The following is a 140,915-nucleotide window of genomic DNA, read 5'->3' on the forward strand; positions in this document are numbered from 1 at the left end:
GAGTCCAGAACTGAACCCACCATGCCACGTTCCTTCCTAGAAAGGAAATAGGATAAATATCCTGTAGGCAAACAATTCTGTTCTAACAAGGAAATGAGGTAATCCATCAGGTTCAATCAGAGAAAAGGGCTTAAGAAACCAAGAAATAAAAAGTTAAAGAGAGGGATGTAGACTTCTTAAGTCTGGCTGGCAAGAGGCAGAGATCTACAGCTTGGCAAAAACACCCCAAAGCCCATAAAAGCAAGATGGGATGCAGAATTTCCTGGTGGTCTAGGGGTTAAGATTCTTTGTTTGCACCACTGCGGCCTGGTTGTCCCTGGTATGGAAACTGAAATCCCACATCAAGCACTCTGCAGCAAAAAAAAAAAAAAAAAAAAAAAAAAAAAAAAAAAAAAAAAAGAGTTCCCTGGTGGCTCAGCGGGTTAAAGATCTGGTGTTGTCACTGCTGTGGCTCTGGTTACTGCTATGGTGCAGGTTTGATCCCTGACCCAGGAGCATTCACATGCTGCAGGCACAGCCAAAAGAAAAAAGAAAAAAAAAAAAAAACATGGCAGAAGGGACAGCAGGATTGGTACCTGGAAGTAGAAGATAGAAGAAAAATGCTGGAGTTCCCTCTGTGGTGCAGTGGGATTGACAGTGCTCTGGAGCCCAGGACACACAGTGGTGTTGCTGTAGCTGCGGCATAGGTCATCGCTGCGGCTCAGATCTGGTCCCTGGTCCAGGAACTCCATATGCCAAGGGGTGGCCAAAAAAAAAAAAAAGGATCCTGACATTTTAAGAAAATCAAGACATCTGACTGGCCCCTTCTCTGCATCGTGTTAATTTCTCCAGTGATGACATCAGCAAGGAAACAAGAAGAATAATGGCCAGTCGGGGGAGTATTTAATGGGGAGTTCTTTCCCTGCGCTCTGGAGCGTTCAAAGGCTGGAAAGACACTGCTGGAAGGAGCTAGTAAAAAGGGAAGCACTGACACCGTCCCCTCACCCAACCTTCCTTGGGCTGCTCAGAGCACAGGACGGAGTCCCCTGCCAGGCACTCCTGACCCCAGTTCGCACCCGTGTGGTCAGCACAGACCATGTATTCCCTACAGGGCCCCCACCTGCATGATGAACTGTCCAGAGTCCCAGCCACAGGCCGGGAGTGTTAAGTATGCACAATGCCAGGGGGCCTCCAGACAGTACGTCATGGGGGAGGCAGCGAGTGTAGACCACCGCAGGTGGTGCTCTCGACAAGTCATCCCACACACCTTGCAACCCGGGCAGGAAGGAGGCCTTCCTAGGCCCAACTTGGCTGCCAGCATGAGACAGGCTGGGGCCCACCTGCTTCACTTTCAGGTCACTGTCCAGCTACACGCTCCGCAAGAAATCTGAGGGCTAGAGGGCCACCACCATTGCTCTCCCCACTCCCACAGCCTTCTCAGCTTGTGTGGGGAGTCTGAAATAACTCCTAGACGTTTAGACCCTTACACATGGCCTCATTGCTGGCCTCCCTGTTCTAGAGTGAGAATTTTTTTTTTTTTTTTTTTTTGGGTCTGTTTGCCTTTTCTAGGGCAGCTCCCGTGGCAATATGGAGGTTCCCAGGCTAGGGGTCTAATTGGAGCTGTAGCCACCGGCCTATACCACAGCCACAGCAATGCCAGATCCGAGCCACATCTGCAACCTACACCACAGCTCACGGCAACGCCGGATCCTTAACCCACTGAGCAAGGCCAGGGATCCAACCCGCAACCTCGTGTTTCCTAGTCGGATTTGTTAACCACTGCATCATGATGGGAACTCCTAGAGTGAGAATTTACGAGCCAGGGGAACTTCTGGTTGAAATCTGAGTTAGAAATAGGGACGAGAAGATCTGAGGAAGGCCCAAAGTCTGAGGAGAAATTCGAAGGTGGCAGTTTGAGAGCCAGGTGTGCACCACTTCATGGCAACAGGAGGCTGCAGACACTTAACTCTATCTCCCCACCCCACCCCAAAGCTCAGAGATGGCACATCCCCACCACACTTGGCAAGTCCCAGGTTTGATACATGCCCAGAACCACCCCCCACCTCCTTCTCCAAGGGGCAGCTCAGCCCTCTGGCCTGACCCAGCCCTGGGCCAGGAGATCTCCCTGCCCTCAGGCACCAATCCAAGCCTAAACAAGTCCCTCTGCCCCAGCCCTTAGTTACCTTTTAGGGTGACTCCAACCAGTCCCCCTGGTGGTGGTGGTGGTGGGGGTATGGGCACTGCCTCGCCAGGGCGCCTGGGCAGCGTCCTGGTCCATGGAGTCCAGCACCCTGGGGCCCACGCAGTCTCCACCCACTTGTGCACTCCTGAGTCCTCCCACAGAACAAGCCGAGTCTGGGCAGGGAGAGGCCTCCACATTTTATTAGGGATAGGCAGAAGCAGAGGCTGGAAGCAGAGCAGCCGCATTTTAAACGACAGATAAATTAACCGCAGTGCGGGGATAGTGGGGTGGGACCGGGCCAGGAGCTTTAATTAAAAAAAAAAAAAAAAAAAAGACAAATGGACCCCAAAGACACGGGGCAGGGGAGGGCAGCACCATCCAGACATCTGGGAGGACCGGGGCAGACACAGACAGAAGGCAACTTGACCCCTCGCTCCTAGACTGCACCAGCGGGGGCTCCAGGGCAGGGGGAGCCGCCAGGGTGGGTGAGATGGCACGGCCGGTGGGCAGAAGCCCAGCACCACAAGGTGGCTCAGTCTGAAGCAGGAGCTGGGGGCCGGGACACAGCGGCCTGGAAGCCCCAGTCCCTCAGAAGAAGAGCCTTACTCTGGGTGAGAGAAGGGACCAAGGGTGGGGTCTCTCCCTGAGCTGAGAGCGGTCATCTCCTCCACGGCGGCGGCGGCGGCGGCGGGCAGCGGGGTGTGCCGGGGACCCCCTTCCCCTTCCTGTCCATCTGCCTCCTTGGTCCCTTTGGGGAGGGGCCCCGCGGGCCCCGAGGGGGCGGGCGTAAGGAGAGCGGGTCCAGTCCGCGCTCTCCGAGTCCAGAGAGGGCCGAGGCACGCGCAGCCGCTCAGCCCTGACTCCCACAGGAGGACAGCGAGTCGTAGAGCGAGTCACTGAGAGACTCCGAGGTCTCCAGCCCCGGGGGGCCCCCGCTGGCCACTCTCCCTTCCTCGCCCACATCCGATGTGCTGGGGGTGCGGCTGCCCCCAAACGCCGGGCCCTGGAGCGCAGGGGCTGGCCTGCTGGGCTCCAGGTTCTGCTTGCGGTCCACGGGCAGGGCCTGGGGAAGGAGGGGAGGCTCGGGAGCAGGCAGGCTGGAGGCAGGACCGAGCACAGTCCCATCGTGGTGCCGGAGGGGGAGAAATCCTTTCCCCAAGGGGGTGTAAGAAGGCGGGGGTGGGGGTGGGTGAGGGACAGGGGGATGGGGGGTGGGGCTGGCCGCTCACTCCTCTTCTGGGCAGGGCTGTACCTCACTCCCTCCAGGGCTGTTCCCTTTCCCCTTCAGCCATGCTCACCATGGGGGTCCTGGGTAGCCCCTCCAGTGGCCGGGGAGGGCACAGGAAAGGGTCAGAGGAGCCGCCGGCTGCCCTTGCATTGGGGAAGGTCCAGTTCTTAGCCAGCTGGACAGGAGGGGGAGGGCCTGGGTCTTCACAGGGATCTGTCCAGGGACAAGGGGAACGTGGGTGGTGGGTGGAGCTCCCGGAGGGGCCCCCCCCCCCACCTGCCCAGGCACTCACCGTCGGGACAGGTCTGATGGCCCCGGTGGCCGGGAGCAGCGGTGAGCAGGGCCGGGAAGGCTGGCATGCTGGGGTGCCGCCCGCTCACCAGCAGCTCCTCTATGCCGGGCACCTCACGCTCCAGCGTGTGGGCACGGCGGGGGACTTTGGTAAGCGGTGGGGGCCGGGCTGGGGGCACCCCGGGCGGGGGCTCCAGCCGAGGTGGCTTGGTCTTGGGCAGATTCTTGCTGGGGGTCCCACTGCTGCCATGGTCTGGGGGTGGGAAGGTCCCAATGCCACTGTCCAGGGTTCGAGTCAAAGAGCCACAGGCTGGGGAGGGGAGGGGAAGTCGGGGACGTTAGGCTGTGCGTGGCTCAGCCCCTTTCCCCTTTTTCTGGCTTCCTGGCCCCGCCCAGGCTCTACCCTTGGTCAGGACTTCTACCATGGGCTCAGTCCCACCTGCCCTGCCTCTCCCCCCCACCTCCCTATGGGGCAGGGAGAGATTTGTTCCTGTGTAGCCCCAGTGCCCACTGGTGACTGGCACCAACTGCAGTGATAGAAAGGAGTAAAGTGAGCGGGGGTTGCGGGGCAGGGGGAGATCTCAGCCTCAGCCCTTGACCCTGCTGACCTGTGAAGTGTGACGTGGGCACTGGCTCGGTCAGATTGTCCTCTGAGGGCATCTCTTCCCGCCTCCCTGGCTCGCTGCTTGGCTGTTCGGGGGACAGGAGAGCTCAGAGTCCGTTCCTCTTCCATCCCGCACCCCTCCATTAGGGCCCTGGAGTTTGAGTCTGAGAGTCCTGGCACTCTGCCAGCCCTCAGGCCACCTTCTCCCCACCCTGTTCTCGTCAGACACCAGAAATGCATCCAGCAGCTTCCAAGCCCCAGGAAAGGGGAGCCCTCCAGGGGGTAAGGGAGACTCGCCAGGGCCACAGAGTCAGAGCCTCCAGCCAGCCCCTTCCCCAGGAACCTACCTTCCCAGGAGGTTTTCCGCAACCCTGAAGTGGGCCCACCAGGCCATTTCGGGGCCCGCAGGCTGGCCAGGGGTTCTTAGGGTCAGAGGCCACTGGCTGGAAATCACCATACTCAGGTTTGGGCTCCCGCCAGCTCTTAGGGGGCAGCTCCTTGCCATCCACCCTAAAAGCAGTGTAGAAGGAGGTGAGGGAGGCCCGGGCCCACCCCCCACATCTTTCTGGCCTCACTCCCTCCAATGGTGCCGGGTCTAGTGAGGAGCCACTGCCCCTGGGGACGGGGACATGTTCCTGGTACCTTCTCTCCTGACACTGGGAAGAGGCAGAGACCCCAGGGAAAACCCCAGAGGACCAGCAGGGCCAGGGAAGGTGGAGAACTCCCCTAAAACTACCCAGGGTCAAGCCTGGAGGCCTCTCTGACAACATCTGCCGGGAGACAGCAGCCACAGTCACATCCTGGTCCACATGTGACATGCCCTGCCTGCCCCCGCTGAACGTGAGTGCACTTGCTGTTCAAACCTCCTACCTGGAGCCTGATTCCTGTAGACATCCTGCCTCCCCGGGCCCAGAGAGAGCAACCCCAAGATGGGGGAGCCCCTTTGCTAAACCACAGCTCCCTTTGCTGAGTCTGTGGCAGGTGCCAAAGGGCAAGATGGGAAGAGAGGCTTCCTTGGTCTACAGGACAGAAAACCCCAGAGCAAGAAGACCCTGTCAGCCCACAGTTAGGGACCAGCACTCCCTTAATTACCAGGCACACGGACCGTAGACAGGCCGCTGCATCTGACTTGAGACGATCCAGGAAAATGTGGGCTACTAACTCTTTCTCAAATGGGAAACTGGGTCTCAGGAAGTCTAATGTCAGATAGCCAGAGAGAAGGGGAGCTGGGGCACAAAGCCCCAGATCCTTGTTTGAGCCCCTGATCTCCCCTCTGGGCCAGGACATGAACCTCCATCTGCTTTGGTGCCATTTCATTTGACTTCCTACCCCCTTTGGCCTCTGGGAAGGCCCGGCTGCCAGCACCAGGGGTGTCCGTGGAGGGAAAAGTGGCCCCAGGCAACGAGCCCCTGGCAGCTCTCACCTGTTGAGCAGTTGCTGCATGAAGGTGTCCGCCCCCTGGTACATGCCGGCCAGCTGGCCCTGCACCTGCCCCAGGCCTGCAGTGGGCCCTGGCACTGGGCCTCCAGGCCGCGGCCGGGCCCTGCTGCTCAGGTAGGCCTTCTCCTCCTCCAGCGCCCGGCGCAGGTCTTCCGCCTTCGCCATCAGCTTGGAGATGTTGAGGCTCTCGGCCTCCAGCTTCCGGGCTTCCACTTTGACCTCCTTCCGGAGCGGGGAGCCTCCGCTGGCCCCTTCCTTGCCCTTGGTGGCCTCTGTGCGGCGGTTCAGCGCTGGCAGCTTGCTCTTCTTAAGGCCGAACCAGCTGGCGATGCTGCTGGTGTTGCGGTGCTTGGCCTCGGTGCTGGGCGCCCGCTCCTGGCCCTGAAGCCGCAGCACATTCTCCTCGATGCCCTTCATCACCTTCTCCTCGATGGCTGAGTGTGGGGGCCGCCCCTCGGGGCCTGGGCTGGGGTCGGCAGGGCCAGGCGCTGGGGGTGCAGGCTGGGCCACCGTCCCGCCACAGTCTGCCCAAGGCGGGCCCTTCCCCTTGTCCGCCTTGGGGGCCTCCTTGGTGGCTGGTGGGCCCACAGGTCGGGGTGCCACCTTGGTGGGTGACTTAGAAGGCAGCTTTGTCGGGCTGCCATGGGGGCTCTTATTGGGCTTGCCCAGGCTGGGGGCTGAGGTTGGCACTTTGGCAGGGGTGCGGGGTACCTGGGGACACAGGGCCCCTGCCAACCGGCTCTTGGCCAGCTCCACTTTGGTGAGGCAGCTCCTTGGTGAGATAGGCTCCAGGTCCACCCGGCCCCCCATGGAGTGGGAGGAGTAGACGCGGGCCCCAGGGTCTCCCAGGAGCCCAGGTTCCTGTTGTTTCAGGCTGCTTGTGCCTGAGGCCACTGCCCCCCGCAGGGCCCCCTTGACTTCTGGTGGCTCAGGGGGCCTGGAGGCAGGGGGCACCATGTCCCCAGGACTCTCCCCTGACCTTCCTGCTCCCCGGGCCTTCTCTGTACCAGGCCTGGTTTGCACCCCATTCTTTTCTGGGCCCTGGGGCCCCTCGGGGCCAGTCTTCAGTTTGCCCAGGGCTGCCAGTCTGTCCCTCAAGGGGGTAAAGCCAGGATCCCCAGGTCGCCGCCCTGCCCCCTGGCCAGGCTTCTTGGATGAGCCGCCTGGGGGCCTGCGGCCAGGATGGGGAGACTCCGAGCCTGCCTTGTCCAAACTCTTCTCTTGGGTGCTCTCATAGGGGCAGGATTCTGGGAGGCAAGGGCTGGATGGGACTCCAGGGCTCCTGAGGACCTCAGGGGCCCGGGGCACCTCCAGAGTTAGTTGGGGGTAGGTGGGCACCTGCAGGGGGGATGGAGGTGGCTCTGGGGAAGGCCCCCTAAAGGGGCTCCGGGAAAGGTCCAGAATGTTCTCATAGCAAGGAGACACCACTGGTCCCGGGGAAAGCGCAGTGGGCAAGGCTGGCTGGGGAGGTCTGAGCTGTGCGGAGTCCGGGGTTGTGACGCAGGGTGAGGGGCTGGTGGGCAGACCCTGTGGCCCCTCTGGGGACAGCTCTCCTCCGCCCAGACCCCTGCGGGCCAGGAGCGGGGAGGGGCTGCCATCTGAACCACTGTTCCGACAGGGAATTCGAGAGTTCCGGGGGAGCTGGGGGCTGAGCTGGGGGCCCCCTGGGCTAGGGACCTTCTCTGAGGCTGGAGGCAGCTTTAGAAACTTGAGACCTCTGGCTGGAGAGGGCAGAAGGGGTCCCTGGGCTTCCCCAGGAGAAGGGGGGCCAATTTGGAGCTTGCTTTTCACCTGAGATGAGGAGTGGGGGTGGCCAGGCCGAGCACCCAGGGGGGCGTCCCCTGCACCCATGAACACGCTGAGGAAGGGGAGGGGCCCCTGGCCCTCTGAGGTAGCACCAAAGCCCGGCCTGTGGGCCTCTGGGGTACCCCCGGCCCAAGCTGACTTGGGGAGGCCTTTGGACTTGGACAGTTGCGGGGGCCCCGGGTCTGGGGAGGATGGCTGCCTGGGAGCCGGGTGGTCCCCGCTGAGTGGGCAAGCAGCCCCGGCCAAGAAGGCCTGTAGATAAGACTCTGTGTCTTCAAGGAGCTGGCCCAGGTTCAATTGTTTTCGGGCCAGGGCCCCAAGCAGGGTGTCAGGACTGGGGGCCTCATTGGGGTCACCTGCCTCATCAGAAGAGGAGGAGGAGCTGCTGCCTGGGGCACAGGGAGGCCCAGAACCTGTGCCCTGGGCCTGCAGGGAGCCCCGACCAGGGCCCCATGACCGCCCAGCACCCTCCTCCTCCCCTGGGCCCCCCAAGAGGCGCTCCCAGTGCAGCAGGCCTCCCAGGCTACCAGGACCTAGCAGCAGGTAGGGGGCCCAGGGAGAGGGCTCAGGCTGGGGCGGGCCACACAGCTCGCCGTTGATGGGCTCTGGGGAGCCGGGGCCCTCGCCTGTAGGCTGCCAGGGGGTGGCAGGTGAGCAGAGGAGCAAGGGGTCAGTCTCTTCCAGGGCTCTCAGCACCTCCAGGATCTGGGCCTTCTTGCGAAGGAACGGGGATAGGGCATCCAGCGCTGGGGGAGGGGCGGCTGGGGGTCCTGGGCCTCCGGGCCGCAGCTGCTGCTCCCAACACACCTTGGGAGAGAAATGGCATGAGGAGGAGACCAAGTGCAGACCCGGAACCTGAGTGGGCATGACTGAGTAGGTCAGGAACAGAGCTGGCCTCGTTTGTCTGTGTCCCCATCCCCCATTTTTTTTTGTCTTTTTGTGGCTGCGCCAGCAGCATATGGAGGTTCCCAGGTTAGAGGTCGAATCAGAGCTGCAGCTACCCACTTACACCACAGCCACAGCAACATGGGACCGGAGCTGCCTCTGCGACCTACACTACAACTCATGGCAACGCCAGATCCTTACACTGAGTGAGGCCAGGGATCGAATCCGTGTCCTCATGGATGCTAGTTGGGTCCCACACCCACAGAGCCACAACGGGAACTTCTCCCCTAAAGAAACTGAGAGATTCTGGGATATGCCAGAAAGCTTCCTCAAGTCTCTAAGCCCTAGTTACCCTAACTCTTCCTCCTGGCACACCTGGGGTTGAGTGGGCACCCACTTCCCCTCCTGGTTATCACAGCACCACTTCCCACCACTGTTTGGGTCAGCAGGGCTGAGCACCTACAACCCTGATATCTATGGCTACCCCAGGGGAGGGAGGCCTGTCCAGTTTCCAGGCTTCAGAAAAAACACAGAGATTCAAGAAGCAGAAGTGATGTGGCCAAGTTCTAAGTCGGTCTGCAGGCAAGACCAGGCCCTCTCAGGTCAGACAGCTGTCCGCTGAGCTGATCCCCATGGCAAAGCAGACCGGGAACCACTCCACTGCGAGCCCTTTCTTGCTTCTGTTTGGCCCCTTCTCATGCCCAGTCCGGTCTGGCACAGTGGGTGACTACCTGGGCTCTGGAGCCAGACTGTGCAAGTTCAAGACCCAGGCCCACTGCTAACTAGTTATATGACTTTCAGCAAGTGATTTAATGTCTAAAGTTCATCGTATCATCTGTAAAATAGGATGTGATTCTATTTACTCTCAAAGTGAAGCCGGATATGCAAAAGAATGAGTGAATAATTCTGGACTGAGATAAATAAGCATGTGTACAATTATACATTTGCGCCAAAAATTACCAAAAAAAAAAAAAAAAAAAAAGATAAATGCCAGTGCAGTGCCTGGCACAGAGTAAGAGCTCAGGAGGTGTTAACTGTGAGTCTCACTGCAGTACTAATGCCTTTGCTCGAGAAGCCAGTGGTGGGGGGTTGGCGATCTGTTTTTCTTGGTATGAGGCTGACAGCTGAGGGCTCACACCAGTCTGGACAAGAATCTGTGAGCCCGGAAGCAGCCCTTCCCCTGGGACTCGTTAGGAAACAGCCGTGGAGCCCCAGCTGACAAGCCCGGAGCCAGCAGAGCCACACATCACTGTGCCCAGCCCGCCTACCTCTCTCTGTCCAGCACAACGTCCCAGAGGCAGCGAGGTGGCCGGTCCCTCGGCGGAGCTCAGGGACGGGGAGGCTGGGGGCTCTGACGGCGGCTGGAGTGGGGCAAGTGGGATCTGCAGGAGGGAGGCCAGGGTTAGCACAGGTGCTGTCTGTCCCAAGTCCCCGCTCCCTCCCGAAGCTATGTCGTCCCATCCAGGGACAGGGAAACGTTCTTCCAGGTCTGCTCCTTCAGTGACGTCTCCTGGCCCAAAGTGTTGCTTTCACCACTTGGTCTGAGGAGCCTCGCGAGACCACAGCACAGGGAGACTGAAGAAGGGCAAGCCCAAGTGGCCGGGAGGTGGGACAGGACGGGGGCTCTGGGCCAGAGGGCAGTGGCAGGCCTAACCTGGGTGTCCAGCAAGCCCCCAGGACCCTCTGCTTTTCTGCAAGGCCTCCTCCCTGATTATGGAGAGGATGAGCCTCGAGGCCCCTTCCTGTTCTGACCACCTGTGACCCCAGCACCCACAGGGGTGACAGTGACTAACAGAAGAGGCACTTGTTCCTGGGTCCTGGAGAGGGGATGGCGGGAGTTATCGCTTGAGACTCCTCTGAATGGCTTCCTGTGAAACCACCACTGCTGTGGCTCCGAGGATGACAAAAGCAGTGTTTAATCACAGATCAGTTCTCTCTTCATCCCCGAGAATGTCATTTCCTTCTCCTGAGCATCTTGACTAGATGCACAGGTCGGCTCTAACTACTCTCCCCCCACCTTGCATTCTCCACAGCTGTTAACTCCTGTCTCTGTGGCGTCTCTGCCTCCCCCATGGCCTGGCCCTTGGAAGCTGCTCCTTCAGCCCAAAACCCTCACACCTCTGGCCTGGGCACCTCTCAGCACTTCGGTCTCCCTGACCTGGCTGGGCAGTCTTTCAGTCTCCTGTGCCCACAGCAGCCTGAAGCATCTTTGTTGTCTTCTTTTTTGTCTGAAGCATCTTCTGCCTGCCCACTGCTTCCAGAGACAAGTCTGAACGCCCCTGCCAGCATTCTGGCCAGTTCTTCCCTGACCCCGTGCCCACCTCTGTCTCACTCACTGCTCTTCACACATCCTTTGGTCAAGTCCAGCTGAACAGCTCTCTGCTCCCTAGGATTCCCTGCTCTATTCCTTCCACGGGGACTCCCTTCTGCCCCACCCCTCCCGCTCTCTATTTCCTTGTTTATTTATTCATTTTTTGCTTTTTAAGGCCACACCCGAAGCATACGGAGGTTCCCAGACTAGGGGTCGAATTGGAGCTGCAGTTGCCAGCCTACGCCACCACAGCCACAGCCACAGCCACAGCAATGTGGGCTCTGAGCTGAGTCTGTGACCTACACCACAGTGCACAGCAATGCCAAATCCTTAACCCAATGAGAGGGGCCAGGGATTGAACCTGCACCCTCATGGATCCTAGTCTGATTCATTACCACTGAGCCACAACAGGAACTCCTCCATTGCACTCTTTTTGAATGGCCCGTCCATCAGGTCCCAGGTCAAATGTCAACTCTTTTAGGGAACTCTCTCCAGCCTATCTCCGATGGCCTCTCTCCCCTCCGGGCTCTGGGGCAGCACTGTTATGCTCTGTATACCTGTCTTAGTGCCCGAGAGCCCTACCTCTCAGGGGTTACGTTCACTCTGCACAGGCCACAGCTCCATGTGTGTTGGCAAAGGCACTGCTCACAGTAAGAGCTTAATTAGCACCTGCTCAACCGAGCTTCCATCCTAGCAAAGCACAACTTGGAAATAACATTAATAACAACAACTAGCTGCTAATTATTGATTATCTACTATGGGCCAAGCATGAGATATTATCTCATTTAATCATGACAACCTGCAATATAGGTATTTTTATCCCCATTTATAAAGGAAAAAACCCCCGTGGTTTGTATAGTTAAATACTTTACCCAAGGCCACACAGCTAACAATTCCCTAAGCGAGGGACCCAACCCAAGGTTATCTGAGGCCAAGGTTCGTGCTCTTTCCATTATGTCATGTTACTTCTGGGGAAGAGAACTCTACGGTCCCAAACCCCCAAATTCATTTAAAAATCCCCAACTCAAATCCCAGAGTTCATTTAAGTAAAAAAGAAATGATTTAAGGCTGATCTACACCTCTGCGGTCACTGAGAAGGGTATGGGACGGGATAAACTTGGCCGGTGTAATCAGGCCTCTGGGCACTCCTGGGTGAACCCGACAGCAGGGACAGACCCAGGGTAGTGGGAGCTGCAGAGTTTCCCCCCAGGCCTGCAGCAGCCTGGTGAGACAGGGGGTGTAGAAAGGCCGTGGCAGTGAGAAGCTTCCTCCGCCAGGGGTCCAGCTTCCCAGGGAGCTGAGGGCATCCTGCTCAGGGTTTGGCGGCCAAGAAAGAGCTGCCTGGTTTGCATCACAGACACACAAATTCAGACACACACCCAGAAGGTGTTTCTCTTTTTGTCAAGGTCGGGGTAGGTTGCAGGTGTGCTGGCTGACCTCAGAACCCCAGGTTCCTGGAGCTGCTCCTGAGGCCCCCAGGTCTCACCCCATCCTTGGGGCTTCCTGACAACTTGGGACCCCAAGTGACAACCTAAGTGGGCCCAGGACTCGCTCCTAGCAGCCTCCTGCTTCTCCTGGGTAAAGCAGGCATCAGGATGGGAAGCAGGGAGCGGCATCCGCGGCCAGGCCTGTGTCAGTGGCTGAGCACAGGCAACCAGACGTGCAGAGATCCGGGTCAAGTGCCTTTCCTGACCTCTCTGTGACACCAAGCACTGGGTGCCTTACGCCCAGCCCCACCCCGGCCCCTGGCCAAGAAGAGGCAATGCAGTGGCCAAAGGGGCCCCTAGGGAGCTTGAAATAACTGCAATTTCAGCCTCCACCCAGCTCCCTACACAGGGTGGAGGAAGCAAGGACCTTCTCTGTCAACAAGAAGGGATACCATCCAGTGCGGTGGGGAGCATCTGGAAGTGGGGGACAGTCAAGCTTACGGGGACTCAGGAAGTCCCCCCACCCCCATCTAAGGCTCAGATCTATCAGGCAAGGGGGGCCGCCAGGATGGAGGACAGTGGCTCACAGCCTGCTTCTGTGGGTGTCTGGGAGAACAGAGGGTGACGATGACCACGGGGCTGGGGGGAGGCAGGAAGCCGAGCTGGGAGGAAGGAGGAGGAGAGCTTGTGCCTACCTGAGGGAGGGAGCCTGCCGTGAGCTGGAGTTTCTGCTGAAACAACGCGCTCAGCATCTGGTTCTGCCGTTCCAGGTCAAACACCCTCTTCTTCAGCTTGATGCACTCCTCCCGCAGGTCCTGCCGCCCGCCCAGGAGGAGGAGGAAGACAAGGAGGGGACGGTGGAGCGGGTAGCATGAGCACCGTCACCTTTGTCAGAGCAGCGGACACGCCTGCTGGGCATGCCCTTCTCTCGCGACCTCCTGTGAGGGAGGCCTATATTTATGGCTAGTGCATCTTCTGGGGCTGGTAAATTTTCTAAAGTTTACCACCCACGGTCCAAGGTTAGTTCATTCTCTTTGGTGGCTTTCCCATCCCTGGAGCCGATCTGCTGCCTCTTAGAAACCACATATCAAAGAAGGGCCCACCTGGGGAGTTCCCATTGTGGCTCAGTGGAAACAAATCTGAGTAGTATCCATGAGGAAGCATGGCCTTGCTCAGTGGGTTAAGGATCCGGCGTTGCTGTGAGCTGTGGTATGGGCTGCAGACGTGGCTCAGATCTGGCGTTGCTGTGGCTGTAGTATAGGCCAGTGGCTACAGCTCCGATTTGACCCCTAGCCTGGGAACCTCCATATGCCGTGGGTTTGGCCCTAAAAAAAGGCAAAAATAAAATAAAATATCCTAAAAAAAAAAAAAAAAAAAAAAAAAAAAAAAAAAAAACAGAAGAAGGGCCCCTCTAAGGCAGAGGAAGACCCCAGGGGTCAGAGTGGCTCCCATGTCGAGAAATTACCCACAATGCCCGGGTAAATATTTAGCTGCCACCTCATGCTCACAACATCAACACTGCTATCAGAGCCATCACAACCTGGAGCAACTGGCTGGGGCCAGGATAACAGAAGGATTCAAGCCCAAATCAAAGTTACTCTAGCTCAGAGAGCTGGCCCTACCTAGCCCACCCTGGCTCTAGGTAGAACAGCATAGACTGTCCAAGGCAGAGAAAGGGGAACTTCGTTGGAGGGCCAAGAGGCCATTTCTACCAGGCCCCCTTCTCCCTGCTCTAGCTGAGCAGGCTCAGGGGTCCCCAGGAGGGCTCTCCCTTGCGATCCCCACAGCCTCCTCCCAGGGCATCTGGGTTTGCGGGGGGAGGCAGGGCAGTGGTGAGAATGTCTCCCGCAGCCTTTTTACCTTTTGGTTCAGCAGTGCCTGCACCACGTGGTTGGCAACCTGGGGAGAGAAAGGCAGAGCTGTTAGCTGACCCAGCCTCTGCCTGGGGCAGAGAAGCAGACAAGCAGACAAGCTAACCCGCCTGCTCCCCCAGCATCCGTCCCACAGACCTCGTCCAGACAGCGTTCGTAGGTCTCCCGCTGGTTTTCGTTGGCCTGGGCAAGCGCCGTGTTCTCTGCCTGCAGGAGGGAGGGGGAGGGCAGGTAAGAGGCCAGGGGACCTTTCTTCCTTGGGGCAAATTCCTCTTGGGGAAGGGGAGGCAAGGAGTCTTCGAGCTCCAGCCTTGCCCCAGCTCTTGGCTCTGGTCCGATTCTGCCAGGCGGGAAAGCCTGCAGAGACGGCCAAGGGCATCCAGAAGGCAGAGCTGAGGGGGCTGGGTTTTGATCACCCCGACTTGAGTCAGTGAGGCTGGAGGGGCTGGGGAGACGCAGTGGCCAGGAGAACCTAAGGAGGGAGGCGCCAAAAGTAGCCCTTATTTCCCTGGGGAGAGGGGAAAGGAGGCTGGAGGGAGGAGGGCAGGATCTTAAAAATGTGCTGAAAGGGCTCATGGAAGGATCCATGCCCTCGTCCCGCAACTCCTGAGACCCTCTGTGACCACTGCGGGGGCATGGACATGTGGGGGGGGTGCAGCATAAAGAAGGGAGACCTTGTGGGGTTAGGACAGGCTCACCCTTGTGCACACCTCCTGCCCTGAGCTGGCATGTGGGCTAGAGAGCTAAGAGCAAGGAAAGGGCTTCTGCTAAAGAAACATTCAGCTCTGCCCCAGCCTGGCGAAGCGGGCTGAGAGGAGGGTCCACCCCCACGCATAAACCCACACCCATCTCCCCCAGGGCTCTGGCCAGCACTGCTGCCCCCCTGGCCCCCTGCCCACCTCCAGCTCCCGCAGCCGGTGCAAGAGCTCCTGGCAGGTACCCGGCTCCATGCTGTCATCACCACCCTCTCCAGGCTTCGGGTTTCCAGGGCTCTCAGCCGGCTGGTCCATGGCCTCTGACATCAGGCAAGTGAGAGAAGCCCTGGCAGGCTACTCCAGGGCACAGGGAGGGGAGCAGAGGAGGAGGAGGAGAAGGAGGGCAGAGACAAACTTGTCAGTATTCTCGGAGTCTTGGATCAGTGTAACCAATGTGCCACCGACACTGTAACGACTCTGGGTCAGGCTAAGACTCCAGCTCACAGGACAGACTTAAAGGCACTCGTCCCATCTCAACAAGAGACCATTTCTTTATCAACTCCTGTAACTCCCCTCGCCCTCTCCCAGGTCACACAGACACTGGCCAGGAGCCAAGAAACCCGAATTCTCCGCTTAGGTTGGCCTCGCACTGGCACCTGTATTCCCCTGGGCACAGGGGGAGGCGGCCTTCATGCCTCCAAGGCTCCCTGCATCTGGTGAGACGCAGAGCAGCTTCTTTGTACTCGCTGGGCCCTCTGCAGGGGTCTCTTGACACCTGTCCCCCGCCCTCCTCCCTATTCATTCTTCGGGGCCCCCACTCCAAGGCCAGGGACCACTCCTACATGCTTCTGTACCTGTCCCTCCAGGCTGCCTACACTGCGAGGGCAGGGACACTTTTCATTTCACAGTCCAGACTCACACTTACTGGCGAGTAAGAGATGGACTGATGACTGAACAGATGAGTCTGTCATTGCCTGAACACAACAGAGCCAGGGTTCGGACCTGTATCACGTCACGTGATCCCCCTCACCCTTAACTGTTGCCATAGCTACTGGCTTTACCTGACTAGTCTTCATCTTCCGAGTTTCCATGTCTTGGCTAGAGCAAAGTACTCATTTCCTTCCTCTGCACAAATATTGCAGAAATTTCCAGGAGATGCAAAACCCTTCCTAATATGAAAGGGTGGAGGCCCCCAGTCTACAGCTGATCGCTTGCCTCTCTGATCTGGAAGCCCCCACAAAAGGGGCTTAGTGCTTTTGGACCAAGGATGAGAGGAGCCCACGGCAGCTCACCTACTAGGCATCTGAGGGCTCCATCCCTCCCAGGGGACCCAGGGGCGGCCTCTCTCACCACCAGCCTGCCTCCTCCAGTCCCCCCACCAGCATGCACAGGTGCCGAAACCCCTCACCTGTCTCTGCCTCCTCACCCAGGCTGGCACACTCACGCTAGCAGCCAGAATGGTCACCTTGCCTGGGGAGACACAGAGGGAGACCATGTCAGCCATGCATTTATTGGGTTCCTGCTGCCGGGCACCCTGGGCCAAAGGGATGAAGACGCCAGAGAAACCCTGCCTTTATGAAGCTTCCATTCTATTGGGGGAGGCAAGTAATACGGGATAAACCAAAGAACAAACAACAGACCCTGAGAAGGCACTGGAGGTGACAGCAAGGCTGAAACCTGAACGAAGGCCGAATGAAACCCTGGAATGGGAAAAGCATTCTGGGCAGAGGAAAGAGCCAGGGAAAAGTCCCGAGCTCTTAGCCGGAGAGGAATGAACACAGCTTTTCCACAACAGGCACTGCCTTCTCTAATCCTCATCGCCGCAAGGGAATTAGCGCCATGACCCACACCTACACTTGAGCTGAGGAAACCGAGGCACAGGAAGTGACGCCACATACCCGGTGTGTGCGTCCTGTGTGCTGGCACTTCCTCGTGTACCACCAATTGCATCTGCTTCTCCTATCAACCTTCTAAGGGGGATGGGAGGTGCCAGCCTGGTCTGAAGCAGGCTCCAGAGGCAAAGGATGCTGCCCAAACCATTTGGCTGGTTCCCAAAGCACACGGGACGGGCCTGGAGGCCCCCTTCCTAGGCAGCCTCTCTGTAGACGCGCGTACCATCAGTCCCAGTGCTCCTGGAGCTCTGCAGCTGGATAGATCTGGGCTGGAATCTGACTCTGCGAAAGGCTTCCTCACCCATATAAAGGGGTGAGAATACTTAGCCTAAAGGGTTGTTAGAGGATAAAGTGAGATAAGGTATGTAGGGTGTTTTTAATAGACTCAAACAAACGGAGGCTTTTTACCTTTCAGAGCCAGCTGCTACTCCAGCTGTTCACGTGTAAGCAGATTCTAAGTCCCAGGCCCCTCACCCTGGGCAGGAGGGTCTTAGTAGGAGGGGCTCCTGAGCATCTGAGGTGCTGCCCCCCTGCTAGCCCTCGGGGCCCTTCTCTTCTCCAGGCCCCTCCCTGCCAGCCCTCCAGCTCCAGGGCGGAGAAAGGAAGAATGCTGGTTCTCAGGAGGCAGAGGCACAACAGAGAACAAGCCTGTGTGCACAATAGTGGGAAGGGGGCTTCCGAAAACTAGAGAGAAAGGAAAAACTGGGTAATACCTTTTTTCTTTTTCTTTTCTCTTCAGGGCCATACCTGCAGCACACTGAAGTTCCCAGGCCAGGGGTGGAGTTGGAGCTGCAGCTGCCAGCCTACGCCATAGCCACAGCAACTTGGGATCTGAGCCGCGTCTGGGACCTACACCACAGCCACAGCAACACCAGATCCTTAACTCACTGAGCGGGGTGAGGGATGGAACCCGTGTCCTCATAGAGACAACGTTGGGTCCTTAACCTGCTGAGCCACAGTGGGAACTCCCATGATACTTATTGTTAACACTCCACTGAAATCTAAACCCCTTTGTCATTTCACATCATAAAATGTACCAAGTGCAATTTTGCTTTATCAAGCTTGATACATTTAGAAGCAGACAGGCCTAGAAAAAAAAAAATGAAAAAATTCTGGAAAAATCCTCTTTCCTACATACACAAATAGGCGTTAAAACCAAGAAAGTCCTCGGTGACCTCCACCATGGGCCCAGGTCCAGCCCCCTCCCAGGGCTCATCTCAGGGCCACCATCCTCTTGCCAGGTGGCAGCTGCCACTGCTCTAGGGGAAGCCGGTCCCCATGGGTCACTAGTGTCCCCTCAACCCCCTGACCATTTATTTCCCCAGTGAACAGGAGGCTGGGGAGGGGACCGAGTGCTGGGGCATGTGACAGAAAATGGGAGGGCGGAGGAGGGGGTGGGATGAACAGGGCAGCGTCCGGGGCCAGAATGGGGCAACATAAAGTCGGAGACACCCTGAGTCTTGGTGTCCTTCGCACAACAACAAGACCCCGACTCAGGGTGAAGGTGGTTTAGGAGAACATCTTTTCCCCCCAAAATAAAAAAGCATCCAGGTTCGGCATGAGGCCCAGACTTTGAGGGCTGACTGTGGAGCATGTACGTGTGGCTTTGTGCGTGCCGAGGAGGGCGGGGACCTGACACACGCCACAAAGCCAGCTTCTGCCACCTTCTCCATGTGAGGCCAAGGCAGGGTGGCCCGAGAACCACTGTGACCTGGGGGAGTCCCTCTAAGGGACAGGCGACCCCAGCGTAAGCGCTCAGTCACGTGGGTGGGTCTCTAGCCCCCGCAGGGCCTGGGAGAGGCCCTGGCTATGTCAGCTGAAGATGGGCTGTGACTCAGCCCCACTTTGGGGAGAAGTTCTCTGCCCTCAGCCGAAGTGGTCGGGCCAGCTCAGGACCACAGGCCTCCTCAGGGTCTGCAGGGCAACAAGCAGAGGGCAGGAAGCTGTCAGCCCAGACTGTTGAGTCACTCGGAAGAGGCCTGCATTTAAACTTGGCGCTAGGGAGGCACGCACGCTCTTGGAGCTCAAGATTTCTATGGTGAAAATACATCCTGCGTTTTCACCCTCCGTGGGGGGGGGAACATGAAGATCCAGAGAGAAAATACCACCTCTAGTTCCTGATCTGAACCCAATTAGGAATTTGGCCCTTGCGTCTGGGTTTTCAACCCAAATCTCATGAAGGAAAAAAAAAAAAAAAAAAAAAAAACCAACAAAACCACCCAGTTGATCCCCCAGCGGCTGTCCCTGCAGGGCAGGGGTTGGGGGGCCCCCTCCCTCCCTCAGGCCCCACCACTGCTACTCACAGCTTCTGTGCTCAGCCCCACCTGGGGCCCAGGAAAACCCCTGGCCTGGGTTTTTCAGGATGGCCCTGGTTTCATGCATTCCTCTGATGGTCCCACAAAATATCCCGGATGTTGGATGTGGGTCTGGAACACATGATGCTGGCCAGGCTGGGTAGGGACCGAGCTGCAGTGGGTGGGAGCTTGAACTTGAATCGGGGAGGCTTCTCCCGCCAGAACTGCCAACGGGCAACCCCGCCCCCCACAAAGGGCTGATTCAGAGGGAGGTGACCTCAGTGCTGAGGGGAGGGAGGGAGGGGAAGCGAGGAAGAGCCCGGCCTCTCTGAGCCTCTCTGGCCCTCGTTCAGAGGAGACAGGGAAAGGGAACAGCTGTTCAGGGGTCTCTGGGTAACCAGTGGCGAGGCGGGTTCAGCCCAATCGCTGAGTGAATCTGAGTGACCCCTCTCTCCTCAGCCTGGTCGGCACCCCCGACCCCACCCCAAAGATCAGACGGTCTTGGCCTTTTTTCGATGGTCAGGCAGCGGGATCAAAGGAGGGGAGCCTGCTGCTCCCACCCCTCCCCAGCCAGGGCACAGGCAAGACCCCTCCCTAAACTCAGAGTCTAGGCCCGGGAGGAAGGGGCCGGGGAGATGGCAGGGAGCCTGTCCTGCAGGCTCCCTTACCCTGGTCCTCAGCCAAGGCCTTCGGGCCCTGATGAGCCCCCTCACTCACCAGCTGTTCCCCCCAGAGGCCTCCGGGGAAAAGAGCCAGGGGCCGGGGGCTGGGGGAGGAGTGGGCAGCTGTGGGAAGGCAGAGATGGAGCTCCCTGTAATAACAGAATCCTCCATAACACCAACCGTCCTCCCTCTGCTCCCCCCTCCCCCAGCTGCTTTCTGGAATCCCTGTCACACCCAAGTCCACTTGTAAACAGCAGCTTCGGCACCCACAGCAAACACGCCTTTCCAGACGAGAGCAGCCTTGGGCTGCCCTGGGATGTGGGGAAGAAGAGAAGGGACCGAGGCCCCAGTGCATCCTGAGCCCCAACGTGACCACCGCAGTCCGGCCTAAAGCATCTTCCAGCCCTAAGCATTTCAACTGCTCTTCCCCCACCCCACCCCGCAGGGAAAGAGGCAGACAAGAATTTCCTTCCCTCCTCCTGACAACTGGCCCCAAGACACAATAGCCCTTCTGAGAGGCATGTGTCCACAGGGAAGGGGCCCACTATAGCCTTCCTCCCATTTCCTCTTCACAGGCGCTCCAAGAACCGCCAGACCATAGCATAGGTTCTTTCAAACCGACAGTAGGATCAGTCCCGGCCCTGCCTGGAAAGGCAGGAGGAAGGGCAGCAGTGTTAGGAGTCCAAAAGGCCTACAGAGTTCAACACCCCTTATCTTCCCTTCCCCCCACCCCATCCTTCGAGTTCCCTGTCCAAGGCACAACCCAGTAACAATAAAAGCAGCTGCTGGGGGTGGGGAGAGGGAAGGGGCTCCAACACAGACACAATGGGTTTATTTATAGGGCCACATGCCAGGGGCTCTGCAGCCAAGAAGCCCAGGTCCTACTCCCAAAAGCCCAGCAGGCCCCATCTTAGCCCAGCCAAGGGTACTGGAAAAAACCTCAGAGCAGAAGGCAGAAGGTTTATGGTCCCAGCGAGGCGATTTATTTGCTGTGTGGCTTTAGGCAAATCACTCAGGTTCTCAGGGGACAAGTTCCTTCAGGCCAAGAGGAGGTGGGTCTCAAACAGCAGTTCTCAAAGTGTGGTCCGGGGACCCTGAGGCCCTTTCACGGAATCCACAGGCTCAGAACTAGTTTCATAATATCACTGAGACATTATTTGCCTTTGTAACTCTCATTCTTTCATGAGTATGTAGCGGCCTTTTCCAGTGACTATGTGGTATGTGCTAACATGACAGATCGACTACAGAAGCAGATACAAGAACCCAGCTGCCTTCTACTAAGTCACACATGACAGATTTGCAAAAATGAAGAACAATGCCATTTTCTCACAATTTTTTTTTTTGTTTTGGAAAATACACAATTATTTTCCACAAAATATGCTAACATGGGTTTATTATCATTTTAAAAGGAATTAAATATTTAAACCTAACAGTTCTAGTCCATATGACAGTAAACACCAATAGGTATAACTCACACGGATGAACCAAAGCTCTTCAAGGGCTTCAAATTTTTTTTTTTTTTTTCTCCTTTTAGGGCCATGGGTGTGGCATACGGAGGTTCCCAGGCTAGGGGTTGAATCGGAGCTGCAGCTGCCGGCCTACACCACAGCCACAGCCACACCAGATCCAAGCCATGTAAAGTGACCTACACCACAGCTCACAGCAACACTGGACCCTTAACCCACTGGGTGAGGCCAGGGATGGAACCTGAGTCCTCATGGATACTAGTTGGGAGCTACAACGGGAACTCTAGGGTCTTCAATTCTTTTCCTTCTTTTTTGGATGCACCTGCGGCATGTGGAAGTTCCAGGGCCACAGCAGGGACAACGCTGGATCCTTAACCCGCCAAGCCACAAGAGAACGCCCCAGCATCTTCAATTTTTAAAGAGTGTAGATCACAGAGTTTGAAAAGAATCACTTTTCTAGAACAGTGTCCAGCAGAACTTTCTGTGATAATGATAATGTTTATTCTCTGCTGTCAAATACCATAGCCACCAGCCACACACGGCTACTGAACATTTGAAATGTAGTTAGTCCAACGGAGGAATTGAATTTTAAGTTTAAATAGCACATGCAGCTGGTGGCGTCTACACTAGACAGCACGGTTAGAAGGTCCTTGGGACTCCTTGACCTGAGCATCTGTGGTCAATACTTCTTCCCACAGTCTAGAGGTTGGGGGTAGGAAAGGACAGGACCTGACACTCCTGTCCCCAGGCTTTGGCCCCCACTATTTCTCAGCCTCTCTTCACCGAAGCAAGGCCATCTCAGTCAAATGGCCAGTTCTGCGGGCGCCTTTACCAAGCCTTACTGTTAGAGTTGCTCTCTCATTCTCTGCAATGGCTATTTCTCACCCTCTCCGTTCGCCTTAAACTTCTGGTCCTCGTTTCCCCAGATTAAAACCAGCAGAGGGGAAACCCCTCAAGCCTCCCGCCACCATCGTCCTGGTCCCACTGGAACCCCCCGTACCTCTCCCCCTCCTCCTGTTATAGGAGAGGGGCTGCCCTCTTCCCGGGCAAGGCCGGTCCTTCCCACCCCAGACACTCCCCATTTACGTCTTCAGGATCTACCTCTCCACCTTCTCAAGTGTCTTTCATCTTTAAAAATAATTTCCCGGAGTTCCCGTCGTGGCAGTGGTTAACGACTCGGACTAGGAACCATGAGGTTGAAGGTTCGGTCCCTGCCCTTGCTCGGTGGGTTAACGATCCGGCGTTGCCGTGAGCTGTGGTGTAGGTTGCAGATGCGGCTCGGATCCCGCGTTGCTGTGGCTCTGGCATAGGCCAGTGGCTACAGCTCCGGTTCGACCCCTAGCCTGGGAACCTCCATATGCTGCGGGAGCGGCCCAAGAAATAGCAACAACAACAACAACAACAACAACAAAAAGACAAAAAGACAAAAAAAAAAAAAAAAAATTTCCCGTTGGAGTTCCCATTGTGGCACAGTGGAAATGAATCCGACTAGGAACCATGAGGTGGCGGGTTTGATCCCTGGCCTCCCTCAGTGGGTTAAGGATCTGGCGTTGCCGTTGAGCTGTGGTGCAGGTCAGTGACTATGGTTCTGAGTCAACCCCTAGCCTGGGAACCTCCACATGCCTTGCGCGAGGCCCTAAAAAGCAAAAAAAAAAAAATTTCCCTTTGCTGTACAGCAGAAATTGATAGAAAGCTGTATGTCAACTATAATAAAAAAAATTAAAGATTCGGAGGTCCTCAAAGTCGAAAAAGTAAAGTATATTGGGCTCTAAATAATAATGATAATTTCCCCCTGACATGTCTCCAGATATTCCAGATTCTCTTTTGCTTTCACAGCCAATCTTCTCAAAAAAAAAAAAAAAAAAAAAAAAAAAAAAAAGCCATCCTCACTGCTCACTCCTTCCTCAACCCGGTCCAACTTCGGCAATAACTGAATCCAACACTAAATCCAACAATATTTCCCAGTCCTCATTGCCTTCTCAGGCACAAGTGCCTTTGATGGCCATTTCCTGCTGGACTGGTTTTGTTGTTTTGTTTCATTTTGTTTTAGCTTTAGACATAGTTGGACTGCCCCGCAACTCACCAATTTAAAGGGTACAATTCTGTGGTGTGTAGTGCAGTCACAGATGATGTGCCATCGTGACTAGAGTCAATTTTAGAACGCTTCCATTACTCCTTAGTTATCACCCTCACGCCCCAAACTAGGCAACCACTAATTTGCTTACTATCTCTATAGATGTCCCCATTCTGGACATTTCACATGAATGGAATCACATGATAGGTGGTCTTGTGTGATTGGCTTCTTTCACTCTGCATAATGTTTTCAAGGTTCATCCCTGTTGAAGTAGGAAAATGTAGTACCACGTATAGTACTACATTCCTTTTTATGACCAAGTAATATTCCACCCTATGGCTATGGCACAATTTGTTTATCCATTTCACTGATGACATTTGAGCCATTTCCACTTTTTGGCTATTATGTATAACGTTGCTCTAAGCACTGGTGTCCAAGTTTTGTGGGGATAAATGTTTTCATTTCCGTGGGTATGTATCTAGGAGTGGGATTGCTGGGTCCTTAGTAATTTTTTTTTTTTGCCTGCACCTGTGGCATGAACACACTCCTGGGCCAGGGATTGAACCGATGCTACAGCAGTGACCCAAGCCATAGCAGTAACAATGCTGGATCCTTAACTGCTAGCCACCAGGGAACTTCATGACTATTTTCCTTTTATAATCAATAAATAATTCGGAGGGGGCAACACTCGGTGACTATGCAAAATCCTGTTTCTGCTTAAATTTTCACCCACTAATTTTAAGGATTCATCAGCAAATCTTGCTTGCAGCAATTACTACGGTGCTCCAATAATAAGTTTTCAGTTTCCCTCATTCTTTGTAATTCATTTTTAAACATTTTTATTAAAATTGTTTCTATTTTGATTGTACCCATGGCAAATGGAAATTCCTGGGCCAGGGATCAAATCCAAGCCAGAGCTGGGACCTGCAGCAATTCTGGATACTTAACCCACTGGGCTGGGTTGGGGATTGAATCTGCGCCTCCATAGAGACAAGCCAGATGGTTAACTCATTGCACTGTGGCGGGAACTCCAGCTCCTTGTCATTTAACTGGAAGTTTTCTGAGGAAAAGCTGTTTCTTCACTCCCATTTATTTACTTATATACATATTTGTATTAGTATGGACTCACATGCATTATGTTCTTTGAATTCTAATTCGATATTGTCATCACCACTTATTTTGTTGCTTAAATTCCAGCTTTGGCCCTTCTTTTAGGTTGGTTCCTATGTCTTTTCAATATGCCTCTGTTTAAAAAAGTTATTACTATTACTTTTTAACATGTGCTTATTTTCTGGCGCCAGAAGATGCTCCAGGCTTATCTTGCATTGTCCTGACAGCACAGTCTCTTTTCCAAGGAGCTTTAGCAGAGGAACCTTCTTTCTACAACTGTAAATCTGATTGCGTCTTTCCTGCTTCAAATCTTCCCATGAACTCCTACTGCTCTGGGAACAGATGAAAGCTCTCGACATGACCCTGGAAGCCCTGCTCTGGGCTGGTCCCAGAGCACGATTCTTCTGAAAAGCTGTCCTGCATTGACGAGGCCCACATGGATCTCGCTTATTCAAGTCCCTCCTGCAGGATCTGTGTTTCAAACTGTAATGCATCCTGTTCTCTTGTCCCCCTGTGCGAAGGGGGCACTTCCACGCTGTGAGATGGGGAGCTCCCTGAGGGGCCCTGCATATGCTTCTGTTCCCCCCCACTCCCGCCACTTCCTACCAGGGCACAGCTCCTGCCAGCAAAGCCCTAACCTGGTGACCCCCTTTCATTCCAGACCGAAAAAGACCAGAAAGAAGAACAGGTGAGAATGTACAGTGGGCACATCAGGTTCCCTTCAAGATCCCCAATTATCCCCACCCCCACCCAAGTGGCTTGGAAGGCCCACATGACAAGCCACCCTGGGAGGTGAACAAGGGCCATTTTCGGATATGCCCCCAACATTGATGGGACCTTCTCCAAGCTCTCAACCCACTGCCAGGCCTCGGTGACACCCTCTGGGAAAGGGACTAACCTATTCACGCCGCAGACACTCTGGACAGATCACTCAGCATGAGGGTACAATGCTGGGTACTGGAGGACTATTTAGAGATGGGCCAGCTCTTCTCAGACTTCTTGGAGCTTTCAGGTGAGTAGGGGATGAAAGACATGGAGGTAAAGAGTTGTACTGTGAAGAAGTTTCCACGAGAGAAGACTTTGGAGAATTTTAAAAATCAGGAGAGAAGCTCCCATTGTGGTTCAGCAGTAATGAACCTGACTAGGAAGCATGAGGATGTGGGTTTGATCCCTGGCCTCACTCAGTGGGTTAAGGATCTGGTGTAGCTGTGGCTCTGGCCATGGCCAGCAGCTACAGCTCTGATTCGACCCCTAGCCTGGGAACCTCCATATGCCATGGGTGTGGCCCTTAAAAAAAAAAAAAAGAGAGAGAGAGAAATATTAGGCTGGAACCAGAACAGTTTTCAAGAATTTGAGGCATCCAGTGAACTGAGCCTTTACAGAGAGGTAGGGTTTAGGGACACAGAAAACGGGCCATTCCAGGCAGCAGGAGGCGGAAATCTCTGGGTGTGCATGGAAACAGTGCAGCTGGACTGAAGGGCATTTGAAGGTGAGTGTTGCCTGGTGCCCTGGCCCATGGCAGTTGCTAACTTGTCTCCTCTCCCCTGACTGAATACGAGGGTCAGCATCTTTTCAACATCTTGGGTGTAACCAGAGACACATTCTAGGTCCCACAGGAGGAACCCAGGCAGAGAGACTCCTGAAGGCAATAGCAGAGCTGACTACCAGAACGTCAGCTACCTGCTCTCGGATCTGAGAGAAAAGGGGGCTGTTGGCTCTCACACTGCACCTGCAGGCCCCAAAGAGCTGGGCCCCATGTCAGCCCCTAGTGCTCACTCCCTCAAGCTTTATATCCTGGCCTCTTTCTATAAAGGGAACAGGCCCTGGTCAGCCAACCACCTTCCGCGTCCAGGCAGTTTCAGTGTTGACTTATGGCTGCTATTCGGCCAGAGCCCACAGGTGACTTCCTAAGTGGCCAGGTCTGCTCTGAGAAAGTAGCTCTGGTTCACCTATAAGTCCCACTGGGCTCTGCTCGTTTGTGCCCACAAATGGGAGTCAGGCTTCCTGGATTCCAGGTCCGGCTCCATCACACTGCATGCCCCTAGGTGAAGCCTAGAATTCCCCCCTGACTCGGTTTTCCTATCTGTGAAACGGGGTGAGCTCTCTCGGACTCCTCTCTTCCTGCAGGGCATAGAGGAGAAGGATGAGATCATGTCTGGAAAGGAACTGCCGCTGAGAAGACAGTGCCCCTGTGTGGGGTGCGGGCATGCGGGTGAGGAATCCAGCAGGGCCTTTAGGGACAAACCATTGGCTTTGATGCTGCCTTCCTCCTGCAGGCCCCACAGGCTTCCCAGGAAAGCAGGAGGGTAGAGAGGAAGGGGCAGCAAAGCCAAGAGCTTTAGCCTTCTTCCAGCCCCGGGGACAGGAAGTGAGGTGCCGTCTACGGAGGAAGTGAGAAGCAAACACCCCCCAACTTCCCCTCAGCCTGCAGTAGAAAGGAAGGCTCTAGCTTCAGGAGCCCCCAGGCCAGGGCAGTCGGGGGGTGGGGGGGAGAACGGAGGAGAACGGGGGAGAGGCGGGTCGGGGAGGGGATGGGATGGAGGTGAGGGAAGGGTGTTATTGGCAGCACCATCTGGCAGAGGAGGGGCTTCTGTTCTTGGACACAGTAAAACTCAATGGGCCCAGACTGCCGTGGGGGGAGAAGAGACTCCACGGCAGTCCAGTTGGGAAGCCCAGATTCCCAGGTCACATGGCCCCTGGTCTGCAGCCCAGCACTGCACTGTGCCACGTGCCCACCAAGGTGGGCGGGGCCTCTGATTACCTGGTCTGACAGTACCTGATGTTTCTTGACAGCCTCCATCACAGGTGTAATTTTATATCTGTTTGATTATTTGATTCACATGGACTTCTGAGATCACCACTGTGCCCCCAGAGTTTGGCACCACACCAAGCACCAAGGCCATAGCTTGAGATATATATATATAGTCTTTTTGTCTTTTTAGGGCCACACCCACAGCATATGGAGGTTCCCAGGCTAGGGGTCTGATGCGAGCTGTTGCCGCTGGCCTACACCAGAGCTACAGCAACGCCAGATCTGAGCCGAGTCTGTGACCTATACCACAGCTCAGGGCAATGCTGGATCCTTAACCCACTGAGAGAGGTCAGGGATCGAACCCACAACCTCATGGTTCCTAGCTGGATTCGTTTCTGCTGTGCCATGATGGGAACTCCCATAGCTTGATATTATATGATTGTAAGTGATTATCTACAGAGGAAGAAGCAGGTAGAGATGGGAGTGTGATTTCTCAATGTATGTCTTTTTGTATCATTTTGATCTCTGGACTATGTAAAAAAAAAAAAATCTAATGAAAAAACAAAAGAACATAAAACTTAAAAGAAAATGTTAGATGGAAAAACCACTTAAGCAGGTGATTTCTAAAGCCCCTCCCACCTGGGGTCATCTACTCCCTTCCCATATTAGGAAGTAGGGACCAGGCCCCTGGGACAAGGGAGGGGCGAGGAGGTCTAGACAGATGAGTGTGTGGGGGGTGTCTGGCCACGGAGCGCCAGTGTTTTCACGCCCTTTCTTCCCGGCCACCTATCCCTGGGGTAGGGGAGCCGCCCCCCCCCCACCCCAGGGTGCACTGAGAGCAACAAACTGCTCAGAAGCTGGTCAGGGCCACTTCTGGCTGGGTAAGGACTGGGTTCATTCCCACTCCTGTGACAGGGGAAGGTCTTAGCCAAGGGCAGACGCTGAGGTGGGAGCTTGGGCAAGGGGAGTGCTTGGGGCAGGTAGGGATAAGGGCAGGGGTAAAGGATTCCTGGAAGTGCCTGGGGCTGTTGCGGGCAGGTTCCGGGGGTGTCTCAACAGATCCTCACACAAAAGGGCCAATTACAGCCCCCACATCAAGCCAGCTAAGAGTGAAATGAATCAGCCCCTGGGAACTGCAGCTGGTGAGAACCCCATGGCCACACCCCTGGAGTTCTGGGCCCCTCACATTTCCCTCTAGGACAAACCTCACCATTCTCCTATCCAGAGGGTCCTCAGGGAGGGACAACTGTGAGCCCAGCATGAGAGTGAAGACTGCAGACCAGTGCCTCAAGGAGCACTCACCACTCAAACCCTGCAGGCAACAGTATGAACTGCAGAATGGGGCATCTCTCCTTTCAAAATACCTTTACACTTAAAATAAATAAATAAATAAATTAATTAATTAAACAGCTTAGTGAGTACTGGAGAACCCTTAGAGTTTAAGGACCAGCATAAGGTTCAGAGAGCTGTGCCTGACTGGGCTCTTCTCAGCAGCTGCTGGATTTTGAGAAATCAGGAATGACAGCAATGATAATTCACCCTAATAACAGCCTGGCCTCCTCAGCCCTCTTTCATCTGTGTAACTCCCAGAGCAGGGAAAACGGTAATTATCAAGCAGGTACCACACCCCAATCATGTTGTCTTATTAATCCATCAGCACAGGCTGGGAAACTGAGGCCCAGGGAGAAGGATTTCTTTCACACAGAGCTAAGGATACAGGTGCCGAAGCCGGCTGGCCAATGAGGAACCAGAGGTGCCAGCTCCGTATCTACTATGTTTTGAGAGGATGCTGAAGACAACGGCACTCCTTTCAGAGTCAGCCAGATCTGGGTTTGGGGGGGAAGGTGAGAAGACCCCACACAGGTGTCCCAAGCCCCCATCCCGAGGCTGCAGCAGGATGGGCACATTCTGGGGGTGTCTGGCTCTGACACTCATCATGGTATGAATCACTCCAGTGCTCCCCCCTTTTTTTGCAGGTAGCCCTGGCTGGGGGTCCCGGGTTCTAATCTTGAGCCAAAACATTATTCTCCCAAAGCACTGCAAAGAGGGCCAACAGCTGCTTTGAGCATCTCTGCCATCTCTGCGACAGGCACAGGTTCTCCAGGGTAAATGAGGGCCCAGCTCTCCAAAGGGTCCCACACTACAGGTGCCATCTGTGAAGAGGGAGCAGGGGGAACCCGGCAGCCGGACGGGTAGATCAGATCAAAATCATGTCAAGTGGGAGACTGCTTCTTGGGGCCCCAAGCCCATCGCTGCACCCCCTGCCTGTCTTTGACACTGATCTTAAAATGAGATCTTTCCTATGGCAAGGCCTGCCTAGTTGGTCACTGCTTTAGCAACCTGCAGAGGAAGCTCAGCTGGCCTGTGCCTCCTCCAGGAGGTTAGCGGAGGGTGGGCAAAGAGTCACAGAAGACCAAAGGTCTTTTCCTGCTGTGGCCACAGGGTAAAGCAGCAGAGATGGGAATGGACACAGAAGTGTGAAGATGGAGGCACTGCCAATTGCAGATCCATCTGCAGTACATGCCTGGTACTCTGAGAGATGCTGGGAACAGACACAGTCTCAGCTCTGGGGAAGCCTAAGGGCGAAGTCCGGTAGCAACCAATGACCTTGTCTTCCAACTCTCCAGGGAAGGGCCTGGGCAAAAATATTAAGGGTGCTGTTCTAAGGGATTTGAAGTTGTTTTTCTTCAGCCTCTTAAGAGATGCTGACCAGAGCCTCTGGGGGACTTTGAGATAACACTCTGACCCCAAGGTCTCAGCTCTCCGAAATCTCAGGTTCAAGAATGGTCCTCTCCGCTTTAAACCCAGCCAGGACCCCTTGAACACAAGAAATTAAGGCAGAATGGTACAATTTAAAACACCAGACCGGAGTCAGGAGGCGTTGCTCTGACACTCACCATGGTATGAATCACTTCCCCCTTTGGACTCCAGGGCACCCCCCCTTTTTTTGCAGTTTCCCCATTTTTAACACGAGGGTGTTGGACTAGACTGTCTCTAGGATTCCTTCCAGCCTGTGACTCTATGTTGTTTTGATGTGGTGGCAGATCCCAGATTGATTTACATAAATTTGCATGTTCAATCAGAAACCCCAAACTCCGGAGTATAGAAAATCCAATCAGTCCATTAGTGCAGCCAGACTGGGGCTGGAGGAGCCTGCCAGATTCGGCAAGGATCGTCAAAGGAGACATGGTAGTGAATTAGGGGAGGAGCCGGGGAAGCAAGGGCAGAGGCAGCATTTGCTCTGAGAGATGTGGTTCTGGTGACCTGGGGCTGATGGGGCCAGGGACCCCTCTTCAGCCATCAAGCAAGAGTCCTTTCTCCTCCTACTTCTAACGGGGCTTCTGGCTGGCCGGCCTCAGAGCCACACCCCAAGAGGAAGCAGCAGCCTCTGCCTAGCAACAGCCGCATCCTTCACTCTGACAGGGACTCCACCATTAGCCATGTTCTGGGAAACTGACCTCCCTGGGAGCATCCATTCTCTGTTCCAGGGGGCCCTGCAGCGAGGAAGGTTTCCTTGGGTTCTCACCCGAATACCTCCTGCTGCAGTTCAACTCCCATGGGCAGCAGGGCCCAGGGAAGAGGACTCCCCAGTCCCAGGGGAGCCAGCAGAGGGACAAGCAATGCAGGAGAATGTGCCCCACATCCAACCAACACCACGGCCTCTCTAATCACCACCTCTCCTCTGACATCCCTCTTAGCACCTGGGAGACCAAGGATGAAAACAAACCGGGAAAACGTGAAGGCCTGTGGCTCTTGGGCTACAGAGCAAGTCCCAACCTGGAAAGCCTGACTCCTGAGAAAGCTCTACCCCCAGGAGAGAAGGAGTCTGGGAAAGGTGGGGTTGGGGCAGCCTCTCCCTGCTGCTGCCTGACTGGCACGGCAAGGCCTGGGAGGCTGGCTGGGCTGGGTGAGGGCAGTGGGGAAGATTCCTTAAGCCCCCTGCCTGGGAGCTGGGTGTTGAGTATGGAGCTGAGGTGAGTAGGGCCGGGGGTGGGATGGGCAGTAGCGGTGGGGCTCTCCTTGTCTTCTCCCCATCAGAAGGGACTTGAGCATGCTGTACTCCTTGGCTCAGATCCTAAAACAAGTCCCAACAGCTGAGATGCAAACTGTCTCCTGGGAATCTGCTTACCCCGCTGGCCCCTGGCTGCCTCCTCCTCTCTCAACCCCTCCCCAAAGGCCCAGCTCAAAGACTGGCCTGCCAGGGTGGCCCACCAGAGGCCTCGATGGGTGGGCCAAATCCCAGCCAGCAGGAATTCATACTCCAAGGCACCAGGGGTGAAGAGGACAGTAGCTATTCTTAAGCAGGATAAGGGAGTCTGCTCCCCTCTACCAAAGGTTCTAATCCTAAGCAACCTATCTCTCCAAACTTAGCCACCCTGCTGGAGAAGCTTACTCCCCTCCAACTTCACTCATCAGTGGAAGCACACAATACCAAAAAGTGGAAGAGAATGACAGGGCTTTCTAGTCCAACTGCTGAATTTTACAGATGGGGGAAATGAGCACCAGAGAAGCAAACGATCTTGGCTAAAGTCACACAGCAACCTATGAAGCACGGGGACCAGAGCTTCTGACTCTCAGTCCACAGTGATAGCAGCTTGGTCCTCATACACGCTGGTGTTTGCCTGCTTCTATGGTAGAAGGGCCTTCTTCCCCGTAGCCCAAGCCATTTGCCTCTCCGGGTTCTCACTCTCTTCTAAAGGCCTGAGCTGGACGGAGCTACTGGAGGGCTCATACCACCTCATGCACAGAACATGGACTGAAAACAGAGCTGAACTAAGTGGGCATCTCTCCAGAAAGGAAAACAGGTGTTCCTCTGAGGTAAGAAACCCACCAACCCCAGGCTGTTCTTAGAAAGACAGAGACCCAGCGTGAGAAGTGAATTTTGTGTCTTCCCTCTCTCTTCCTCCCTCCCTTCCTTTTTTTGTCTTTTTAGGGCCACACCTGTGACATATGGAAGTTCCCAGGCTAGGGGTCAATTTGGAGCTGCAGCTTCCAGCCGACGCCACAGCCATGGCAACACAAATAGGAAGGGAGCCGCATCTGCGACCCACACCACAGCTCACACCCTCGCCAGATCATTAACCCCACTGAGTGAGGCCAGGGATCGAACCAGACTCCTTGTGGATACTAGTCAGGTTTGTTACTGCTGAGCCACAATTGGAAGTCCTGTGTCTCCTTTCTTGAAAGGCAGGGGTCCTGGAGTCAGCGGGAATGTCTTGCAAGAGAGGGTGTGCAACAAGGCAACTGGACCAGGTTCACTTTCCCTAAAGTACTGCTCACAGGATGGTTAGATGTTGACCCCTTGCTACTGTCCTCCAGGACTACACCTGTCCCAGGCATCTGCTTCCACCACCTCTGGCACACAATTCTGCTTAGCAGGACGACCCTTGTGGGAGGAAGAGCAGTGGTGGGGAGGGAATAGAAGAATTGCCTTTATGGCCATAGAGCCGACAGCCTAAGACCCCTAGCTTCTCAGGAAGGTGGGCATTTAAGAAGCAGCAGCTGGACAAGCTGGTGGATAGCGCTGAGACACCTGCAAGACCAGGCCTGTGGGACGTGTAAGGGTCCTCCTTGTCCTTGGGGCAGTGCCAGGACTGGAGGGACTGCTCGGCCTTGGACCCAGGATAAGGAAAGGGGAGCTGGGTTCGGACAGCCGCTTTCCTAGTCGGTCTAGGCCAGGGGAGTGTCGGGCACAGATAAATTCTCTGCATTCTTCTGGCACCGCAGCCAGGACCCAGAGAGCCTTTCCTGCAGGCGCTGCCCTGGCCCCACTCCCTGCCCAGCCCTTCTCCTTTCCTCAGCCTCTCTTTAGTGTTCAGTCCGCTGGGCTCCCGTTCTCCTTCCCGCAGCCCCTCAAAGCCACCGAACAGTCGTTCAGAGAGACCCCGATCTCTCCGTCTCATCCCACCTCCCCCACGCCCTACAGCCCCAGGCCACGGGGACTGCAAGGAGTGAGAAGGGAAGCCCGGGCTCGTCTCCGCGCCTGCGCTTTGGGGAGAGCCTCCCCTCCGCAACAACCCGGCACCGCTAAGCTGCACCCGGACAGTGGGATGCAGGTGGGGTGGGGTGCGCAGCCGGGGCAAGGTCAGGGCTTTCAAAGGGGGAGGGAGACCGGCCCCCGGAACATCCCCCTCTCCGGAAAGTTTCCCTTCCGGGGCCACGGAGTGTGCGCGAGGATGGCGCAGGGGGCGGGAGGGGGTGGGGTGGGGGTGGACAGAGTCGCGGCCGGACCCCCCAGGGTAGTGAGGCCGGAGGGAGAGGTGCGGAGCGAGGTCCCGCAGGAAGCGGCGCCGCCCTCTCCGACCCAAGGCTGCCACAAGAGCCCTTACCCCCTCCACACCTCCCACCCAGCCCAGGGCTTACAGACCCCCCCCCCCACTCGCCGCCCTTTAAATCCCAAGTAGGCCGAGAACTCACCAAAATCAGGTGTTGAGCTGGGCCAGGACAGGCCGGATCCAACGGGTCCATGACCGCGCCTCGGGGGCGGGGGGCAGAGAAAAGGGGGGGTGCTGGGGCCGCCTCTTGATGTCAAGGCTTTAAAGGGGCCAGTGAACCCCGCCCCTCGCCCAGACCCCGCCTCCCTCCTCTCGCGCAGCCAATCCACGTTCACCCTGAATGCGCGCCCCTCCTAGCCCCCTCCAGATGTTCCCAGGACGAGAGCTAAGTCCGCCCGTCCGGAGGGCGCCGCTTCCGCCCTGCAGGGAAGGACCGCCCCTCCCCCTTATAGTGAAACAGTCTTTTCAGACCTGGCGGGGTCTGGCTTTGTAAACCTACCCAGCGCCCGGGTAGGAGAAGCCGGGCTGGGTCGAGCAGGGGTGGAATGGGTGGGGGGACATCTATAGCAGAGAAAACTAAGTAGGTGCACGCGGAGCCATGGGCATGCGCGTCTGCTTCTGTAGGGCTGGGCGTGCACGTGTATGTGGTTGTGAGCGTTGGTGTTTGTAATTTGCCTTACTGCGTACGTGTTGGGTGCAAATCTATGGGGAAGGGCTTGAGTGCCTGCTTGGCCTTAAATGCTCCCGCCTCCCATTTCTTCCCCCTGCATCCGGTCCTTCCAGCAGTTGGGAAACCTGGGCGCTGGGAACGGGCTCTGTTCCTCTCAGAGCAGTGCTCACTGGTTTAGGAGGAGGGAAGGCTGTGCAGAAAAAAGATGCAGGCTTGTTCTCAGCCACTTGCTGTCTCAGTGGGGATGAGTTCCTCCCCTGCTAAACTAACTGCGTGCTTAAGAGAGGGAAAGCAAACAGCCCACCTAGGCCCCTGCAGGGGCTCAGACCTCCTTTTGATATCATTCTCTTTGGTTCTTAGTTAAACAACTCTTTGCCCTTGTCTGGATACCATACAATCTTCACAGTCTGGCCCGTTAGTGCAGGTTCAGAACGGGGTTCTGCAGAGAAATACAATGGGATTCCTAGCTATAGTCTCTGCCCATTTTATTAAAATTGCTTCTCTTGAAGGTATACGGGATGTATTAAAGCGTCATATTATCTGATAAATGAACATAAAAGCCGAGGGAGCATAAGGTGCTCAAATTGACTAGGATCAGTCAAGAGATCCCCTCTGAAGGAGGCGCCTTAATTTAAAATGGGATTTGAAGGGCAGAGAGAACTTGAGTAAGATCCAGGCAAGACAAAGACACAAGGAGATTCACGTAGAAAAGGGCAAATCATCTGGATGGGTCAGTGGGAATCACCTGTGAGTGGGAGCACATTGGTAAAGTGGGAAGGGGGAGAAGTTAATGGAGGAAGTTTTGTATGGGGGGGGGGCACAGAATAAGGATATGGAATTGTCAGGACAGGTGATTTAACAAAAAAAGTCATTTTGGATTCTTGAGCCTAGAGTTACCTTGGTGAAAAGAGTACCTATGGATAGTGATTACTGAACCCTAAGAGATGTCATGAAGGTTACTCCCACCAGCTCTCTCAACTTTACTTTAAAACAATTTTAGGGCGCTCCCGTCATAGCTCGGTGGTTAATGAACCCGACTAGTATCCGTGAGGTTGTGGGTTCAATTCCTGGCCTTGCTCAGTGGGTTAAGGATCCCCGGTTTCCATGAGCTGTGGTGTAGGTTGCAGACATGGTTTGGATCCTGCGTTGCTGTGGCTGTGGTGTAGGCCAGCAGCTATAGCTCTAATTCGACCCCTAGCCTGGGAACCTCCATATGCTGAGGGTGCAGCCCTAAAAAGCCAAAAATAAATAAATAAATAAATAAAAATAAAAAAAAACAGATTTATCCTTAACATACAATAAAATGCACAGATCCTAGGTTTTTGTTTGGTTAATTTCAACAGTGATATACACCCACGTAACCCCCCAAACAAGATACTGAACCATTACCTCAGAGAATTCCTTCCTGCCCCTGTATTGTCAACTACCTTGTACCTACCAATACCCACCCCTTGCAACTTCCTGGAGTCTATCACCATGGTTTTGTCCATTCTTGAATTTCACATAAGTGGAACCATACGGTATATATTCTTTTGTGTCTGTATTCTTTAGCTTAGTAAGTTTAAAAAATTTGTATTTTATGGCTGCACCCATGGCATATGGAATATCCCTGAGGCTAGAGATTGGATCTGATCATTGCAGCTGTGGATATGTTGTTGGATCCTTTAAACTACTGTACCAGGAGGGGGATAGAACTGCACCTGTACAGCAACTCGAACTGCTGCAATCACATTCTTAACCCACGGTGGGAACTCCATAGTTTAGTAACGCTTTTGAGATTCGTGTGTAGTCTGTTCTTTTATATTGCTGAGTGATAGTCTATTGCATGAATGTATCATAATTTGTCTACCCATTCTCCTGCTGATGGATATTTGGGTGTTTCTAGTTTAGGGCTATTGTGAATGAAGCCTTTCTAAATATTCTCGTGCAAATCTTGTGAATGTGTTTCCATTTTGAGAAAGCTCACCTTATTTCTTGATGATAGATAGTGGTAACTTTGGAATCTGACGGCACTGATTAATTCTTATTCATTCAATCATCTAATATTTATTGAATAGGAATCAGTATCCTTGTCCTGGGTTTAAAGCAAAAATTAAGGAGTTCCCTTCATGGCGCAGCAGAAACAAATCTGACTAGGAACCATGAGGTTGTGGGTTCGATCTCTGGCCTTGCTCAGTGGGTTAAGGATCTGGCATTGCCGTGAGCTGTGGTGTGGGTTGTAGATGTGGCTCATATCCCGAGTTGCTGTGGCTCTGGCATAGGCTGGAGGCTACAGCTCTGATTAGACCCCTAGCTTGGGAACATCCATATGCTGCGTGAGCGGCCCTAGAAAAGGCAAAACAAAAAGCAAAAATTAAGACATAATAGTTTCCTCAAAGGTCTTAAAAGTCCAGTAAAATCCATGAATCTGTTGCATTCCAAAGCAATGGGGTGGAAAAACCTTACAAGTCTGCCAAGCATTTCTAACTATTTTTGGATGTTTCCAAATAACTAAATTTTTGAAAGTAAACAAACCATCTAGATTTTTTACTTTTCATTAAGATCAGAGGCTAATGTTTGGTCCATTTGCCTTTGTTTAGTAAACACAACCAGAACATCTGCACTTGTCCGAACAAGTACCTGCCCTCCTTAACTTAAAAGAACTTGCACGCTTGAAAGTTTAGACATTCAGATTTTGGCAGATTCTCTATGCCTCACAGATCTTCATCTTTACTGAGAGGAGGTGAAAGAAATATAGCTACCATTGTTCCATGATTCCTTTTTGTCTTTCATGAGGCTTAACATACTTTAATTCCACAATGGTATTATTCACTTACTTAAAATTATACTGAAGTCCCAAAGTTGGTTTTCCATCCTTGTTATATACTACTGATCATAAATTGTTCTTCATTTGACTTATTGTGTGACAAAACAAGGAGTTCCCATTGCGGCACAGCAGAAGCAAATCTGACTAGGAACCATGAGGTTGCAGGTTTGATCCCTGGCCTCGCTCAATGGGTTAAGGATCTGGTGTTGCCATGAGCTGTGGGGTAGGTTGTAGACGAGGCTTGGATCCTGTGTTGCTGTGGCTGTGATGTAAGCTGGCAGCTGTAGCTCTGATTTGACCCCTAGCCTGGGAACCTCCATATGCCACAGATATGGCCCCCAAAAGCAAAAGCAAAACAAAACCAAAAACCAAGCTAGGCCTCTTAAATCTCTGGTTTTGGCAAGCTACTGGTAACACACTAGTTTGGTGGCCTGGTCTAACTGTGCATATAGTGTTGATGAGTGACTGGTAGATGGTATCTAGGAGAACGATGTCCTCATTGCGCACATCAGTACTTTAAATGGGGTCCTCTGCTTCAATACTCTGTGGTCATTCATTCAGCACTGGAGCACCTTCATTCCTCAGTTTGGCACTGTAGTCATTTGGCTATTGTGTTACATTGGCTGATGAACTGACCCCAGTTTAGAATTCCTGACATCAGGAGATGGTCAGGTTGGTAACTGGCCTCTCAAAACATTTAAATAATCTGACGATTCTCCAGACTGGATTGACTCTAAGTGCTTTCTTGACGTCTTTCCGGCTCAGTAAGAGGAAGAAAGGAACTGGGGAGAGGCTAATGTTTGGCCCATTTGCTGAACGGGAATAGATCTTTGTTAGTGCTGCCTAATCTGCAAGGACAACATATTCATTGGGCTCTGGCAGCACTTTCAATAAGTGCTTTGAAACTTTCTACCTAGTACAGAAATGATGGATCTCCTCGGGTCCTTGAACCCCTTCTCCTCATTTTCATCATTCAAAAATTCTGACTGAGTCTTTACTGTATGCCAGACACTGTGTATATAGTATTAGATGACTGATAAGGAATTCATGTGGGGTATGATAAGCAATGAGATTGAAAGGCAGTGGGATGGTCATACTTTATCCTAAAAGCAATGAAGAGCCTTTAAATGGCTTTAAGCAGGGAGGTGTTGTAATTGGAATTGCATTTTTATTTTTTTATTTTTGCTTTTGAGGGCCGCACCTGTGGCATATGGAAGTTCCCAGGCTAGGGGTCTAATCAGAGCTGTAGCTGCCGGCCTACGCCACAGCCACAGCAACGCAGGATCCAAGCAGCATCTGTGACCTACAACATAGCTCACGGCAACACCAGATCCTCAACCCTCAAGGCCAGGGATCAAACCTTTCATCCTCATGGATATAAAGTCAGGCTTGTTACCTCTGAGCCACAACGGGAACTCCTGGAATTGCATTTTTTAAAGATCACTGTGGTTGCAGTGTAGAGAAAAGATTAGAGAGAGCAAGATTGAAGTCAAGCAGACCAGACAGAAAGTTTTTGTAGTAACTGAGGGGAAAAATGATGTATTCTGGACTAGAAAAATGATAGTGGTAATGGTGAGGAGATGACTTCAAGAAATAAACAGTATTAGAGTCAGCAGGTCTTGGGATTGCAGTGGAGAGAAGCAGAGAGCTAAGTCAAGACCTTTGGACTGGGTAACCTGCAGATGGTAGGACCACTCACTGAAACATCAAACACCCGAGGAGCAGTTCGGGAGATGATATGCTCACTTCCAAATATGTTGACATTGAAATGCCTGGGAGGCGTCCAAGTGGAAATGTCTATCCAAGAGGTCAGAGCTCTGCAAACGTTGTGCCTCAGGAAGAGGTTACAGGTGTGCTGTATGTTGATCTTCTCAAAACTCAGAGCAGCACAAGTTCCCTCCAACAGGCAGCAGTCTCAGTAAGACGGACTGCCATGAAAACACCATCATATTCTATGTGTGCCATGATGTGGAAAAGGCTGGGAAGTACTGATGTATAATGCTGTTGGGTAAATAACTCTGAAGCTCAGGAGACATATCTAGACTAGAGACAAGACCTTTTTGAGTCATCAGAAAGAATATAAAGATGTAGGTGGTAACTGAAGCCAGGGGGTAAAGGAGATCATGCAAGGCAAGCAGATGGACTGGAACAGAACCCTAAGGAACAGAATCCCATTAGAGAGGGGTCTCCAGAGAAGGAGGAAGACAACTGGCTGACTGCTGTCACCAGAGCCCAGTTGGTTTCCAAAAAGAGACTAATAAGTTTATGATATTGCTGCTGCCAAGCTGGATCAAGACTGAGACAAATCTGCTGACTTTAGCCACATGTGGTTGGTGACTTTGGCAGAACCATATTTTGAGGGGTCGAAAAGGTTGTACAAAGTAAGGCATGAAGACAAGAAGCATTTAAAGCTTTCTCAAGAATTTTGGCTATGCTGTGAGAAAGAAGTTAGACAGGTAGGTGGGTGTGGCAATGGGGGATGAGAGTTATTTTAGAAAAATTATTTTTAGAAAGACATGGCTTCTTAATTTAATTTTCAAAATTATTTAAAAAAATATTGTGTGCAGATGGTTTAAAACAATCAAACAATACAGAAGCAATTATTTGCTGTATTTCCCATCCCCAACCATGAGCCGTTTTAATTTCTGGGCTGATTCTTCAATATGATTGAATATGCTTATATGCTAATTCTTTGATTTTTCATTATCCTCTATTTATATATTCTTTTTAAAAGGCACAAAAATGGGATCTTACCATTCATACTGTTCTGCACCTTATTTCTTGTAGGTAAAATATCTTGGAGACCTTTTGATATTAGCATATACAGATCTACCTTGTTCTTCTAAACAACTGCAGAGTAGTCTACTTATGGCTGCACCACATTGTTTCCTGCTGATGGGCATTTGTGTTGTTTCCAGCTTTCAACCAACTGTAATGGATAACAGGGTACACAAATCCTTGCATACTTATCTGCAGGGTAAATATATCCACAGCAGAAATTCCTAGCAATGGAATTCCTGAGTATGTGCAGTAATTATTTTGGGTAAATATTGACAAATAACCTTTCAGAATGGTTATGCTAATTTACATTTCCACTAACAAGGTATAAAAAACAAAATAAAACAAAATAGGGGAGTTCCCATTGTGGCGCAGCGTAAATGTGTCCGACAGTATCCACGAGGATGCGCGTTCAATCCCTGGCCTCACTCAGTGGGTTAAGGATCTGGCATTGTCGTGAGCTGGGGTGTAGGTCGCAGACGAGGCTCAGACCTTGTGTTGCTGTAGCTCCGATTAGACCCCTAGCCTGGGAAACTCCACATGCTGCGGATGCAGCCCTAAATAGCAAAAAAAAAAAAAACAACAAAAAAACCCCCCAAAAAACCAAACCAAAACAAAAAAATTGTGAATATTACTCTAAGTGATGAAATGTTCTTTCATTGTTTTTATTTGCATGTAATTAATAAGGAGTAAGATTAAACAATTTTCAGGTGTTTATCTGCCATTATCACTTTCTGTGAATGTCTTTCTCATAGATGTGTAAGAGTTGGTTGTATTTTAATGAAATTTGCCCTTAGGAGTTTGTCCTGTGACTTTAGTGGAATTTTTTTTCCTTTGCCTTAGGTAGTCAAATTTATTGATCTTTATCTTTATGGCTTTTGGACTTTTTGCCAGGGGTCAAGTCTGAGCTGTAGCCACCCGCCTACACCACAGCCACAGCCATGCAGTATCCGAGCTGTGTTTGCAACCTACACCACAGCTCACGGCAACGCCAGATCCTTAACCCACTGAGCGAGGCCAGAGATTGAATCTGCGTCCTCATGGATACTAGTCGGGTTTGTCACCACTGAGCCTCCGCACGAACTCCCCTACTTTAAATCATCTCTAGATTATATATAATACCAAAATAATGTAAATGCTATGTAAAGAGTTGTAAATACAATGTAAATGTTATGCTGGAGGTGCACAGCAATTTCAAGTTTTGCTTTTTGGAACTTTCTGGAATTTCTTCCCCACAAATATTTTCAGTTCATGGTTCATTAAATCTGTAGATGTGGAACCTGTGAATATGGAGGGTTGACTTTCAGGGAAGCTCAAAAAAAAAATCTTCCTTGCCCATTGTAGCCCACAAAGATTTTCCCTTTTCTGAAGCTCACATGATCACATGCTACCATGTATCAGCCTCTTCCGTTTTCCTCAACTTTGACATATTTGCTCAAAGAATCAAATCTAACCTTTGGAAGTATAGGGTTGTTTAACTGACTTTTCCTTACCTCCCCAGCAGCTAAAAAGCATGCTGGGGATATGAAAAGAATTTGATAAATTACTTTTTGATTTTCCATAAATATGTAGCATTAGCCACATGTGGCTAATAAGCATCTGAAATGTGGCTGGTCTAGTGCGGCACCTGCCTCTGTCTACAGCCATACCGCTCTGAACACACCCGATCTCATCGGAAATGTGGCTGTAACATACGCACCAGATTTTGAAGACAGTATTAAAAAATTAATGTATCTCACTAATAATTTTTATATTACAGCATGTTAAAATGATTTTTGGGTCTATTAGATTTTATATATATACACACACACATATATATACTAAATTATATGTGTATAAATACACACATACATATTTACACACACATAAAGAGAGAGTTAAAGTATATCCAGGACTATTCTCCATTCTTGTCCTGAAGTCTCTCAGCATGTTTGGTGTTGGTTCCCAAATTAGACTGGTTTGAGGATAAATAAAGACGATCCTTTCTGGGAGCCAAAGATAGTCTCACCATCTCCAAGGGCTCCCCTAGGCCATTATCCAATCATTACCTTCTTGGTACCAGGGCCTCATCTTTATGAGCACTCTTTAGAAATCTTCTTTGAAACTAACTGCCACAGACTTCAAATATAACAGTTTCTCCCAACAGGTCAGGAAACTGCTCAGCCAACAGAAATGTTAGGAGGGAACAAGTCAGGTTCAGATGCTGAAGCATCTCCTGAAGCTTTTACTGACTGAAGATTCCTCAGTTACCCAGGTAGATGGAGCCCTAGCCTATTCCTTTGGTCACTGCAGCCATTTTCTGCCATCAAGGAGTTATTTGGGACAGGTGCCACTTGACTGGTGGCATGGTCTCACTGTAGTCAGAGTCCCCGAATTAGTTTCCTGTTCCTGCTGAAACAAATTATCACAAACCTAGTGGTTTGAAACAACACAAATTTAGTTTCTTATAGTCCTGGAAGTCAGAAGTCTATTGCAAGGGCTGCATTCCTTCCGGAGGCTTCAGGGGAGAAACCATTTTGTTGCTTTTCCTAACTTTGTTTTTTGGCTCGCGGCCCTTTCTAACCTCACGCCAGCTTCTTCTGTCATTACATCTCCTGTGGTCAGATCTCCCTTTGCCTCCCTCTTATAAGGATACTTGTGATGACATTTAGGGCTAACCCTGATAAACCAGACTAATCTCTTGATCTCAAAGTCCTTCATCAAGAGCCTTAATCTACACATCTGTTCACTTCTGCAAAGGGCCTTTCACTACCAAGGTAGCATTCACACATTCCAGGGATTAGGCTGTGGACATCTGGGGAGACCGTTATTCAGCCTGCCATAGCCACATATATTTTTCTTTGCACTGGGTCACAAGCTTTCAAATTGTTCTTTTTTTTTTTTTTTTTGTCTTTTTGTCTTTTTGCTATTTCTTGGGCCGCTCCTGCGGCATATGGAGGTTCCCAGGCTAGGGGTCGAATCGGAGCTGTAGTCTCCGGCCTAGGCCAGAGCCACAGCAACGCCAGAGCCACAGCAACACGGGATCCGAGCCGCATCTGCAACCTACACCACAGCTCACGGCAACACCGGATTGTTAACCCACTGAGCAAGCGCAGACACCGAACCTGCAACCTCATGGTTTCTAGTCGGATTCGTTAACCACTGCGCCACGACGGGAACTCCTCAAATTGTTCTTAAACTAAGATCTATAGAGAAGTAGGTAAATTCTCACCTGTGATCACTATTATCGCTCTGAGACCATCCTAAATCTCATTCCCACTAGCCACGATCACTCCCTCCAGGACTGCTTCCTTTACAAGGCTCTGTAGGCTGAAGCTGAACTCCTTATTACTTCCTCATCCTAAAAAGCAAATTTTTTGAAATAGTAAGGTGAGTGTTTTCTACAGAGATGAGATGTTTCCCTCATAGCTTTTGTTCTAACAGGCATAGTTGTGGTCTGTAGCATGCTTAAGAGTGTAACAGTACTTTGCTTTTGTTTAATACTCCATATTTGGCAAAATACCTTCATATCCTTTAGTTTATTTGGGCATAGGAAAAGGAAGGTCTTGTTATTTCAGTTGTACAGATGAGTAAACAGAGGTTCAGAGAGGTTAAGTGAATTGAATAGGGTGGTCACGCAATGAGTTACTAGCCGATCTAGATTCCTGACCTGATGTTCTTTCCATTGCACTGTTCCCAGGCCAGACTCAATCCTGGAGGGCTGAGCAGGATCTGACTGACCTTGGGATCTTCATACAGCCTGGAGATGGCCTTGGAATCCCTACTTCCTGAGCATGAAACAGATTAAAACCCACTCTTAGAGGTCCTACCTGGAAGCCAAAGCTAGGGGCCGATTGGAAATTCTAGGAATTTAGGGGAAGATTAGGGTTGCTGGTAAGTCAAGAGTACAATGAGAGGGGATTTAGACTTATGGAGACATAAGTGTCTGTGTTTGCTACACATGCCTGTTTAACTGGTAGGCAGCAGCGGGGGCTACTATTCAGGTAGGCCTGACTTCCATGAGGGGAATTCTAAGAACATTAGGGATAGCTAAGAGTGGCCTGGCTGGGTCTCATATTCCCAGGTCTGAACCCATAATTTGAGGAAGCACAGTAACTCCAAAGCCCATGCTCTTTTTTTTTTTTTTTTGTCTTTTTGCCATTTCTAGGGCTACTCCTGTCAAATATAGAGGTTCTCAGGCTAGGGGTCCAATTGGAGCTGTAGCCACTGGCTTGAGCCAGAGCCACAGCAACTTGGGATCTGAGCCGTGTCTGCGACCTACACCACAGTTCATGGCAATGCCAGATCCTTAACCCACTGAGCAAGGCCAGGGATTGAACCCACAACCTCACGGTTCCTAGTCAGATTCGTTAACCACTGAGCCATGACAGGAACTCCTACTTCATTTAAATTTAAATAGCAAGGGGCTACCTTACAGAAAAATATTGGTTTTGGCACTGGACAAAGGACAGGACTCTAGGCACGAGGAAACCACTGAAGTTTTTTAAGCATAATACTAGCATAGCTAGATGTTTGAGAAAGGGAACACTGGCAGCAAGACGGAATGGATAGGAAGGTAGATGACAATGCAGAAATCTTTGGTAGGCGCCAGCCCCGTGGATAGAATATGTGAACTTACGTGTTATTGGTAGAATTCACTGGACTGTGTGTGACTATTCCACTGGGAAATATAAGGGAGGAGAGTTAACTGAAGTTTGTAGCTTGAGCAATGGGTGGGTGCCAACAACTGAGAAAGGATTAGGTTTGGAATGAGGGTAATGAGTTTGCTTTTGGGATATGCTGATGTGCCAAAGAACTATCTAGGGTAATATGATACAAAACAGGAAATAATATTAATCTGGAACTGTTGAGGTGGGGCCTGGAACGATTTGGGGTTATTAGCATATAGGTAGCTGGGAGTGGAGGAACTCACCCCAGGAAAAACATGTAGGAGAGGACTGGATGGGCCCTCAGGTACACTAAGCATCAAAGAATGGCCTGTTTCAACTTGCATCAGAATCATATGGGGTGCTTGTTTAAATGAGTCCTCATTGTGAATGTATTTAATGCCACAGAATGTGCACTTAAAAATAGTCAAAATTGGGGAGTTCCCACTGTGGCTCAGCGGGTTAAGAACCCAAATAGTATCCATGAGGATGTGGGTTCGACCTCTGGCCTTGCTCAGTGGGTTAAGGATCTGGCATTACTGCAGCTGCAGTGTAGGCTGAAGATGTGGCTTGGATCCCGTGTTGCTGTGGCTGTGGTGTAGGCTGGCAGCTGCAGCTCCAATTTGACCCCTAGCGTGGAAAACTCCATATGCCTCAGGTGTGGCCATAGAAGGAACAAAAAAAGTTAAAATTGTACATTTTATGTTACATAAACTTTACAATTTTAAAAATGCAAACATAACCCCAACACGAACAAACAAAAAGAAACAAATCAAACCAAACCAAACCAGAATCTTAAGCCCCATTTCTGGTCTGAATCACTGTTTCTGGAGATGAGTCCTGGACTCCTTGGGTAATTCTTACGTAAATTAAAATTTGAACTACTTGCTTAAAGGGTAGAGAGAAACTAAGAGATAGGAAGAGAATAAAGGGAGAATGGTTCAATAAGGAAGAAGGGATCAATAGTGTTGAATGGTTCCATGGCCCAAGAGAAAGACTGAAAAAGAGGCCTCAGAGTATGGTGTTCAGGAGGTCACAGATGAATGCGAGTGAGGGAGCTGAGGCTGTAGTGTCTGTTCTTTCAAGGGCTGTGCTCATGTTTGTGGTGGCGAAGAGATGGAGGGAAAGCCTGAATAAGCTTGAGGGGGGAGACAGGACACAGGAACAGTTGGTGGCTCTGAAGATGAAAGCGAACAGAGCGTGTTGGTAGGTGGATAGGAGCCAATGAGACCAAGGAGACACAACGGGGATCCTTACTAAAACACAATTTAGGAGAAGTAGCAGAGATTCGGATTGCCTAAGGAACTTAGGCAGAGGTTATTTGGGTAAATTTCCAAGTGAAAAGGAGGGAAGATGAAGGGGTTCAAGACTGAGGGCAAGAAAAGACTTCCTGACACAGCAAACAAGAATGGCGCTGGTTGGTGTTAGGTCGCCTGCTTAGATTTATGAAGCAGCACTAGACTAAAGAGCCTGAAGAAGGGTAAGAGTCTGGAAGTCAATGGGAGGAAAGGCATCAGGAGCAGCAATATAAAAAGATTCTGAAGTAGCACTGGAGTCCAACTGAGATTGGAAATGGCCCACACCACACAATTACCCTGCACAAAATAGAAAAACTGGTTTTCCTAAATGAAGGTTTTGGTTTCATCCTCCTATTATTTAGGGACTGTTCTGGCTTCTGCTCTCTCATGCAAAGAATTCAAATTCCTCAGTAGGAACTTTTACTAACTTCTCCTTCAAGAGGTCCAACCTCTAATTGGTGGTTCAGACTCTCTTGTCCCTGGTTCCTCCTTCTATAACATCACTTCAGAAAATAATAAGATTTTAGAGATTTTGAAACGCATCAATCCAATCTCCCTTCTAAGCAAGATATCTTAAGTTTTTCTATCTTCTCTCTACCAACTCTTTATCTTCCACTTTCCCTTGGAGTGGACTTGTGGGTGTTTTAAAAATCAAAACCTGCCAGACATCAGTGACACCTATCCCAGAACAGTGACGTTGTGCCATCCAACTGTGGACTGCGTTTTGTATATGCTTCCCTGTATGTATTTCCTCCCCCATACTGGTGTGTACCCCCTCCGCCCCATACTGGTGTGCTTTGGCAGAAGACACTGACCAAAAAAAGTCCTGAATTAGTTTACTCACTGGCATGCTTTCTGTTTTAAGCCTGGGTGAGGTTCTTTTTCTTGTGTTGAAACCTCCATGGTCAGAGTGGTTAAAAGCAGAAGTTTCTTATCTATCCCAGATTCACAGGGCATTCTCAACCACACTTGGCCCTTTTATTATACTTAAAATATAATTGTAGATAGACTGTATACAATGCCACTTCATTTATTTCATTTGTACCAGTTAGATTTTGAATTCATAATTTAAATCTTTTAAACACTAATCAATGCATCTTGGCTAGTACTGTGTAACAGTTGTGCTCAGCCCAGGTATGCTGGAAACTTGACCTGCTCTGAAAAGTTGTATTTCCTACCAAAGCTCTCCCTGAGCAAGGCAAGTGACTTTTCATTCCAGATTGTATTGTGAGATTTTTGCCTCACAGACAGGATGAGTAAATCCAGATGCCTGAAGAAGGCAGATTAGATTCAAGGAGCCCAGGGAATGGATACATTCTAAGGCTAACCAGGTCTAAGCCTTCCTGAAAACAAACAAACAAACAAACAAAAAAACACCAAAAGTGGCTCCTTCTATACCCCAGAACCAGGATCTCTTTCTCTGGGCCATTTCATTCCAGACAGCCCAGATCATTACTCCACAGATGTATTCTCCATAGGGATCATCCCCCCAAATGGGGAACAGACACTGATTCTTTTATCGGAGCCATAGCCACTGGCCTACGCCAGAGCCACAGCAACGCCAGATCCGAGCTGCGTCTGTGACCTACACCACAGCTCACGGCAACGCCAGATCCTTAACCCACTGAGCAAGGCCAGGGATCGAACCCACAACCTCATGGTTCCTAGTTGGATTTGTTAACCACTGTGTCACGACAGGAACTCCAGATACTGATTCTTTTAATTGCATGTCTTGGACATTTTTTTTAAATGGCTGCACTCATGGCATGTGGAAATTCCTAAGCCAGGGACTGAATCTGAGCCCAGCTGGGACCTACACTGAGGCAACACTGGATCCTTCAATCAACTGCACCAGGTTGGGGATCCAACCCAAGCCACTGTAGTCAGATTTTTAACCCAATGTGCCACAGTAGGAACTCCATGTCTTGGATATTTTAAAAGTTTCTGCCAGGTTTTGAGGCTGCCTAACTATCAGGAGTTACGGAGAGTAAACTTAATTCTTAATATAAAACCCTTTTAATATCTACCCTGGTCTTCCAACCCTCCCATCTGTCTCCAGAATCTTAATCTGTTCCTTTCTTTCCCTTCTTCTATCAGTGATTCAGGGATGGGATGAGTCTCTGTGGTTTGTTTTGCCCTGAAGAGCAGAAGGCTTCGGTCCCAGCTGGTATTGCCAAAGCAGCATACGAATTCCATGCCATGGTCTTGGGTCAAGATCTGCACAATCTGATTGGCCATATCTCCTCGGATGGCAAGGGAGCGGAAGTGGTCAAAATCATGGAGGCCCAGCTTCCGAAGACGCCTTGCAGCTGCCCGATAACACTTCCAGGGCTGTGGCTCCACAAGGAGGTAGCGGCATAGGGAAGAAAGGTGGGCCAGGAACTCCCATAGACCTTGGTCCCCATGGTTCAGATGAATCCACATGGTTATAGACATGCAGAAGCCAATATCAAAAACTGAGCGTCCAAACTGGCTTAAGAAAGAGCTCAAGAGAACTTTCCGGGTCTTTTGATTCATAAAGTCCAGGGTAATAAAAGTCAAGCCATCAGGAAAAGGGCATTCTTTTTCAGCTCGTTCCACCAGGACAGGATCTATGTCGCAGCAGAGGAGATGGAGTTCTCTTGAGGCATCTGAGCAGGTCTCCCCATCATGTAAGGAAAGGAAATGTTTGTATAGGGCCACACTCAAATCCTAGAGGAATCCAAAAGAGCTTTGTCATTGCAGCTCTCAACCAGTGAATGGAAGAGAAACCTATAACTCCTAACTTCCCATTGAGACTGCCACATACTTCTGGCTTCACAGGCTGTAAGGTTCCTAATCTATAGCCTAAGGAGGTTACCCCCAAACAGTTTTTTATGGAGTGGGCTTGAGCTCAGTGCCCTCCAGGGGTCTCAGGCTATAATGCATCATGTCTATACTTTCCTGATACTGATGGGTTGTACGGTTGAAAGTTATAGCTCAATGGATACAGCAAAGGAGTCCAGAGTGTTATTTTCCAGCTCAAGTAATATGCTGGTAAACTCACTATCTCTTTCTTTTGGGGGCATTGCAGGCCCCAGGGAAGACGAAAAGGTTTGGGTGGCATAACCAGTGCTCTTTACCAGGAAGGTGAGGAATAGAGCAAGCACCAGCTTATAAAAATCTACTTCTCAGCAGAGCTTCTGTGCCTGCCCACTTGCATCTCTCACAAGTGTCCTATCTTAATAAATCTATTTCTTGCCTATCCAAAAAAAAAAAAAAAATCTACTTTTCAGACCTGTGGTTGGGCAAGTCTGGATTTCAAACACTCCTCATTCAGCCTTCATTCTACAGCTTCAATTCTGCTACCTGTCTTATGCTTCACCACCCTCTTCTGAGACTTATTCTACTTTTACATCCACTGCTCTCAAAAGTCACTGCTGAACTCCTTCTAGCCAAATCCAATTTGTGATTTTCATCATCTTACCACCGCTTTGACTTGTAAGCAAGTAACTATCTCCTTTCTCTAACTCTGACTTCTATAGTCATAACTAATGCAAATTTGTGTCCTAATGTTTTTTCAAGGCATTTTTCTATTCACTACCTCATTTCCTCTGTGCAACAATCCTGTGAGAAATATATTTATACTCCTTGTGCAGGTGAATAAAGTGTGGGTGGAAACAACCCAGATGTCCAATAATAGTAGCACAAATTAAGACAGAATACCAGATAGCAATTAAAAATGAAGGAATTCAGCTCAGTGCAGCAACATGAATGACTCACACAAATACGTAATGCTGAGTAAAAAAGCAAGACACAAAAGAAAATACATGGCAAGCTTCCATTTATATAAAGTTCAAAAATGGACAAATTTTTTAAAACAACATTGTTTACGGATACAAAAATAGTAAGCTATAAAAAAAGGCAAGGAAACAGGAGTTCCCGTCGTGGCTCAGTGGTTAACGAATCCGACTAAGAACCATGAGGTTGCGGGTTCAATCCCTGACCTTGCTCAGTGGTTAAGGATTCGGAGTTGCGGTGAGCTGTGGCATAGGTTGCAGACGTGGCTCGGATCTCGAGTTGCTGTGGCTCTGTGTAGGCTTGGCAGCTACAGCTCCAATTAGACCCCTAGCCTGGGAACCTCCATATGCCATGGGTGCAGCCCTAGAAAAGGCAAAAAGACAAAAAGTAAAATAAATAAATAAATAAATAAAGCAAGGAAACAATAATAATAAAAGTTGGGCTAGTTACCACCTCTGGGTGCAGAGAGGAGTTTATGAGCAGGAAAAGGCATATGGGAGACTTCTTTGGGTGCTGACAATGTTTTAATCTTGATCCAGACAGTAGCATAAACGGGTCTGGTTCATAATAATCCATAAGGTGTGAATTTGTGTTTTGTGCACTTTTAAGTGTGGCGCAATTCACCAAAAAACCCTATATCTCAAAAATTATGGTTCAGAGGCTAGTCACCCGTCCAATGTCACATGGTTAATACATGGCAAGATTGAGTCTGCATTTAGGTTCCGTTCTCCATACCAGGCTTCTCAGACTTTAACAGGCATACACATCACCTAGGGATCTGATTAAGTCTCCTTCCTCCTATCTGATGGGTCCCTCCTCCATCACATCTCTTCATCCTCAATTCCCCAATCCCAGAGTCCCCTGGAAGCTTAAAAAGGAAGCACAGACTCAAGGGCTCAATCCCCCAAGATCCTGATTCACTAGATCTAGAGTGGGGCCTAGGAGTTTTAAAAATTTAAACAGAGCACTTCCCAAATTACTGCACAATAATCATCTACACAATTATTATGAAGCTGCTAAAAAAAGAATGCAGGAGCTCCTCTGTGGCTCAGTGGGTTAAGGACCTGGTGTTACCACTGCAGCAGCTTGGGTTGCTGCTGTGGTGTGGATTCGATCCCTGGCCTGGGAACTTCCACATGCCATGGATGTGGCCAAAAAAAAAAAAAAAAAGAACATAATGATATGAGTGATCTCCAAATTATTAAGTGAAAAGCAAGGTGCAAAACAGTGTGCTACCATTTGTAAAACTAGAAGAGGTAGCATATTTATATTTATATATACATAAATGCTTGTGTACACATAGGATGTACTCCCAAGAAATTATTTTGTCATTGTGTAGGGGATTAGGAGGATTCAGAGTCAAGGATAGAGACTTGCTTTTTACTATAAGCCCCTTTGCATTTTGAATCCCCCCCCCTTTTTTGTTTTATCAAGTACAAGCATGTTTCTTAAGTGCAAAATAAAAAATTCCCTATGGAGTTCCCGTCGTGGCGCAGTGGTTAACGAATCCGACTAGGAACCATGAGGTTGCGGGTTCGGTCCCTGCCCTTGCTCAGTGGGTTAACGATCCGGCGTTGCTGTGAGCTGTGGTGTAGGTTGCAGACGCGGCTCGGATCCCTCGTTGCTGTGGCTCTGGCGTAGGCCGGTGGCTACAGCTCCGATTCAACCCCTAGCCTGGGAACCTCCATATGCCGCGGGAGCGGCCCAAAGAAATAGCAACAACAACAACAACAAAAAGACAAAAGACAAAAAAAAAAAAAAAAAAAAAAAAAAAAAAAAAATTCCCTAAATGTACAGCCAGGTTAGGGAACCACTGCCCTTTTTAACTGCAACTATGTCCTTGCCCCTAAGGTGCATTAATACCACTTTCAAAATCTCTCTCGGTTTCCTACTGCCTTTCATGAAATCCCAAGTCTTGGAGTTCTCTTGTGGCACAGTCAGTTAAGGATGTGGCATTGTCACTGTAGTGGCTTGGGTTGCTGCTGTGGCACAGCTTCCATCCCTGGTCCCAAAACATCAGCATGAAGCAAGGGTGGGGGGGGGAAATAAACCCCAAAATAAAGTCTTAAATGCGGTCTCTCTTTTCCTTTGCTTCCTCCCTTTGGTATCTGTATCAATCACAGCAAGGAAATGTTTGCAAGGGATAGACAGATACCCACCCACCGGTTCACTCCAGTTTTTAGCCTAAATGTCCTCCTTCCATTTACCAGCTGTGCCCCTATAGCCCTCAACTCCATACCAAAGTCTCTTCCGCCTAAGGCCAGCAACACAGTAAAATTTTCCTCACCTTATCCGACTCCTAGCCTGGAATGGAGTGATGGTACTAACTTATGAAGCATTTGTAATCACAGGGTCAGAAGGACTGCTCCTCTAGAATATCCTAGTGGCTACAAATAGGTGTCAGAGTGACATTTCCCTGTTTTACTTGTGGACTGACTATAATTATTGTATGCCTAAGAATACTTTGTGGTAAGAAAACGTGGCAATGCCTTCCTCTGGCAGGATGCTTTATTTTCTTTCTTAATGTCACTTCTATACTCAGCCAACTCACTGCTTTTAAAATAAATATCCTCTTGGCTCCAGGGTCCATTCTGCATTGTGTTTCATTCGTGATTTTTTTTTTTCCCCCTTTTTGGTCGTGCCCAAGGCATGTGGAACTTCCCGGGCCAGGGGTCGAACCCGCGCCACAGCAGCGACCCAAACCACAGCAGTGACATCAGCGGATCCTTAACCTGCTGCTCCACAAGGGAATTCTCACACGAATCTTAATTCCAGGTATGATTCTGTCACCCCTCAGTAAACCAATCCCAACTCCATGCTCCAAACGTGAGTGTCGGGAAGCGCCCTCTCCCCCAGCCTGATTGCCAGCCACGCTGGACAGGAGGCAAGCGCCAGAAGCCCAGACACGTGGCCCTTTCCACCCGCGGTTTGGCACGGCGTCTGGGGCGCAGGAATTAGGAACCAAAGTTGAAAATGATTCCTCCCCACGAGTCCTAAAAGAGATGGTGCTGGGATCCTGGAGGTCAGATAGCAGCAGCACGGGGTCGAACGCTATGCCTTTAAAAACTTATTTTGTGAAAGTTGTGACGGATGTGATGCCACGCCCAGGCCAGAACCCCAGTGGACGTGAGGCCGCCAACCTCTAGGCTCAGCCGACGTCCGATCCCTCCCCTGTCACTCACCCCGGAGTTACAACCCACGTCGAGCCCCAGGATCGGCCTTGTCTCGGGACTCTGAGGGAAGAGTCGGCGAAGCAGCTCTGGGGGAAGGAGGCGGAGCCGTTGCTCTGGAGGGTGGAAGCGGGAATAATGAGGGAAATTTCCGAATGGGGCGGCCCCGGGTTCTAGAACTCGTGGTTCCTCTTCTGCCGTAGCCTCGTCAACGCTCCCGGTAGCCTGCTTCCTGGACGCCGCCATGAGTCTCAGTCTGACCTCTGGGTCCCCGCGGAACCGGAAGTCGGGAACCTACGGGCGGGGCGAGCGCCGTCTTGGCTCCAGTGCGCGTGCGCTGAATGACAAAGGCTGGCGGGTAAAACGGTGGCCTACCCTGAACGAGGGCGGAAGCTTGGTGTTGGCGTTCCCTTGTGGGACCCTGGCTGTAACTAGGAGGTGGTTAGTAATATCCTTCCATTTTTCTGGTCGGACAAGCACAGAGAGGTTGAGTTGCTCAGGCTGACATTGTTTCAACTTGGGCTACCCAGAACAAGGAGTTTGTTGGGATTTGGAAATCAGTTTTGGTTCAGCTTCCTTCCTTTACAAATGCATAAAGTCAAAGCTAGAGAGTAGCAATTACTCGTCCAGGGTCACACGGTGAGTCTCTGACACAGGAACTTGCTCCCAGTTCATCCTGTGATTCCAGGAAACGGTAGCCAGGAACTACGGTCATTCCAGGTACCACAGGTGCCCCTATCCACCTGTCCCACGTGACAGTCAGGGCCCAGAAGACCCACATGGCCCTGACTGTCACGTGGGACAGGTGGATAGGGGCACCTGTGGACTGTGAGCTCTTGAGAGGCATGGACTGTACCTTAAGAGCCAGCACTTACAAATGTTTACCCGGCGCCAGACACTTTTCTAAGCCCTTTACATGCATTAATTTTCACACCAACCCTTGTGAAGAAAGGACCATACTTAATATCACCTTTATATTGTTAAGGACTTTGGGGCTCAATGAAGTTAGTAATTTGCTCAAGGTGACACAGTTAGAAATGATAGTACCAGGATTTGAACCCAGGCACTTTGACTCCACAGGATGTACCTTTGCTCTTATCAGCCTTGAAAATATGGTAGCCTATGCCTACCTTAATGCCTGGCCCAAAGAGACTTGATAAATATTTGTTGAAGGAAGACTCCATAACAAATGGGTATTGGGAAATTGGATATTCATATGCAAAAGAATGAAAAGGGACCCTTACACAAAAATCAACTCAAAATGGATTAAGCACTTAAGACCTGAAACTGTATAACTCCTAGAAAAAAATCATAGGGGAAAGGCTTCAGGACTGATCTTGGCAGTGATTTCCTGGATATGATGCCAAAAGCACAAACAAAAGCAAAAATAGACAAGTGCAACTGTGTCACACTACAAAGTCAAAACTATACAGCAATAGAAACCATTGATACAGTAAAAAGACAGCCTATGGAATGGGAGAAAATATTTGCAAGCCATGTATCCGATAAGGGATTGATTTCCAAAAAAATATAAGGAATTCCTATGACTCAAAAGCAAAAAAAAAAAAAAAAAAAAAAAACCCTAATAATTTGATTTTTTAAATGGGCAGAGGACTTGGATAGACATTTTTCTAAAAGAAGACACACATGACCAACAGGTATATGAAAAGATGCTCAGTGTCACTAATCATCAGGGAAATGCAAATCAAAGCCACAGTGAGATATCACTTCACACTTGTTAGAATGGCTATTATGAAAACAAAACCAAAAGACCAGAGGTGTTGACAAGGATGTGGAGAAAGTGTAAAGCTGGTACATTGTTGATAGAAATGTGAAATGGTACAGCCTCTATGCAAACAGTATGGATGTGCCTCAAAAAGTTAAAAATAGAACTACTGCATGATCCAGCAATCCCGTTTCTGGGTAATTATCCAGAAGAATTGAAATCAGAATCTCAGATGTTAGCACTCACATATCTGTTGTGACACTATTCCCAATAGCCGAGATGTGGAAGTGACTTAAATGTCCATCTGCAGATGAGTAGATAAAAGAAATGTGGTACATACATACAATGAAGTATTATTCATCTTAAGGAAATCCTGCCATATGTGACAAAGTGGATGAACCTTGAGGACATTATGCTAATTAAATAAGCCAGTCATGGAAGGATAGTTACTGCATGATTTCCCTTATATAAGGTAGCTAAAATAGTCAAACGCATAGAAGCAAAGAATAGAATGGTAGTTGCCAGGGGCTGGGGTGAGGGGCAGGTGGAGTTGCTAGTCAACCGGTATAAATTTTCACTTATGCAAGATGAGTAAGTTCTAGAGATCTGCTGTACAACATTGTGTCTATAGATAACCGTACTGTACTGGACACTTAAAACCTGTTAAGAAAGATCTATATTAAGTGTTCTTGCCGCAGTGAAATAAAGTTTAAAAAAAAAAAAAAAAAAAAAAGCACCCAAATGCCATTGTGGAGGCAAGTAGGCAACTAAAGCCAGGTCTGTTTTGAGAAAACTAAAAAGGAAAAAAGAAAAGAACTGAACTGAAACAGACCTTGTGGAAAGGAGCTAGGCAAAATGTGGGCAGAGCTAGAGATGAGAAAAAAACAGAGCTAGTAAGAGAGAAACTGGGGGTGGGGGCAGGGCATCAGCCTAGGTCGAAGGTTCTAGTCAGCAGCCAGGATAGCCCAGAACAGCCAACAGATTCAGCCAGGGGTCTGCAGAGTTGTGCTAACCTCTACCCACCTGAATGACCACCTTAAAGGGGTGTCCAGCTTCATGAGGCCAGCGATTTGCTCAACTTCTTCCAAGGCTTGAAGCACAACTTCAGGTTGTGCCATCAGAGGGTTAAAATAGGCTTATCTCTTTTTCTCTCAGTATTTACTTCATACTTTCATCTGTCTCTGATCTATTAGAGGGGACATAAGTTAATGGCCAAAAGTCCCAGCCAAAATGAGTTAATCATGATATCCTGCACAGTTTCTAGAAAAAGAGGGTGTGCAGGGGACAGCAACACCACTATTTCCCCAGTGTTTGACAGATTTTGGTGACCTGAGCTTACCCTTTTTTGTCACTAGATGATGCTAGCACAAACACTCGACAACCCTTAATTTTCTTTCTTTTTTTTTTTTCCTTCTTTTTAGGGCTGCAACTGCAGCATATGGAAGTTCCCAGGCTGGGGGTTGAATCAGAGCTAACAGCTGCCAGCCTACGCCACAGCCATGGCAACGCAGGATCCCAGCCTCGTCTTTGACCTGCACCACAGCTCACCCCAACACTGGATCCTTTAACCCACTGAGTGAGGCCAGGGATTGAACCTGAATCCTCATGGATACTAGTCAGGTTCATAACCCACTGAGCCACATGTCGGGAACTCCAATCCTTAATTTTCAAAGACCAGGAATCACCTTGCTTTTGTAAATACTTTTCTGTTTGTCTGTTTAAACACAGTCTATATAACGTTTTGCCAGTAAAGAGTTTAATTTCATTAAGGACATGGGCATGATTTTGGACTTCTCAAAACACTGTTCACCTAAAAAGAAATAGACAACAATCCTAGGTAATGAATGGCAGGCTCCTCCTGATCCTGAGATCCTCAAGAAACAAAGATAGGAGTGGGCCTGGTAATGTTACTGGGGACCTGAAATGCCTCAGAGGTGAGCCCGTAAAGAGGCGTTTCTGTTCCACTCACTCTGGTGGCTTTTTAGCTGGGCCATTTTTTTTTCCAGAACCTTCATCAGCCCAAGTGACCTGATCAGACTCAGCTCCAATACCTTACACAGCTTTTTTTTAATTTTTTTTTTTTTAGGGCCACACCTATGTCATATGGTAGTTCCCAGGCTAGGGGGCGAATCAGAGCTGCAGCTGTTAGCCTACATCACAGCCACAGCAACTTGGGATCCAAGCCATGTCTGTGACCTACACCACAGCTCACGGCAATGCCAGATCCTTAACCCACTGAGCAAGGCCGGGGATGGAACCCTCGTCCTCATGTAACTAGTCAGTTGTTTCTGCTGAGCCCTGCCAGGAACTCCTACCTCAAATAGCTTTAGTAGCACCTAAGAGCACGCTCTGCACTGCAGTTGACCAGATTTTATTGGAGCCAGATGCTTATACAGTTGTGGGGGTGGGTAGTGCTTTACGGAAAAAAAGGTACACACATAAAGGATAGGTATGAAAGTGAATATTTGTGAACAATGAGAACAAACCACAACAAATCACAGTTTTTAAAAAGTTGACAAATACCACGAATATCGCAAAAGTTTTCCTAATAGTTTGATAAATCAAATGCCAATCACACCTAAATGTGACTTTTTTCTTACATTTTTTGGCCTCACATGCTTTGATTGCTTTTTCACGTGGTAATGCTTTGATAAATGCCATTTTACAGAGAGGACTAGAAAGATAATTCAGTCTTAGCATGGCAAGTCAAATTTGTTTTATTATTTGATCATTCAGAAAATTTCAGGTTCATGATTTGTTGTTACCAGTGTCATGTAAATATTTCAGTTTATTCTCAAATCGGGGAAAAACTCTGATCACGTTTCTTTCGTCTAGGAGCTATGCGATTTCAGAGCATTTCAAATTTTCGTGGGCAGGGATTAACCTTAGATATTCTCTTCAAATTGACTGTATTTACAAGCCAGTTGGTCTTTGAAAACTATAAATGGTGTATTATGAGTTTTTTTTTTTTTTTCTTTTGTTGTTGTTGTTATTTCTTGGGCCGCTCCCGCGGCATATGGAGGTTCCCAGGCTAGGGGTCGAATCAGAGCTGTAGCCACCGGCCTACGCCAGAGCCACAGCAACGCTGGATCCGAGCCGCGTCTGCAACCTACACCACAGCTCATGGCAACGCCGGATCGTTAACCCACTGAGCAAGGGCAGGGACCGAACCCGCAACCTCATGGTTCCTAGTCGGATTCGTTAACCACTGCGCCACGACGGGAACTCCCTGTATTATGAGTTTTTTATTATCTGCATTGATATCAGTAGTTTGTGTCACATCATCAAAAAGTGTAAATATAGCTGTTTTGATAAACTGTATTTTGAACAGTTCCTATCAAAAAAAGAAAAGAAGAGGGAGTTCCTGTGGCTCAGTGGGTTAAGAACCCAACCTGGTGTCCATGAGAATGTGGCTTTGATCCCTGGCCTCACTCATTGGGTTAAGCATCTGTAGTTGCTGAAAGCTCTGGCGTAGGCCGGCAGCTGCAGCTGCGATGCAACCCCTAGCCTGGAAACTTCCATATGCCACAGGTGTGGCTCTGAAAGAAAAAGAAAGAAAAGAAGAATCTGTGCTACATTTATAAACAATATGTGCAGTGTTACTGAATATTTTGCTGACAGGACAAAATTCTTTGGACTGGATGTCAATAAGGACAGAATTCTCTGCTTCTGTTTTTGTACAGCTGATGATTGGAAGAATTTTTTTCAGACTAGCTTCTGGCTTCATACATTTTCAAAACTTGATTGACTTCTACTCCCACACGCTTCCGGTCCTGGGTGCAGTAGGACACGTTTAGATCCTGATTTGAACACTGGCCTTGCACCTTCAGGTCACGACTTGAGGTGAGTCAGCCCAATGGGCGGTTAAGAGATTCCTGGAGCTATTCCTTCATCTGGGTGGCAGGTAATAGCTGTAATAGCTCAACCCTGGTTGGCAGTGTCTGTAAACTGTGTGGATAGATCCTAAACAGAGTGTTTCCCCAACTTAACTTCCCCTTAGCTGGATTCCAAGAATGCCTGTGGCCATTCCAGGGCCATCTGACGCGAGGGGCAATGTGAAGGAGGGGAAGTCAGAGTGGAAGTAGCAGTTTTGGGGTCTGTGGCTGCCCTGCAGCATATGGAGTTCCCAGGTCAGGGGTCCAATGTGAGTCGCCGTTGCGACCTATGCCACAGCTGCGGCAATGCCGGATCCTTAATCCACTGTGCTGGGCTGGGGAGGATTGAACCTGCGTCCCAGCGCTCCAGAGATGCTGCTGATCCCGTTGCACCACAGTGGGAACTCCTAGGCAGCAGTCTTAATCTACTGCAATTAAAATGTCTCACCTTTTCACATTTTATAAAAATCAAATGACCTTGGGAATACACTAGGGCCTTGGAAGGGTCCTGGGGTGCAAGTGAGGGCCCTGAAGGTTGAGCTTCATTAGCTCCACGGTAAATGCATCTCTGCCCTGCACAGAACATGTACTCAAGCACAGTTAAAATGAAGTATATATTGAATTGAAAACATTCATCATGGTGCAACACGGTACATGAACTATGATTAAAAAAAAAAATTCAAGTTAGGAACTACATGTAGTCAAAATTGAGCTTGCAGCCATGTATAATGGCTTCTGTGGACTCCCAAGGAATCTTGTGCCGCTGACATCCTGGCCTGTGGTCCAGCTCCCCCTACCCTCCCATCCTGTCCTGCTCTAATCACACCCAGAGCTTCTGCTCAGTCCCTGCTCTCCCACCTCACTCACTGCCTCCAGCTGGGGTTTAGGAGGCCTCAGAACTGAGGGTTAAGCAGGAATCTATGTATACTTTAAAATATTAAATCTATTTCTGCACAGAAACAATATTTCAACCAGGGACTCATATCTGGACTTTTGGAACACAAACCATCTATGAATGGAGAATTTAATTGTTATTATGGTTGAGAAATGCTGCACTTAATCCTGGTAGAGTTTTAAACCACTTGGAAATAATAACCATATAATTTCTAAAGAGAGTATTGTAGCTGAAAGGCAACCGATAGAATACCCATTCCAAACTCCTCATTTTCAGACGAGGAAACTGGGACCCAGGAGGTAAAGGCAGTTTCTCCAAAGATGGAACTAAATTGGTCAAGGTAGGCTAAGTGCTGTAAAAAATTACCCTCCAAATCTCAGTGGCCTACCCCAATAAAAGTTTATTCCTCTCTTTGTCTCAATTTAGTGTGGGTCAGAGGTGGGGTGTGTGGGGGGGACCCTACTTCTCAGAGACTTCATAGACCCATCTAGAAGCTCTTAAAAACATCTGGAACCATTTCACTGAAGGCAAATAAACACATGAAAAGATATTAAACATCAGTAGCCGTTAAAGAAATGCAAACTAGGGCCACCACAAGCTCTCTCAATACATCTTATTAGAACGGTGAAAATAAAAACATATTAGGTGTTCCTTGATGGCCTAGTGGTTGGAAAATCGGCGTCCTCACTCCTGTGGCTGGGCTTCGATCCCTGTCCTGGGAACTTCCACATGCCGCAGATGTGGCCAAACAAAAAAACAACCCCCAAATCCCAACATATTGACAACACCAAATGCTTGGAATTCTTGGATGCAGAGAAATTGAATCTGTCATGTATTGTTGTGAGACTGTCAAATGGTATAGCCACTCTGGAATATAGTTTGGCAAATTCTTAAAATAACAGCAACGACTAGAATTAGGAGGAATGAAGTTTAGCTGTTAATGGATATAGAGTTTCTTTTGGGGGGACGAAATGTTCTAAAAATAGATTATGGTTAAAGAAAATCGATTGTGGTGATGGTTTATTCACACCCTCTAAATATACTAAAAAGATTAAATTGTACACCTTAAATAGGTGAATTGTATGGTATGTGAATTATATATCAACAAGTCTATTTTTTTAAAAATGAATTCACTTACCATATGACCCATCAATCACACTCCTGAGCAATTATCCTGGAGAAATGAAAACTTATATCCACACAAAACCTTTACGTGGATGTTCATAGTGGCTTTATATGTAATAGCTAAAAACTGGAAACAACCAACATGTACTCAAGCAAGTGAATGATTAATCAAACTGAGGAACATCTACAGCATGGACTGGTACTCAACAATAAAGAGGAATGAACTGCTGATACATACACAACGTGGGTGGATGTTGAAGCATTATGCTGAGTTAAAAGAAATCTCAAGGGAGTTCCTGTCATGGCTCAGAGGGAGCGAACCTGACTAGTATCCATGGGGACGTGGGTTCAGTCCCTGGCCTTGCTCTTGAGCTGTGGTGTAGGTTGCAGAGGTAGCATTGCTATGGCTGTGGTGTAGGCAGGCAGCTGCAGATCTGATTTGACCCCTAGCCTGGGAATGTCCATATGCCTGGAAAGACAAAAACAAAAACAAAGCCAAACAAAAAAACCACCCCAAATTCAAAAAGATACAAACTATATACAAACCATTTATATAATATTTTTGTAATGAAAAAATTACAGAAAATGGAAAACAGATTAGTGGTTTGCTAGAGTTAGGGATGTAAGGGGGTGGATGTGACCATGGCAAGGTTAATGGAGATGTTTGTGATGGTGGAATAGGTCTGTATTTTTTTTTTTTTGGCTGTACCTGTAGCACGTGGCTGTACCTATAGCATGTGGAAGTTCCCAGGCCAGGGATCCAATCCATGCTTTAATTACAGCAATGTCGGATCCTTCACCTGCTGCGCCACAGGGGCACTTTCCTATATCTTTATTATAGTGGTGGCTACATGAATCTATGTGCTAAAATGTCACATAACTATATACACACATTGTACCAATGTTAATTTCCCAGTTTGGGCAGTGCAGTGTAATTGTATAAGATGTAATCACTAAGGGAAACAGTGAAGGGCTGAGGACACCTTGCTGTACCTTTGTGTGACTTCTTATACATCTCTATTTCAAAATAAAAAGTTAAAAAAAAATAAGAGGAATTATTAGATAGTCAATATGAGAAGCAGTTACACCCCACCGGCTCCACCATTCAACGTTGCCATCTGACCACGTGCCCCTGCCCTCCTGCAGCCCCAGCAGCAAAGAGTATGGGGTCGGATAGAGGATCCCTGGTCTGGGGGACATCAGCCCCCTGGAGGCAAGGATAACTTTTGGGGGGCTTAAGTGAACGTTTACACATGGAATGTTGAAAATGGCAGGTTTCTTGATCTACCACTTTCCAGATCACAGGCAGCCAGGATTACACCCTTCAAGTAGGAGGGTTTGGAGAACCTTCTTGGGGACATTTACTAATATCTGGGGTTCCTTAAGGAAATGGCCCAATCAGAACACAAGCCAATGAAGCTCACAGGGGCAAGCCCACCTCCAGCTCAGAGCTTTTTAGTTCCCCATTCCTTCTTTTTCAAATAGAAGATTTTGGAGTTCCCACTGTGGCTCAGTGGTTTATGAACCTCACTAGTATCCATGAGGATGCGGGTTAGATCCCTGGCCTCGATCAGTGAGTTAAGGATTCCTTGTTGCTGCAAGCTGCGGCATAGATCACAGATGTGGCTTGGATCTGGCATTACTGTGGCTGTGGTGTAGGTCACAACCCTGGGAACTTCCATAGGCTGCAGGTGAGGCCCTGAAAAAGGAAGAAAATTCAATACAAGATTTCAAGCCTATGTGAAAGTAGAGAGAATGGTATGACTTCTATGTACCTGTTACTCAGCTCCAACATACAGCAAGTCTTATTTCTTCTGTACCTCTGTACTTTGAATCTGCAGGTGCCCACTTTCTTTTTCTTTTTTTTCCCCCCTCAGACATTAGCTATTTTGCCCTGTAGCATTTCCCATATTCTGGGAAGTCATTTAATAAGTTTCTCGAGCTTTGTGGTCTATATAAACTCTCGGTTAACTTTAGAATCTTGATCAGATTCAGATTTGATTTTTGGCAGGAAAACTACTAGGTGGGGATGGACTTCCTATTGCCTACTCTGGAAGTAGAACAGATGACCCTAGATCATTAGGCATTTGAGGAAAGTCTCTAACAGGAAAAACAGAGTCAAGTAGCCTGGCAACAAAGTAAATCAGAGGAGTAAAGACCATGCCAGGAGGAAAAAAATCTAAAAAGTCCTAAAATAGTAATATTCTCTAAGAATTAAGGGAGATATTACATCCATGAAACAAGCTAGAAAAAGAACATTCAATCCAGGTGATAGTTAATGTTTACCATAAAATTCTTTCAACTCTTCTATACATTTAGAAACTTTCACAACAAAATGTTAGGAAAAAAGAACATTTAAAGAACAAAAAGAGTTCTCATGGTGCAGCGGGTTAAGGATCTGGCATGGTCACTGCAGCAGCTCCGGTCACTGCCGTGGCACGGGTTTGACCCCTGGCCCAGGAACTTCCACATGCATCAGCGTGGGCTAAACAAACAAACAAACAAACAACAAAAAGAAGTGTTGGGAGTTGTTAGAAATATGATAGCGGATTAAATACTCCATAGAGCAGTTGGAGGCAGTCTTCCACAAAGTGGAGCAAAAACGGCAGAGATGGGAAATAGAAGATGAAAGATAAAAGTCCCACCTAGAGGTCTGGATGTAAAATAATAATAGGAATTTCAGAAAGAGATAGCAGAGGGAACTATCAAACTGTCTATCAAGAACTAGCAAAGAAATCAAAGAATCAGCAACTAAATAATTCAAGAAAATTTCTCAGAACTGGAGGTATATAAAGGATAAAAATAGTTCCATAACAAGATACCACATGGTAGATTTTCAGAACATTGAGGACAAAAAGGGAATGATGTTTCCAGAAAGATTAAAAATAAAATAAAACAAAAGAAGCATGCAAAAAGGATCAAGGATCATAACAGCAGTGGATTTCTCAACAGCCATGCCGGCAGCCTAGAAGGCAGTGAAACAGTGCCTTGAAAATTCTGCAGCAACATGATTTCCTCCAACCTTCCATTCTATGCTCAGCCAAATGATTAAGTAAGTGTGGAGACAGAATGAAGACATTTCCAGACATGCAAGAAGCCAAAAATATTATCTTCAATGAGCTCTTTCTCAGGAAGCTACTAGAAAATATTTTCTACCAAAATGAGGTAGGAAACCAAAAAAGGGAAATTCATGGACTCTTGAGTGCTAGTTTCTAACAGCAGAAAGTGGTGGAGGGGATCCGCTGGGTGGGGGTGAAGGAATATTCCTGGACGTTGTTGTGCAGCAGATCTTTAGAGCAACCAATGCAAGGCAGGCAAGTCAGGAGATTCCAGGAGCGGAGATGGTGTCAATAAGATGAAACTGATAGAACGGCTAGTATATCTGAACATGTCGAGAGTATATTTACCCACTTAGGGGAGTGTTGAAAAATAAGTTACTTATAAGGACATAAAAATTAAACAAACGAGCAACTAACAACAGCAACAATGACTAACCTCCAGAAAAGCAAAATATGCAAGAAAAATAATCATTGTATACCATAGTTCAGTGGTCACCAAGGTTTAGAATCTCAATAATGTAAACAATAAATATTGATCAATCCATATCCAAAGCAGAAGGACCCAGGGTGGGGAGGGGGGAGAAAAAATGCGTGTGTGTGTGTGTGTGTGTACGTGCACACACGTGCGCGCACACACTTGATTTCTATCTCCCAGTTGTGTGTTTTTTGTTTTTTTTTTTTGTCTTTGTCTTTTTGTCTTTTTAAGGCTGCACCTGCGGCATATGGAGGTTCCCAAGCTAGGGGTAATTAGCTGGTAGTTCCCAGCTAATGAGCTGAAGCTGCCAGCCTACAACGAATCCTTGATCAAGGCCAGGGATCAAACCTGCCACCTCATGGTTCCTAGTCTGATTTGTTTCCGCTCCTCTCCCGGTCTGTTTTTAGTCCTTTCTGTTTCTTTCTCTGACTGTCTTTTTCAGACTAATGTATTTCCTAAGATCCCTATAATGTACATCTATTAGAAAGAAAATGTATAAAGGTTATTACAAAGAAAGGGTTAGGAACCGTGTCTCCAGGCACCCTCAGCTCTTCTTAATTCACCTTGGACTTAGCATCTGTGAATTTTTCTGAACATTATTTGAGCCTTCTTACCATTTCAGCATGTACCCCTGCTTGGACATGATGGGTTCCACAAGGTCACCCTGCTGTGCAAAGTATTCTTTAATAGAACCATAGAATCTTACACTTTCATTTAGTATCTCTCCAACCCAAAGGATCCCCTGCATTCAAGAATTTTATGGCATTCCCATTGTGGTGCAGCAGAAATGAATCCAACTGGGAACCAAGAGGTTGCCAGTTTGATCCCTGGCCTCACTCAGTGGGTTAAGGATCCAGTGTTGCCGTGAGCTGTGGTGTAGGTCGCAGATGCAGCTCGGATCCTGCATTGCTGTGGCTGTGGTGTAGGCTGGCAGCTGTAGCTCTGATTGGACCCCTAGCCTGGGAATCTCCATATGCCGTGGGTTTGGCCCTAAAAGACAAAAGACAAAAAAAAGGAGTTCCTGCCATGGCTCAGTGGAAACTAATCTGACTAGGAACCATGAGGTTGCAGGTTTGATTCCTGGCCTAGCTCAGTGGGTTAAGGATCCAGCGTTACCATGAGCTGTGGTGTAGGTCACAGACATGGCTAGGATCTGGTGTTGCTGTGGCCATGGTATAGGCCAGTGGCAACAGCTCCAACTAGACCCCTAGCCTGGGAACCTCTATATGCCATGGATACGGCCCTCAAAAAGACAAAACACAAATAAATAAATAAAAATACTTTACTGTTTTTCCATATGCAAAAATTATATTAATTTCCCATTAAAAAAAAGAATTTTGTAACATGTGTTCAGGACAATGAGACTGAGGCAAGGTCTGTAAAGGGAGCAGTGGGTGCCAACCTAGAGTGCTTTAGGATCAGAGGGAGGAAAGGGGCTGGTGAAGAAAGCAGGGAAGGGTGGCCTAGGAAGAGATGAGGCTGCCTCTGAGGAGGCCAAGGGAGGACGCATCTTACTGGGACGGACGCATCGACTAACCTCCCGAAAAGCAAAATATGCAAGAAAAATAATCATTGTATACCTCTGTTGTACCTCAACATAATAAAGGCCACATGTGGCACCTACTCAACAGAGAAATAGGTAACCTCATACTCAACAGTGAAAAGCTGAAAGCTACCCCTCTGAAACAAGGAATAAGATAAGGATGCCCGCTCTCACTATTCTTATTAAACACAGTAGTGGAAGTCTTATCCAGGACAATTAGGCATGAAAAAGAAATAAAAGTCATCTAAATTGGAAAAGAAGGAGTAAAATTGTCACTCTTTGCAGATGACATGATTTTATATACATAGAAAACCCTGAAGATGCCACCAATACTAGTTATTATCAGAAATAATAAACAAATGTAGTAAAGTTGCAAGGTACAAAAATCTGTTGTGTTCTATACTCTAACAGTGAGCTAGTAGAAACAAATTAAGAAAACAATTTTATTTACAACTGCAACAAAAAGATACCTAAAATACCTAGGAATAAGTTTAATCTAGGAGGTGAAAGACCTGTGCACTGAAAACTGTAAGGTATTGTTGAAAGAAATTGAAGAAGACACTTTCTTCGATGGAAATGTATTCATGCTTATGGACTGGAAGAATTAACACTGTTAACTTGTCCATATTATCTAGAGCAATCCACCTCTTCAGTGCAGTCCCTACCAAAATCCTGAGGACATTTCCCACAGAAATAGAACCCCAAACACTCCAAAATTTGAATGGAACCACAGAAGACCCTGAGTAGCAAAAGCAATCTTGAGGAAAAAAGAACAAAGCTGGAGGTATGACACACCCTGATTTCAAAGTATATTACAAAGCCATCATAAACAGAATAGGCTTTTCTGCCCGCTCCCCCCTCCCTCCTCCCCCGGAGTGCCGCTCCGGCTGCACCGCGCCCGCTCTGAGCTCCTGGTTCCTGCTAAGCTAGCGCCGCCATCGTCTCCCTCCAGCCACCATCATGATCATCTACCGGGGCCTCATCAGCCACAATGAGATGTTTTCCGTCGTATACCAGATCCGGGAGATCGCGGACGGGCTGTGTCTGGAGGTGGAGGGGAAGATGGTCAGTAGGACAGAGGATAACATTGATGACTTGCTCATTGGTGGAAATGCCTCCGCTGAAGGGCCGGAGGGCGAAGGTACTGAAAGCACAGTAATCACTGGTATCGATATTGTCCTGAACCATCACCTGCAGGAAACCAGCTTCACAAAGGAAGCCTACAAGAAGTACATCAAAGATTATATGAGGTCAATCAAATTGAAGAACAGAGACCAGAAAGAGTAAAACCTTTTATGACAGGAGCTGCAGAACAAATCAAGCACATCCTTGCTAATTTCAAAAATTATCAGTTCTTTATTGGTGAAAACATGAATCCAGACGGCATGGTTGCTCTGCTGGACTACCGTGAGGATGGTGTGACTCCATATATGATTTTCTTTAAGGATGGCTTAGAAATGGAAAAATGTTAACAAATTTGGCCGTTGGGATCGGATCTATCACCCGTCGTCATAACTGGCTGGCCACTGCTTTTCATCCACAAAACACCAGGACTTAGACAAGTGGGACTGATGGCATCTTGAGCTCGTTATTTTGACACTGATTTTTCTTTGGAGCGGAGGCATTGTTTTTGAGGAAAAAAAAACATGTCATGTAGATTGTCTAAAAATAAAATGCATTTAAACTCAAAAAAAAAAAAAGCACAGTATTGGCAGAAAGACAGATGCATAGATCAATGTAACAGAATCGAGACCTCAGAACTAAACCCATGCATATATGGGCAATTAATTTATAACAAAGGAACAAAGCACATATAATGGAGAAAGGAGTAGAAAGGATAAGCTCTTCAATAAATGGGGTCAGGAAAAATGGACAGCTTAAAAATGAAACTTGGAGTTCCCTGGCAGCTCAGGAGGTTAAGGATCCAGCATTGTCATTGCTGTGGCTTGGGTTCTACCCCTAGCACGGGACTTCTACATGCTGTGGGCATGGCCAAAAAAAAAAAAAGGAAAAAAAAGAAAGAAAAAAGATACTAGACTACTATCTCATACCATACACAAAAATCAATTCACTGTGGATTAAAGACTTAATTGTAAGACTGGAAACCATAAAACTCCTAGAAGAAAACCTAGGCAGCACACTCTTGGACATCATTCTTAGCAATCTGTTTCTAGATAGATCTCTGCGGGCAAGGGAAACAAAAGCAAAAGTAAACAAATGAGACTAAGTCACACTAAAAAGTCCTGCACAGCAAACTAGCAACAAAACAAAAAGACACCCTTTCAAATGGAAGAAGGGTTTTCCCAGAAAAGGAAGCAGAGACCCTGGGGAGGGGTTGGGGATGGTGGGCTGGGAAGAAAGGATCTTAGCCTTTCAGCCGAGTGTGTGTGTGTGTGTGTGTGTGTGTGTGTGTGTGTGTGTGTGTGTGTGTGTGTGTCTGTGGCAGGGGACAGTCAGTGAAAGGGCAAACATAAGTTTGCTGGGAGTAGCTGGACCTGAGTGTAGACAGATGGATGGCACGTGGGGGCTGGATCTGGTCAGCTCGGCTCTGGAATTTCTCCAGCCTGGCTTGGGAGCCTGGGAGTGGGAATGAAGACCCTCAGTGTGAAGACCATTTCTTGGGGGGTGGGGGTGGGGGTGGGAGGGATGTGCACAGAGGTCACCACTTGAGGCAGCAGCTGCCAGAAGGGATCGGAGGCAAACCTTGGTGTTCCTTGGCACGTGGCGGCCCTCCAATCTCTGCCCTGTCCTCACCTGGCCCCAAAAGAGGTGTCTAAGTCCTCACGCCTGGTACCTGTGAACAAGGCCCTTTTGAAAGTAGTAGTTGTAATTAAGGCTCTCAAGAAGAAATCATCATCCTAGATTTAGGGCGGGCCCTAAATCTGGCAGCAGGTAACCTCATAAAAGGAAGGAGAGAGGGATTCAAGACCCAGAGACACAGAGGAAAAGGCCAGGTAAGGACAGGGCAGATTGAAGGGCCGCCACGAGCCAAGGAGCACCAAGGTTTGCCTGCAGCCCCAGATGCTAGGAGAGACTCGTGGAACGAATCCCCCTGAGACCCTCTAGGAGGAACCAGCCCTACTGACAGCTTGGTTTCAGGCTTCCAGCTTCCACAACCGTGGGAGAATAACTTAGCTGTGCTGTTTTGTTTCCGTGGTTTTTTTTTTTTTTTTTTTTTTTTTTTTTTTTTTTTGTCTTTTTGCTATTTCTTGGGCCGCTCCCGCGGCATATGGAGGTTCCCAGGCTAGGGGTCTAATCGGAGCTGTAGCCACCGGCCTACGCCAGAGCCACAGCAACGCGGGATCCGAGCCGCGTCTTTGACCTACACCACAGCTCACGGCAACGCCGGATCGTTAACCCACTGAGCAAGGGCAGGGACCGAACCCGCAACCTCATGATTCCTAGTCGGATTCGTTAACCACTGTGCCACGATGAGAACTCCAGCTGTGCTGTTTTAAGCCACCCAGTGTGTAGTAATTTATTACAGCAGCCCTAGTGACTAGTGAAGACAGAATGGGTAGAAAGATGTCCTGAGGCTGAAGGGCTGGTTGGAGGTGGGAGGCGACGAGGGAGCCCAGTGTTGCCATCTTGGGCTGCCATCCCTCTCTCTCCACCGGGCTGTGCCCCTCTGCCTCCATTCACTCCTGGCCCTGACTCAGAGGCCTCCCCTTTCCACTGTTCCACCTCTCCTTGCTTCTCTGCCAGGGCTACTTTATTATTTTTGTAGCTTCTTGATGATATTTATTTATTTATTATTATTATTATTTTTAGGGTCACCCCATGGCACATGGAAGTTCCCAGGTTAGGGTTTGAATCAGAGCTACAGCTTCTGGCCTACGCCACAGCCACAGCAACGTGGGATCCAAGCCACATCTTTGACCTACACCACAGTGCACAGCAGTGCCGGACCCTTAACCCCTCGAACGAGGCCAGGGATGGAACCCGTATCCTCGTGGATACTACTTGGGTTCGTTTCTGCTGAGCCACAAAGGGAACTCCTATTTTTTTTTTCTTTTTAAATTTTCTTTTCATTAGCGTGTAGTGACTTAGCGTGTTGTGTCCATTTCTGCTGTGCAGCATAGTGACCCAGTCATAAGTATATACTTTAAAGCACATTTACTTGCATCTCCCAGCTTTGTGGTGTGCAGCTGGCAGCTATGTTTTCTCTCCTGCAACACCTTTGGTGATTTCTCCATCTCCTATCTCCTCTGACCCGTGGAAGCACTTGTATACAGGAGGTGCTTAATAAATGTTACTTATTCTTTCTTCAGAGTCCCCTCACTGTTGCCCTGCTCCTTTCCCTGCTCCAGTTGCATCAATACCAAAACCCTGTCTACCAAAACCCTGTGGGAGGTGAGAGAATGTCTCCCCCTGCCCCGCCGTGATGTGTCTCCAAGCACATGCCACCCTCAGCCCCGAGTTCCCCAGAGGAATCTGGTAACGTAGGCATCACCCCACGTGCCCTCTAATCCCTCTCTCAGTCACTTGTGTATAGACCTGGACAAGTCACTGCACCTTCTGCTCCTTAGTTTCCTTTTCAGTAAATTAAAAGGGTTGGAGGAGGTTCATTATTCATTCCTGCAATCATTCAGAAGCTATCGGTGTTCCCGTCATGGTGCAGCAGAAACGAATCTGACTAGGAACCATGAGGTTGCAGGTTCAATCCCTGGTCTCTCTCAGTGGGTTAAGGATCCAGCGTTGCTGTGAGCTGTGGTGTAGGTCGCATATGCAGCTCGGATCTGGCGTTGCTATGGCTGTGGCATAAAAAGAAGCTATCTATTGACACCTTTTGCAATAAGACCTATGAATTCAAGGGTGAACGAGACACAGTTTGCGCCTTGCAGCAGTTCACATTTTATAGAAGGAGACAGAAAGAGTGGTAAAAACTCAGCTAGGGTGGTGCAGGGCAGGGAGGCTCCGAGGAGGGAGTGGCCAGGGCACCAGGGGAAGGACTGAGAAAGACTTCACAGGCCAGGCGAGTCTTTAAGCTACTGTTCTTGGGGATCCTTCGAGGTACAACATAGGCTTTCCTCCTAGAGAACAGATTCTGGGTCCAAAAAAGGAAGACTCTTCCAACAGAACTGTGCACAAAACAGGCTTCAGGGGAGGGCCCCCTGTTGGGAGGAGTCTCTGGCAGGGCTGTGACAGGTGCAAGGATCCCCAGAGCCTCTGCTAAGGGTCTGTATCCAGAGGAGGGCCAGCCCCCCTTTTCGATGTAGAGGACTGAGATTTCTCACTTACCTGAGCTGCGAGCAGCAGCCCTGGTGTGAACTCCCCCCCCCCCCGCCCCCCGCCACCGCTAACACACACACACTCCCTGAGCCATCTGAAAGAACAAAAGGCAGGCAAGGTTTGGGTGTCACTGTTATTTTTATTCTTATCTCCCATCAGTCATGGACCAGAAAGGTGAGGCCAGGGAAGGGAACACTGTGGACCCTGGGAAACTTGGAGCAACTGAGGCCAGAAGGACTTATGTCTGGGGGCGTGTCTCCGCCCTCAGGCACTAGAGAAAAAGCTCTGAGGCCAGGTGGCACAGGAGTGGTATCCAGCAGACAGGTAAAGTGTCCAAGACATGACAGTGGTTGGACTAAGGGAATAGCAGGAGGCTGATGTGGTCCAGGGAGGTCTGAGAAGAGCCAGGAATGAAAGCCAGTGGCCAGATCCTGCTCGCAAACCTCAGGCTTCCTCCCTGTGAAAGCAGGCCCTGCTTTTCCTCAGGATGCCACCAGGGGGCAGCAAAGTGCCTGTGTGCAATCGCAGGTGGGCCAGGGAGGGAGAGGGGGAGCTTTTTGGAATAAGGGTATCTGCCTGATCTTGACTCCCCTGGGAGAAAGAGTTGAAGGTGGAAGAACCAAGACTCCTGGAGCTTCCCCAGGCGATAGAGAGACCACACCTGAGCCTGGGAATCGGTGCAGGAGGCCGGGCACTTGAGTGTACCTCCCTGGCCCCTCATCTACAGTCCCCAGAGGGATCTCTATCTGCCTTCCCCTCAGTAAGAGACCTTGGACTCACATCCCAGCTGGGAAGATTCATGGCTGTCTCCAGCTTTATAAAATACAACCCACCCCTTCCTGGCCTCAGCCCCACCCCTGCCAAAAATGTGAGGGGCCAGCAGGCTCCCCTCTTCCTCTGTAGCTTGTGGCACCTGCCCAGCTTTGGTTTCGCTGTTTCTCGTAATCCCACATTCCTGTTCCCCCACCCTTTCTCTTTCCAAGACCCATCCAGGTGTTCCTGGGGCTCCTCATGGCCTCAGCGCAGGTGGAACCCAGGGGCCTCAGCCCGGGCTCTGCTGCCAGCTTGTGGCGTGTCCTGGACCCCTCCCAGGACCCAGAAGAGGAGACTCCATAGTGTACTCTGCTTTGAGAGGGCCTGAGTTGTTCTGCCCCATTGTTTACTCATTCACACTTTGCCAGCTCAGCCTCAGAAAAGCTTCTTAATCCCCAGCTTCTGCATTAACTGGCCCAGGAAGAGGAGGACTTGGACAAGTGGATTCTGGGAAGCATGACCAAGGCCCAGGCTGAGAATTCCTGGCTAAGGGGTAGGGGAGGTAACCCTTTTAGAACTGGAACTAGAGATTAGGAAGGAAAGAGAGGGGACCTTGGAGAAGTGATGGCCACTGGATAAGCAAGTCTGTCAAATTGGTGTTCCGGTGCCTCTCCCTGCGCTTCTCCCTGAGCCGCCCTGGCTGTGGTCTTCCATCTCGCTGATAGGAAAACTGCATCACAGACAGCAAGAAACACTTGCTTAAAACCAGGAGCGCGCTGGCAGCGTGGTTGGAAATCAGACACTGGAATCCTGCTTCCCAGCTTGTGTCTAGAAGTTGAAAACTACCGCATACAAAATCTGGTGGTGGTCGTTGGTGGGGGCGAGGGGTGGCACTGAGAACCGCAAATCCCCCGACGTGTCAGGGCCTGGCCATCCAGTCTCATTTCAGCCCCCACCTAGACTGTTAGCTCTAAGACCTTGGGCCAAGCCTCTTCATTGTCGCAGCTTCCCTCCACAATGGGGCTGCACAGGGTACTGCCTTTGCAGGACTGTTGTGATGGATTAATTTGGACCCGCACACAGGACGTGTTCCACTCCTGCTCCCAGCCGCCTTTAACTCACACACAAACACCACCATCCATTCTTGGTTCCCTCTCTCCTCAGACCCAAGATGGAACAAAACGTCAAATGCTTCTGCAATATTTTTTAAAAGCTAGAAATAGGAAGGGCCTTGGGGTGGGGGCGGGGGGAAGGGCGGGATCAGGAAGACATAAGTGACAAACTAGTTACCCTCCCCAGGGGCAAACAGAACCATGGGCATATGAGGAGAGAGGCAGCTCTGGAGGGAGAGGCAAGGAAAGGTCCAGGTATCCACTCTGAACCTCCCTGACTCCACCCAGTAACTTTCCACTGGCCCAGTGAGCTGCTGACCAGTGCAGGCTGCACGCTTCCCCCAGGTGGGGCCCGCTGGTCCCCTCCCCAGAAGGACCCGCAGGGGGCCGGGTGGCTGACGCACACCCTGCCGGAGATCTCAGCCGCCTAGAGGCTGATAAGGAGACTCGACCCCATCACAGGGGACCAGCTGGAGGGACTTGCCCTGGTTGTTAACATCGGCTGGATGCCTTCCCAATTGGAGAGATGAGGAGATAAGGGGTAGAGTGGCTGAGGCCTCTGGGCTGAGTGGCCAGAGAAGCTGGGAGAAGGGACAGGGGCACTGCCAGCTGAAGCCTCTGGGAGGCCTGGCTGGGGAGAAGCCAGCACATGGCAGCAGAGGGGGGAGGGTGTAGGAAATAAGGGGCCGAAAGGCGGGGTGGGGTGGGGCTGGGGACAGGTGGGGGCCAGGTTCCCTCTTTCCAGGGCTGGCTCAGCAGCTGGAATAACCTCCCTTCCTCAGAATATACAGGCCTTTTGGACTGTGGGAGCAGCCCGGGGTTTGGGAGGATGTAGGGCTCAGCCTGCCATGCCTCCTGGGAGGATGCAGGTCTGGGTGAGCCCTGGCCTCCTCCCAAGCTGCTGCTCCCGCCCCTCTTGGAGTCCCAGGCCCAGCCCCACTCAGGAGCAGGGCCCTCGGCCCCTCCTGCTGCCCCAGCAGTGCTCTGTCATGACCCAGGAGGGGAGACCGAGGCAAGCACGGATGGCACTGGCTCTCTGCCCTTCTCTCGCTGCCCTTGGTCCCCAGGGCTCAAGTGCCTACAACAAGGCGCTGGTCGCAGAGCTGAGAGAGGATGTGCAGCCCGGGACTGCCATACTGTTCCCTGCCCCGACGGAGCGCCCACACCCTGGCTCCCCGCTGTCCTGCCCAGCCCTTCCTTACAGAGCGTCACGGCCTGACCTGGAAAGGGGGGCAGGTAGACACAGGGTAGTGTGCCCCAGCATCACGCAGTGGTGGCAGCCTCGGCAGGAGGTGTGGTGGGGGCACAGCCTCGGCCAGGCTTCCTGGGGTCTCTTTCCCACATCTGAAATCCTTCCAGGCCCCTCCCACTCATCCTTGGGTCCCCTGGAACGCAAAGGGGCCTCCAGCCTCGACCATCCCAGTTTGGGAGATGTAATGGGGGCGGGTGCACAGGGGAGGGTGTGACCTGGGTTCTGCAGGGCCCCTGATGGCATGGGTTCAAGCTGCAGAGGGTGAGAATGAGGTCTGGGCTGAGGGCAGTGAGCGGGCTGGCCACAGGCTGGGCTGGCAGCTAGCTTTATATCTGGGCTGGCAGGAGCGCAGGGCGGGGCAGAGGACCAGCAAGGGGGCATTCTCTGAAGGGAGGAGGGGGTGGGAAGGGCTCCTCATTCCCGGTTGGTGCCAAAAAGCTGCAGGAAGAAGGTGAAGATATAGATGATGTCTAGGTAAATGTTGAGGGCGCCAAAAATATACTCCTCCGGGCTCAGCGAGTGGCGCCGGCTACCCATCAGCAACTGGGTGTCAAATGCCAGGAACTGAGGGAAGGGAGAAGAGAGAGAGGGGTCAGAAGGTCCAGTCACTGTGACACTGACCACGGGAGCCCAATGTCCCCACCCAGGCCCACAGTGCTTTTGTTATCAACCTGCTGCCTGGCTGCTCAGTGACCCTCCTGTAACAGCCCCAAATCTGGAACTTTCCTAACACCTTCCACCCCTAATTCAACACCTATTTACTGACCACCTACTATGCACCAGGCACCAATGCAGCAAAGAATGAGATGGACAAGATCCCTAACCTTGCAGAGCTTATGAGTCTAGCAGGGAAGACATTGTTAGTATGATGAGACACCAAAGAGAAACACGCGGTGCCACAGGGAGGTGGGGGCGCTGGTAACAGGAACCTAACCTCTGTGAGCGTGGCAGGGGTCAGGGAAGGCTTCCTGGAGGAGGGGACCTGGAAAGCTGAGGCATAATCTTCGTGCCATTAGGGCCCTGCTCTTGGAAGATGAACCAATGCTCCAAGAAACAGCGAGCAGAGAGGGGGCACCTATGTGCTTTACAGACAGCTTACTTTGTCCTAATAACATCCCTCTCCAGTAGGGAGTCTATCATTCCTAGAGGAAACCAAGGCCCAGAGATGTTAAGTACTTAACGAGAGTTCCATGGCTCCCAAGTGGCAAAGCCAGGATCTGAACCCAAGCAGACTGGCTCCAGAGCCCCCTTGTGTAGCCATTCTGCTCTGTGGCTTACAGGCAGCACCCAGGGTTAAGGTGTCTCCTGCCAGGAAACAGGAGCTCCCCCTGGAGCCCCAGCAGCTTGCTCTGAGCTCTGAGCTGCAGAGACAGTGAGGACCACCGTGCCTGCTTTGGGGGCTCACTCCTTAGTGGGGGACACCCACAGATGATTACAATAAAACCCGGTAAAAGCTACAATAAGGGCTGATTGGGCAGGAGGAAGGTGGCCCAGGAGAGGTGACACTTACCTGGGGCTTGAAGGATAAGCAGGCGTTTGCTAGACTAAGCAGGTCCCCCGGAGGTGAGGGGAGCAGTGTGAAGAATGAGGACTCAGTGGGGCAGGAGCAGTGGGGCAAAGGGACAGATGGAGAGAGGCTGGAGCCCAGGGGCCAGAGGGTCCCAGAACGAGCAGCCCCAGATGTAGGACCTCAAGGAACGTCACCTGAGAGTGAGATGGGGGTGATCGCAGGTACAGGCTTGAAAGTCAGACCGACCTGGAGTCCAGTCTTGGCTCTGCTACTCACTAGCTCGGGGAGCCTGACCCAGGTGATTTAGTTGCTCTGAGCCCATGGGTCCCAGTCGGCAGAGGGCTGATGAGTGTGCTCGCCTCCTGAGGCGGTTGTGAGGGTGAGATAATGCGTGCAAGGCGCCTGGCACACTGCCTGACACATGGTAAGCACTTAATGAATGGTGGCTATTAATGTGGTTTTATTGTTATTATCTGCAGGAGAGGTGCCCTCTTGAGAATGCGTGTATGCTGCTGCTGAGACTCAGGTGTCTCCTGCCGCTCATATCTCTAGGGAAGCCTTGTGGCCTTAACAGAAAGCACAAGGAGAACCACACTCAGGGCTGAGGGCCCTCCCTCACCCACCCCCGTGCAGGGCATGAGAGCACAGGACCGGAGTCAGAACACCTGGATTTGGGGGTCTGTCCCTCGGAACTGTCACCCACTTGACCTCAGTGTCCTCATCTGCAAAATGGGACAGTAATGACGACCACACCAGGGGGTGGCTTTGAGGGTAAATGGATGGCAATGCATGTGGCATCGACTATCATCATTCCCCCGTGTCGTTTCACCCCATCCTACTCTGCTCCTTCTCAACTTGACGTGGGTTCCCAGGCAAAATTTCCTTCTGCAGTGAGAACAGGCTAGGAGAGGGGCCAACTCAAATGCTAGACAGCTGCCAGGAGAAGTTAATAAACTGCTGATCTGCCTTACCCATCAGTAGCTTGCTTGGTTGATTTCCCAGAGCCTGGTCACCCCTGGGTGAGCTAATGAAATCAAATCTCTCAACCTAGAAGGCTTGGAACCTGACCCGGTCTGGGGGTGACCTCTCCAAGGAACCTCCTAGAGCAGCCAGCTGGCTTTTCTCTTGGAGAGAAGAGGAATGAAACAGTTTCTGCCTCTGGCCTCTGGCCATGGATGCTTATCTACACAGTGCTCTATGGGACGGCCGACCCCACATTTCAACCCCACTGCCGGGTACCAGCCATCACTGCATCCTCATGCCTGCGAGTCAACTGACTGTCCATTCATTTATTCCCAACAGTATTTATTCAGCATCTCCTCTGTTCCAGGGAACTGACCTTCAGAGCAGGGACAGTCTAATGAGAGCAAAAGACATTAGCAGATGTTACCTTAAGAGCAGGGGCTCGTTAAAGGGGAAAGGAACTCTGTCATCTCCCTGGGTGATGAGCACTGTTAACTAACATCTTGGCTACCGAGAGCAGGTATCTTGGTGATAGTTAACATCTTAGCTGGCAGCTAGGACCTTAGTTGAGAGCTGACAACTGGGTTGACCACCAACCCCTAAAAGGATAGCAAGCATTGAGTTGCTAGCCAGCTGGATATAGGACCTGGCAAGGGGGGCACAAGCGACAAGGGGCAGGAGGCAGGGACAGGACTAGAATGTGTTAATTTAACATCTGAATAGTCCTTTCACTCATCCTTTATCTCACTTGCCCAATTCACCCCAGGAGGTGGATACTATTAACACTATTTTACACATGCAGAAAGGAGTCTCATAGCAGTGGGTTGCTGATGGTCATTTATCTCGGCTGAACCCAGATCACCTGAGGGAGATGGGGAGAGGGTGGGCTTGCAGGGAGGGAGGAGCCAAAGGGAGACTTTCCTGGTTCACCCCCTTGACCAGGGCTTGACCTGGTTAGGCCACACACTCGGCCTGACCCTGTTGTGTCCAGGGTTATGCCTGCTGTCCTCCCACAGGTGGGGCTGAGAGGCTCTGGGAGAGCCAGGCCATGCAAAGGACAGCTCAGAGCCACCAACAAATAGGCCCTGAATACAAAAAGCTGGGGTTGTGATGTGTTGAATCAGCATAAAAAATAACACATGGACCATGTCCATCCCACAGAAATGCCAGCACAAGTGTTCAAGGGAGCACACCCAAGGCCATTCACGGCTGCATTGGTTCTAACAGTTGAAACTCTGGAAACAACCCCAAACTCTGTCAGCCAGGGGATTGTTAAATAAACTGTGGGTAGCAGTGCTGAGGCAGAGACATCTCCAATACACACTTTTATGGGAACGGGACAACTTGCAGGAAAAGCCATATCACATGAGCCCCTTTAAAAAACTCACAAACCCCTATATTATAGGAGCCTACAGAGCATATATCTATAAAATGCATATAGAAAGGTCTGGAAGGAGAGAGGACCTCAGCAGTTAGCACTGAGGAAGGCAGTGAGAGAGGGCCAAATGACATCTGCTTTATCGATACAATTTAAGATTAAAAAATTGCAATCTATGAATAAGTGTATTCATATACCGTATTAGAAAAATGTAAGAGAAGGGTTAAAGTAACACATAAGAGTTGGCGAACCCTTTCATTTAATTCTCACTGGCGGCCCCTGTAACAGGTGTTGCATTGTTGTCTCCATCATGGAGCTGAGACTGAGGCCCAGAGAGTGTACGTGACTCACCCACTTCACCCAGCTGAGAGGACAGCTCAGGTCTTCTGACCCCCAATCCCATCCGCTTTCCACCATGTTCACTGCTTTGGGGCATGGCGTGTGTGTGTGTGTGTGTGTGTGTGTGTGTGTGTGTGTGTGTGTATAGAAGGATGGAAGAGGTGGGAAGAGAAGTGTAAACAGAGCTCATGGCCAAGAGCCCAGGCTACCAGGGGCTGGGGGGATGCAGGGAGACCTGCACCCCCACACCTGGCCCCGTCACCACTGTGGAGGCTGGAGGGTGAGCCTAGGCTTTGAGGATTCCATAGAAAAGAGATGACCAGCCTTGAGCCTTTGTGCCCTTGGCTGGGATGCAGGACAGGGAGAGGGGTGCTGAGTGGAGACCTGGGGTCCATGAGTTGCCTGGGACCCACAGAAGATACCTCTCGTGTCTTCAGGGGCCTGGGTGTTCAAAGTTGAAATGGCGCACACGACCTCTGTGTGCAGCCCTGGTCCTCGGGAGACCTTCAGTCCTCCCACCACGAAAGGAATGGGGCCTGGCAGGCATGTGAGCCAGAAACTCTGGCCCAGGATAAAGAGGAGCAGTGTGAGAAGGTATGTGAAAGGGGAAGGGCATGTGTGAACACAGCGCTTAAGAACGCTGACGGGGGAGTCACAGAGACCTGGGTTCAAAGCTTGCCTCTGACCTTAGGCAACTGACAAACGTAACAGTATGGACCACGGATGACATGCCAGGCACTTTCTGAGTGTTTTCTCTGCACATATTAATTCTCTTAAAAGTCACAGGCCATAGGCGGGTATGATGATGATGATTATTTTTAATGACCGCACCTACAGCATACGGAAGCACCTGAGCCAGGGACTGACCCTGTGCTACAGCAGTGGCAGATCCTTAACCCACTGCACTGAGCCAGGGATTGATTTTTTTTTTTTTTTTTGTCTTTTTGCCTTTTCTAGGCCGGCTCTTGCAGCATATGGAGATTCCCAGGCTAGGGGTCGAATTGGAGCTGTAGCCACCAGCCTACACCAGAGCCACAGCAACGCCAGATCTGAGCCGAGTTGGTGACCCACACCACAGCTCACAGCAACGCCGGATTCTTAACCCATTGAGCAAGGCCAGGGGTTGAACCCGAAACCTCATGGTTCCTGGTCAGATTCGTTAACCACTGAGCCATGACGGGAACTCCCTGAGCCAGGGATTGAACCTGCACCTCCGCAGTGACCCGAACTGTTGCAGTTGGAGTCTTAACTGTGGAACTCTGCAATGAATATTATTATTATCTGCATTTTACAGAGAAGGAAACAGAAGCACAGAGCAGTGACATGACTTGATCCGTCCACACAGCTGGACTGTGGCAGAGAATGGATTTGAACCCAGGTACTGTGCTCCAAGATCTGGTGTTCTGAATGACAATAAGGTAAAAGCTACCATGGTAGTTGAGGAACTACCGTGTTCCAGATGCTAGGCTGTTTTCTTTCTTCTGTTCATATATTATTAAGCATTACTGCAGCCTTGGGAGAGAGTTAATATTAGCCCCATTTTACAGATGAGGAAACTGAGCTCAGCACAGAGAAATCACGTAACCTGCCCAAAGGTCACAGCGGTGAGAGGATGAGCTAGACCTTGCCAGTGGCCTGGGTGGGTGCAGGTGGCCCCCTGGGGAGCTCCCGAGGCCCCTCTGACAGCGCCCCTTCCTGGCTCTCAGTAACTCCTTCCCTGCCTGCTCCGCTCAGGGACTCTGCACCACCCCTCCCTCAGCCCACACCCCTCAGGCTGGGGGGCTTCTTTCACCTTCTCTGGGTCAGGGTGTTGGTTTGCAGGGCTTGGTCTGAGCAGGGTGTTGGTTTCTGAGGATTAGTGTCTCAGGAAGTGAGACTGAGGTGAGGCCTGGGAGGGGGACACTGAGTGTACTTTACCCCCGAAAAAGCAATTACCCATCAAGCCCCCACTCCCCGCCTCCGGCCGCCCTCAGTGGAATCCAGTCAACTTCCAGAGGGTTTGGCTGTGGGCTTGGGTGAGGCCTCAGGGCTGTTATAGTGGCAGAGGGTGGGCAGGCAGAACACAGAAGGTTCTCACTGGATCTTTTGGGCTCATGTAAACCACTGAGGCCAGAGAGCCTCGAAACTCTGAAGGAAATAAGGGTAAGTCTAAAATGAAGTCGTGATAGAACATGATGGAGGATAATGTAAGAAAAAGAACATATATATACGACTGAGTCATTTTGCCGTACAGCAGAAATGGACGGAACATGGTAAATCAACTATAATTTTAAAAATAAAAATAAATTAAAAAAAATAAAGTCAGATCCCTGCCTTGGGTTTGTGTAGCTGATTTTACTTTTCAAAGTGTTTCTCTGACTGTGAAGAAGGCAGGGCACACATCGCAGCCCCCACTAGAAAAGCAGGATAAGAGGTGGGTGGGCAGCCTGGAGACTTTCTGGAGTCCCTCAGATGCTGTGTGTTTGGTCTAGGCTGGATGGAACATTGACAGGACACACAGATTCCCTGCTGGGGCTGGATGGAAGCCACAAAGCCTAGTCTCATGGTGACAGAGGCTGAGAGGGCCTCTCTGGGTCCTCCTGCCATGAGGGGACCTCTCTAGGCCTCTATCTTCCCATCTGTGAAACAGACAGGGAGACAGAGTAGAAAGAAGGCTGGGCTGAGAGTCGGGAAGATGGGACTCTCACCCAGCTTGGCGGCCAACACTGCATGAGTGTGAGTGTGTGTGTGTGCGTGTGTGTCTGGGTGTGCTCTCTCTGGTCTCAGCACAGGGAGGTCCCTGCCAGCTCAGGGCTCACGGGCTCAGTGCTCCCTTTCTTCCAGGGGCTGAGGACAGATGGCTGGGTGTAGGCCCTCAATGGTTAGGGGTCAACACCCAGCCCTTCCACAGACAGAACGTCTGCCTATTCAAGCTTCACTCGTACAAATGCCATCAGGCCCTGAAGGATCAGGACTGACCACACAGGTTCTCCCTGCCACCCTGTCCCCGACTCTGACACTGCAGTGGCCTCCTAACTAATCTCCCAGCCTCTGGCCTGTTTACTGATCTGGTTTCTCACTAATCTTCCTTAAGCTCAGAGACCGATGTTTCCTGCGGTCCTCAGACTGGCCAGGCTGGGCAGGGAGGGGAGCATTCTGTTCCCACTGGCTCGTCACCTAATTTCTAAAGTCCTATTCTTGGTTTCTTCCCTAGGTATCGAGGCTTGGCTTCCAGATTTAAATGACTCGGAGACCTTAGCTTCCCCAAAGGACAGACTCTGAGGTAGGGCAACCTGCCTCAGAAAGTCACGCAGGACAGGGGCTCCATCACTGTGGGAAACCAGCCGGCCAGGCCCTGAGCTCTTCCTGCTCGTGCTCTCCCAGACCCTGTGCCTTGCCTGCTCACCCCAGCCTAGCCCTCATGCTCCCCTGTCTAACCTTCCATGAGCTTCCACAATGAAGCACTCGAGGAGGGGGTTCTGGAGGGGCCAGGAGGTTAGGGCCATCCAGAGGCCAGGACATTTGGCTGACTCACGCACTTGCGCTGGCATTTGGCTCTGATGTCCAGTGAGGGGTATGGAGGGTAGGGTGAGGCAGAAAACCCAAGCCTCTTGAGAATGTGCCAAGGCTAGTTGAGGCAAGGCCTGGGAGGGGCCCTAAGAAGCCTCAAGTGTAGCTGGGTGGCCCTGCTCTCAAAGACAGAGTCTCTCGGGAGGGGCCGAGTTGAGGTCTCTAGGAGAAAATCCTTTGACTGTCATAGCCCTTGCAAGGTTCAGGCCCGTGGGGGTCGGGAGTGCTTCTCACCAGGGGTCTGGGACCTCCTCTGACATTTCTGGTCTCCCTTCCTCCTCCAGGCAGCCAGGAGGGTGGGGATCGCTGAGTGAAATTCTTGTCTAGATGCATGAGGGCCCCTCATGGTGCTGAGAATTCCCCAAAGGTGAGGGTAGGAGATGCCAGGATGGGCAGCTGGAGAGATCAGGGGTGCCAGGCACTGGTTCTGGGGATGGGTTGGAGCTATGGGACCACAGATTCCATAGGACAGAACTGATGCTGGAAGTGGGGTCAGATTGAGGTCCAGGACCTTGTGCGCTGAGTAATGGGAAAGTACGGGGGATCTTAGTTCTTATGGGGTGGGGCCTCTGAGTGCCTCCATCCACCTGTAACTGAGGCAGGGGCGGAATTTGTCCAGCAGCCCCTCCTCAAATCCCCCCATCCCATGGAACCTAGGGGATGGCTGCAGGTCGTCCCTCCTTGGGGCCAGAGGATGGGCTGGGGGATTGACCCCACGTGCTGCTACCATTGTTTACAAAACCTTCAGGATGAGCCCAACCAAGGCCTGCTGCTCGCCTAATGAGACATTAACGGGTAATTAGGCGCAGTGGTTCCTCCTCCCCCGTGACTCACAGACAGCTGATGCTTAAGTCAACTGTGCGGCCAGGCTTTCTTTGCATCGCTCTGACAGCACCTCAGCCAGACCCGGCCTTTCAGGCGCCCATTTATTTTGCAAACAGCTAGGGGGTGCCTACTGCATGTCCTGCTCTGTTCTAGTCACTGGGAATGCAGTGAGTCAGATTTAAATTCTGCTGGACATTGAGAACTATGTCTAGATACTCATGTTGCAACAGAAGAAAGGGTGGGGGAAAAAACTGTAATTGTAATGTATACATGTAAGGATAACCTGACCCCCTTGCTGTACAGTGGGAAAATAAAAAAAAAAAAAAAGTTAAAAAAAATAAATTCTGCTGGACAGAGACAAATAATAAACAAACAAATCTGGGAAAATATATAGAATGTCAGAGGATGAGAAGTGCCATGGAGAGAAATAAAGGGTGTCAGGAGCAATGTGCATGTGCTTGTGTGTATGTGTGCGTATGTGTGTGTACACTCAGGCACATGAGATTGTAAATAAAGCAAACACTTGATGGAGGGGAGAGAGGGAGCTGTGAGCACATCGGAAGGAACAGACAGAGGCAACCGAGGTAGAGAGGCCCCAGGCTGGGAGGGAGTGAGCCTGCCGTCCTCAGGAGCAGCAAGGAGTGGGAGGCGGAGTGGGAGGTGGTGAGGTCAGTGAGGGGCTGCAGGCGTGGGGAGAGATTGCTGGGGGCTAAGCGGAGGAATGATGTCACCTCTCTAATGTTTAACAGGATCACTCCGGCCGCTGCCAGGGTGGACACAGACTGTAGAGGCAGCACCAGGAGAGACCATTTCAAGAATCCAGGGGGAAGGTGATGGTGACACGAACCAGGGAGTTGCCATGAAGGTGGAAAGAAGTGGTCAGAGTCTAGATGGAAGGTGAGGCCAACTGGGTTTGCTGCCAGCTGTGGGGTGTCGGGGGAGTGGAGCAGGTCATCAAAACGTGTGGCCTGAGTGACCCAAAGGATGGAGCTGCTCTTCACAGAGAGGAGGAAGGTGGTGGGAGAAGTGGGGATTCAGGGGAAGGGCAGGAGCCCAGTTCTGGACATGTGAAGTTTGCGGTGCCTGTTAGATTTCCAAATGGGGATATGGAGTAGGTAGTTGGAGTTTCTAGTCTGGGATTTCAGGTGAGTGATGCAAAATTTAGGCTCATCATCATAAAGATGGGATTCAGTCTCAAGAGCGTCTGGGACCCCCTAGGGAGTGAGTATAGAAAGTTCATGGCCTGAGGGCCTTCCAGTGTGACACGGATGGGGGGGTCAGGGGTGGGGGCAAGGGCAGGAGGAGAACCAGGAGAGCTGGTGGCCTGGGAGCTGAGTGAAGAGGATGCTTCTGGGGGGAGGGGATGCACAACTGTGTCAAATGCTACTGAGAGTCGATGATGAGGACCGAGAAATGACCTCTGGATTCAGTCACAGAGAGGCCAATGGGGACTTCGGTGAGAGCATTTGGAAAAGGGTTAAGAGAGACTGGGAGAAGGAGTGGGCAGAGAGGAGGGAGAAAGGAGGAAGGGAGGAAAGGAATTGGAGGTAGTGTAGATTCCCTTATAAGGAGCTTTGCTGTAAAGGGGGGGGCTAGAGGGAGATGTGGGTTAAGAGGGTTTGTGTGTTGCTGCTTTTCAGGTGGGAGAAATCACAGCCTGTTTCTGTGCTGCTAGCAATAGTCCAGTGGAGAAGGCAGTACTGATGGGGCAAGAGAGGGCCCCTTTCTAGAGAGCTCTCCAGCCTCTCCCCATGTCCAGCCAAGAGGAGTTGTCCTCTCTTAAGGGGACAGTGGGGGCTCTGGAAATGGCACCAGGCTGGGCACAGGATGTCTGAGTCCTGTCCTAAATCTGCCCCTTGCTGGCAGTGGGACTCTGTGCCAGCCCCTTAACAGCCAGGGCTTCAGATGTGGAAAGCAGGTCTTATAAGAGCAGCGCTGCCTCCCTGCCTGGGTGGTGATGGAGATTGGATGAGGAAAGAGGTGTGAGTGCTTTGTAGAAAGCAAAGGGTAGAACAAATACTTGGGATTATTTTTATTATTCTAATCACTCAAGGGATTATTAAGCAAATGTAAGGGATTACTGCTCATTCAACCCTACCTGTAGGCGCAGCCTCCCCACACAACGGGCACAAGAGCGAGTTGTGACCTGATCAGCAGGAAGCCAAGTAGACTCCCTGACCCTCCATTGGGGCTCCCCCTCCTACCACTCTGTGCTCCATGGACCCTCTCCTTCCATTCATCGCTGGCAAATGCTGGCCTTGGAGGCCTCCCCAGTCTCAGTCCCCTCAGTCTGACCCTCCCTCTCCTTCCTCTGAGCCCCACTCCCCGCCCCATCCTTTTCATTCAAATCTGGAGGAAAGAGCTCAGAGGGGTTAGTGCCATAGGATAATGGCACTAACAGATGGTTTCCTGGTTTGCTCAAACTTGGAGTTCCCCTAAGAAGTGGGACTTTGAGTGCGCAAACTGGGCAAGTGCCGGGTAAACTGGGATAAATCGGTCACCCCGGTCTTGACCAAGACCACACTTAACTGATTTACCATTATCTTGTAGGGAGGCCTTAAACAAATCACTTCATTTCTTTGGAGTTAAGTTTCCTCGTCTGCAAAATGAGAGGCTTTGTTTCGCCGGAGCCCCTTTTTGGTCCCGTCCGTCCCTCTTGTTCTGAGCCTGGAGGTCATTTACTCCACAGACATTTACTCAGTGCCACTGGGTGCCACACTCTGTGCTCTTCCTGCTGACCGTGGCATCCTGAGTGCACAGCACACACCTCACACTGGCAGGTGCTCAGTAAAGACCTATGACAATGATGAATGAACCTACCCTACCCCCATTCCTGGCTTGATCCTTATCCAATCCCCTCTGCTTATAGTTCTGACCGCACATATTCTCCCAATCTGTCACCTATAAGCCGCTGGAACCCATGATTTAAGCCCAGAACTCTGGCCAGACTGAGTTGAGCTGAAAAGTCCAATGAGGGACAGGAGAGTCTGGTCACTGCTCCTGCTGGCAGTAGATGTCTACCCTGGATGCCACCTCCCAAGAAGATGTCACCAACATAATGCTTGTCCACTGTGGGTCCTGGAGCACCACCACATTCAGGTGCCGGGAGCCCACTGAGCAAAGGGCCTGTGTTGGGCTGCTCCAGGCAGATGTCTGCCCCTGGTCACATTCTGTCCCCTGGGCATCTGCCTCCAGCCACCCCACTCCCTTCCCCGCCTAGCCTCAGACCCCAAGTGGGGCTCTGGGGCCAGACTGGCTGGATTCCCAACCTGGCCCTCCACTTCCCAGGATGCTATACGCCCTTGCAGAAGTCACATAAAGTCTCTGAGCTTCAGGCTCCTCATCATAATTTGAGAACAGAACTCCTTTTAGGTTCATGGGGAGGAGTCCGTGTACATGGAGCGCTTGCTGTGGGAGAAGCAAGTACTCAGTAATTATAAGCTATCATTGGTACCTCCACCATCTTCCTTGTCATCAACACTCTGTCTGGTGAGAACAGCCAAGAACAAGCTCACGCTAAATGCATCTTGGTCACAAGGTACTTGGATCTCTCCTGCTCCGAGAAGCCTTCCCAGATTACTCCAGGAGAGCAACAACTAACAGTCCATGTGGCCAGGACACCCTCACTCTCCCACCCCCACAAGCAGCACTGAACCACTCCACAAGCCAGGGGTACCTCTCCCCAGCCCTGTCTAAAGCTTCAGTCCTGCCGTGACACCCTTCCTCCCCCCTCTGCCCAGGTCAGCTGGTCTGTCTTGGCGATCTGAGAGATCCCTGCCCGCAGCACTGAGCCCCTCCCTGCCTGCTGGTGCTTCAGAATAGTTTAGAGAGGAGGATTATGAGGAGGACAGGGACAGTGGAGGGGCCTGGGGAGATAGACGGTGGGAGGCTGAGACGGTGGGGCGCCCCCTAGACTCACCAATGTAAACACGCCTGCTCCCAGAACGGCATACACTGCGTGGAGCCAGGGCACCTGCAGGGCAGACATAAAGTGGGCTTAGGGGTGGTGAGATGGGCCAGGGGGCGGAGGGGCAGGGAGGAAGGATCAGTGCAGAGAATGGAGGATGTGGGACGGACCTCCCTTCTCTGACCCCTCCCAAACCCAACCCCAGACCGAGAGGTCCTTAGTTCTCTGTGTGCTCAGGGTGGTAGGGGAACCCCAGGATAACAGTGATTGTGGAGGGGCTGGTTCTTCCCTCCACACAGCCCCAGGCTCAGGCTGGCCCAGGGTGACTCAGGCTCTGGGGCCCTGTCATCCTCCCAGCCTGTGTCTGGCCCGAGGCTGCACCCTCCTCCCAGGGTGCACTTAGCCTGTCCCTCCGTTGGGAGCTCCCTGGCCCTGCCGCTGGGGTAAGAGGCTCAGGCAGAAGGGGACAAAGACTTGAACTCAGGGGACCAGCTGCAGAGGCTGGAACTGGGCCCCCTCCCAACCTCTGCTCGAGGCAGCCAGCTGTGTGTGGAAACCCTGAGAGAGGTGCTACCGCAGCTGTGCCCTCCATAGGGCCTTCCCCCAGAGATTCCTGGAAACACAGACATCTTCATCAGCCTGACCTTGGTCAACAAAGGGTTCTTTGAAGCTCTGGGGCTCCCTTCCTGTGCCCCCACCCCCGGATCCTAGATACACAGAGGGCCCCTAGGCCAGCTCCGGCTCCTCCCTGCGTCAACAGGATCCTGGGAAGAGCCAAGAAAATGCCAGAACCAATCCTGACGTCCTGGACTGGGAGCCAAAACCCTGGGACCCGGGCAGGCTGGCGCGGGGGAGGGGCAGAGTGAGGACTGCTGCTCCCAGCCTGGCAGAAAAGGGGCAGTGGGCACCGGGTAGCAAAGGTGGCTAAGAGGAGCCTCAGGGCGGATATAAAGCACTGAGCCCTCAGCAGGGATTCAACAGCTTCCTCTTTGGGGTTCCCAGGACTCAAACCCCCTCCTGGGATGCCCTCAATCTGCCCTTCCTCTACCTGAGGCGCCTGAGTGCCTGAATGGGTCACTGAGCCCTGAGCAGTCAGTGCTAGCTGGACTTCCCAGGCAGGCCAGACACTTCCTTTTTTTTTTTAAATTTAAACAAATTTATTTTATTTTATTTTTATGGCTGCACCCATGGCATATGGAAGTTCCTGGGCCAGGGATTGAACCCGTACCTCCGAACCACTGCAGTCAGAGTCTTAACCCACTGTGGCACAGCGGGAACTCCCAGACACTTCTTAAAGAGCTGGTTTGGCTGTCCCCATGGACACTGTCATGAGGTCAGGGTATGTTCGGAGCCCCACTGTCCACTTCCTGTCCTCCCTTGCCAGCCAGATTCTGCCTCTCTGGACCTAGGGCCCCTCTGGGCCTGGGGGCCCCGTGGAGCACCAAAGCTCCCTCCCCTGCCTGGGGTTTAAAGGCTCCACAACCTCCCTTTCAGCCTCGCTGCCATCCTAGGGGGAAGGACCGGAGAGGTGAAGCCGGATGTGGCTCATGGAGCAGGCAGGTGTCTGGGGCCTGCCAAGAAAAGCCTCCCTTAGTTGTTTGCTTACAGTGCCAGCAAGCCCAGGGCAGGTGCCAGGAGGGGCAGGACAGGATGGAGGCTATGAGCCCTTGGCCCCAGGCCTTCCCTGGAGGGTGTAAGAGGAAACAGCCCCCTTGGGCCAGCGGTCCCCCCCTCGGCCGCCCCCATGGGGCTGGCTGGGAGCCCCAGAGACTCACATATTGGAAGGGCAGGAGGATGGCCAGGATGAGTCCACTGAAGAAGAGGGTCATGAGCAGCACGAAGAGCACACCCTGGCAGGACGTGAAGTCGAACTGCAGGGACAGGACGGGTGTCAGCTGCCAGGCCCCTCTGGCCCACACAGAGCAGCTCGGCATTCCTGGGGGACCCTGGCTGGGCAGGGTGCTGGCCAGAAGGCCAAGGCCTCTGCAGCAGGCCACCTTCCCGTGCTCACCCCCAGAACCCAGCGTTCCTCCCCCTCCCACACCAGGTGGCCTCCCAGACCCTCCGCATCCCTTTACCCCTCCCCACGAAGCTTGGAGCCCCCACCCCCTCTGCCTTCACTTGCCCGCAGGCCCCAGAGCTGACCTTGGTCTGGAAGCTAAAGACGGTGACCGAGAGGCAGACGAGGGCCGTGATACCCAGACACAGCAGCACGGATGTGGTGTTGTAGTAACTGCAGGACCGGCAGGCCGGGAGGTCAGCTTCTGACTGGGTCTTCTGGTTCACCCTGCCCGCCCCCCGACCCGGGCCCTCTTCCCAGGCCCCCCCTTTTCTGCCAGGACCTGATCCCACAACCTCTGCTCACCACCCTCTCCCCTTTCCCATGATCCTCCCGCTCTCTGCCTCCCCATCCTTTCTGCTGGGACCCGCCCTTTCCAACATGCTTAGACTCAAAATCCTCTTTGAAGCATCTTGAAGAGGTGGGAATGGGGTGGGGAGGGTTTTGTGCTGGTGCCTCTAGGTGGTTTTCAGGGAACTGCGTGAGCATGAAGCTGGGGTCTTTTTGGCTGCAGCTTGAGAGGGGTCCCCTTGCTCTCTTCTGCCTCCCACCCCCATCCCACTAACCCAGCCAGGTCCTGGAGGCCTGCCCGGAAGAGAGCAGGAGGAGAGGGCTCTATGCCAATGTTTCGTGCCTGCCCAAACCCCACCCCATCTAAATGCTCCCAGGAGTGATGGTGTTTGGGGAAGTTCCCCTTGGGGTGTAGCCAGTCCCCTTCTGTCTGTCCCCTTTACCTGGACAGCATCCCAGTGAGGTAGGCCATGGACAGGGTCTGAAAGGAGAAGGAGGATGAGCGAACGCTAGGGGCCCAGACACCTGCGAGGGCCAGCCAGGGTCTCCACCCCTTGCAGGTACCCCTCAACTCTGAGTCTGCCTCACTCATGCACACGTTTAACTCCAGGACTTGGCCTGACCTCCTCTTTCTTTCAGCTGTCCCTCTCCCCCCACTCCTTTTTTTTTTTTTTTTTTTTTTTTTTTTTGGTTTTTAGGGCCACACTTGAGGTGTATGGAAGTTCTCAGGCTAGGGGTCGAATCAGAGCTACAGCTACCAGCCTATACCACAGCCACAGCAATGTGGGGTCTGAGCCACATCTGTGACCTACACCACAGCTCACAGCTCACAGATCCCTTAACCCACTAAGCAAGGCCAGGGATTGAACCTGCATCCTCATGGATACAGTCGGGTTTGTTACTGCTGAGCCACGATGGGAACTCCCTGGCCCCTTCTTTCTTTTGCAGTCTTGCTCTGCCCTCTTCCTGAGACACCCCCTCCCTGTTATCCATAGCCCTAGGATTCCCCAAACATCTTAAACACAAAGTCACAATGGAAAGAGAGAGAGAGTGGATGGAGTGGGGAGAGAAGCCCATTTGGAAAGGAAAGATGGGATGTCTCTGTGGAAACAGTGGGGTGAAAACACCCCTGCTTCCCCCAGTGACCTCACTTTGGCTGTCCCCAACTCCTAGCCCTCGAAGCCCACTTTCCATGTCTCTGCCCTCCATCCCCACTCAGCATCTGTCCCCAGACACCCCCACATAACTTACAAAGATGGTCAGCAGGATCAGATTCCAGGGGAAATGCCTCCTGAAAGGCAAGCCACCGAGTTCAGAGGTGAGTGGAGAGGGTGCCAGCAGCACAGGCTGGGTCACCACTGCACAGAGGGCTCTTTCTCGCCTATTCACCCCCATTCCTTGGAACCTCTTCCTTCAGCCACATCCCCATGTGCCCCCATCTGTCCATGCACTCTCCCCCCACCCAGGTGCCAAGTAGGAGGGAGGGACAGGCCTGCTTGATGGAGCCCAGAGAAGGATGGGGCCCTCTTAGGGGTGCATAGCACTGGAGGCAGGCAGGACTGGGCCCAGAACTTCCAAGATCCTGCTCATGTTCCCACAAGCTGCCCCTCAGGCCATCATCATACCTGGGTCCAGAGCAGCAGGCCAGGGTCAGGTAGGTCGCAAAGAATACAGCGCTGATGAGAGACGGATGGATGGGTGAGTCAGCTAGTTCTCGCTGAGGCCCCTCCACCCAGACCCCTGCTCATTCCACCCTCTGCCACCCCTGCCCACAGGGCACCGAGCAGGGTCTGAGGGACAGGGATGGGGGTTGGTGAAGCCCACGATCATCCTAGAACCTTGCAGTGGGTAGGGCGGTGGTCCACTTCCAAAAGAGAGGAAGGGGAATAAGATGAGCCTACTTCTAGAAACACTGAATCTTGGATGCCAAGGGCTCGCTAAGCACCTTATCCAAAGTGGTTCCCCCCAGACAATATTACTTAAAAAAAAAAAAAAAAAAAAGCTGACATACAGTGTTCTCTGTGTGCCAGGCAGGGTGCCGCGTGCTTCATGAACATTAACTAAAATGACCCTTGTATCTTCTCTATGAAGCATGTTCTTCGCTTTATAACTGAGGTACAGGGAGGCCAGGTGACTTGTCCAAGGTTGTGCAGCTACCCCATGACAGAGGCAGGATTAGAACCCAGGCACTCTGGCTCCAGAGTCCTAGCTTATAACCACTACCCCACAGTGACTCCTTTAGGCCTTCCCTGGCCCTGTCGCTACCTGTAATGATCTTGTCTGTCCTGCCAGCGTGTGGCACAGCAAGAAGTACCTGTGGCATGAATTTCTGGGTCAAGTGACTGTGTCCATCCGGAGACTGGCAGGAAGCTTGGGTGTCACCCAGAGATAGAGGTTGAGGAATTGAGGATTTTCTGGGGAGCAGTGGAGGTGGAGGCCAGGCCAGGAGGTGGGAGATGAGGGCTGAGGACCCAAGGGCAGGGCATGCTCATGCCTACTAGACTGGTGCCAACACCAGCTCCCAGTGTGCTCTCAACATGGCGCCTGTCCTCCTCCCCCATCCCCCTCCTCTGTTCTCTCTCCCACCCCCCACAACAGCAGTGCTGACCGACCTCCTCCATCTGCAAACGTCCCAGGCTGCCTTGGTCTCCTGCCTGGTCTGGCCTGATGCGTCCCAGAAAGATCTGAGAGGAGGTAGGGCTCCCCTGGCTCCCTGCCTGCCACCTGCAAATGTCACGTCATGCATCTATGTGCCCTCCCTGTCCCTCTTCCCATCCCAGGCTAATCCCCCCAGCCTCTGGCCCCCCACCCTCCACTGCCCTGCCATCTCTGTTACTGACACCATCCTGCTGCTACATCTTCTCCCTCACAAACCTCCTTGGCCATTTCTTTTCTTCTTTTCTTTTTTAGGGCTGCACATGGGGTACATGGAGGTTCCCAAGCTAGGGGCTGAATTGGAGCTGCAGCTGCCAGCCTCTGCCACAGCCACACTAACACCAGATCTGAGCCAGGTCTGCGACTTACACCACAGCTCACGGCAATGCCAGATCCTTAACCCACTGAGCGAGGCCAGGGATTGAACCTACGTCCTCATGGATGCTAGTCAGATTCATTAACCACTGAGCCATGACAAGAACTCCTCTGATCCAGAATATCCTTCTCCACCTCAGACCTGAGTAACCAACTGCCTACTGGGCAGACATGGCTGTTCAGAAAGGTGCCAAAGGCTGCAAGCAGGTTAGAGCCGAACTTGCCCTCGTCGCAGTTCCCTCATCCCCCATTGCAGAGGATGTCATGCAGCCTCCAAGTCACCCAACCAATGACCTCGGTCAGCCTTGCCTCCCACCATGTCATGCCCAACTAACCACCTGGACCTGTTGCTACCCAGTCAGCTCTTGAATCTGTCCCCTTCTCTCCATTCCCACTACCACCCTCTTAGGTCAGGCCACTTCTTTCTCTCCAGTCTTCCTGTCTCCAGCCCTGCCTTCCACTCTCCAAGGTACAGGCAGGTCTGATCATGTGACCCTTCTGTTTAAAATTCCGAACACTTGGCAATGCCCTGCAAGATCCACCCCCGCCGACCTCTCCAGCCCATCCCTCACGCACTCCGCCCCTCCATTCTACCTTCTCATCGCCCTCTGCCTCCTCACAGTGCCCCTCCACGCTCTGCCCCTGCTGGGAAGGACCAGCTGGCAAGGATGCCTGGGGCCGAGGTGAAGGGGCTTCCTCTGTGCACCAGGGGCAGTCCTCCACCGAAGCCTGCACCCCACACCTCTCAGGTCTGCTCATCTGACCCCCATCCAGGTGCAGCATCTGGAGCGACCTGTCCTCTAACCCTGGGCCTGGCTTAGGCTAGGTGATCTTCAAATATCGAAGGTGAGATATGAAAACACAGGGAATGTAGGGGTTGAGGCAAGCCTATTGGATTTGGCGAACAGAGCCACTCATCCTCACCCTTTCTCATTCTTCACTGGTTCCCAAATGATGTGTCACTGTTGTCGCAGTGATGGAGGGGTTCTCAGTGCCAGGGCCAGGACTGCAAGACATCCTGCCCTGTGAGGGGCAGTGGAGTCGTCCTGCCCCACTTGTTAAGAAACACCCCAGCATTTGCTCTCTTTTGATCTCCTTTGAGTCACTGGTCAGTCACTTCAACAATAATGATAATAATCATACCCTTGTCTATTCATATCCTGGGTGTGGGGCCTGTCTCCCTGGCCAGACCTGAAGCTTCCTGAGGGCAGGGCCCAGCCTTTTGTTTCTCTCTGGTCCACAGCGCCTCAACCCTCAAGACGAGTGGTCAGGAGGAAGGGCAGAGGGATGGAGTACGTGGAGCATTGGGTGCAGCTTGGGAGCCTGACCCTGCCACTCACATCCCAGCTCTGCCACCACTGTCATGTGCCCTTGAACACAGAGCCCCAGGCTCCTGCTTTGCAAAGCGGGAACACTGGTACCAACTCACTGGGCTGCACAGAGGACTGAATGAGAGAATGCACTGTGAGCCTTGAGCCCAGGGCCTGGCTCAGGTGTTGGGGCTTGAGGATGGGAGTTATTATGATAATTAGAACCCGCTGACTGACAGCTTCCTGAGGAGGCTCGGACCCACCTCCCCCAGCTCTGGTCTCCTACTTTTCCTCCTCTGCCGGGTCTCCCCCCGACGCCACCCCACAGCCCTCACTCCTCCCCACCGCAGGGAGGCCCGAAGTTCCTGTTGCCAAGGCTCAGAGGGAGCAATCAGACAATAGGGCAAGAGCCCACTGAGGGAGATGACTGGGCCTGGAGAAAGTGGGGGCTGGGGGGGTACTGGAAGGCTGCCATCCCAGGGAGCAGAGAATGAGTCAGAGGAAAAGAGAGAAAGATGGACTTGCTTGTCAGAGCCTGGGCCCTAGGGCCTGGGCTGGAGCCATGGTCTGTTTACAGAGCATCAGAGGCGTGAGGCTCAGGAGGCCAGCATCACCTCCCCCCAACTTATCCTGCTCTGGGACCGGTCCCCCGCTACGGGGGGGTGGGAGGGTGCGCAGAGCATAGAGGGGAAGAACGCAAGCTCTGCCGTCGGAAAGACAGGCTTCAGTCCCAGCTCCACTGCTTAGGAAGCAACACCTTCTCTCTCGGCCTCAATTGCCTCATCTATAAAATGGGGATAGTAATAGTATCTGCACAGAGGGTTGTTAAGGAGCAGATGAAAAACACCTGCAATTCACACAGCACAGTGCTTCACGCGTAGAAAAAGATCTGCTTTGTTCTTCTTGCTGTTAAGGGCTTCGTATTCAGAGGAGATGAGATCCACTAGGGCTCGGACCCAGGGCAGATTCAGGGAGTGGGATGGATGGGGGGAGAGGGGAGAGAGGGCCAGAGCAACAGGCTGGCTTTCTGGAGGACAGGGCAGCATCCTGGTGGTGAACTGAATTCCCAAGCAACTTTTAAGTCTTTGTGACACCCCATGAAAAGCGTCCCCGCCTACTTCCGACTTCTCTCCACCCCCACCCAGCCTGAGCTGTGGACAGCATCCCGGTCCTCTGCCAGGAGATGGGGAGGAGGGAGGATGCTGAATCTCACGTTCGGAGGTCAGAGTCTCACGTCCACCCTCGGTGGGGGCGGACTCTGCCTCCACCTCCTGAGCCTACTTATTCCTGCTCTGTCCCCCTGCCACCACCTGCTTAGGGCACAGGGTCCCAAAGACCCTCCCACAGGAGCCTGGAGACTCCATTCCCAAGGTCTCCAGGCGCACAGGCTGCCAGGCGGTGCTGACGTGCCGGGAGCCATGCCAACCTGCCGTGTGGGCTGGCCCAGGAGGCTGTCCCTGGGGCCTCATTAGCTTTCCCTACAATGTCCCTAGATCCCCAAGACGCCAGCCTCCCTGTCCGGTCTGCAGACAGGCCCTTGGTCCTGTGCCTTAAGAAAGGCTCTGGGTGTGAATGTCTTCTCCCCTGGGACCCCAACTTGCCTGAGCCACCCCCCGACTCCTCCACTCCTCTGAGGGGCCCCAGAGGTCTAGACGCCTCCTTCCTGTCTGCCTCTGGCTGGCTTGTGTTAACTCGAGCCCCACTCTGGGATTCCCCACCCAGGAATGGGCTGGGACAGCCATGGTGCCCACCCAGGAACGGGCTGGGTGGCCATTAGTGCCAGAAGGCCCCACTGCTCTCTGGATGCCCTCTGTGGGGCCTTCCAGCGCCCTGCCAGCCAGTCCCTAATTTCCTCTCTTGCTTAGGCCATGCCAGTCCCCAGTCCTCTTGGCCCATTCTTTTTTTTTTTTTTTCTTTTTAGGGCCCCACCAGCAGCACATGGAACTTCCCAGCCTAAGGGTCAAATAGGAGCTGTAGCTGCCCGCCTACACCACAGCCACAGCCACAGCCACCAGATCCAAGCCGCATCTGCGATGTACACTGCAGCTCACGGCAAAGCCAGATCCTTAACCCACTGAGTGAGGCCAGGGATCGAACCCACATCCTCATGAATACTAGTCAGGTTCGTTACTGCTGAGCCACAATGGGAACTTGGGCCCATCCTTTGAGGTGCACCCTTTGATGTGGCCTGGGGGCTCCCCTCCTCTGAACACTGCTCTTTCACAGACTGCCTTGTGCTGCCCGCCACCTTCCCTCGCAGAGGCCTCCTGGGCAGCCCCAGTTCCCAGCTGGGCTCGCTGTGGATGCTGAGGGAGACTTTGGTGACAGTAGTTCTTTTTTTTTTTTTTTTTTTTTTTGTCTTTTTGGGCCTCACCCGTGGCCTATGGTCTAATCGGAGCTACAGCTGTCAGACTACGCCACAGCTCACGGCAACACCAGATCCTTATCCCACTGAGCGAGGCCAGGGATCGAACCCACAACCTCATGGTTCCTAGTCAGATTCCTTTCCACTGCACCACAATGGGAACTCCAGGTGACGGTAGTTCTGTTCTGAGCTTAGGGGTGGTCTGGCCTAGAGTTATCCAGAGTGACTCCTTAACTGCCCACATAGGAGAGTCAGAATAAGCTTCTCTCAAGCTAACACATTCAAGAGTATAGGACAAGCAGGAGCTGGGTGCTGGGGAGGAAAGGAATCTGCCCAGCAGAGGGATTAAGAGTGCGAGCCTCAACTTGAATCTTGGGTTTGAATCTCAGCTCCACCACTGCCTCCCTGTGTGACCTTGGGCAAATTACTCAACCTCTCTGAGCCTTAGTTTTCTGAGGTAATCATACCCAGTAGATTGGAGGAGTGAGTGCAACACTGTACATGGAGCACACAGAACAATGCCCAGCCCTTATTAGGCACTTCATAAGTGGTAGCTATTATGATTAATAATTCGTAAGCACTAATAACAACTATGTTAATAAGAGTAGCAACAGTATCATTAGTGTGGGCCAAAGTGTTCCAGGGCCCCTTCTCCTCGGGGCCAAGGTCTAGGTCTCTCCAGCCGTGACCCCAGCCCCACCCTTCCCTCCTTGTGCAGGTGCCGGAACCAACGCCCATCTCCTCCCCTCCCCCTCAGATCAAAACACCCAGAAGGGCCCTTTTGGCCATGCTCTTGTGAGGATAGTTCCTACGGGGTGGGAAGGGGCCACGGGCTGGGATTCTGCCAGCAGAGATTTCCCCCTTGTGCCACCAAGGGTGCTCTGGGAAGGGGCTTGGGGTATACTCACTAGGATGCCCAGTACCAGCCTGGGTTGGCCTGGACATAGTCCTTCACGGGATCACTGCAGAGAAGGGAGGGAGACAGAATCAGAATTCACCCTGTCTCTGTCTTTTTTTTTTTTTTTTTTTTTTTTGCTGTTTAGGACCAAAGCTGCAGCATATGGACGTTCCCAGGCTAGGGGCTGAATTGGAGCTGCAGCCACTGGCCTGTGCCACAGCCACAGCCACAGCAACGCAGGATCCAAGCTGCGTCTGTGACCTACACCACAGCTCGTGGCAATGCCAGATCCTTAACCCACTGAACGAGGCCAGGGATCAAACCTGCATTCCCATGGATACTAGTTGGGTTCATTACCCCTGAGCCACAACAGGAACTCCCTCTGTCAACCTCTTGGTTCAACTTCTGCACCTGCCTCCCCCTTCCCAGTTCACAGAACTTGAGAAGAAGAAAGGAGGGACCACACCCCTGGCAGCTGAGGGACCCCTGGCCCCAGTCTCAGGTTGAGACATAGATGTGCCTGGGTGTGGGGCTGGTGTATCTGAGAAGAATGGCCGCCTCACAGACACCTGCCGGCCCAGAAAGCATGGGGGCTGCCGCTGCCTGATAGAGGACCCTTCTGTGTGCACTAAGGTTCCTCCCAGTGCGGCGGGGGCCGCTGTCCTGCACAGACATCTTCAGGCAAACATTCCAAGAACAGAGTGATCCTGGACCCCTACCACCCGAGGCCTGGCCCCACCACCCTGGGACGTGCTGGTCCACATGGTCGACTCACCAGAAGGTGAAGAGAGCCACAACACCCAAGGTCACCAGCAGCTGGATCAACAGAATGGTATAGACCTGGGGGGTGGGAGGGGGTTCCGCTCAGCCTGGGGGGCCTTGTTGGAGGCCAGGGAGGCTTAGGCCCCCAGCAAGGTTCAGGGAGACCCCCAGCTTCCCCAGAGACTCCATCTCCCCTCCAGACCTGCATCCTGTGCCCTCCACCCTTCTTCTTAGAGGGTCACTGGAATGAATCCAGGACAAGGTGAAAGGGGAGCAAAGATGCTCCAGAACCCACGCCCATGGGATCTGGAGAGAGGAGACCACGTGTTCAGGCACAGCAGGGAGCAGTGGGGTCAAACCTAAGGAAGCACTTCCTGGTAGGTGCCATCCGCTGGGATCACAAGAGACAGGGAGAGGGATGGTCTCTGGGCAGAGGGCTGGGCCAGGGGCTTCTCAAGGGGCTCCCCCCGCCCAGCCTCCCAGTCCTGGAGAGCTGGGGGAGGCTCTTACCTTTCTGATGAAGACTCGGCGAACTTTCTGGTCGTCCCAGCTGAAGGTGGTGAAGAGCTCATGGTCTCCAGCAGGGAAACCGCTCTCATAGCTGGAGCCGCTGCCTGGGTGGGCAGGGGGGAGCCCATGAGAGCCTCTACACACAAACACCGCCCCCAAAGGCCACCTGCTCAGAGCTGCCTTTTGTCAGACTGGCTTTCTGGTCCAGGCGAAGCCTTTCTCTCCAGCCCCATTCTCAACCCCCACCCTCCCACCCCCCATCCCCCAGAGATCCCACATCTCTCCCAGGCTGCCTCTCATCTTTCCTCTTCTGAGTCCTGAGAATGAACTACCATCCCCCTTTCTCCACCCCCACCACCCCTGGCGAGGGCTTCCAGGGGCGGAGCTCTGCCACCCAAATGGGACCTTTTCCTCTTGGGTCCCCCCCCCCCCGCCTCCTCCCTTGTGCCTAAGAATCAGAGAGGGACAGCCACTCTCCCAAGGCCACTTTGCACATTCCGGGGTCAAAGGTTCTACCCTGGCTTGCTCTGAGGCTCTTGGGGTGGGAACTGGGGACCCGCTGGTTGGGTGGACCTGCTGGTACTCCAGTCGGTGACCAGGGATGGGGGTGGGGGAGACTGGTGGGGAAATAAAGTCAGGACAAGGGCAAGAAGTGGGGTGTGTGTGGGGAGGAAGTTTTGGGTCCTGATCCCAGAACTCAGGCTTTCAGAGAGCATGCGCTCCACAGGCTAACATGCACTTTTCCTCCTCAAGGCTGACAAGCTGTGTGACCTTAAGCAGGTCGCCAGCCTTCTCTGAGTCTTTTCTGCGATATGGGCCACCTCATGAGGATGAAACGAGATAAAAGTTTCTCTCTTCCATCGCTCGTCTGGGCCATTCCTAAGGCCTCAAATGTGTCCAGTCTCTTCTCCCCCACGGTTCCTGCCAGTTCTTGTCACCTTCCCCTCCACAGCAACAGCCTCCGTTGTTGTCTTCCGAAGCTGACCTCGCCACTGCCCTGCTTCAGGCTCATTAATGGCCCCCCACTGCCTTCACTCAAGTTCAAGTTCCTTAACTGGGCCTCCTCAGCCTTCTATGAGCCCTCCAGCCCCACCGCCCACTACTCCCTTCCACTTTTTTTCCATCCTGACTATATTTTTTTCAGCAGTGTGTTCCCCCGCCTCTGGGCCTCTACACATTCTTTCTTTCAGCCTTGGACCCTCATTTCCCCACCTCTTCACCGAGATAACACATGCTATCCTTCAGGACTCCATGTGGATACCCCTTCCTCCAGGAAGTCTTCCCTGACTGCCAGGTTGGTTCAGGATACGGGATAATGAGGAAGGGGGAGGGAGGTGGACCCACTGCCAGCCTGGGGCTTGGAGACCCTAAACTTCACATCCTTCACTCCTGCGTGTTCTGTCTACATCCTCCACCAAAGCCCAAAGGGCCAGGCCACAGAGGAGGGGGAAAGGGGAGAAAAAGCAGTTCTGTGGCTGTCAAGGGCGGCGGGGAGGGCTCCCATGAACACCAGACCTTCGAAGGCACTCCAGTAGGTCACGGTAGAGTGGGTCTGCTTGGGTCGGGGCCGAGGGGCTTTGTGGTGGGAGGTGCGGACCATGGTAGCTGCCCGTCGTGAGTTGAGACTCTGTCTAAGGCATTGTCCCTGGGAAACCTTCTAGAATTCTGCTGCGGGTCGGGGTGGGGGGTTGAGAAGGTGGGGGAGGGGGTCGAGGGGGCTGCTGGGGGAAGCTAAAGGGACCAAGGAAGATGTCCTTAGAGCTTGTGGGCAGCTGTATGTCCCCAGCCTGGAGGTGAAGTCCCCACAGGCTGCTCCACCTAACAGAGTCCCCCCACCAGAAGCGATCCTTAGTCTGCAAGGAGCTGGCATCAGCCTGGGTGGGTCTGCCTATGAGCTGGGCCGAGCCAAAAGGGACACTGAGGCTCCTATCCTCATGCCTTCCACACATCATGCTCTCCTGCCCCCAGTTAAGGCCTGAGGAAGGGGAGTGAGACAAGGAGAGCGAAGTGGATCCTCAGGCCCCCAGTCCCCAGCAACCCTGGGCCTCCATGGGGACATGTCCCTCCTAAGGATTCAGATCAGCCCACATGTAAGCACCCTGCGCCCTCACTCTCAGGAAGCCAACTCCAGCCAAGGCCAAGGTCAGCTGCAGGCTCATACTGTCTGACCTCTCCCACCCCTTCTCTGCATCCCTTTTCTCTAGATTAGGCCCTGGCTTTTCTCCCCCATCTGTCCCCTCTTTTTGCCCTGGCTTGGTGACTTGGGAAAAAAGCCCCTCTTCCTCATCTAAAAGAACCATGACTGCAGACACCATATCTTTCCTTTTCCACAGAGTTCTCCTTGACCTACCCTCAGAATAGACCTCCAGATCCTAAACCCTTGACATCAGGTCTTGTACAATGACCACACAGTGCACCTGTTTCTGGGCAACTTCCTCCTATCCAGGTTTTCCATCTGGGCCCACCATACCCCCAATGTGCCAGCCCCCAGGAGCAGAGAGACTTACTAGGGTCCACGTAGGCCCAGCTGGGGTGGAGAGGCACAGCCGGCGGGGCTGGAGGAAAGGCTCCTGCCTTCAGGCCCTCCCCGGAAGTGGCCTCCTCATAGGAAGGCGGGGCTGAGGGCACTGCTGGAGCCTCCTTCTTCTCACCATTCGCCTGCTGCTGCCCCTCTGTCCCGGGGGCCTTGTTAGCCACAGAGAGCTGCAGAACAGAGGCAGAGAAAGACAGTCACCAGGGAAAGGGTGTCTTCCAAGTCCTCCTCACTAGCCCCTCAATTTCTGGAGCTTCCATGGGTACTTTTTCCTGCACTAGGAAGGGTGGCGGGGGGCACACACGAATCTCCCTATTTTATGTGGGGTATATATACAATGGAGTACTACTCAGCCTTAAAAAAGAAGGAAACCCTGTTATTTGCAACAACATGGGTGAACCCAGAGAACATTATGCTGAGTGAAATAAGGCAGACAGAGAAAGATTAAAAACTGCAGGATCTTGCTTATATGGAGAATCTAAAATAGTCAAATTCATAGAAGCATAGAGTAGAATGGTGACTGCCAGAGGTGGGGGGCGTGGGGGAGGTGGGGAGAAATGGGGAGATACTTACTAGTCAAGGAAGCGGGTACAAAGTTTCAGTTCTACACAATGAAAAAGTTCTGGAGATCTAATATGCCCCGTGGTGACTATAGTTAACAATACTGCATTGTGTACTTGAAATTTGCTGAGAGAGTGGATCATAAGTGTTCTTGCCACAAAACCAAATCAAAAAAAGAAAAAAAAAAAAAAAGTACCTCTGTGAAGTGATGAGTTAACTAGCTTCATTATGGTGATCATTTCACAAAGTATATATGTATGTCAAAATATAGAAAACGGCATACGCTTTTGAACTGTCAGTTACACACCAATCAATCTGGAAAAAAAGAGAATCTCCAAGTCCCTGTTGTGGCACAGCGGAAACGAATACGACTAGGAACTATGAGGTTGCATGTTTGATCCCTGGCCTAGCTCAGTGGGTTAAGGATCTGGCATTGCCGTGAGCTGTGGTAGTTCACAGATGTGGCTTGGATCCTGCATTGCTGTGGCTGTGGTGTAGGCCAGCAGCTGGAGCTGCAATTTGATCCCTAGCCTGGGAACCTCCATGTGCTGCGGGTGTGGCCCTAAAAGGAAAAAAAAAAAGAATCTCCCTATTTTACGGATGGGAAAACTGAGCTGTAGGAGGGTCAAGGCTGGCCAGGGGTGCACACTGGAGCTGGGATAAGAACTGAGGAAGGAGAAATTTCTTAGGTGAGCCCACCATTGGCAGTCACTGTTCCCAAGGCAGAGGCTGGCTTGATATAGTTCCACTGTTTCCCTGGGGTCCAGGGAAAAGCCTGGCACAGAGGGGCCCTGCAAAATATTATTGAATGAAAGGTAGTCTCAGTTAATCTCTGCTACTCGTGGTGTTCTGACCCTTGTTTTTCTTTCTTTTTTTTTTTTTTTCTTTTTTCTTTTTTCTTTTTTACAGCCACACCTGTGGCACATGGAAGTTCCCAGGCCAGGGGCTGAACTGGAGCTGCAGCTGCAGCTTATGCCACAGCCACGGCAAGACTGGATCGGAGCTATATCCGTGACCTATGCTGCAGTCTTTGGCAATGCCGGATCCTTAATCCACTACGCGAGGCCAGAGATCAAGCCTGCATCTTCACAAAGACAACATTGGGTCCTTAACCTTCTGAGCCGAGGGGCCAAGTGGGAACTCCTGGACCCCTGTTTCTAAATGAGGGAAGAATGACTCAGACCCACACATGGTCCCCTGGGCTGCAGAGCCCCAGGCACGGTCCACTGGGACCAGCCTCCTTCTGCTGGGCTGGACATGACCAAGCAGGGAAACAGAAAAGGGGGAGGAAAGGGAACAAAGAGGCAGAGGAATGGGGGCTACTGGGTGGGGGAGTGGCTATGGGTCTCCTTTCAGCCCCATCCTGTTGGAACCTCAGCCCGTCCCCTAAATCAGACCAGAATCACAGACTGTCACTGATGGATGGGAAAACTCCTAGTTCAGACCCTTCCTCCATCTTATAGACGTGGAAATTGAGGCCCACAGCAGGTTGAAAATGCAAGTCTCTTTATACTCAGATATGCCCCCGGCCCCACAAGGTGTGAATTTAGCTTTGGTGAGAGGATAGGGCTGGGATGGCCTAAGGAGGCCGCCAGAGAAGAGGATGAAAACCGAAACAGCACCAATGGGACTGAACCTCAGAAAACAAACGGGGTTTAGGTCTGGTTTCAAAAAGAAGGTGTTACACCTGCAGGGCCATGGAGGAAGACTGTGGAGTTTCAGCTCTGTGGGGCATGTCTAGTGAGGCAGCCCGGAGAGTGACAAGCACTGCGAGGTCTCTGCTTCCATCCAGCCCTGAGGACCACTGAACTGGAGGGGTCTTTTCCATCACCAGAAAGCCTGGGAGCCAGCTAAGGGGTGAGAAGCAGAGGAGGCAGGGGCAATATATTCACCCCAGGACAGGAGGCAGCGTCAGCAAAGGGACTGGCAGAAGCGGGGATGGGAAATGGAGGGAGAGAAGCCACAGAGGGGGAAGCCCTGCAATTTCATCACAGTGAACATCGCCCACCCCCAACCCCAGCATCCTCAGACAAGGGCCTTGGAAACCAGGCCTGTGGGAGAGGAGGCTGGCTCATCTGCTTCCCTTCTACTCCCCGACCCCCTGCATCACCCAGACCAGAAGGGTCCTGCCCAGGAAAATCCATTCCAGCCCCCCTAACAACCAGGTCCTCTGAGCCCAGATCCAGGGCTTGTGCCTGGGAGAAGGGTTACTCCCTCTACCTTCAGCCCTACCCAAAGCTGGTCCTCCTCCGCAGCACCCCCTCTGCTGACTAGCACCCCCACCCACCCACCCAGAGTCTCCTGGGCACTGCTCCCCACAGACACACACACATCCGGCATTCCCAAGTGAAGTCTGCCCGATGGCGGAAGGTGGTATCACCCAATGACATCATTTTGAGGCCTGATGAGCTTTAAAAACAGGGAAAGGAGGGTCTGGGAGCCCAGGAAAGATGCCATTGGCTCGAGGTTCCTTTCAGAGAAAAGAAGGGGGAGTGGAGGGGAGGTCCCTTTTCTGTTTTCTCTGCCCAATCCTTAGCACCCCCAAGCAGAAGGCCAGAGGACCCTCCCCCTCTGCCCCAGGCCCTGGTGGTTGTATAATTCCACAGGCTGTTGATGTTACATAACCCCACTAGGCCAGCCAAGTCTCTGCTCCAGCCCCTCCCCTGCAATTCAGACCTAAAATTGGAGGAAAAAAAGAGAGAGAGAGAGGAAAGAGAGATAGGGAGAAGACATTTTATCCAGTCCCGTGTCCGGCCAAAACAAAAACAAAATTTAGAACATCCTGAAGCAGGGTTGTCATAGTAACCCCGTCAACCACAGGGGATGTATTCAGATATGGGATAATGACAGGGCATTGGGTGGGGGGGTGGTATGTGGAGTGTGTGGAAGATGAGCATAGTGTGGTTGCAGTTGGGATCAGACAGACAGGGGGGTGCCCTACTGGGAGTGCCCCTCACAGCTGGGGCACAAGCGTGGGTACATACATACACACACACACACACACACACACACACTCACACACACCAGGCACCTAGGCTAACTCCTTTAAGGGGACCTGGGTATCTGGGGAGGGCCCTGTGATGCCAAAGCTCAAGGTGGAAGGTAGATGGGAGGAGAGGTGAGCCTAATGGGCAGAAAGAGGCTACAACCCATTCCTTGAAATGGGCCTTCTGGTCCTCTGACTTCAGCAAGGACCACAGAGGACCTTGGCACAGGAGCCATGGGAGGATGCTTTCAGTGGTCCAGAGAGCTTGCTTTGGAGGACAGGGAGTCGGGGGAACCAGAGGAGGGAGGATGGTGCAGGCGGGGGAGATGCCAGTACCTTTCCCTGGGTCATGGTGCCGTCTCTCGGGGAAGGGGTCCCTGAGGCAGGGGCGGCCGCTTGGGTCACCGCAGCCTGCCTGCGTCTCTTCCTTTCTCCGCGTGGGTTCTAGCAACATCCACCGCAGCCGGGCCAGGCAGACCGGAGCATACCATCCAGGCTTGGGGGGGGGTATGGGGAGGGAGGAGGGGGCCCCCGAGCGGGCAAGGAGGCTGCTGCTGAGGCCTCTGCGGATTTGCAAGCGTAGGAGGACGAGGGAGAAGAGGAGGAGGAGAAGGGGGGGAGGAGGAGGCGCACCGCCCTCTCCTCCCGCCTCCTCCACCCTGGTACCCTCACCCGGGCGACCAGGGAGCGCTGCGCTGCGGAACTGGCCAAGTGGATGGGTCCGCGCCGGCGGGAGGAGGCGCCTGGGCTCGGTGACACCTGACCAGCTGATGCCGCCTGCCTGTAACTGGAGCTGGGTGTCAGGGTCTGATCTCTCCACATCTCTGCCACTGCCAGGAGCCATCCGTATCTCTTTTTTCCCCCTCCGTCTTTGGATGCATCCCTGATTTCTGTCTCCATCTTCACGTCCCCTCTCATCATCCCAATTTCGTCATCTGAGCTGGGGGTGGGAAAAGTCTCTGATGTCTTGTCTACCCCACCCGGCTTCCTACAGGGCCCCGGGGCCCTGAGTTCCTGTGGGTCTTTGGGCAGGCCAGGCGGGCACCTCTCCTTCCCTCCTTTTCTCACCTGTGAAATAGAGCAAGAGGCCCCTCCCTACCTTGTCACACAGACACAAGTGTGGGAAGATGCAGCTTCTATTTCTTTTTTTTCAATCCTGCTGGGACTGAAAATCCTGGGCTTTTACCGGGTCTCCCTGGAGAGACCTCTAGTTCCGTCTCAAAGCCCCTCCAACCCACCACCCTGCTCCCTGTCTGCCTCCCCTCTCAGCCTCCACCACCCCATCTCCATCTCCTCCCAATTCTGGACCTGGTCCCACCCCCTCCCCAGGCTTGTCCTTGGTACTTGGCCATCACCAAGCCCTGTTTTCCGCAGCTGCTGCAGTGTTGCTGTGGGATTTGCCATCTCAAGAGCTAGGCTCAAGTCCAGTTGAGTCACCCACTGGCTGTGTGACCTTGGCTAAGCCTTGACCTCTCTGAGCTGCGGCATCTTCTACAGAAAGGAGGATAACAGTGGAGCTCTGTTCGTCCTAGACTTACTATAAGACACAAGGGCTATGGTGGTGGAAATGCATTGAAGACCACACAGGGTTGGATTGGAGTTATTATTAACTGAGGAATCTCCTAGAGTGTCTCGAGCTGCCCCTAGCTGAGGACTCAAAGAGCTGCCTAAAGGGAAGGATCTGAACCTTGTAGGATGGTGCAGGTGGCGGTGGCCCGCTACCTTCTGTTTCTCTGTCACCTCCCAGCTAGACCTACCTAATGACCCATGAGAAAGCAGGGCCCTAGATTGGCAGGTAAATTGTTAGTCTTTTTTAACCACCTCCACTCATCCAGTGCCTCCTACTCCATAACCACGGACTTCCCACATACTTAAACCTGGGCCTCTCTGTCCAGAGGCTCTGTCAGCCCCCTCCCCCGGCCCCTCCTACCAGCCCCTCCCTCAGCCCCCTCCCTCTCTGTCCCATCATTATTCTTCATCCCTTCCTCCCTCAGGCTGCCCCCCCCCGCCCCCCACACTGCTGCTGGAGCTTTGCCTGGCATTCCAGGCTCTGCCTGCCCCTCCGTCTCCGGATCTGTGTTCTGGGACATCTTCCTTCTGTTTGGCAGGTCAAGGGCCATCTTCTCCAGGAGGCCTCCTTGGCCCCCTAGTCCAGGTTAGATGCTCTCTTCATGGTGTCATAGCACCCTGACAAAGCAGCTGTCACATGGCACCGTGGAGTTTGTCTTTTTCTCTGTTAGACTCTAAGAGATTCTGTCTGCAGCAGTTTTTGTGTTGGCAGGACTGAGGACTGTGCCAGGCATGTGGAATGAATGAATCCCATTACTATAACGCAGACGTGCAGTGATACACAGAGGCTGCGTTTATGTAGGACTTGGCATCTGCATGTGTTTGTGACTCTCACCTGCTCCTTCTCTCCCCCTTCTCTCTGCCCTAGGCTTCTTGGCTGTTCCTAGACTGGGTCAAGCTTAGCTCAGGGCCTTGCCCTTCCCCTGCCCTCTGCCTGGCATATCTACAGATCGCTGGCTGGCTCACTCTCCCACTTACTGCACTGTTCTGCTCAGGCACCACCTTATGGGGGGGGGTGTCCTTCTTGATCCTGTACACATGCAAATGCCACCAATGTAGTGCCACCCATTTCGTTGGGCTGTCCCTTTTTCCTGAGCCAGCTTAATTTTTTTTCCCTGGCAATTGTCTCTTCTGATACATATTTTTTGTTTAGTTTTTGGTCTCTCTCCCACTGAAATATCAACTCTATGAAAGGAGGCATTTTTGCTCTACACGCTGGGGTTAAAATAGTGCCTGGCATGGCTGAAGTAGGTGCTTGGTAAATGTTTGGACGAGTAAAGTACAACATTATACACAATCCTTAGATTCCTCAGACATCTTGACTTTGTCATTGCTCCGATGGTTCTCAGATGTTGGACCCCATGACCTTGACGTCACTTGTATGTCACTATTAGGTAGTCTTTGGATGTCACCTGGACGTTGGAATATGTCTAGAGCTCCTCTGGCCTCTGGAGCCGGTAAGGTCTGGTGGCCAAGAGCACAGACTTCAGAGTCAGGCAGCCTCGGTTCTGATCCCAGCTTCTCCACCTGAAGGCTGTGTGACTCTGGACAACGCAGTGCCCCTCTCAGAGCCTCAGTTTCCTCACGTGTAAAATGGGGGAATAGTGATAGTGCTGACCTCAGAAGATGGCAGAGACGCTTAATGATAATGCATGTAAAGTGTTTCACAGCCTTTCCAGCACAAAATAAGCTCTCTGTGTAAGTAAGCTGTTAGCCTTAGGGGTTCCACGAATGTTGTTTAATGAAATAATTAATTTCCTCTCTCCTAAAGCAGCTCAGTTCTACTGTTATTTATTATCAAGTGTGTCATGCCTTCCTCTGTGTGAGGCTCTGTGGTAGATGCTTTGACGGTTCCAAGAGGAGTCAGACCTGCAGCCTTTCTTTAAGGAGGAAGGATTCGGGCGCATTCGGATCTCACCCCTGCGCAGGGGCGGGGACAGCAGGGCTGGCAGAGGGCTAAAGGAACGGGGTGCCTCAGGGGAGCTGGGAACAGTAAGAGGCTCCCCAGTGGAGCTGGGAGCTTGTTACAGTCACATCCTGAATCCCTAGCCCAGAGGCGGGTGGGTGCTTTATTCTGTTGGCACTAGGTAGGGAAGTGGAGCCAGAGGAGGCGGGGCGGCTTTAAGATTTTCATGTTAACATGTTAAAGGCATGCTTCAGAAAGACCACACTGCTGGAGTCGTTTTTGTCCCTAAGGCCTTTTCCTTCCTTTCTTTTGTTTTCTTTTGAGGGCTGTACCTGCAGCATATGGAGGTTCCCAGGCTAGGAGTCAAATCAGAGCTATAGCTGCTGGCCAACGCCACAGCCACAGCAACATGGGATTGGAGCCTCGTATGCAAACCTACACCACAACTCACAGCAACACCGGATCCTTAAACCACTGATCGAGGCCTGGGAGCAAAGACATATCCTCATGGATACTAGTCAGGTCCTTAACCCACTGAGCTACAACAGGAACTCCTAAAGCATTTTCTTAAAGAGAAGGCGGGAGAAGGGGTCTGTGAGCAACGTGTGGGAAGGACGGAATGAGGGAGAGACTCAGGTGCCAGGATGAGCAGAGACTTTGGGAGAGTTCTCATGATGGAGGTTGGGAGCCTAGACTTGAAAGCAGGTTGCCTGGACTCAAGTCCAGACCTGGGGTGAGATCCTTCACTTCTCTGTGCCTCAGTTTCCTCTGCTGTAAAAAGAAGGTTGTGAGGTAGGATTGGTAAAGTGCTTAGAGCAGAGCCAGGCATATAGTATTTAAAAATGAAACAAGGGTTTCCTCCTGCTGTGGCGCAGTGGACTAGTGATCCGGCTGTCTCTGTGGAGAAGCTGGTTTGATCCCCAGCCCAGTGCAGTGGGTTAAGGATTCAGTGTTGCTAAAGCTGTGGTGTAGGTTTCAGCTCTGGTTCAGATTTGATCCCTGGCTTGGGAACTGCCATATGCCACTGGTGTGGCTGAAAAAAAAATAAGAAAAACAAAAAGAGAGACAATGATCCAGGGGCAGAAAAGATGGGGAGAGGCAGGCGGCTTGTGAAGGAGGCTAGATATAGGCTAAGGGGTGAAGGGGCGTCAGAAGAGATGGAGCTTTGGAGGCTGAGTCCCTGGGAGAATGGTGCTGTATTTAGGATGGAGGAAGGTGTTGACATATTCAGATGAGGTCAGGGTGAGTTTGTGGTGCCCACGGGACCCCCGGGTGGAGATGTCCTGCAGGCAGTCGACTGGAGGTCCCGGCAGGGCCTTAGACAGCTCAGGGGGCACCATGCACTGAATTTGTGGGGACCGCTGCTTCCCTTCCTGCCCTGGAGCCCAGCCCTGCCGCCTCTGGGACTTGAGCGGTATAGTTGACGGGGACTGCGCAGCCACAGGTCATTAGCATATAGACGGTGGCTGAATCACAGAGTATTTGTTTGAGGATGTCCCTGGAGGGTGCGCCAAGGAGGAAAGTGGCAGGGAGTTGGGGGGAGTGGGAATTGTAAGCAGCACAGAAGAAAGTTATTTTCTCCTTCCAGAATCCCCCTTACCGTCTTCACCAGGTTAAGGTGGATGTGGAGAGATCCGAAGACCATGCCCCGGACCAGGGGAGATTGTGGGGCCGGGGGCGGGGCTGGCGGTGGTGGGGTCCCAGGCATTTCCTTGCTGCTCCTTTCAGGCCCACACCGTGGCAGTGGCAGCCCAGCCCAATCCTTGTTCTGCCATGGTTGGCACCCAGCTCTTTTTTCGGCAAGTGCCAGGAAGGGGAGGGGGTCAGAGGTATGGGCAGAGACATCTCTTCTCATTTTACAGCCTTGAAGCAAATGGCCAAAGAGGGTGCGTGACTAACCCAAAGTTACATGGCACGTTGGGGGCTGAACCAAGGTAAGAAGAATGAATGTGACCCCAGCTCGGGGACCCTCAGCCCAAGAGTGATCTCATGCCGACACTTAGACGGGTGTGAGGAGGAGTTGGGATGTTCTCAGGCTTCCTAGGGGGGCCGAATCAGAGCTATCCAGGCACCTTTCCCCAGATCCTCACTCACTGCTCCCAAAAATCTGCACACCCAGCCTGCAACAGCACCTGCCCCCCAAGGGTAGGGCCTAGAGCCCGGGTGGCTCAGAGAGGCAGGTTTCTTGGGCTGGGCTGCAGCTCTGGCATACCACTGTGTGCGCCGCCCCCCCCGCCCCGCCCCAAGGGATACCTGAACCTCAGCTGTGCTGCCTCCCACAGATTTTGAAACAGGTCCCTGGCTTCCTACCCTGCTCCTTGCTATCCTTACGGGCCCTGTCTACCTCCCCCGACCCCCCTCAGCAGCCCTATAGTAAAGAACCTGACCTCCTGTACTGGCCAATCATAGCCTTGTTGGACAACCCCTCTGGGCTGGGGTGTCCATTCCTGCCTCCCACCCCTCACCTCAGGACACTTTGCCCATCCCCTCCGCCTAGATACAGTCTGCGAAGCACAGGGACCTGAAGCGCTTGACAGGCACCAACGCCCTGAATCACCCTCCTTCCCATAAGCATGGGGGTTGCTTATGGTGTGATACCTCATTCCTGCTGCTCTGGGCAGTGTTGGGGCCCTTGAGAAGTCATTTCCTTCCCCTGGGGCTTGGTGTGGGTGCCATCCCCCCCCCCCGTCCCTGTCCCTGATTCCTGGAAGGGTCACTGGTTATTACGATCACTTGTTGTGTTCTGTGTGCTATGCTTCTACATTTCTGCTTTTCCACCAGATGGAAAGCTACTTTATTTTTTTTTATTATTACTCGATGAGTTTATTACATTCACAGCTGTACAATGACCATCACAATCCAGTTTTATAGGATTTCCATCCCACACCCCCAGTGCATTCCCCCCCCCCAAACTGTCTCCTTTGGAAACCATAAGTTTTTCAAAGTCTGTGAGTCAGTATCTGTTCTGCAAAGATGCTCATTGTGTCCTTTTTTCAGATTCCGCATGCGAGTGATAGCATTTGATGTTGATGTCTCATTGTCAGACTGACTTCGCTTGGTGTGATAATTTCTAGGTCCATCCATGTTGCTGAAAATGCCATTATTTCGTTCCTTTTAGGAAAGCTCCTTTAAAGGTAAGAGTGTGTATCTTGATCCTTTCAGTCCTCACCCCATCTCTTCCACCTGCCAGAGATCAGTGGTGAAGAATACAGATTTTGGGAGTTCCTGCTGTGGCACTGTGGTTTAGGAATCCAACTGCAGTGGCTCAGGTTGCTGCAGAGGCAAGGGTTCAATCCTCAGCCAGGCGCAGTGGGTTAAGGATCTGGTGTTGTTCAGATACAGTCCCAGAAACTTCCATATGCTGAGGGTGCACCCATAAACTAATAATGATACAGATTTTGGAATCTGACCCATCTGGGTGCAAATTCTGACCTTGCCATTTACAACATGAATGATCCTAGGCAAGTCACTAAACTTCTCCGAGCTTATCCATTAATTAATTCACTCATTCAACCAATGTTTATTGAGGACCTATTATATCTGATGTGTATACAGCAGCGAACACAAAGGAAGCAAATCCCTGCCCTGTGGGGTTTACTTTTAAGTGGGAAGTATTAATAACTGTTTCCTGGGGCGATTGTGAGGACTCGATGAGCCATCATATGGGAAAGGCTTAGCCCACTGCCTGACACGGTAGGCAGGAGAATGGGAGCAGTTGTTGCGAGCAACCATTTCGGACCATTTAGCAAGAACTTACTATGTGCCAGCTCCGTGCTGGGTGCTAGGAAGACATAGCTGCAGCACACACATCTATGCCCTTAAAGAACTTGCAGGGAGTTCCACTTATGGCTCAGGGGAAATGAATCTGACTAGTAGCCAAGAGGATGCGGATTTGATCCCTGGCCTCGTTTAGTGGATGAAGGATTCAGCCTTTGGCGTTGCCATGAGCTATGGTGTAGGTTGTAGATGCGACTTGGATCCCATGTTGCAACGGGTGTGGTGTAGGCCATCAGCTAAAGCTTCAGTTCAACCCCTAGCCTGGGAACTTCCATATGCCACATCCGTGGCCCTAAAAAGCAAAAAAGCCAAAAAAAAAAAAAAAAAAAAAAACTTGCAGTCTACTGCACATGCTAACAACGGGCACCATCTTCATCATCATTCAGAAGCTGGAGCAGCGCCAGTTTGTATCAGGTACTTAAAAGAACTAAAAAGTCCTAGAATGTCAGGTAGAGCAGAGACATCTGTTTGTCCCCCAATATCCTTCAGAGAAAGCCGTACATGGATGGTAATCAACACTATGGTTGTGGGAGGTTCAGAAAGAGATGTGATTATACTTGGTTGGGAGATCAGAAGGGATTGTAGGAGGTGGTTTTTGAACTGCATCTGGAAGTGTACAATTTTTTTTAAAAGACTTTTCTTTTCTTTTCTGTTTTTTTAGGGCCATACCTGCGGCATATGGCAGTTCCCAGGCCAGGGGTCAAATTGAAGCTGTAGCTGCCGGCCTATGCCACAGCCACAGCAACGTGGGATCCAAACCAAGTCTGTGACCTACACCACAGCTCATGGCAACACCAGATCTTTAACCCACTGAGCAAGGCCAGGGATCCAACCCACGTCCTCATGGATATTAATCGGGTTAGTTACCGCAGAGCCATGATGGGAACTCTATTTTTTCTGTCATAGTTGATGTACAAAGAAGAGTAAAATGTAACAGATGGAGAGAGTGTTAGCAGCAATAGGAAGGGAGGCCCTTCAGCAGACGAGAATGGCACACAAAGGCTTGGAGGAAGGAAGATATGCGGCACCAAGTTTGTGCTTAATTCCAAAATAGCCTAGCCGAGAGTGAGGTTGAAGGCTGATCCAGGCAGGGCAGCTGTATTCACAGGCACAAGAAACAATTGCTCCAGAGGTAGGGCTTATAGGGGCCCCTTCCCAGCCCTCTACCCTTGGCTAAGGCTACCCCAGGCTCAAAATTACACCATTAGATATTCATTTCTTTGGATAAGCATTCAGCCTCCAGGAGTTCCCTGGCAGGGGGCAAGTCGTCCCACAGGAATAACATGGAAGGATGGTTCTTGGGCCATGAGGTGAATAGTGGGGAAAAGACCTAGGAACAGTGGTGACCGGGGTGATGTGATGGGGAATAATATAACAGCAATAGCTAACACTTACTGAGCACTTCAATGCTAGGCACTGAGCTAAGTGTGCTAAGTGGATTGTTTCATTTCGTCCTTGACAGCAGAGATAGGTCCTCTTATTTCCATTGTACTGATGAGGAAACTGAGACTTGGAAAGGTTAAGTGATTTGCTCAAGGTCTCCCACAGCTGGCAGTCAGCAGCCAGACCCCAGAGCCCAGCTCTCTACCACAAGTTGTCCTGTCTCAGATACTATTTTCTTTTCTTTTCTTTTTTCTTTTTTCTGTCTTTTTAGGGCCGAACCTGCAGCACGTGGAGGTTCCCAGGCTAGGGGTCCAATCGGAGCTTAGCCGCTGGCCTACGCCAGAGCCACAGCAACGCAGGATCCAAGCCGCGTCTTTGACCCACACCAGCTCATGGCAACACTGGATCCTTAACGCACTGAGCAAGGCCAGGGATCGAGCCTGCGATGGATCCATGGATGCCAATCAGGTTCGTTAACCGCTGAGCCATGATGGGTACTCCAGATACTGTTTTCTAACCAGTTAGATGGGGTTCACGGTAGCCCCTTCACTGAGCCGGGAGGCTTCTGTGATGAAGGTGAAACTCCCTGAGTGATGTGACATGCTGTAGGTCTTCACACCTGCCTCGTCCTTTCTCTTTCTCCTGAGTGGAAAGCCCTGTTTCACGAGCCAGGAGCCTCATAAATATTTCAGTGGCATCTGTGTGTGGTTGGGGCTGTGCAACCCGTTCTCCGAAGCCCTTGTGACAGTGAGGTCTGGGAGACGTCCCGGGCCTGTTGCATGTGTTTGATCAGCTTCATTGTAAGGAAAAGACCTTTTCCCGGCAGAGCTGACAGTCCCTGGCAGGAGACAGATCTGTAGACTTCTTCTGGAGAGAGACCAGAGCAGGAACCGGACCAGGGTCCCGTTTCCCAAGGTCACGGCCATACTCAGCAGCCTTCCACGGGCTCCTCCTTCCAACCTGGCTATTATGCCAAGGGGTCTGTCACACTTGGGATCCCGGAAGTGCTGCAGGGAGCCCAGAGAAGAAAACAAGGGACATAGGCTGTGCCCCTGGAGCAAGGGTGGAAGCTAGAACCGAGGGCAAGTTGGCCTGGGTCAGTGCCTCTGGAGCACTTGAACTTCTTTTTTAGAAAAGAATACTTTGCTGATTTAGGCCCTGGGAGTCTGATCACTTTGTTTCCCACTGGCTCCTGTTCCTCTCCTTGACTAATCCCAGGGGCCTCCTCAGGCTCATCCACCAGGCAGATGTCGGGTGCTCCTAGGGACCCCGCCATTGCCCCTGGGAGAACGCCAGGACAAGAAACTACCATCTGGCCAGGACCCAGCAGACCCCTGTCTTGTCGTGACTTCCTAACCCAAAATAGGGGATGTTTCATACATCCAAATGTTCATGGCCCTATTCTAAGATCCAGGTCTAGGAGCTCTTGTCGTGGCTCAGCGGGTTAAGAATCCAACTAGTATCCATGAGGATGCGGGTTCAATCCCTGGCCTCACTCAGTGGCTTAAGGATCTGGCATTGCCGTGACCTGTGGTATAGGTTACAGATGCGGATTAGACCTGGCATTGCTGTGGTTGTGGTGGAGGCCGGCTGCTGCAACTCTGATACGACCCCTAGCCTGGAAACTTCCACATGCTGTGGGTGCGGCCCTAAAAAGAAAACAAAGAAAGAAAGATCCAGGTCTAAAGACCTGCTGGTCTGTGACTGGCTCACAGCCCTTGCAAAGTGCCTTCTTCCTCCACACCCCTACCCCGTCACAAAAAAAAAAAAACAAACAAACCCAACAACCAAAAAAACAACTTTGTTGAAGTAAGAACATTTAACGTGAGATCTACCTTCCTAATAGGGGCACAATCCACAATTGTTAACTATAGGCACAATATTGTATAGCAGATTTCTAGAACCTATTCATCTTGCATAACTGAAACCTTATACTCGTTAAATACCAACTCACCATTCCCCCCCTCCCCCGCCCCTGGCTCCTGGCAGCCGCCACTGGGCTCTCTGCTTCTATGAGTCTGACTTTCATATACCTCACGAAAGAGGACTCATGCGGCATTTTTCCTTCTGTGATTGGCTCATTTCATTTAATATAATGTTCTCAGGTTTCATTCATGTTGTTACTTGTAGCAGGATTTCCTTTTTTAAGGTTGAATATGTCACATTTTCTCTACCCATTCATCCACTGATGGACATTTAGGTTGTTTCTACATCTTGGCTATTGTGAATAATGCTGTAATGAACATGAGCGTCGAAATATTTCTTTGAGACCCTAATTTCAGTTCTTTGGGATTAAACACCCAGAAGTGAGCTTCATGGATCGTACAGTAGCTGTAGTTTTAATTTTTTTGAGAAATTGCTCTACTGTTTTCTGGGGTGGCTACACCAGTTTACATTCCTCCCAATGTGTGCGAGGGTTCCAGATTCTCCACGTCCTCACTGACGCTTGTTATTGGTTTTGAGGGGTTGTTGTTGTTGTTTTTAATATTAGCTATCCTGACAGGTGTGATAAGGTATCTCACTGTGGTTTTGATGTGCATTTACCTGGTGATTAGTGACATTGAACATGTTTTCATAGATTTGTTGGCCATTTGTATGTTCTCTTTGGAGAAATCTGTTCAAGTCCTTTGCCTAGTTTTTATTTTTTATTTTATTTATTTATTTATTTTTATTTTTATTTTTTGTCTTTTGATTTTTTTTTTTTTTAGGGCCACGCCTGCAGCATATGGAGGTTCCCAGGTTAGGGGTCTAATTAGAGCTGCAGCCACTGGCCTATGCCACAGGCACAGCAATGCCTGATCTGAACCATGTCTGCGACCTATACCACTGCTCACGGCAACGCCAGATCCTTAACCCACTGAGCAAGGCCAGGGATCCAACCTGCATCCTCATGGATACTAGTCAGATTTGTTTCTGTTGAGCCACAATGCGAACTCCCTTTGCCTATTTTTTTAATCAAGCTTATTTGGGGCTTTTTTGCTATTGAGACAATATGAAAAGCATATATAAAATATTCATAAATTTTAAATTGACTACATAGTGAAAATATTTTGGGTATATTGGGCTAAATAAAAAAGTTAATAAATAAAGTTAATTCTATTTGCTCTTTTTTTCCTTTTCTTTCCTTTTTTTTTTTTTTTTTTTTTTTTTTTTTGTACCCGAGGCATATGGAAGTTCCCAGGCTAGAGGTGGAATGGGACTTGTAGCTGCCGGCCTATACCACAGTCACAGCAACACCAGATCTGAGCCACATCTGCAACCTACACCACAGCTCATGGTAACGCTGGATCCTTAACCCACCGAGCGAGGCTAGAGATCGAATTGGCATCCTCATGGATACTAGTCGGGTTCATTACCACTGAGCCACAACAGGAACTCCTCTTTTTGCTTTTTTCAAGTGGGTATTAAAACAAATTACAGACGTGCTGGCATTTGTGTCTTGGATATTTCTTTCTATTGATCAGTGCTGATCTAGACGGAACCACTCCCTACTCCCCAAGGGAGAACCCGTGGGGAGATATTTCGGGGGACACCCAGATGGAGAGGGATTGTGTTGGGCGAGATCCACGGAGACTGGGCTGGAGATGGGGAGGGATGCGCGGGGGGCGGCTCTGCCTGATGAGGCCCCTGGAAGAGGGGAGCGTGGAGCCGGTATTTTCTCTTTCACCTCCGTATTTCTCTGTTCCTATGTCTGCCTCCTTAGCAGGCTGTGAGCTCCCGGAGATGGATCTCTCTGGGATAAATAAGACCTTGTTTTATCCATCTTCATATCCTCAGTGCCAAGCATAGAGCCTGCCCTAGAGTGAGTGCTTGGAGACATGCCCTGCACTAAGGGATGAGGCAAAGGATGGGATGAATGGAGAGAGAATCCAGGCAGCAGAGGACGGGGTGCTGAGATGCTGCCAGGCCCACCTGGGGGCTACAGCACTTGGAACATTTGGAGATTTTAATCCTTAAATCTTTTAAATTATAATCTCCAGAGAAGAGGCATATGTACTTCAGGGGTGGGGGGGCGCAGGTGGTGGAAGACAATAGGGAACAGGCAGTGAGGACACCCTGAGGTCATCCCATCCAGCCTCCTGCCTCTTTGCTCCCTTCAAAGCAGCAGGTTGCTCCCCCTCCCGCTGTCAGCCTGCGAGCTCAGGTCTGGTCCTTCCCCAGGGCACGCGCATTTGGGAGAGAAGTCAGCAGGTCTCTCCCTGCTCAGGCTGGGGTGGCAAGGCTGCCTAGTGCAGCCCAGAAGGCGGAACTGTTCAGTTGCTCCTGCTTGGCACAGCTCTGCTTCCATTTCAAGCCAGGGCCCCACCCTGGCCCAATTCATGGGTCAGCAACTCTAAAGAGCATCCTTCTCACACACCTCAACTCTCGAGGTGGGGTCCAGCTGGGAGGTTCCCACAGTCCCCACCCTCTGGAAGCCTCTTCTGCCCAGCAGCAGGCAAGGGAGGGAAGCAGCAGGGTCGGGGAGGGCTTGGCGACACAGAGAGGACCCCGGAGGACCTCAGAGGATGGATGGTTTGCACTGTGTGTTGAGAAGCAGCCTGTTGTAGAACTCGAGCACTGGGGTGCTAAAGCTGGAACACCCGGGTTCACATCTCAGCTTCTCCACCTGCTGGGTGTGGCCTTGGGCAAGTTGTTAGCTGACCTCTTTAGTCCTCAGATCCTTCCCCTCGAAAATGGGCACAATCCCGGTGCCCTGTCCAAAGGGCAATTCAGAAATGCAATGACTGAAAACAAATCAGGGATGTAGAACCGTGCCTGGCACATGGTAAACGGTGTTAGAAATAGTCTAATCCCTCACGTCACCTTTGGGGAAACGAGGCCCAGAGAGGAGTAATAACTAGGCATTGTTATCAAGACAAAATGGTTTTATATCATTCAGTGTTTTTCTTTGGGTTTTTATTATGGAAATTTTCAAATGTACAGCAATGGAGAAGTAACACAGTGAACTCCCAGGAACTCCTTACCCCACTTCAACGCTTATCAGGCCCACTGAGGTTCATCTATAGCTCTGACATACCCCTGGGTTCTTTTGAAGCAAATCTCAGCCATTATATCATTTCACCTGTAAATATTTCAGTATATATCCATGAGAAAAGGACTTGAAAATAGCTGCATTACCATTATTATACCCGAATTATTAACAATCATGTGTTAATATCATCAAATATCCAATCATTTTCAAATTCTCTGTCTCATTTCTAAAATAATTTGTTTAAAGCAGAGCTCAAATAAAATCTATATATAGCAAATGATTGCTGTATCTTTCTTTTTAGGGCATCTAAAAAGATGCCATCTTTCTTTTTAGCCGAATCTGCAATTTATCTGCAGCTCATGGCAACGCCAAGTCCTTAACCTACTGAGTGGGGCCAGAAATCAAACCCACATCCTCACAGATATTATACTGGGTTCTTAACCTGCTGAACCACAATGGGAACTCCTGCTTGCTGTGTCTTTTATTTCCCCTTTATTTTTTATTTTTAGTGCCACACCTGCAGCCCATGGAGGCTCCCAGGCTATGTGTCAAATAGGAACTGTAGCTGCTGGCCTCTACCACAGCCACAGCAACACAGGATCCGAGCTGCTTCTGGAACCTACACCACAGCTCACAGCAATGCTGAATCCTTAACCCACTGAGCAAGGCCAGGGATCGAATCTGCATCCTCATGGATGCTAGTCAGATTCATTTCCGCTGAGCCATGACAGGAACTCCTACTGTGTCTCTCAAACTGTAGGTTCCCCCTTTCCCTTTTCTCTCCCTTACAGTATATTTGTTGAAGAAACCAGGTCATTTGTTCTGTAGACTCTCCCAGTTTTGAGTTTGGTCGCATCCCTTTATCTAAAGGCTTGATGTGATTCAAGTTCAACATGCGGGACAATAATCCCACAGGCAGTGGTGTGTTCTTCTATCAGAAAAGACAGTGAGCGCCTGATGATCAATGCTTCATCCATTATTTCTTTAAGGGTTGCAGAAGAGTGCTATTTCATCATTCTTCTGCATTTAATAGCTGAAAGGCTTTTACTAAAAGAAATGCGCATCTCTCAACTATTTGGTTAACCTGAATTAACTTTTATAAACTAAACAGGAAAAGCCGGTCAGTGCTTCATTCTTCTCCCTTTTTATACACTTTCTGAAATGATGAGTTACATCCTTTTAGCATCCCCCAAAGTGATGGATTTTTTTTGAAAAGTCATAGGCGTTTCCCTTGTGGCTCAGTGGTAATGAAACCAACTAGGATCCAAGAGGATGCAGGTTCAATCCCTGGCCCCACTCAGGGGGTTAAGGATCTGGCGTTGCCATGAGCTGTGGTGTAGGTCGTAGACACAGCTCAGATCCCACATTGCTGTGGTTGTGGTGAAGGCCGGCAGCTGCAGCTCCTATTCCATTTCTAGCCTGGGAACTTCCATATGCCACATGTGCGGCACTGAAAGATTAAAATTAAATTTAAAAATTGAACTCAAGAATTTAAATATATCAAAAGTGTTTCACATCATTGCCATTACAGTTAGGATATATTTTAAAACTTGTTTCCTGGCTTAAATTTATTGAATGAGGGTTATGAAAATAAAGGTAACTCTGGGAAAGCTGGGCCAACACCAGCTTTGGAGTCAAATAGCCCAGGGGTGGAATCATGGCTCTACCACTTACAAGCTGGGTGACCTTGGTCAAGTTTACTTAATTTTTAGTTCTATTTCCTCATGCCCCCAAGAGGGAAATAGTAACAACTAACATTTATTGAGTGCTAGCCATCTTCCAAGCATTGCGCTAAGTGCTTCAGAGACGTAATGAGGGAGATCCTGCTGTGGCTCAGTGGGTTAAGAACCCCGCTGGTGGGAGTTCCCGTCGTGGCGCATGGTTAACGAATCTGACTACAAACCATGAGGTTTCGGGTTAGATCCCTGGCCTTGCTCAGTGGGTTAAGGATCTGGCGTTGCCGTGAGTTGTGGTATAGGTCGCAGACGCTGCTCAGATCCCGCATTGCTGTGGCTCTGGCGTAGGCCAGCGGCTACAGCTTCAATTCAACCCCTAGCCTGGGAACCTCCATATGCCTCGGAAGCGGCCCTAGAAAAGGCAAAAAGACAACAAACAAACAAACAAACAAAAAGACCCAAACACACAAACAAACAAAACAAAAAACCACTGGTATCCATGAGGATGCGGTTAGATCCCTGACCTTGCCCAGAGGGTTAAGGATCTGGCGCTGCCTTGAGCGGTGGCATATGTCACAGACACAGCTCAGATCCTGCGTTGCTATGGCTGTGGCATAAGCCAGCAGCTCCGATTCAACCCCTAGCCTGCCTAGCCTGGGAACTTCCATATGCCCTGGGTGTGGCCCTACAAAGCCAAAAAAAAAAAAAAAAAAGGCATAATAACATGTAATCCTCATATCAGCTCAGTGAGGTAGAAGCCATTATCATCCCCAGGTAGAGATGAGGAGGAAACTAAAACATGAGCTAGTTGAGCAATTAGTCAAGGTTACACACCTAGAAAGGGGTGGAACCTGGACTTGAACCCGGGGAAGCCTCGCTCCCAAGCCCACTGTTGTCTAATGGTTATTGTGAAGCTTTGAGATGATGGTGGTGATGCCCGTTCATCCCATGCCCATTCCATGCCAGGCACTTGGCTTGACTCCAGAGCCCATAGTCTTAGCTCGTACCCTGTTTTCACCGTGCTGGCCTATAGTCGGTACGTAATTAGAATGATTGTAATTAGAATTATCACTCCCACCATGGGAGGAAGGGATGGGGTAAGGAATGAACCAGGAAAAGGGCAGGGCCTGGAAGGTGGGAAAGTCAGGGCAGGGCCCAGAGGGCAAGCGGGGTTCTCACTGGCTCTTGGCATCTCCCCTCAGAAATGGAGCGCTGTCAGATCTGGCACAAGGGGGAGGGGGCGACACTCCTGCAGCTGTGGTCTCTCCCTCCCCAGGGTCCCCCTCAGCTGCTGAGATGCAGGTCTCTTGCCCAAGAAGGCAGCTGTTCTGGGTGAGTTCTGCGTCCACTGCCCTCGTGGTTCTCATCCTAATTGCTTTGTTAATTAAGGGCAGGAACGTTCCCTCTGCTTCCCCAGAGGGGCCTGGGTGGCCTTCAAGTAGTCTCAGAGGACAGTCTAGGTCCTACCTGGTTGGGGACGAGGGCAGATATCGTGGGTGCAGCTGGGAGGGAGGTGTTATCGATAAGAACACCAAGAGCAGGTGTTCCCGTTGTGGTGCAGTGGAAAAGAATCTGACTAGGTACCATGAGGTTGCGGGTTCGATCCCTGGCCTTGCTCAGTGGGTTAAGGATCCGGCGGTGCCGTGAGCTGTGGTGTAGGTCACAGACACGGCTCGGATCCCAAGTTGCTGTGGCTCTGGCGTAGGCCGGTGGCTACAGCTCCAATTCGACCCCTAGCCGGGGAACCTCCGTGTGCCGTGGATGTGGCCCTAGGGAGAAAAAAAACCCACCTAGAGCAGCATTTCCTGAGCACCTGCCTTGTGCCAGGCAGGGGTCAGGCCCTAAATTATCTCAGCTCAACCTCATAGTGCTCAGAAAGGGTGGGCTTTCTTATCATCTCCATTTTGCCAGTGAGCAAATGGAGGCTAAGAGAGGTTAAGCAACTTTGCCTGGGGCAGGTGGCAGAGCCAGCAATCTCATCTATGCTGCCCAACTCCACATCGGGTACAAGCTGATGAGGAAGCAGGGTGCTGCAGAGGCAGGTGATGCTGAAGTTCTCCGGGGAGTGAAGAAAGGAGGGGCCTTCCCGGCAGGAGGAACGGTTTGTGCAAAGGTGTGGAGGCGTGAAAGGGTCTGGCCTGTTCAGGGTGGTGACTAACCCTGTGGCCAGAATGAAAGGAGTGGAGGGAGGAGTGGCAGCAGATGGAGGGGGCCGGGGAGGGGGGCAGGTTCTGGGGCCAAGGTAGAAACCTCAGGTTCCAGCCAAGGAGCTGGAATTTGGTCCTTGAGGGAGTGGATGCAGGGCCATGGGAGGCATTAGGCAAGAGCGCTGGCGACAGTGATACCTTGGGTTTGCGTGGAGATCTGTGGTTTATTAGGAGCTTCTCGAGGGACATTATCGAGTAGAAGCCTCACCCCAATCCTGAGAGCTGCCCATTTTGCGGATTAGCAAAGACAGTCAGAATAGTTATGAGACATGTTCAGGCCCCAAAGCCATTAACCCCTGGCCCCAAGCCCAGTGCTCTAGCCAGCATGGGACACTGCTCCAACACGCAGGGCAGAGGGAAAGAGACAGAGGCAAGCTTTAGCTGCTGGCTTCAGCCCTGCTCCTGCTCAGCCTTGATGGGAGTGTGAGACCGGGATCACCTGGGCCTGCATCCCAGGCATCCCTGCTTATCAAGAATGAGACAGCAAGTAATACCAACAGATATTCATTGGGCTCCAGCTATGTGCTACGTTTGGAATACCTCAGTGAGCAAAATACAAGAAAAATGAGTAATATGTCTAGTAGTTAGAGGTGCTGTAGAAAAAATTAGACAGAGAACAAAAGCAGCAGACACCCTCTTTGATAACTATTTTTTTTTATGCTGTACCTGCAGCATGTGGAAGTTCCCAGGCTGGGGATTGAATCCGAGCCTCAGCCACAACCTAGGCCTCGGCTGTAGCAATGCCAGATCCACTGTGCTGGGCCTGGGATCGAACCCACGCTTTTGCAGTGACCTGAACTGCTGAAATTGGATTCTTAACCCAGTGCACCGAAGCAGGAACTCTTGATAACTAATATTCTTTTTTTTTTTCCTTCGATTTTTAGGGTTGCAAGTGTGGCATATGGAGGTTCCCAGGCAAGGGGTCTAATTGGATCTGTAGCCAATGGTGTATGCCACAGCCACAGCAATGTGGGATACGTGCCACATCCAAGACCTACACCACAGCTCATGGCAATGCCAGAGCCGCATCTACAACCTACACCACAGCTCATGGCAACACCAGATCCTTAACCCACTGAGTAAGGCCGTAGATCGACCTGGCATCCTCATGGATACTAGTCGGGTTCATTACCACTGAGCCGCAATGGGAACTCCCTGATAACCAAGATTCTGAACAGAGGGTTCCTGGTGCTGGACTAGGAGGTGCCCCAGATCTGCCTGAAGAGCTCAAAAGGGCCCCAGTGGGAGAGAGCTGCAGGTTTGCTGGCTCAGGCCCTGACTTAGCCGTGACCTTGAGCAAGGCAGGCCCTCTGTAAATCCGTGGCTGTGTGAGGGGGCTGTGCCAGAGAAGGGGTTTTTAATGTCAGAAGCCTCGAGGAAGATCTCAAGCTGACTCAGGAGGCCCAGGGAAGGGACTCTGCTGGGGGTAATTTAACAAGCTCCATGGGAACCTGAAAACACACCTGCTTAGAAACAACCTGATTATTGAGGTCCCTTCCAAATCCTGTTCCATGGGTTCAATACGATGCATGTTTATTGAGCACCCCCATGTCCCCCTGCTGCTTTGAGATAGATCAGTGAGCAAAATGCAAGATAAATAGGTAAGATTTCCTAATAATTAGAGCCATACCCGCCGAGTGCGATGAGGAGGCTGATTTGAGGAGAGGTTACAGGATTTGGCAGTATGAGCGACATGACTTGAAGGAGGTGAGGGGGCAGCTGAGTGGACACCTGGTGGGGAGGATGCTGCGAGCCGTCAGCAGCTACAGCAGAGGCCCTGGCACGGCAGAAGGGTAAGCGATCCCGAGGATGCAGAGTTCAGAGGGTCCTTATCGACCAGTTAGGGGACCCTTTTTTTAACCTCTCCTCCCAGGCCAGAAAAAGTACTGCACTCAACACTTTTTTTTCTTTTTATGGCCTCATCCACAGCATAAGGAAGTTCCCGGGCTAGGGGTCAAATTGGAGCTGCAGCCTATGCCCCAGCCACAGCCACACCGGATCCAAGCTGCACCTGAGACCTACACTGAAACGTGCAGCAACGCGGGATCCTTAAGCCACTGAGCGAGGCCAGGGAATGAACCCACATCCTCGGAAGACAGCACTGGGTTCCTAACCCCCTGAGCCACAATGGGAACTCCTCAAAACCTATTTTTAAATAAATGCACTTCAGTTTGCATGATAAATGGGAGTATTAACATTTTGACTGAGGGCTCCCCAGAGCCAGCCTCCACCCACTTCCAAGCTCACTGTCTGGTTTTAGTTTCTGACCCTCCTCTCAGCAGCACTTTCACACCCCCACACTCTGTGTCAAGGGGCCACCAGGCCACTTCTGTTGAAAGGTAGGTCATACCAGCACACAGCTGATGTAATGGGCGTTTAAGTGTTCTACCAGCTGATCAATGGCGAGGCTGCCTCCGTTAGCAAATACAAATCCAGGACGCTGTTAAGTTTGAATTTCAGATAAATAACCCAAGAAAATTTTTTTTCTAAGTATATCCCGCACACTGTTGGGGACTGTAGGGGAAACAAAATTTTATCTCTATTTTCTAAGTGTCGTTTGTTGTTTGTTTTTTGTTTTGGCGGGGCTTGAGAATTAAACTGATGGAAGACAGGTTAACAGGAGGAAAGTCATTTCTATAGATTTTATAAGACCCAAAGGAATGGTGAAAACGACGTGCCTTTATTTGGGGTTGAACAAAGAGAGACAATTGTGGAAAAGTAACCAAACTCCACGGTGAGGAAAAAGGAAGATAAGAGTTACTCTAACAAGGTCCGATTGTACAGAAGTCTCTGGGCTTTGACAAACCTTCGGAGAATGTTTCTTGTCTTCCTGGTACAGGCAGGGCATCTTTCACATGGGAGTTTTTATCTCCTTTTTCTCAGGAAGAAAAGAGGAGATTAGGATGCCTTTCTCGCATCTGCTGTTTCGCAAGTGCCTGTAGCTCAAAATAATCCTCATGTCAAAGTGGTCTATTTGGGGATGGTGTGTTCTGCCACCCTCCAGGACATATTTATAACACAAAAATATGATTTGCTGTTTTGCTGAAATTCCGGTTCATCTGAGCATCCTGAATTTTATCTGGAAACCTTGCTGATGACAGTTTAGGGACTCAGTGGGATGGCAGGGCTGCGGGGCCAGGAAATGGCTCTGCAAAGGCGATCTAAAACTGAACTGGGAGTTCCCGTCGTGGTGCAGCAGAAACAAATCTGACTAGGAACCATGAGGTGGCGAGTTTGATCCCTGGCCCCGCTCAGTGGGTTAAGGATCCGGTGTTGTCGTGAGCTGTGGTATAGGTCACAGATGGCGGCTCGGATCCCGCGTTGCTGTGGCCCTGGCGTAGGCCGGCGGCTACAGCTCCGATTAGACCCCTAGCCTGGGAACCTCCATATGCTGCGGGTGCAGCCCTAAAAAGACAAAAACGATTAAAAACAAAAAAAGATAAAGCTGAACTGAATGTGAGAATGAGCATCAAGACACCTCCTGGAGCCGTGGGATTGTTGCTGTGCCATTGTCTTAGGTTTATTTGTTAGTCAATCCCCCAGACTCAGCCTTCTTGGGACCAGTCAGTCTCTGTTCCCGGCATGTCTGGGCACCTTGCCCTCCCAGGACCCGCCTGGACACTGCCCTCCAGGAACCTGGAAGCTGTACAAAGTGATAACATTTATACCACTTCCTGTGTGTCCACTGGGGACCAGGAGCCAGGCTGCGTGCTCTAGAGACAGGAGCTCCCACAGCCACGTGGCTTGGCTGACCCCAAAGCCCAGCTCCATTTCCACTGCCCTTGCAATGGTTCAAAGACCCAAGCACCTGGGATGCGAGGAGCAGAGGTGGACATGGGGTATCCAGAACTGGCTTCCCACCGTGTCCCAGGCACTGTGTTAGAACTCACTGAGTTGTCACAAAATCTTGTAAAGTTTATTCTCTAGGAGACTCTGGAAGTTCAGTATCTTGCCCCAGGTAAAAGTATCATGACTCTGCAAGTTCAGTATCTTGCTCCTGTGGAGCAGGGATTTGAACCCAGGTCTGTCTCATCTCAGAGCATAAATAATTTTGCCCTCCTTTGTGCATATGCCTTGTGCATGCCCGTGCACTGTGACTCACGGTCACTTCCAATCTTCAGCGTAGGGTTTTCCAGTCCTACCCGAGCCTTTCTCTCTTGGGAGGGCCTAGGGCAGGGGAGGGGGCTCCCTCCAGCAGTGCTGGCCCAGGGCTGGCTTTCTCAGGGGCTTGTGCCATCTGTCCATTCTCCTTCAATCAGCAGCTTCTCGTAGGCCTTGCCTTCCTGTGCCAGAGCCAGTGTCTCCAAGATGGCAGACAGCTGGTCCCCCAGCCCTTGATTCTTGGGCAGAGGAGGGGGGTGTGGATGGTGAGGAGGGCAGGGCTGGCACTAAGAGACTGACCAATGCCATGGATGCCTCCATCTGCAGGTTTGGCTCACACACTTGTGCACGCACTCTATCATCTCTAGACTCGAAGGGGAGTTCTGTTGTGTCTCAGTGGTAACAAACCCAACTGGTATCCAGAAAGACGCAGGTTCGATCCCTGGACTCCCTCATCGGGTTAAGGATGCAGGGATGCATTGCCATGAGCTGTGGTGGTTGCAGGCGCGGCTCGGATTTGGCATTGCTGTGGCTGTGGTGTAGACCAGCAGCCGCAACTCCAACAATTTGACCCCTAGCCTGGGAACCTCCATATGCTGCCCATATGCTGCAGGTGCAGCCCTTAAAAAAAAAAAAAAGCTGGAAAGGGTCTTAGAAACCATCAGGTCTTATCTCCTCATTTTACCGAGAGAGGTACAGTGGCCCAGAAAGTGGAAATGACTTGTTAAGATCACTCTCAGGCTAACAGTACAGGCTTAGAACCCAGGTCGCCTACCCTCCAGGCCAGGGCCCTCCACTCCCCACATCCCCACCTCATCTCCTCCCATGGGATGGCTTCCATCCTAACGTGTTAGGACCAAGAGGAACCTCAGATTAGGGGAAGGGCTGGGAACTCTAGTGAAAAGCGCAAGCATTTCCGTTCAAATCAACAGGAGTTTCCACTGTGGCTCAGCAGGTTAAGAACCCAACTAGTATCCATGAGGATGCAAGTTTGATCCCTGGCCTCACTCAGTGGGTTAAGGATCTGGCATTGCTGTGAGCTGTAGTGTAGGTCACAGACGTGGCTCAAATCCTGTGTTGCTGTGGCTGTGGTGTAGGCCAGCAGCTGTAGCTTCAATTCAGCTTCTAGCCTGGTAACGTCCTTATGCTGCAAGTGCAGCCCTAGAAAGCAAAAAATTAAAATTAAACAAATAAATAAAAATAAAAAGCCTAGTTATCATAAAAACTAATACCTAATAATTATTGACTATGTTCCAGACACTATTTTAAGTACATATATTATTTAAGTCTCACTGTAGGTAACACTATGAGAAAGAGGCTATTATTTACTGTATAAATGAGGACATAAAAGCAGTTTTTAAATTTTTAATTTATTTCTTTATTTATTATTTTGGCTGCCCCGCGGCAGATAGAGTTCCCAGGCCAGGGATCAGGTATAAGCCACGATTGCCACCTACGTGCCAGATCCTTAACCCACTGTGCTGGGTTGGGGATTGAACCTTTGTCCCAGCGCTCCGAAGATTCCACCAATCCTGTTGCGCCACAGGGGGAACTCCGGAAGCAGTTTTTTTTTTTTTTTTTTTTAAGAGAGTCAAAGAATATAACCAGGTAGCTTACAGAAAAAGAAACATCAATACACATTTAGACATATTTAATACAAAGCTAATAAACATGTAGAAAGATGCTTATCACTCATAATTGAAAACATACAAACACACTAGAATTTAGATATCCCTTTTTCACTCCTCGCTAGGCAGAAATGGAAACATGTGCCACTACCCAAGGATGAGGGTGTGGGAATCAACCTACTCTCTCGGCATCTTTGCATATTCTGGGTTCTATCTTGTGGTCAGTTCATGTCCTAGGAAAATTATACATCTGAACCACATTAGCTTAGCTGCCCATGCAAAAAAAAAAAAAAAAAATGCCTTCAGCCTCTTTCCATTTCAACGGTACACTCTTGGCATCAGTAAATGTTTGGCAGAAGAAATGACCACACGAGAAACACTGCATTATTTTTGTCCTAAAAACAGTACCACTAAAGGCATTGTCTGATCTGGTGATCTGTTCCCAGATGGAAGGACCCACGTAGTACATTTATGACTAGGAAAAGAATTTCTCTCTCCTGAAGACCCGATATGTTTTCTTTTCCCAGATAATGATAACTATATGACTACTTCTTCTCTCTTTGCTTTGGCTACCAGGAACCTCAGAGCCATAATTAATGGTCCATTATGGCAACAGTGTAACTAGAGTGATTGACATCTGACTTCTTAATCCAATCTGATGTCACTTTAGTTCTCCTTTTCCCTCTCTCCTTCAATTGCTTCCTCTCCTTCCACCTGCTTTGTCATTTTCCAATTCTAGTTTTAAAAAATGACTGTAAATGTGTGTTTAATTGGAAGTGATCTCAAAATCTTTTGGAAACAAGTAGGATATAAGTAGTAAATAGATAGTCAACCCCCCCCATTTTATAAATGAGAAAGTCAAGTCTGCTAGAGACTACATGACTACTCCAGTCACCCTGTTAATTAGTGCTTAACTCCATGCACAGGTGACTCTGATACTCTACTGTAAGCTCCTTAAAATTGTATTTATCTTTGAGACACTGGTGGCCAGCTCTGAGCCAGGTGTGTGGTAGGTGCTCAATAAATGCATAATTGGTTGAAAACATTGTTAAGTGTTTTGAGGAAAGGGATGAGGTCTGGCAGGTAGTAGGTGCTCATGAGAACTGAATTAGCAACAGCTCTGGCCTCATCCTGCCACATCCTTGGGCCCCCATCCCTCAAGACTCTAAGGGCTGAGGCCCAGAGCAGTCAATCTGCCTCACTCCTCCACTGGGCCTTTGTCCCCACCCTTCCGCCTCGGCCCTTTTGTCTGGTCCAATGAGCTCCCAGATCTTTCTGAATTTCACCCTTGGAGGCATGTCTGTCCTCCAAGTCTCCTGGCCCTGAGATGCCTCGGGGTAGTGAATGGCATCCTCTTTTGAACTCTGTGCAGCTCCTAACGTGGGTTGCTCATGAGTGATAACTGAGGAAGAGGAGGAAGACCCAAGGTCCTGGCTCTCTCTGTCCTTGTAACCACAACTGATTGTGTCCTCATACCCATGGTTGGACCGAGGGGACATCAGAAGTTGACAGGGTCACTCTTTCTCCACGTTCCCATCCTTCCTTCCATGCCAGGAGGCAAAAGAGAGGCATAGACAGGAGGTCAAGCTGGACTATGCAGATGAGGTGAAGGGGTCTAGGGCTTCCTCTACCGCGATGCCTCCTAGGATGCCGGACACTGAGCTGGCTTCCCATTGGCTGCCACCCTGCATTCCTCGCCCCCCAGCCCCCCACCTGGCTCTTTCTGAGTGGCCTCTGTGGAGATGTGTAGAAAGAGAGCTGAGGTCTGGGTGAAACCTTCTCACCCAGATTTCCTGGACTGATGGACAACCCGTGTTGAAAAACTGTGTCAAAGTGAACTGAGCTGGGATAGCCGCACCTGCCAAGCCACAGGGAACCTCGGGCCTGGAGCTCTGGGACTCAGCCTCCTGCAAAGGCCGTCCTGCCCAAAGGAGATGCTCTGCCCTTTGTTCTCACCTAGGACATCAGGCTCATCATTGCAGCCCACGCGAGGGTGCGCGGGGACGGGAGGAGAGTCCCTGTGGTCCACCCCCTGTCCTGGTCTCTGTGTATATAAAATATCTGCTTACACTGCAGCTCGAAGAGCTCGCTGTGGAGGACAGAGACTTTTCTCACACCTCAGGCAATGCCAGCGCCACGGAAAAGGCAACGAGCGTCATGATTCAAGCTGAGGCATGGATTGCACACCTTCCACTCTCCTTTGGTAGCAGAACTACTGGCTTGAGTGAAAAGTGGCTGACATGGGATCTGAACATTCTGGAAGTTCTTGCCCAATTCTGTGAGAAATAATGACCTAGTCCACAGCTCCAGACCTGCCCTTAACGTGTACAGGACCCAGGCAGGGTTCTTACACCATGTGTCTATATAATGAAAAGGTACTGGTCAAGCTAAGTGTCAACTGAAATAAGGTCTATCACCTACTTTGACCATATACTTTCATAATGACAACATTTTGCAAATGTGTGACGTTATTGTTATTGTATAGCTAAAAGTTATTATATAGCTAATAAATTTAATTATTATTGCCCTCATCTGGGTGTACTCTTGATGGGCTGGCAATGCTTGGTTGAGTAATAAATGTATGTGTAATTAATTATACATGATTCATGTTAATGAAAATTTTTTCTTGCTTTTGTCATAGTTACCAACTATATGCTTATAATAAAGATTTTCATGTAATAATTATAAATGGATTATGATCTTTAAAAATTGTGAAGCACTGTATCATACACCTGAAACTTATGTAATGCTGTAAATTTAAAAAAAAATTGAAAAACAAGATTTTTTTTCACATAATTTGTGTTCTGTTGACAGTCATGCCAAATGAGACAATCTTTCTTGGGTGATTATAGTGGTTAGTTTTTTATTAACTTCAGTCTAGAGAAACTTCATGAGGCTGGAAATCTTCAATACGATCCTCAAAGCAATGCTTGGATTCAGAATGAAATCATAAATTTTATGTATCATGTACAAACAAAATAATGGGATGGCATATGATACATTCCCACTGTTACCAAAAATTACAAAATGTTTTTTGTTTTCGTCTTTTTGTCTTTTCTAGGGCTGCTCCCGCAGCATGTGGAGGTTCCCAGGCTAGGGGTCTAATGGGAGCTGTAGCCACCGGCCTATGCCAGAGCCACAGCAACTCGGGATCCGAGCTGCATCTGTGACCTACACCACAGCTCATGGCAATGTCGGATCCTTAACCCACTGAGCAAGGCCTGGGATCAAACCCACAAATTTCTTAAAGCAATATCTCAATCTATAAAATAGCAATTCTCAAATATTTTTAGGTCAGAACTCCTTTGCATTCTTAAAAATTATTGGTGACTCCAAAGAGCTCTTGTTTATGTAAATTGTAACTATCTGCAGTCATCATATTAGAAATTAAACTGATAGGGGTTTTTTTGGGTTTTTTTGGCAGCACCCGCGGCATATAGAAGTTCCCGGACCAGGGATCACATTCGAGCCACCACAGAGACCATGTTGGATCCTTAACCTGCTGCACCACGGGGGAAACTCCATGATGCTTTAGTTTTGTGATGAAGATGGTTTTGACCTCATGGACCCAATGGAAGGGCCCAGGGACTCCCGGGAATCCTCATTTGGAGAACTGTTGCTGTGGAACAATGTAAAGAATGGGAGTTGCGGTGGCGCAGTGGGTTAATGATCTGGCTTGTCTCTGTGGAGGTGCTGAGCTGCGGCTTAAGGATCTGACATTGCTGCAGCTGTGGTGTAAGTCGACTCTGGCTCTGATTTGATCCCTAGCCTGGGGTCTTCCATGTGCTGTGGGGGCAGCCAAAAAAGAAAAAAAAAAAAAGAATTGATATCATGCTACCTCCACATTATACCTAGACCTATGAATATACAATAAGGAGTTATGGAGTTCCTGTCATGGTGCAGCAGAAATGACTCCGACTAGGAACCATGAGGATGTGGGTTCGATCCCTGGCCTCGCTCAGTGGGTTAAGGATCTGGCGTTGCTGTGGCTGTGGTATAGGCTGTCAGCTGTAGCTCCGATTGGACCCCTAGCTTGGGAACCTCCATATGCTGCAAATGCGGTCTTAAAAAGCAAAAAAAAAAAAAAAAAAAAAAAAAAAAAAGGAGGAAAAAACAACAATAAAGGGTTATAAGAATTGGTCTTATGGGAGTTTCTGTTGTGGCTCAGTGGAAATGAACCTGACTAGTATCCGTGAGGATGCATGTTCTGTACATGGCCTTGCTCAGTGGGTTAAGGATCTGGTGTTGCTGTGAGCTATGGTGTAGGTTGAAGACAAGGTTTGGATACCTCGTTGCTGTGGCTGTGACATAGGCCAGCAGCTGCAGCTCTGATTCGACCCCTACCCTAGTCTGGGAACTTCCACATGCCACAGGCACAGCACACACACCCCCCCCCAGAATAATATAAAATAATAAAAAATAAATAAAAAGTCAGGCAAATTCTATCAAGCAGAGAACTATCAGTTACATTTAAGCTTATCTAGTTCCACTCATATATAAAGAGTGGGGTTATGAATAATCTCTCTTTTTTTTTTTTTTTTAAGGGCTGCATGTATAGCCTATGGAAGTTCCCAGGCTAGGGTTGAATCTGCACTGCAGCTGCTGGTCTACACCACAGCCACAGCGATGCCACATTCAAACTGTGTCTGCAACCTATATACCACAGCTCATGGCCACACCCCAGATCCTTAACCCACTGAGCGGAGCCAGGATAAATAATACAGCCATCCTCATTCACTACTTTTTGTGCACATGCGTTGTAAAGACTTTGAGTTTACAGTAAATCAGGGAAACACATTTTCACTATTTGATGGGACAACGACCATTATTGGAGGCTACTTCTTGCCCAGACTCTTACATGACCCCCTAACTGGGGTTCAGCCTGGTCTATCCAGAACCCTTCTTGGGTCCTTCTTGTCCTGCACATGGTCTCAAGGGCCATTCAGGCTCTCTGAAGGTCAGCACCAGTCACCCTGGACACCTGCTGCTCTCAGCCCACCTTTTCCCTCCTTCTTTGCTGATGGGTCCCCCAACCCTTGAAGATCCTCAGGTCAGAGGTCAGAGGATGCCTTTTCTTCTTTTTTAAAATATTTGTTTCCAGGAGTTCCCGTGGTGGTGCAGTGGTTAACGAATCCGACTAGGAACCATGAGGTTGCGGGTTCGATCCCTGCCCTTGCTCAGTGGGTTAAGGATCCGGCATTGCCGTGAGCTGTGGTGTAGGTTGCAGACGTGGCTCGGATCCTGTGCTGCTGTGGCTCTGGCATAGGCCAGTGGCTTTAGCTGTGATTCGACCCCTAGCCTGGGAACCTCCATATGCCGAGGGAGCGGCCCAGGAAATGGCAAAAAAAAAAAAAAAAATTGTTTCCAAACTTGCTATGACCAGCATGAACTATCTTTAAATGTGATATATAATTCTTGGAGTTCCTGTTGTGGCTCAGTGGGTTAAGAACCAGGCTAGTATCTATGAGGATGTGGGTTCGATCCCTGACCCTGCTCAGTGGGTTAAGGATCTGGTATTGCCATGAGCTGAGATGTAGGTCTCAGATGCAGCTTGGATCTGGGGTTGCTGTGGCTGTGCTGCAAAAAAAAAAAAAAAAAAAAAAAAAGGGGGGGGGGAAGGGAGGAGAAAAAGAAAGTTGACATATAATTCAAATGACATAAAATTCATCCTTTTAAAAAAGCGTACAATTCGGTGGTTTTTAGCACAGTCACAGGCTGTGCCACCACCATCATCTAATTCCAAAATACTTTCGTCATCCGCAAAAGAAACCCCATACCCTTTAGCTGTCACTCCCATTCTCCCTCTCCTTGGCCCCTGGCAACCACTAATTTGCTTACTATCTTTGTAGATTTGCTTATTCAGGATGTTTCGCATAAATGGAATCATAAAATAGGTGGCTTTTTGTGACTGGCTTATTTCACTTAGCATGATTAAGGGTTCATTCATGTTATAGGACGTATTAGAATTTCCTTTCTTTTTGAGGCTGCATAATATTTCATTGTATGGAGAAACAACATTGTGTTTCTCCAACCATCTGCGGACGGACACCTGGGTTTGTTTCTTCCTTTTGGCTATTGCGAATAATGCTGCTGTGAACATTGGAGTACAATGACCTGTTTGAGTCCTTGTTTTCAATTATTTTGGGTAAGGAGTGAAATTGCAGGATCATATAGTAATTCCAGTTAACTTTTTTTTTTTTTTTTGGTCTTTTTGCCTTTTCTGGAGCTGCTCCTGTGGCATAAGGATGTTCCCAGGCTAGGGATCGAGTCAGAGCTATAGCCACCAGCCTATGCCAGAGCCACAGCCACAGCCACAGCAACGCCGGATCCGAGCCACGTCTGCGACCTACACCACAGCTCACGGCAATGCCGGATCCTTAACCCACTGAGCAAGGCCAGGGATCAAATCTGCATCCTCATGGTTCCTAGTCGGATTCATTAACCACTGAGCCACGACGGGAACTCCCCAGTTAACATTTTTGAGGAACCACTACAATGTGTTCTACAGCGGCTGCAACATTTTCTATTCCCACCAGCTCTGTGTGAAGGTTTCAGTTTCTTCATGTCACTGTCAACACTTGTTATTATCTGTATTTCCTGTTATAGCCATCCTAATGGCTGGAAGTAGCATCCTATTGTGGTTTGAATTTGCATTTTCCTAATGACTAATGCTGTTTGCCATCTTTTAAATTGCTTTTGGCCATTTTCTATATATTTGTAGAAAAGTATTCTCTCTCTAAAAATCTAAAATATCTCTATATCTAAAGTATACCTCTCTATATGGAGATATAGAAAGATAAAAAATACATATATATATTTGAGAAATATCCATTCAAATACTTTTTACTTTTTTTATTTTTCATGGCCACATCCACGGTATATGGCAGTTCCCAGGCCAGGGACTGAATTTGAGTCACAACTGCAATCTATGCCACAGCTTCAACAATGCTGGATCCTTTAACCCACTGAGCCAGGCTGGGGATCAAACCCTTGCCTCTGCAGCAAGAAAGCTGCTGCAATTTGATTCTTATCCTATTGTGCCACAGTGAGAACTCCAAGACAGCGTGGTTCTTCTTCTTTTTTTTTTTTTTTTTGAATTCATGGCGTGAGGATGTTCCCTGGGTCAGGAATCAAACCCATGGCACAGCAGCAACCAGAGCCACAGCAGTGAGGATGGTGGATCCTTAACCCACTGCACCACCAAGGAACTCCCTTTTCCCATTTTTAAACTGGGTTATTTGTCTTTTTATTGTTGAGTCATAATTATTCTTTACATATTTAGGATACTAGACATTAGACATATGATTTGCAAATATTGTCTCCCATTATATCGGTTGTTTTTTCATTTTCTTGATGGTATCCTTTGAAGCACAAAAGTTTTCAATTTTTATGACATCCGATTTATTATCATTTTTTGGTTGCTTATGCTTTGTATGTCACGTCTAAGAAACCATCACCCAATCCAAGGTCAAAGAGCCTCATCCCTATATTTTCTTCTGACGGTTTTAAAATTTTACCTCTGACATTTAGGTCTTTGATCATCTTGACTTAATTTTAATCTAGGGCTCCAAATGCATTCTTTTGCATGTAGATATCCAATTATCCCAGCATCAGTGGTTGAAAAGATTATTATTTCCTCATTGAATTGTCCTGGCACATTTGCGGAAAATCAATGGTCCATAAATATATAGGTTTACTTCTGGACTGTCAAGTCTATTCCACATCTTCCTTATACCCGCCCCACACAGTCCTGATACTGGACACGGAGCACCACAGCAGCTTTGCAGTGAGTTTAAATCAGGAAGTGTGACTCCTCCAACTTTGTTCTTCTTTTTTCAAGATTGCTCTGACCATTCCGAAGCATGAACTACTTTTTTGTTTGTTTGCTTTTTTAGGGCTGCACCTGCGACATATGGAAGTTCCTGGGCTAGGGGTCAAATCAGAGCTGCAGCTTCCAGCCTACGCCACAGCCACAGCCACAGCCACAGCAACACCAGATCTGAGCCGCATCTGTGACCTACACCGAAGCTCATGGCAACACCGACTCCTTAACCCACTGAGCGAGGCCGGGGATCAAACCCACATTCTTACGGATACTAGTTGGATTCTTAACCCACTGAACCACAACGCAAACTCCATGAATTACTTTTGCAGAAGAAAAAATATATATATTACTGTTAGCAAACTCCTGTGTATTCCATTCATTCCAACCCAAAAGCCACCTCCTCTAGGGAACTTCTCCCAGACTTTCCATTCAGGATCTGCCTTCTTATGGATGCTTCCCTAGAACTTGTCTTACAGCATCTTCTACTCTTGTGAAGTTGCTGGGATCACCAATCTCACTGGAAGAAGAGCTCATTGAAGACGGGGGTTGGTTTTTTATTTGAAAATATTTCCCATACCCCCTGGCATGGAGCCTAGGACTATGATAGAGCTGCGCACATGATGAATGAATGAACAAATAAGCATATAAATAAATGAATACTATTGAGTCACTCGTATAGTTCATATTCTGATCAGAACCTGACAAACATCCTTAACAAAGAAGGGCTTAGGAAAAGCATTCCTTAAATTCGGAGTTACACCTCTATTGACAAGCATAGTCATGTGTTGTTTCACCTGAGGTTTCCTTAGTTTATTATAGTCATTATAAGGCTTGTCAATAAGAGAAAAATGTGCCTGAATTAGTGGAGGAGTTATGTGTGAATTGCACACTTAGGCATTTCACCGCCAGGCCTGGCCTCAGTCAATACTGTAACACAATGACAGGTCTTATCAAAGCAACAGACCTTGCTTCAACTAAAAGATTATTAGCCTTCAAATTAGCACTCCAAACAGGGCCCTTAATTAATCTGCTAATGATTTTCTTTGTTTATAGGGATTAGCCCTAATTGATTCTAATATATGCTCCCAGAGCTAACGTATTTATTTGTCCCTTACACCGTCCAGTGGGGAGCTGGGGTTTGAGTCTCTGGCCTCAGTGGAAGCACAGACACGACACACTTGACTCTTCTGAGTCAGGGAGCCAAGCGCTGGGTCACACAGTGGGCCCAGCTGGGTGGGCATAATTCTGCCTGGGAGGCAGGAGACCTCAGGCCACCTCAGATCTTTGAACTGAGCCTGGAATCCTGCCTAGGGTTCTGTCGGGTACAGGCAAAGACTTCGGGTTTCAGGCAGGGTGGGCGAGGTGTCCCAGGCAGATGGAACGGCTAGAGCAAAGGTGTGTTCATCAGCACACATTGTACCAACACACACACACATACACACACGCTCAGGTGCATCCTTCTCCCAAGAACCGGGAACTGTCGGAAAGATGTCATCTTGTCCACCTGCGTCAGCCCACAGCCCCAGGTCCCACCAGGCTCTGGGTCCCAGCCGTCCTTTCCTCCAAGGGGGCATCAAATGTCTGCCATCCCTGGCCTTCCTTCTCATCAGTGCCAGCGCTTTCTCTGTCACCAGGCTGGACATTCCCTTCAGGGTCCTTACTCACTGCAAACTCTGGCACTTATCTCTGGAGACCCGGCATGAACTCAGCCAGAGGTTCCTGGTCCAGATGAAGCTCAGGTGTCACAAGATGCAGACTTTTCACCTGCCTTTCTGGGGCCCTTGTCTGCGAGCCAAAGCTATGGGGGTGGGGAGCGCCTCCGCAGCACTGGGAACTCTGTGTAGCTTTGTCCAGTGCTCAGAAACTGTCCCAATGTGCTTTCCTGCATCAATCAATGATAAGCATTTACTGATCACATAGCTGTTCAGTTTTGTCATCGGCATATTACAAACAAGTATTAAGATGCACGTGTCATCAACTGAACACACCCGTGTAACCAGAACCTGGATCAAGAGACAGAACATGACCAGCATCCCAGAACTCCTCTGGTTCCCCTCTCAGTCACCCCTCCTCCCAAGGACAACCACTGTCCTGGCTTGTGACAGCATAGATCAGTTTTGTCTGATTTTGTCCTGTATATAGATGGAATCACATAGTGTGGACTCTCTGGGCACTTGCTCCTTTTTTTTGGGGGGGGGCTTCACCCGCAGCATGTGGAAGTTGCCAGCCAGGGATCGAACCTGCAACCCAGCTGCGACCCAAGCCACTGCAGCGACAATGCCGGATCCTTAAGCCACTGCCCCACAAGAGAACTCCCTTGGCACTTCCTTTTGAACAAACAGATTGGTTAAAACTCTGAAGAGGGAAAGCAAGAGGGTGTTTGAAAAACTGGCTTGAGGGACTTACAAATATAAAATGGAGTAAATGTTGGCGTTCCTGTCGTGGCTCAGTGGTTAACGAACCTGACTAGGAACCATAAGGCTGCGGGTTCAATCCCTGGCCTTGCTCAGTGGGTTAAGGATCCAGAATTGCCGTGAGCTGTGGTGTAGGTCACAGATGTGGCTCAGACCCCGCATTGCTGTGGCTGTGGTATAGGCTGGTAGTTGTAGCTCCAATTAGACCCCCTAGCTTGAGAACCTCCATGTGCCACGAGTGTGGCCCTAAAAAGCAAAAAATAAAATAAAATGGAGTAAATGTCATGTGTGTGGGTCTCTGCAGCCCATGAGAGGGTGGAGAGGGCAGGTGGCCTGATGGGAAGCACTCTGGTCCAGGAGGAGGGGACTTGTATTCAAATTCTGTATCTTTCCTCAGCTGACTGTGCAGTCTTGGAAAATCTTTCCCTCTCTGGACCTCAGCTGCTTCCTCCGCAGGGCTGGAGTGGATAATAGTTTCTTGTCTTTTCGCCACCAAAGCAACCCTTTGTTATCTATCCCCACCTCCGCCACTGCCATGGATGACATGCTTTGAAAAATGTTGCCAACTGAGCGGACCACATGTGAGTAATGATTAATTTGTTTCCCCATTTCTTGTTCGCGGAAGACGTATGGGGCCGACTCAGATCTATAGCAGAGAGCAAGCCTGCCAACCAAGGTTGGTACAACTCCAGGAATAAGCAGAGGCTCTTTAGGGCTGAGTTATTTGATGGCAACCTCATGTCAGGGAAATGTTCAGAGCCTGATACACCCGTTGAATAATAGTGAAGAGCTTGAGAAGCCCCATCCCAGCCTTTGTGCAGCCCTGGGCCCAGGAACCACCCACAAGACAAGCAGTGGCTGACTTTCCCTCCTGCTCTGAGAAGCCAAGGGTCTGGGGGTTGGCCAGTTCCCCCTGGAATGAGTGTAGGGTTGTGGAGTGTGGACCTCTCCCTGCGAAGGGCCTCCTTCTCAACCTGACCTTATTCGCTGCTCTGTGCCCTTTACCCCAGCAGGGCCCCGGCCCAGCCCACTGCTGGACAAGTCCTCATGGACCCAGGGTTGTCTCATGTTGCCCTGGAAGGACGATTTGGAAACTGCTGATGGAACTTGAATTCCTGGAGCCCTGTGACCATCACCCTCTGCAGCTCCAGGCAGCCCCACCCCACCCCACCCCCCCACAGTGCAGGGAGAGACTCCAGTGTGTGGCTTTGTCTGCCTCCTCCTCCAGTCCAGGCTGCTCGGAGCTCTGGGGCCTCACTCCCCTCTCTGCACCCCTAAGAGCTCTCTACTTCCCGGGCCTGTCCCCGTTTCTGTCCACCACCCGAGGATGGGATGAAGTCTGCTTGGGGAGAGGAACTGGGCTCACGGCTGGGAGCAGGACCACACCCAGAATAAGTCAGAATCCATCTAGAGCTGAGGGCGGGGAGGGAGAGAGCTTAGAGGGGAAGGATTTGGTCAAAGAGAGAACTTCCTGACAAAGGGGACTCAGGCTTGGATGTGGAGGGAGAGAGGGCAGAGCTCTAGGGAATGGGGGCGGGGGCGGTGGCACATTACAGATTGGAGAGTCTGTATGCCGAGAGATGGTCTGCATGCATGCTCATGGTCTAGGAACTAGGAGGGTGTGCAGAGCACCAAGAGGTCACCTCTAGAGGCCTGAAGTAACTAGAAACTGTCTAGGGTGATGAGTCGGGGAGGGGGGAGGAACGCAGCCAGGCGGAGTTGGGGGGTGCAGGCAATGAGTCTGCTGAGAGCTTGGGACCTGATATGAAGACATGGAGAAGCCTTGGGTGGACAGCTGGCCATGCCCAGGGCAGATAACTGGATGGCCCGAGTAGAACAACCCATCAATCCAGAATATGATCCAACTTCACCATCTTCAAGACAAGGTGCTTAGCCTTTGTACTGTGCTGGGCGGAGGAACTGAGGGGTCAGGCCTGAAGCGTCACCCTGGGATAAAGACATGCTTACCTGCAAGTCCACTGGGATAGGCTTCTTGAAAGAGAAGCATGGCAGATTGTCTGCTTACAGGAAACACCATTTTTTTTTTTTTTTTTTTTTTGTCTTTTTGTCTTTTCTAGGGCTGTACCCACGGCATATGGAGGTTCCCAGGCTAGGGGTCTAATTGGAGCTGTAGCCACCGGCCTACAACAGAGCCACAGCAATGTGGGATCCGAGCTGCATCTGCGACCTATGCCATAGCTCACGGTAACGCTGGATCCTCAACCCACTGATCGAGGCCAGGGATCGAGCCCGCGACATCATGGTTCCTAGTTGGATTCGTTAACCACTGAGCCATGACGGGAACTCTGGAAACACCATTTAAACATAGGCTGTGGGCTGGTGCAGCTGTAGGAAAGAGGGCTGAACAGCTGTGACCCCTGACCTCAGGAAGCCAACACTTGTGGAGAAGGCAGAGCACGGAGGGCTCAACCCAGTAAAGATATGGAGCCTGAGAAAGGCTCCAGTGGGGGAGGGAGTGTTTTCCATCAGACAGGTAGATACCACTCTCAGTCAGCTATGTCTGATTCTCACTTTGGTGGAAAAACAGTTGTTCAGAGAGTGAAGTAGGCACCTATTCAGAGGCTCAAACATCCTGTGCCAATCTGATGAAAGTTATGGGCCTTCGCTCAGAAACATACACACAGGCAGTCACACATTCACATACATGTGCTTCATGGATCTTGGCATGGGAATCCCAGGAAAGGCTCTGAGGCAGCCAGAGCACAGCCGTGGTCAAGGTCGTTGATCTCTGGAGCAAAGATGAACCCCAAGGAGAAGGGCCCTGGCCAGGGCACAGCCTGTCCATGAGTCTTGGATGTGACAGTGTGATTCCCATGACATGTCCAGACTGCTGGTGGGAGAGGGAGCTGGGCTTCAATGGAAGCTGGTTCCCTGAGACCGAGCTGCGCTGAGGGTGCAGTGAGGAGGCTGTGGGTGAGGGGCTGGGTGAGGAGGTGATGGCGGTGAACACTCTAGTGGGGTGGGTGGTGATGTTTCAGATCCTGAAGTGGGGGTGGCGGCGGTTACGGTTAGAGCAGCTCAGGGTGGAGACCAAGAGCAGTGGTTTCAGGGAGTTCCCATCATGGCGCAACAGAAGCGAATCCGACTAGGAACCATGAGGTTTCGGGTTTGATCCCTGGCCTCACTCAGTGGGTTAAGGATCCAGCATTGCCGTGAGCTGTGATGTAGGTTGCAGATGAAGCTTGGATCTGGCATAGCTGTAGCTGTGACTTGGGCTGGTGGCTGTAGCTCTGGTTGGACTCCTAGCCTGGGAAACTCCATATGCCTCAGATGCGGCCCTAGAAAAGACCAAAGCCAAAAAAAAAAAAAAAAATCAGTGGTTTCAGAGTCTGCACACCTTGCTTGAACCCCATGGGTGGTTGTCACCTCACAGTTGGCCTGGCATTCAGCCTTGAGCAGTGGTCCTGGGGGCTGGGAGATGTGGAAGTAGCATCACCCAGGGAGCTTTCTCAAAGTATGTGCCCCATTCCCCCCCCCCCACTCTCACCCCCACGTAATTCAGACAATGCAGGCTCTGGAGAGGGTGGCAATTGTACTGCGAAAAGCTTTCTGGGTAATCTGGATCCACCCCTGACACTTTGCCCTCCCCCAGAAAAACTACCCAGAAAGGAGCATTGAGAAAGGACCATGACACTGTTCCTCTGAACTAATTAGACCAGCAGCAGCCCAGCCTGGTCCAATTCAACCCACTAGCCCATTCTTCCAATATGTCTTTTTTTTTTTTAATTTTTTGTCTTTTTTCTAGGGCCACACCTGCAGCATATGGAGGTTCCCAGGCTAGGGGTCCAATCAGAGCTACAGCCGCCAACCTACGCCAGAACCACAGCAACGTGGGATCCAAGCCGCATCTTCGACCTACATCACAGCTCACGGCAATGCTGGATCCTTAACCCACTGAGTGAGGGCAGGGATCAAACCCACAACCTCATGGTTCCTAGTCGGATCCGTTAACCACTGAGCCACGACAGGAACTCCTTCCAACATGTCTATATTGAGCTTCCATATTGGTTCAGGTCCTGGGCCTGGTGTTAGAGACCCAAGCCCCTGCTCTTGTACCATCCACGGTGGGGAAGGCAGGGCAAAGCAGAGACATCCCAATACCATGACAGCTCTGTGATAAGGAATGTTCCGAGTACTCTAGGAACGCCCAGGAGGGGTAGTCTTGGGTCATCAGGGAAGGCTTCTGGGAGGAAGAGTAGGCCAGGGCAAGGAGCCAGCCAGGAGGGTGGAGAAGGCCTTTCA

General features: G+C 50.8%; 3 protein-coding genes, 1 long non-coding RNA gene and 1 pseudogene across 12 annotated transcripts; 2 read left to right on the forward strand and 3 right to left on the reverse strand.

The window, feature by feature from the left end:
• On the reverse strand, window positions 2,334-52,493 carry NCKAP5L (NCK associated protein 5 like). Of its 4 annotated transcripts, XM_013997563.2 has the most exons (14): window positions 52,384-52,493; window positions 42,710-42,838; window positions 16,128-16,189; window positions 14,924-15,073; window positions 14,163-14,231; window positions 14,014-14,052; window positions 12,849-12,968; window positions 9,684-9,797; window positions 5,708-8,337; window positions 4,632-4,794; window positions 4,289-4,370; window positions 3,682-3,990; window positions 3,460-3,602; window positions 2,334-3,224 (listed from the first exon to the last, which is right to left on the reverse strand). In XM_013997563.2, the coding sequence occupies exons 4-14, from the start codon at window positions 15,044-15,046 to the stop codon at window positions 3,012-3,014; spliced, it is 4,005 nt and encodes a 1,334-aa protein (XP_013853017.1). In that variant the 5' UTR covers window positions 15,047-15,073; window positions 16,128-16,189; window positions 42,710-42,838; window positions 52,384-52,493; the 3' UTR covers window positions 2,334-3,011. The 4 variants fall into 4 exon arrangements, with proteins under 4 accessions (XP_013853017.1, XP_005663903.1, XP_013853016.1 ...); XM_005663846.3 differs by lacking the exons at window positions 42,710-42,838; window positions 52,384-52,493 and adding an exon at window positions 33,387-34,984; XM_013997562.2 differs by lacking the exons at window positions 42,710-42,838; window positions 52,384-52,493 and adding an exon at window positions 18,915-21,115.
• BCDIN3D (BCDIN3 domain containing RNA methyltransferase) lies at window positions 46,399-52,737 on the reverse strand. Its single transcript, XM_005663848.3, has 2 exons — window positions 52,384-52,737; window positions 46,399-48,133 (listed from the first exon to the last, which is right to left on the reverse strand). Exons 1-2 carry the CDS (start codon window positions 52,615-52,617, stop codon window positions 47,459-47,461), a joined length of 909 nt encoding a protein of 302 aa, XP_005663905.1. The 5' UTR covers window positions 52,618-52,737; the 3' UTR covers window positions 46,399-47,458.
• LOC102167177 lies at window positions 52,711-96,631 on the forward strand. 5 transcript variants are annotated; one of them, XR_002343940.1, is made up of 6 exons: window positions 52,711-52,812; window positions 57,781-57,940; window positions 78,903-82,879; window positions 90,838-90,933; window positions 92,044-92,115; window positions 96,476-96,631. It is a non-coding gene; the product is annotated as an uncharacterized LOC102167177 (long non-coding RNA). The 5 variants fall into 5 exon arrangements; XR_002343942.1 differs by lacking the exons at window positions 92,044-92,115; window positions 96,476-96,631 and having other exon boundaries at window positions 78,903-78,986; window positions 80,802-80,870; window positions 82,732-82,879; window positions 90,838-91,240; XR_002343943.1 differs by lacking the exons at window positions 92,044-92,115; window positions 96,476-96,631 and having other exon boundaries at window positions 78,903-78,986; window positions 82,732-82,879; window positions 90,838-91,240.
• Window positions 65,542-66,769, forward strand: LOC110260659 (annotated as a pseudogene). The gene has a single exon (XR_002343938.1). The product of XR_002343938.1 is annotated as a translationally-controlled tumor protein pseudogene (transcript).
• Window positions 70,421-104,121, reverse strand: FAIM2 (Fas apoptotic inhibitory molecule 2). The gene is made up of 12 exons (XM_003126120.5): window positions 103,531-104,121; window positions 99,622-99,817; window positions 97,115-97,218; window positions 96,618-96,682; window positions 95,853-95,906; window positions 89,865-89,915; window positions 89,491-89,530; window positions 88,683-88,720; window positions 88,035-88,122; window positions 87,665-87,760; window positions 85,902-85,955; window positions 70,421-73,982 (listed from the first exon to the last, which is right to left on the reverse strand). Exons 1-12 carry the CDS (start codon window positions 103,543-103,545, stop codon window positions 73,833-73,835), a joined length of 951 nt encoding a protein of 316 aa, XP_003126168.5. The 5' UTR covers window positions 103,546-104,121; the 3' UTR covers window positions 70,421-73,832.

This window comes from Sus scrofa, chromosome 5 (genome assembly GCF_000003025.6).
Source record: "Sus scrofa isolate TJ Tabasco breed Duroc chromosome 5, Sscrofa11.1, whole genome shotgun sequence".
Lineage (NCBI taxonomy): Eukaryota > Metazoa > Chordata > Mammalia > Artiodactyla > Suidae > Sus > Sus scrofa.

Coding starts and splice junctions, on each gene's coding strand:
- NCKAP5L (XM_013997562.2), bottom strand. CDS start 18,993: ATGCATGAAACCAGGGCCATCCTGAAAAACCCAGGCCAGGGGTTTTCC. Junction 12,969..14,013: donor AGGCACTGCTGAACCAAAAG/GTAAAAAGGCTG, acceptor GGCGGGCGGCAG/GACCTGCGGGAGGAGTGCAT. Junction 9,798..12,848: donor CGGCAGGCTCCCTCCCTCAG/GTAGGCACAAGC, acceptor TCCCTCCTGCAG/ATCCCACTTGCCCCACTCCA.
- BCDIN3D (XM_005663848.3), bottom strand. CDS start 52,617: ATGGCGGCGTCCAGGAAGCAGGCTACCGGGAGCGTTGACGAGGCTACG. Junction 48,134..52,383: donor ACGTGGGTTGTAACTCCGGG/GTGAGTGACAGG, acceptor GGATTCCTCTAG/GATTTGAGTGTGGCCCTATA.
- FAIM2 (XM_003126120.5), bottom strand. Junction 97,219..99,621: donor CTGGGCCTACGTGGACCCTA/GTAAGTCTCTCT, acceptor CTGCCCACCCAG/GCAGCGGCTCCAGCTATGAG. Junction 85,956..87,664: donor TCCTCCTGCCCTTCCAATAT/GTGAGTCTCTGG, acceptor TCTGCCCTGCAG/GTGCCCTGGCTCCACGCAGT.